This window comes from Aythya fuligula, chromosome 19, assembly GCF_009819795.1.
Source record: "Aythya fuligula isolate bAytFul2 chromosome 19, bAytFul2.pri, whole genome shotgun sequence".
Lineage (NCBI taxonomy): Eukaryota > Metazoa > Chordata > Aves > Anseriformes > Anatidae > Aythya > Aythya fuligula.
Window position 1 is genome coordinate 5,311,114 of NC_045577.1, and position 132,227 is coordinate 5,443,340.

General features: G+C 48.1%; 12 protein-coding genes and 4 non-coding genes across 21 annotated transcripts; 9 read left to right on the top strand and 7 right to left on the bottom strand.

Moving 5' to 3' along the window:
• Positions 1-4,718: 4,718 nt before the first annotated feature.
• On the bottom strand, positions 4,719-7,519 carry SURF6 (surfeit 6). The gene is made up of 4 exons (XM_032200216.1): positions 7,388-7,519; positions 6,755-6,967; positions 6,062-6,153; positions 4,719-5,622 (listed from the first exon to the last, which is right to left on the bottom strand). The coding sequence occupies exons 1-4, from the start codon at positions 7,488-7,490 to the stop codon at positions 4,954-4,956; spliced, it is 1,077 nt and encodes a 358-aa protein (XP_032056107.1). The 5' UTR covers positions 7,491-7,519; the 3' UTR covers positions 4,719-4,953.
• Positions 7,520-7,949: 430 nt separating this feature from the next.
• On the bottom strand, positions 7,950-14,434 carry MED22 (mediator complex subunit 22). Of its 3 annotated transcripts, none has more exons than XM_032200296.1 (4): positions 14,304-14,434; positions 13,854-13,934; positions 13,302-13,510; positions 7,950-9,296 (listed from the first exon to the last, which is right to left on the bottom strand). In XM_032200296.1, the coding sequence occupies exons 1-4, from the start codon at positions 14,424-14,426 to the stop codon at positions 9,104-9,106; spliced, it is 606 nt and encodes a 201-aa protein (XP_032056187.1). In that variant the 5' UTR covers positions 14,427-14,434; the 3' UTR covers positions 7,950-9,103. The 3 variants fall into 3 exon arrangements, with proteins under 3 accessions (XP_032056187.1, XP_032056186.1, XP_032056188.1); XM_032200295.1 differs by having other exon boundaries at positions 7,950-9,302; XM_032200297.1 differs by lacking the exon at positions 7,950-9,296 and having other exon boundaries at positions 12,620-13,510.
• A 261-nt stretch (positions 14,435-14,695) lies between these two features.
• On the top strand, positions 14,696-18,650 carry RPL7A (ribosomal protein L7a). Its single transcript, XM_032200515.1, has 8 exons — positions 14,696-14,719; positions 14,924-15,086; positions 15,531-15,680; positions 16,472-16,612; positions 16,944-17,023; positions 17,351-17,481; positions 17,926-17,995; positions 18,481-18,650. The coding sequence occupies exons 1-8, from the start codon at positions 14,696-14,698 to the stop codon at positions 18,583-18,585; spliced, it is 864 nt and encodes a 287-aa protein (XP_032056406.1). The 3' UTR covers positions 18,586-18,650.
• LOC116497099 lies at positions 15,389-15,463 on the top strand. Its single transcript, XR_004254078.1, has one exon. It is a non-coding gene; the product is annotated as a small nucleolar RNA SNORD24 (small nucleolar RNA).
• Positions 16,340-16,402, top strand: LOC116497100. Its single transcript, XR_004254079.1, has one exon. It is a non-coding gene; the product is annotated as a small nucleolar RNA SNORD24 (small nucleolar RNA).
• LOC116497098 lies at positions 16,695-16,771 on the top strand. The gene has a single exon (XR_004254077.1). It is a non-coding gene; the product is annotated as a small nucleolar RNA SNORD36 (small nucleolar RNA).
• Positions 17,203-17,276, top strand: LOC116497092. Its single transcript, XR_004254071.1, has one exon. It is a non-coding gene; the product is annotated as a small nucleolar RNA SNORD36 (small nucleolar RNA).
• A 569-nt stretch (positions 18,651-19,219) lies between the features above and the next one.
• LOC116496878 (surfeit locus protein 1) lies at positions 19,220-23,854 on the bottom strand. The gene is made up of 9 exons (XM_032200279.1): positions 23,756-23,854; positions 22,855-22,936; positions 22,604-22,731; positions 22,150-22,232; positions 21,196-21,387; positions 20,617-20,689; positions 20,273-20,435; positions 20,031-20,112; positions 19,220-19,779 (listed from the first exon to the last, which is right to left on the bottom strand). The coding sequence occupies exons 1-9, from the start codon at positions 23,816-23,818 to the stop codon at positions 19,713-19,715; spliced, it is 933 nt and encodes a 310-aa protein (XP_032056170.1). The 5' UTR covers positions 23,819-23,854; the 3' UTR covers positions 19,220-19,712.
• An 87-nt stretch (positions 23,855-23,941) lies between these two features.
• Positions 23,942-26,885, top strand: SURF2 (surfeit 2). The gene is made up of 6 exons (XM_032200190.1): positions 23,942-24,019; positions 24,197-24,351; positions 24,510-24,613; positions 25,053-25,250; positions 25,851-26,023; positions 26,791-26,885. The coding sequence occupies exons 1-6, from the start codon at positions 23,945-23,947 to the stop codon at positions 26,872-26,874; spliced, it is 789 nt and encodes a 262-aa protein (XP_032056081.1). The 5' UTR covers positions 23,942-23,944; the 3' UTR covers positions 26,875-26,885.
• On the bottom strand, positions 26,863-40,741 carry SURF4 (surfeit 4). The gene is made up of 6 exons (XM_032200188.1): positions 40,600-40,741; positions 33,304-33,490; positions 32,219-32,295; positions 31,560-31,603; positions 30,418-30,604; positions 26,863-30,114 (listed from the first exon to the last, which is right to left on the bottom strand). Exons 1-6 carry the CDS (start codon positions 40,645-40,647, stop codon positions 29,848-29,850), a joined length of 810 nt encoding a protein of 269 aa, XP_032056079.1. The 5' UTR covers positions 40,648-40,741; the 3' UTR covers positions 26,863-29,847.
• Positions 40,742-41,227: 486 nt separating this feature from the next.
• On the top strand, positions 41,228-54,906 carry STKLD1 (serine/threonine kinase like domain containing 1). 4 transcript variants are annotated; one of them, XM_032200339.1, is made up of 20 exons: positions 41,228-41,348; positions 41,772-41,867; positions 42,330-42,374; positions 43,711-43,785; positions 44,239-44,343; positions 44,772-44,842; positions 45,405-45,520; positions 46,000-46,112; positions 46,214-46,374; positions 46,889-47,019; positions 47,637-47,720; positions 48,539-48,655; positions 49,233-49,367; positions 50,118-50,246; positions 50,943-51,071; positions 51,493-51,621; positions 52,116-52,253; positions 52,591-52,670; positions 53,772-53,815; positions 54,692-54,906. In XM_032200339.1, the coding sequence occupies exons 1-20, from the start codon at positions 41,334-41,336 to the stop codon at positions 54,774-54,776; spliced, it is 1,998 nt and encodes a 665-aa protein (XP_032056230.1). In that variant the 5' UTR covers positions 41,228-41,333; the 3' UTR covers positions 54,777-54,906. The 4 variants fall into 4 exon arrangements, with proteins under 4 accessions (XP_032056230.1, XP_032056231.1, XP_032056232.1 ...); XM_032200340.1 differs by lacking the exon at positions 54,692-54,906 and adding an exon at positions 54,515-54,683; XM_032200341.1 differs by lacking the exon at positions 54,692-54,906 and having other exon boundaries at positions 53,772-53,825.
• On the bottom strand, positions 53,683-58,769 carry REXO4 (REX4 homolog, 3'-5' exonuclease). Its single transcript, XM_032200344.1, has 8 exons — positions 58,506-58,769; positions 57,769-58,223; positions 57,320-57,475; positions 56,917-57,110; positions 56,392-56,480; positions 55,953-56,027; positions 55,241-55,315; positions 53,683-54,549 (listed from the first exon to the last, which is right to left on the bottom strand). Exons 1-8 carry the CDS (start codon positions 58,683-58,685, stop codon positions 54,457-54,459), a joined length of 1,317 nt encoding a protein of 438 aa, XP_032056235.1. The 5' UTR covers positions 58,686-58,769; the 3' UTR covers positions 53,683-54,456.
• A 798-nt stretch (positions 58,770-59,567) lies between these two features.
• ADAMTS13 (ADAM metallopeptidase with thrombospondin type 1 motif 13) lies at positions 59,568-80,054 on the top strand. Its single transcript, XM_032200360.1, has 30 exons — positions 59,568-59,652; positions 59,974-60,040; positions 60,868-61,148; positions 61,350-61,491; positions 61,867-62,006; positions 62,620-62,703; positions 62,789-62,913; positions 63,666-63,812; positions 64,131-64,265; positions 64,797-64,947; positions 65,265-65,369; positions 65,838-65,989; positions 66,117-66,180; positions 66,738-66,864; positions 67,068-67,216; positions 68,552-68,672; positions 69,360-69,440; positions 69,709-69,890; positions 70,345-70,480; positions 72,217-72,346; positions 73,022-73,211; positions 73,902-74,019; positions 74,381-74,510; positions 75,117-75,296; positions 75,883-76,087; positions 76,632-76,941; positions 77,266-77,412; positions 77,920-78,096; positions 78,444-78,628; positions 78,906-80,054. Exons 1-30 carry the CDS (start codon positions 59,575-59,577, stop codon positions 79,062-79,064), a joined length of 4,398 nt encoding a protein of 1,465 aa, XP_032056251.1. The 5' UTR covers positions 59,568-59,574; the 3' UTR covers positions 79,065-80,054.
• A 1,552-nt stretch (positions 80,055-81,606) lies between these two features.
• CACFD1 (calcium channel flower domain containing 1) lies at positions 81,607-92,524 on the top strand. Its single transcript, XM_032200361.1, has 5 exons — positions 81,607-81,940; positions 86,525-86,597; positions 87,016-87,141; positions 87,227-87,334; positions 87,443-92,524. The coding sequence occupies exons 1-5, from the start codon at positions 81,817-81,819 to the stop codon at positions 87,534-87,536; spliced, it is 525 nt and encodes a 174-aa protein (XP_032056252.1). The 5' UTR covers positions 81,607-81,816; the 3' UTR covers positions 87,537-92,524.
• Positions 92,525-93,076: 552 nt separating this feature from the next.
• On the bottom strand, positions 93,077-96,983 carry SLC2A6 (solute carrier family 2 member 6). Its single transcript, XM_032200516.1, has 10 exons — positions 96,883-96,983; positions 96,124-96,286; positions 95,823-96,029; positions 95,153-95,252; positions 94,650-94,861; positions 94,340-94,492; positions 94,145-94,253; positions 93,753-93,926; positions 93,319-93,464; positions 93,077-93,232 (listed from the first exon to the last, which is right to left on the bottom strand). The coding sequence occupies exons 1-10, from the start codon at positions 96,981-96,983 to the stop codon at positions 93,077-93,079; spliced, it is 1,521 nt and encodes a 506-aa protein (XP_032056407.1).
• A 21,087-nt stretch (positions 96,984-118,070) lies between these two features.
• On the bottom strand, positions 118,071-124,290 carry MYMK (myomaker, myoblast fusion factor). Its single transcript, XM_032200008.1, has 5 exons — positions 124,156-124,290; positions 121,741-121,855; positions 119,689-119,837; positions 119,213-119,329; positions 118,071-118,217 (listed from the first exon to the last, which is right to left on the bottom strand). Exons 1-5 carry the CDS (start codon positions 124,288-124,290, stop codon positions 118,071-118,073), a joined length of 663 nt encoding a protein of 220 aa, XP_032055899.1.
• Positions 124,291-132,227: the final 7,937 nt, after the last annotated feature.

A 132,227-nucleotide genomic window follows, 5' to 3' on the forward strand; every position in this document is an offset into this window, starting at 1 on the left:
GTTCTTTTGTGTGAGCTTCCAGTTCTGGACTCTGTCTTTCCATTTTAATCGAAGTGATAATTCCCTTTTCATCTCTGATTTCATTAGATTAAAGAATAGCTTGGAAATTGCCCTCTGGTTAGCCAACAGTGCTCTGTTAATCAGCTGTGTATTAAAATATATATATAACAGCGGCATGTGACAGGAAAAAAATTGCTAGCTCTATGTCAGACTAAGGAAAAAAATACAAATGACAAAATACTGTGCAAAATAGAAACACTCTCCTATAAGGCAGTAATTGATTGGTAGAAATGATGAATTTCAGTTTGAAAATGAGGAAATAAAAGAACTCTCAGGTATATTTCAGCTTGCTGTCTTCTTACAGGTAAAACTGACTCTCAGTATAAAAAGACTTACCATAGCCTCATTGTTTATGAACCTATAAATATCAGCTGGTAAGAAGAAGGAAATTTCCTCCAGCATCACAGTGTACTTCCTTAGGACATCTGTTATCTGCACAATAAAAAAATAAAGAACACACACACACACAGTTTGTAATTGTTTACCTTAGGGTACTGACATTTCAATTATACCAGTGAATTTTTTTTTCCTGAAAATACCTTCAATTGGCTGATATTTTGAGAAGTGAATATTAACATATTGATTTTAATTTATTAGATACTGATTCATAAGAATATTTTTTTAAAAATACGTTGTTTTTTTTTTTTTAATTATTATTATTACTTGACTGATTTCTCTCTATTATCTCTTATTCTTGAGAGCTCTGCAGATAGGCTGCAAACTGAATTTGAAACAAATAAAACAACTTCCCTTCTGACATCTGTAGTGAATTCACCAATGCTTGTTTTAAGCAGACAATAAATTTATGAAACCCGATCATCTCCGGTATTTTTCACAACTACTCAAACACAAAAGCTACTGTTGGACCTATTCGACCTATCTACATCACAGGAGAGGACAAACTGACACAGGTAGAGCAGACAAGTTTTGTTTGCCTACAAGGACAAAGCAGTAAGGACTTTCTTATGGACTAGCCATTAATGTATCCAGATGCACTGTAATGTTCAGTTACTTTTATTGCTCACCTTTAGAATAGAATCCTAGCAAAATAACATTAAGCCTGACCACAGTTCAACCTAAATAACCCTGCAAAAGCACAAAAGCAACTCAGACATTCCTTGCAACATTACTGCAGGTATTTGTAGAAGAAAACACTTTGTAACTGGAAAAGAATTATCTTTTCCTGAATATTGAGAGAATGACATGTTGTTAAAAAGGCAGTAATCGCCTATACATCAGAACCTGGCGGGCATCCTTGACTCCTGTGGAAATAAGCTACTCTTTGCTCTGTGTCCAGTATTATAAACAAATAATCTTATGCTTACTTAACAGCTATTAAAACTACACCTCACTTTGTCAGTTCGACTCCATTCAACCTTTTTTAGGGTTTCATCCAATTCCCTTACGCACTTCTTTCTGGCCAAGGATTCCTGCTGAATGATAGTCCACAGTTCTTCCAAACCCTGCAAGAAGGATTTACTCTCAATCTCACTGAAAAACTAAATATGAAAAAAAAAAATGCTTTCTTATCTTAAAACTACAGCAAGACAACGGGAGGTATATCACACTGACCAAGTAGACAGCAGACAACACGTACAAATAACTGGAGATAAGATAATGGCAAGAGCTGCCTTACTTCAATTGGGAAGCCTTCCACAGTAGCATCAGTCTTTGTAAACAGAATTTCAATTTTTCTATCAGATTCCATCAGTTTTGTCAAAAACAATTTTCCGGGCTCCAAAATCAAGGGTTCTATTTCCTAAAAAAGGATGGAAGTCAGTCTTATCCTTTGAACGTTAACCCTGGACTTTAGTATAGTATTCTAGACAGTCTAGATTGCAAAATCTTGTCTTACCCTGGCAATGCAAGCAAGCTCATGATACATTAAGGTTACTGCTTCTTCATGACGGCCTTGCCTGCGTTCTGACAGGAGTTCCAAGATATTGCTCCTGACAGTTTCCTCGGGAACTGTCAAGAAAGAAATTATGAAGATGAAGTTGAAAGCTGTTGCTGCAAAAAACACAATGCATACACAATAAATCACTAAATCAACACTTTGACCTCTACAGTTTGTGCAGCAATTACCATGTTTGAAAGCTCTTCATAGGAAGGGAAATCTATGCAAATCTAGGTTAAAAGTAATATGGCATATTCCTAAGTTTCCTTTGACTTTATTGATTTGTGGGTTTCAGAAAGATAAAAGCATGGAAGCTATGAACTAAGTTCAGGTATAATGCAGAAAACTGCAATTTCCAAGAAATAAATCTGCTTATATCATAACTACAATTTACCTTCTAAACAATAATTGTGATTGATTGATAATTTCACTTATTTTTTTTCTTCTGTGAGTAGACTCTTTGTCTTCAAAATTACATACAAATAATTGAAAAGATGTCAGGTCATTTCTGAGCTTGGTTTTTTACCTTATTCAGCTCAAACCACTATATGTATAGTGGCTCCTAAAAATGCAAATTAAATATCCGACATTAAGGAAAATAAATTTTACCAACAAAATCAGGTAGGGCTCTGACTTCCTCAGCTGCAGTTATATCTTCACTTTTCCAAGCCTTTTGAAGTGTCGTAGCTTCCCTGAAACAGAGAATAAAACTTGGAGATGTACTAAGTAAGTGTACAGATTTGCAATTCGTATAATATTCTATTCAATTATCTTAATCTAACATTTCTAAATGCTCCATTCAAACTTCAAAGAACACGGTGCGAAGAATTAATGTTGCTGCTTCTCGAATGATTTAGACCAAGTAATCATTAGGCCTCAGTTCATCACAATAGCAGATCTCACACATTGGCATAAAAGCAATAAACGATAGATTTAATACATGTAAACTACAGAGACATATATGTTATCTCTAACAGGTATCAAATCTATGTAAGGAACAGCAAGAAATGTAGAAACAGACTTTATCTGTCCACTGATCTTCCTATCAGTTAGGGCACTGCGCTTCTTGACAGAAGTGGGAATAAAGGTGTCATTATTCAGCAGAACAGTTAGGGTGAAAAGGATGGAGGCACTAATTTATTTTTTTGCTTGTAAATGCAGCTCAGAGCAGAGCATTATTAAATGGCAGTAGGAATTCCATTAAAACGAGATTCAGGCCAACTAAATTTAGGAAAACTATTCAAACATACAGGAAAACAATCTACTTAACAGTAAGAATATTATTACATAATCTTAAAAATATAGTTCAATAACATATAATTGGCTGTATCAGATATACAGCTTAAAATAATACAATAATAAAATAATAATAAAATGGCTTTTAAGAAGAAAAGCCATACAATATATAGGCCAATAGAAATATTAGCGTGCTAATTTAAATTTTAACAGGCACCAACTCAGAAAATACATTGTACAACTGGCAGAAAGGAGACAAGATACTACAAGCAGTTAGTGCTACGACCAAGAATTAGGAAGCATCTAGTTCCCAGGGCGAATCTTAAAACTTCATGCTCACAATCATGAACACACGATCGGGTATTTCTGCTTCTGTTCTATACCTGCATGGTGGTGGCTGTTCTGGGAAGTCTTCGTAGGGCACTCCTCCAGCCCCCTTCTGCTGGTTACACGGTAACAGCTCTGCCTCAGACGAAGTTTCTGAATCCCTAACCAGAGAGACCCTTCTGCTCTTTATAGAAGCCCTAGACTTCCTCCTTGCTTCATCCAAAGAGCGTACTAATTGAACCTTCAAAAAACCATAATCAAAAGTTAGAATTCTTTCCAAAGCTACCAAACAGAGAATAAGAAAATTATTGATAAAAACAGTGGGGTAAAGGTGGCAGAAGAGAATGATAAAATAATAAATTCTATTTAGCACATGCACGAAGATTTTCATCCAATACTATTTTCAAAATGAGAAAAAAGAAAATAACTGTCCCCTCTCAGGGGAAAATTGGAGCAAACTGAATTGTGTGGCTGGGGAATGGTTAATAGGAAAGTCAATGACAGAGACAGAAAACCCATCTGGCTTACTAGGCCTTGTCTTATAATGTTGTGTTATGATTCTGCATTTAATATGTCCTGGTATCCAGTGAAGACACACAAACACTCAGATGCACCAGGAAGGACACGCTGAAGATAACTATTTTCTGCTAAAACAAACAAAACCAGCACGGCTGACATTCACCTCTGCTTCCCCACCATCACTTTAGAAGCCAACAAACTGAGCAGCACAACTAACTCAGCTTTTCCCTGCCTCTTCCTTTTGCTGTTCTTTACCTCATCTTCAAAGATCTGCGTGTAGACATCACCATGGGGAACGACACACGCAGCCCCCACCGGCTGCATGGGGCCAGTGCTTGGATTTACGGGGAGGAGAGCGACCCTCGGGGCCTCAATGCTCCCAGCAGCGGATCTACACGCTGGTCCCACAGTTTCAGCCCCTGCTCATGGAGCAGCCCGAGGGCTCCTTGCTCCTTCCCCGGCCGCAGAAGGGAAGGAGCGGAGCGTCAGGCCCCGTTGCCATGGCAGCACTGCGACATGGCCGCCAGCCCAGCCAGGAGCAGGCCGCAGCCCCTCACAGGGCGCCTCTCCTGAGAGGGAAGGGAGGCAGTGACGTGTGTCTTTAGGAAAATGATGAAATGGAACCCAATCTGAAAGTGTCTCTGCAGGACAGGACAGCTAATTAACGCACACACACAAGTTCGTTTGTTTGTTTTTATTTGACTTGGGTGGCCACAGCCCTGACGGGCACACAGGCGGGTTCCTCAGACACCGCCTCCTCCAGCCCCCAGGTCTGATGTGGGCACCCGCAGCCCAACCAGTGTCAGGCAGATGCACCGAAACCATTTTGTAAAAGTTCATTAAGAAAACCCCACAAGCAGCCCTTCGCCACAACTCCCGTGGCCAGGCTGCAAGCGCTAGCTGCCTCTCGCCCACTACAGGCCGGCTTTTTTCAAGTCCTCTGGCAGAACACGGCCCTTCTTCCGGGCCTTGGCTTTTTTGTGCTCTATCTTCTCTTTCTTCTTCTTCTGAATGTTCTTGCGACGCTTTTCCTGCCTCTGCTGCATCCTTTCTACCACTTTTTCTGTCCGCTTCTCCCACTGCTTTTGGCGTTGTTCTTTACGCTTCTCCTTACGCTTCAGAGCTTCCTTCAGACGCTCCTCGTCGTCACGAATCTTGACACCTTCCGCCTTATAGAGAAGGTTTGTCCATTTTATCTTGTTCTCTAGCTCCTGAGCTTTCTTCTGGTCCTTATCCTTGAGCTCCTCCAACTTATTCTTCCTGGCCTCCAGCCTGCTCAGCAGCTGCTTGTAGTTTCTGCCCGTCAGGGGAGTGATTTTACCTTTCACTCCTTTCCTCTTCTCTTTCTTCTTCTGGACCTTATTCAAATCATTCTCTTCATGGACTTCAACCCTGTTGAAGACAATCTCAGCTGTACTCTCTTCCTTTTTGCTCTGTGGCTCTACAGGTACATCCTCAGTTTCCTTCTTCTCCATTTTTGCCTTCATCTTCAACTCCTTTCTTCGGCGCTTCTTTCTCTCCTTCTCATACTTTCTTCGCCGCCTCTTCTCCAGAACTGAAGGGGATAGTTCTTTGTCATCATCCTAAGAAGAAGGATGGACATGAATCAGGAGCCTTACAGGAATAATACAAAGCTAAAAGAGGGATGTATTTCAAATCTCTTGTTAGAAAAGCAGTATGTAAGAAGCCATGGGCTCAGCTTTTAGAGATAATAAACATAGTAAATGCATTTCAAAGCTTTTGTTCCCTCTGAGCATCCTGTAGCTACGTTCCTTGCAAACTGTGCCTTTTCTTTCTCAAATACCACCACAGGTATGTGCTGCTCCCAGCTAAGTGCTACCTTTTCATGTGTTTTTCTGGACCCTAGAATATAAGCAGGACTCCCGGCACTACCTACAGGCACTTCCTTAAGGAATGGAATTATCTCAAAGCCTAAACCTCATCCCCATGTGCCATGGTAGCCCAGGGAGAATTCATACTGCCCACACACATAAGGGTACACATTAAACAGAGTTCTCATACTCGTCCTGAAGCTTCTTTAATCTTCTCATGTAGCCTCTGACGCAAGAGATTTATTGCAGAAAAAGAAGTGGAATTGAGTTCACTTTTGCCACCTGAAAACAAGAGACAGAAGATAAAAATACTTGAAATACGGCAGAAGCTAAACAAAGCAATTTTCTATGGCTATGGGAAAAAGCTATGAGAGCTCTCTGAATTTTTTCTTCCATTCATAGAATCCAATGAAAACAGGAGTGTCCACCTTATTGGTTTCTTTAAAATTCCCCTTTTTCTATCCACATCATCACTCAACACTGACCAGCCTGAGTAGCTTGTCAGGCCCTGTAGTTCCCAAACAAGAAGGGATAAAAATACCGAGTTAATGGAAACAAAGATGCCAATTGCATCTCTCCATTCATCTGTTTCAGGTTCCTAATGGAAAGCAGGCATAGGAAGATACAGACTGTATCCATGTGATAATGCCCAAAAGCTATCAAATATATAAAACCCCTGCAATTCCTAGGAAGTGCTCGTAATTCTAGAGAGCCACCCAGTGGCCACATTACAAGTTTATATTCACAGATTAAGCTAAAAAGCTTTCAATACAGCTGGATTTCTTACGTGCTTTCCAAACTATACACATATGAAACAACTGAAACGCAGCCACCTCGGCTCAGGTATCTTTAACCTGACCACAGACAGCTCTGCTATTCTTACCTGTATCTGAACTCTTATTTTTGTTCTGTGTAACACCCGGCGGAGCTGATTTGTTGGCTTGAGGGGCTGCTTTCTGTTCTGGAGCAAGCTTATTGGCATTAGAGGCTGCCTGTTTAGCTGGAGGCGCATTTGTTCTCTCATCTTGCTTCTTGGACCTCCTTCTCTTTTTTTGGGGCGGTCTGCTACCATTCCCTGCCTGACCTGGCTTAGATACTAGACGGCAAAGAAAAAAAAAGAAAGAAAAGATCAATAGTTAGAGCAGACGATCTTGAAGGTCTTTTCCAGCCTTAATGATTCTATGATTAAGAAAGGTTGTAGTTGCACTCCCAGCGTGCAGCATTGTAGTGGTGTATCTCAATCATGAAAAACGGCGTATTTTAGGATTTATTTACACAGAGCTACCCTTGTTGACCACTTTAGGCGTGACCCCGTGTTCCCACACCCAGTCACCACGTGTAAGGCTGAACGCAGACCAACGACTCGCAGAGCAGCGCGCACCGCCCGAGCTCACAACTCGGTCCACCACAGCGGCCCTGCCCAGGGACCAGCCCCAAGCCAGCTCCCCCGGCCCCTGCTCCCCTCAACCGGCCCCGAGGCGCCTCCACGTCCCTCCCAAACCCCCCCTTCCCTCACCCGGCTTCCTCTTCCGCGGCTGGGGGCGCTCGGGGCTGTGGCGCACCCCAGCCCTCCTGGCCAGCCCCTGCAGGTAGCAGTCCTGCGCGGCCAGGCTGGCCATGCTGCCTCCCGCAGCCTGCCCCTTCCTCTGCCGCCCCGCCGGAAGTGACGCCGCCACGCACAACAGGAAGTGCCGGCCGCAAGCTGTTGCCATGGCAACGGTGGTGGCACTTCCGGGTTGTGGCGGCCCTCGGGGCCTACCCGCAGCGCCCACCCCCCCCACCCCTCAGATCCCTTCAGGCTCAGGGCTGGAGCGCCCCACACGGAGCTTGGGGGGTTGGGACACGGGGGGGCACCGCTGGGGGCGTTTTGGGGCCGTGTTTCGGCAGACACAAAGCGGGGCGCCCGCAGAAAGCTGCCCCTCCATGAGCTCGCACGGTTTGGGGTGCTTCTGGCAGGGCCGGGGCTGCAGCTGGAGGGGTTTGCTTGCAGTAACGCTCGTCCTAATGCATGCTTGCACTCGGCGGTGTCATGGTTTCATGGTTGTGGCTGAAAACACACGCTTAAAAAAAAATTATACAAAGGAGTTATTTTATTAAACCACCTAGTTACAAAAAAAGAAGAAATGGAATGGAAGAAAGAGAAGAGGAAGTAAACCAAAACTCGTGCCTGAAGAAACAAGACGGTACAGCGGGATGCTGGGGAAGCTCTGCTCTGCTGTTCTGAACGCAGCAGCCCCGTGGCCATCACGGCTCCCCCCCCCCCCTTGGGCTGCACGCTTGGAGCCAGCTCACAACCACAGAGGGCACGAGTGCCCAGCTGCCCAACAAAGCACCAAAATTGCTTCTTTGGAAGGAAACTGTAACTGAGTCACCCTCCCTGCTCCACACACCTCAGTTGGCTGAAGGATTAATTAAAGAAACGATCACCAACATGAATGCTAGCTGTACGCTAGCTCATGCTACGTTGATTGAAAGCTGCTGTGTAAATAGTGGAACAAGGAATCACACTAACAGGAGTGTGCTCCTGCTTCTATCTATAACCGTAAACGAGTCCCAGCATGTAATACCTGTCTGATTCTCAGTTTGCCCTTTTCTTTCCAAAAGGCAGAATACTGCTTGTCAACACAGGCCTCCCAGAGAGCCTCCTCCCAAAGGGTTCCCAGCAAAAAGTTCAAGTTTGTGAAGCATTTCGACAGTGAAGAATGCTGAGTAAAAATACTGTAAGATTCTTAGGATTCTGTTCTAAGTAGAACAGAAGTTGTCTGATGGCATCCTGAGAAAGCTTTAAAGCAGCCAGAATGTCAGGAACCATGGGAATAGCGTAAAGCTCCCAAAGCACTCACCACTCCCAGATTTGGCTCGAGTTTCTTAGCCCTAAGAAGTTCAGCTCCCAGCACTCTACCATGTACTTACTGTGAGATTCACATGGAAATAAATTCTGGATTTCTAACGAACTCTACACGTAACTGTCACGGAAAAGCAAACCTAACTCTAATTTGTTAGAACAATCAGCTTGGAATTTACTTAGCACTTCTCTTAAGCGCGAGGAACACCCGTGGCAGTGTCCCAGGCACGGAGAAAGCACTGTGGCTGTCCAGCAAGCAGAATCCTGCAGACACAGCCCCAGTGCATTCTCCTGACAGCAGGAGATGCTCGCTCAGTACAGCAGGTTGAAGACTTCCAGCAGCTCAGCGCCACCAGGAAGAACGTGGTCAGCAGCAGAGAATCCTCTTCAGGAGTGCTCCGTCGGGCCCGCCCCATGCCCGTTCACGTGAGGGTGCGATGGGGTCGAGCTCTGAGAGGTAGCAACGCTCTGCTCTGCTGTGGCAGTTGTCAGAGGCATGGAGAGGCTTTCAGGGGACAGCGTGGCAAAATCTTGTCTCCAGTAGGCTTCGCACAGCGGCAGGTCATTGCTGTCACACAGACTGTAGCTTTCCAGAACAAACAACCCCCGTAAGGAGAGGCAGCAGGTGCAATAAGAAAGGAGGGGAGGGAGGAAAAGCAAGACAGAAGCAAAGCATTAAGAAAATGGCAAAAAAATGTTCATGGATGTAAGGTCTGCGTTCACAAATTCATCACAAGTCTTGTGGCACTGGCCTTTCCTAAGACACCCCTCAGGGGCTGGTGTTGAATCCCACGGGCCTGGGAAGGATTGGGGAAATTCCAGAGACAAAGCTGTTGCTACAAACTGAAGCAGAGGCTCAGTTCTAATCCAGACACTATGAGTCCCTAGAAAGATCTGGGCTGAGGTTCTGATACCGCACAGTTGGGAGTTCTTGAGTGAGGCAAAGACCTCATCCGTACTGTTTTCTCATGGGAGTTTGATTACAACCTACGTGAGAGTAAAAATTCGACCATGCTCTAAATTTAGTGTCTATTTGCCTCCTTTCCCCTTCAGTAAAGTGCTCCACAGAAGGTCTGCATCTTCTTTTGAAGCTTCCCAACCTATAAAGTGCTGTCAGCTTCTACAGGTTTCAGCAGTACCGGAGGTAACAGTTCTTACAAAGCAACTTGCTGGATTTAACCACTAGGCTACAGAGTCAGATCAATCAGCAGCATGGGAGAATAAGCAACCAGCTAATTCTTGCCTGTGCTACAAGGAAAACACAACGTGGAAGGGCAAAACTAAAAAATAAAGTGATGGAAGAAACTGGAACAAAAACAAGAAAAATTCCAAAGAGAGGAAGGAGCTGCACACACAAGAGACACCCAAGACCAAGTGAGTGCTGGAGCAAAAAGCAGCTTGCGATCAGAGTAAAACAAACCCAGTGGGTCCAGTGATTTTGTCGTTGTAGCTTTATTTACATTTTTAATGTATGGACTTGAATAGATGCTTTGGGAAATAGTTTAAGTGCAGAAATACGAGACACTTCAAATTGCACAAACATGAAACATGTTGAGGTCTAAGTCCACACTCAAGACAGCTCCTGTGATCTCAGAGGAGGGAGCAATGGAACACAAACACAAGTTTTGGGTTTAGGATGGCAGAAGGCAAGCTGGACTTGGAGTTACTGCTTTGAAGAATAAGCACACAAAGCACTAGTTGCAAGCACCTAACATTTGAGCTTTTTTCTGGCAGCATCACCCAGCTGCAGTAGAAGTGGGGAGGGAGTGGATACGGGTTTTATACCCAGGGCCTTTGTTAAACCCCTCGAAAGATTCCTATGGCTGGAGCAGGCTCCCCCTGCCCTTGAGTCCCCAGCACAAAGCAGCTCTGGGTTCACTCAGTGAAAACCCCTGGGACTGACCCAGAGCTCCATTCCCTTTTCTGTCAGTCTTAAACCTCAAGCCGTGGTTTCCAAGGAGAACCCAGCCACGGCATCCACCACACCTGTCCTGGCAGGTCAGTTACTAAGAATATTTTAGCTGCATCCGTGTGTAGCTGCTTCTGCTGCCCCAGTCCGAACAGCTCCAAAAACCTAACCTCTCACATCCCACTCCTTGAAAGGCGAGTGGAAGAGCAGCAGCTGCACGGCCCGCAGCAGCACCACCCAAAGTCCTATCCTGGCCTTTGGCTGAAGGTTTCTTAGTGTTTGAAAGAGACTTCACTGTTCTCCCTGGGGCACACAGCCAGGTCTGTGCACGAAGGAACAGCTCCAGGAAACTGCTCAAACACAGGGACTGAAAGCAGAGCCCCCCTCAGAGCTATCTTCTCAGCTTCAGCCTCATCGACCTGCTTGCAGGTCCCCTCCCCAAATCCCCCGTGTGCACAGGAAAAGCTTCGCAAGGAAGCCCAACCCTACAGCCCAGGCACATCCTGCTGGGTATTGGCTGTGGTGCAGGGGGCTGCCTCCCAGTGCTATTAGCATAAAAGAAAGGCAGTGACAATCGCTGGGCAGGACATGCTCCCTCTAACAGGCCTTTCACAGCTGTTAGGAAACTCACTTTTCTACAGCCTTCCCTGGAGGGACAACCTAAAATAAACTCACCGCTGAACTTCAGGGTAACCGGGGCACTGGAGAACAGTTTGGCAGGACAGCTGCATGGAACCCACGTCCTGCCCTCAGAGGGCTGTGCACCTCTTTACACATCCTGTGGGATCAAGCCCCAGGAGAAAGTAACGGAGTACAGACGGGAAACCCCAGCCGGGCTCCCAGGTCAGCACAGAAAAATGTCCTGTTGGTGGGCAGGCCAGCTTTTACATTCACAGCCATTCCAACATGATTAGAACACCCTACGGCTACGTGACATAACAAAAATGCTTTCCCACATCAGGCAATAAAATGTCATTAAAAATATCTTAATATTATAATTATAAAAGGTCTTTGAATAAACCACTGTTTCTGTATTTACACACACAATTTCTTTGGTGCAGAAAAAGGCAGGAAAGAGCACAAGAAGGGAGTTAAGTGCTAAAAGCAATGATTAAGTGCTATATGATACGAGGTTTCAGTGGAGGGATCATAGCTCTGTACACTAGCCAAGCTTCCTCACCTCACAACCACTCTTACAAGAAAGAACGTGAAGGCAGATCCATTTAGTGTACCGGGAAAGAAAACCATTTGTGTTTAGATGTTAGCTCCGTTACAAAGGGTTGCTTTACACGGCACCTTGTGCCAGGCAGGTAAGAGACCACGCCAGCATGGTCAGAACCCCCTAGCCCAAGAAGGAAAACTGACACACACTGGTGACAGTGAAGGAGAAGCTCCTCTGGCACACATGAGGCACTGCCACCCCACACTGGGTCACCCTGGTGCAGCCCACGCTGTGCTGTGTGCAGTCTGTGTAGTGGATACATCCCTGACCCATTAGGGGCAGGAGTAGTGCTTAGGGTTGTGACCATCGCTCTTCCTTTCCGAGATGTTTCTAGGACCCCTCGCCACCTCTCCCAAAAACTGAGTAAAGTTTGAAAACCAACTCTAAACTTTACCTCGAGTTTTCTTAAAGCGTTGTAGCAGTTTCTAAACTATGTTGTATCATTTTACTGTTAAAATATTTATATTACCCATAAACAATGGCCTAACTTCCAAAGGTACTGAGCAATTATGGTTTTAGTTAACTTATCTGGGGTTATAGACACTCAGAATTTTTAGAAAGAGGGGAGAGACAAAAATGGAAAACCTGGTCATGAAAATTTTGTGTAAGATTTAGAAAAGTTTTTGTTTAGAATTCACACCACTATTGCACTGATTTCACTTAGTTTGGGCAGTGCAGCCAACATAATCAGGTCCTCATTTGTTTTCTCCTGCTTTCATTTACAAGTGCTGGAGTGCATGACAAAAAAAATTAAAAAAATAAAGTGCCTAAATTCTCTAAAATCTGTTTTCTAAGTAAAAGTGTTTTTAAAATCTTAAAAATTCCAGAAACAAACGAGTTATAAATCTTTCCTAAAAAAATCCTATCACAATACTTCATAATTCAATGAAACTGAGCATGTCTTTTTTGCTCATTTCCTCAACAGGACTCCAGGCAACTGGAGCAGCGGACTACAAGAGAAAAGGCACACTGTGTTACCAGGTCACTTGTGAAAGAACTCACCACAAGGATGGGGGATGTACTAATCTCATCTAACATTAGGACCCAGCTCAGCAAGCTAGGCTCTCTAGGGAGATAAAAGTTCCTACAGAGAGAGATAGAAGTTCCTACAGAGGGATATTGAGACAGAAGCCTATGTCCCTCAAGAAAATTCATCTCCATTTACAATGATTGCAAAGGATCCTATGCAAATTATCTGCCAAATCTAGCCAACTGAAGTAGGCACCTAGATGCTGTGAATATCTCCTTCATCAAGACATTTATACCCTGTAGGATATCTGCAAGGAAGTGGCAGTTGTTTTGAGCTGCTGAGAATCTGACTGAATTATAAATAGGAATAAAATTTTGTTGGGAACATTCTCAAGACTTATATGCTAAGGACTATTTGTTTGTCTGGACAAACTCCCCCAGAAGGGGTGGAGTCACTAAGGAGAAGTCCACTGCCCTATTTGTACCTGGAAGAGTAATATTCTTCTTCTAGCTCGTACAGGTCAATGGAGATCTCATCCCGTAGTGCAATCAACTTCTTGTCACATTCCTCCTGCAAGCTCCTCAGCTGCTGGTTGCGCTGGTTGATAGCTTCATTCACAGAGGGGAAATCATTGAGGATCAAGAACTGCTTCAGGTCAGACACAAGTTTCATCAGGGACTCACCAGCTCGGACCTCATAGCAGGGAGAGAAACCGTGTAGCATTAGTGTATTAAAGCAGTGCTTCATTCCAATTTTAAAACAAGGTCTCCCGAGTTACTCTGGCAGCTCAAGCCCCGATTAAGATGAAGCTTCCACATCAAGTGAGGATTCTGACAGAAGCCTGTTGCTGACAACCCAGGCTACCAAGCTTTATCCCTAGGGAAAGACTTTACCCCATAGACACCCCAAATATCAAGTTACTCTTTCAGCAGCAGTCCTCGTGAGTGCTATGAAGGCTTCTCTGAATGCAATAATGAACCAAACCACTCCTGAAGGATGCGCTGCCCAATTATTTGAGTATGAGAGCGCTACTTACAATGTTTGCAGCTCTGACGTGCATCTCGTAGTTATCTTGCTCACCCTGCGTTGCTCGAGAGACTTGAGTTTCGTCCTCAATCTAAGCAAAAAAAAAAAAAAAGCACACAATTCCACCTTCACACACCAAAACCCTGACACAACTCCCCCACACTGGAAGGAATTTGTTTCAGCCCAGTTCAGCCTCCACCCGCAACCCCTGGGGGGCTGCCTCTGGGTCGCCCACTGCCCACCTCTGCCAGCCCACCCCGTCCCCTCAGGGGCTCCCCTCACTCTGCAGCCCCTCAGGGCTGCTCCAGGGGCAGGAGGGGGAACTGAGAGACACCCACCTGAGAGGGGACCCTGCTCCCTCAGGGGGAAAGGGGCTCTTAGGGGGGAAAAGGGGCACTTAAAGGGGGAAAGGGGACCCTCGGGGGGGGAAAAGGGGCCTCCCCGGGCTCTCCTCTCCCACCTTAGCAGTCTTGATGATCTCGGTGAAGTTGTCCATGATGGATTTGACATCGTCCTTGAGGCGCTTGTTGTAGGACTGCAGCAGGGTCTCCTTGCTCTGCGGCAGCACCCGCTGCTGCGCCATGACAGAAAACCGCCCCCCCCCCACACCTCCTCCCGCCCTCACCCCCCCCCCCGTCCTCTCGCGAGACTTCGCAGCGCGCAGAAATCCCGCGGCGCGCCCCGCCCCCCTCCTCTCCTCCTGCCTCCAAGATGGTGAGCGGCGGCCGGCGCGGGGATGGCGGGGGGGGGGCCGCCGGGATCCGCCGCCATCCGCCCGCTGAGGAGGCGCTGCGGGTGCTCGGCAGCGCCGGGGGGATGTGGAAGGGGCTCGGGATGGGTTTGTGGTGGCGGATGGCGGGCGGCGGGGCCGAGGAGGCGAGCGGCGGAGCGGGGAGGCCCGGGTAGGCCGCAGCGGTTCTATGGCCGGAGGAGGCCGCTCCCGGCTGGGGGGAGCCTCGTTAAGGTTTTTAAACTCCCAGAGGCTTTGGGCCTGTGAGGAGTGAGGCTTTTTGCTTGGCTGGCTGACTGGAAATAGGTATTTTCGAGGTGGGCTGTAAGCTGTTAAAATGCACCAAGTAGTTCAGGCAAAAAAAGGAGAATGTGTTTATTTTCTATTTGCAGCCGAAGGGAAAGAAGGCCAAGGGTAAGAAGGTGGCACCGGCCCCTGCTGTAGTCAAGAAGCAGGAGGCCAAGAAGGTCGTCAATCCCCTCTTTGAGAAGAGGCCCAAGAACTTTGGCATCGGTGAGTAAGGGGAGACTTTTTGGCTACTCCAAATTTTTTTTTTTTTAATATATAAACAAGCATGTAAATAATATAGAATTATAATAAAACTGTAGAGTTTTACAGGCAGTTGTTTTACCACCATCAGTAGTAGTATTTTAGTAGTAGTGTTTCGCTAGATATTTTGAGGTGTCTGTGGATAACTTGCTAGATTTTCCGCGCTGCAAAGATGCGTTACATCTTCCTGTTGTGGTGCATCTTACCCATTTACATGAGATGCAGTCATCAAAGTCAGGTTTATGTAGTACCATTTTTATACTGTGTGCAGATGATGTAAAAAAACATTTGTTATCTGAATGGTTGTGCTGACATACATAACCACCAAGATCGCTGATGCACTCCTGCCTGTTCCATGCTGCTGCTGTGTGGTGTGGGAATGGCTGTGAGCGAAGTCTGTATTTCTAGGACAGGATATCCAGCCTAAGCGTGATCTCACACGCTTTGTGAAATGGCCCCGCTACATCAGACTCCAGCGCCAGAGGTCCATTCTGTACAAGCGCTTGAAGGTGCCTCCTGCAATTAACCAGTTCACTCAGGCTTTGGACCGCCAAACAGGTAAGGGTGTGCCCCACAAAATTCTCTTGACTTAGGTCTTCAGTGGGTTGCATGTCAGGAAAGAAACCAAAATAAGACTTAAAGGTAAGCTGCAGCATTGCTGGAAGCACTTCAGGGAGGCTTTAATGACTGTGATAATGGGAACAACAAGCTGCCTTACGAATTTGCTGACCAAAATTTTGTGGCTGCTATGTGCTTTGAAAAGGGAGTAGAGAATACCAGAGCTCCTACTTAGGGATGCAAACCCGGAATTGTTTTAACTGTGTTTCCATTGGAGACAATTCTTCTAGCTTGATATTGAACGTGTAGGGTTCTTTGACTGCATTGGAGAGGTTGATAAAATCTTTCTCAGTTCAGGCTTTGGAGGGAAAGCTAACATCCTGCAAGCTGACTGGGATAAATATATAGGGAGGAAAAAGTACTTCAGGGGCTTTTGTGCATGACTGAATAGTCTTTTTTTCAGGTGATGGTGTCTATATAAGAAACTTTAAACCTAAACAAGTACCCTTGTAGATGTTGCCAAACAAGTTGCTTGCTTGAGAGGAAAAAGTGCACCACCTTTAACTGTAGTTGCTGTAAGGAGCTCTCGTTGCCCCAGTAGAGGTGCCCAGAGGTAAATATGGGCTCTGGAGGCACTCTGCTAGCTCTGCCCCGCATTGTGCAGATGATGCTAACTTGCTATCTAAATACACTTGATGACAACCACCAAGATCGCTGATGCACTTGCGTCCTTTGAATGTAACACAGAAATTTTCAGGTGACACAGCTAACTAGTGCGTGTTCTCTTCCAGCTACGCAGCTTCTGAAGCTGGCACACAAATACAGGCCAGAAACTAAGCAAGAGAAGAAGCAGAGGCTGCTGGCTCGTGCTGAGCAGAAAGCTGCAGGAAAGGGAGATACTCCAACTAAGAGGCCACCAGTTCTCCGGGCAGGTAAGTGTACATGAACTTGCCTATTCGCATATGTGGGAATGGGGATGACTTCTGCTCCAGCCGTACAGAATTGGACATGCTATGGCAATGATGTGTGAATTTCTTCACCTGAACTCAAAGTGAAGAGCAAAATAGACGAGCTTTTTAACCCTGAGCTTTAGCAAATTGTCCAAGGAACAGCTTCTCTGTGTTACTGAAAGGATGTGGAAGTTTTCACAGTTTTCACAGTTTTCACAGTGGTGTGCTATGGAAACAGCAGGTTGTATGAAGGTTATATGAAAGCCCTGACAAAAGACTGTCCTAAAACAAACGTTTCTGACTTGTTTTTCAGGTGTTAACACTGTCACAACTCTGGTAGAGAACAAGAAGGCGCAGCTTGTAGTGATTGCCCATGATGTGGACCCCATTGAGGTAAGCATCCCCATTAGTACAAGGTAGAACCTGTACTGTGTAATTTAAGCTGAGGTCAGAACTGGATTTGGGGTGAGAGTGCATTTTGGGACAAACAGATTTTGTGTTAAACACAGCAAAACTTGTTTACCACTAGTGGAGTGCTTAGGTTGTCATGTTATTAAGCTGAGGCTTGGCCCTTGCGATGATGTATGAATTTCTTCACCTGAATCAATGCTGAAGAGCAAAAACGAGCTTTTTAACACTGAGCAATTGCCACAGCCCAGGCCAACTGAGAGGATAAAAAGCTGTTCTCCCTCAGTGATAAAGCACTCTGTCTCTTTCCAGCTTGTGGTCTTCCTGCCGGCTCTGTGCCGCAAGATGGGAGTGCCATACTGCATAATCAAGAGCAAGGCCAGACTGGGGCGACTGGTCCACAGGAAAACTTGTACCTGTGTTGCTTTCACCCAAGTTAACCCGTAAGTATTCTGTGTGCTGACTTGATGCTCTGCAGTAGAGAAAATAAACTGCCCATAAGCACGGACTACAGGGCAGACAGATACCAGACTTCAGTTTCTCTAGTTTTAAAAAAGGAAAACTGAAAAAACAGCTTGCATAACTACCTCTCCAATACCTAATGTAGAGGACATTTTGTACGTAGCAGTCTGTCAGATGCTGAAACTATACATTACTTTGGTTTACTAAAGTTGATGGCTTACTCTTAACTGAGATCTGTAAATAGAATTACAACCTAAGCATTGAGAGTTCTTACAGCTTTGATGGCTTGAGCAATTAACCTTTTGTAAATGATGCTATGCTTAACCTGAAAAATGTTGGTATTACAAGCTGTTTAATTCTGAGACAAAAGACTTGGAGAAGACATTAAATTGATGCTGCATAGGAATTTAACCTGTCACCAACAGGGAGGATAAGGGAGCCCTTGCAAAGCTGGTTGAAGCTGTCAAGACCAACTACAATGACAGATACGATGAGGTAAGATTCTCTGTTACCAGCCTTGTCTTTCAGTTCATAACTGTTAAAATCCCCAACAGCTTCCCAGGGAAATGCAAATGACTGCTTCTGAGTGAGATCAGTGTAGAGCCTGTTGGGTGTGTTGTATCTAGATTTTTTTAATGATGTATCCAGATTCTTGAGGGTGGGGTAGAAGGTGAACACTGTCACCAAGTTAAAAGCAAATGCAATTAACACAGGGTGAGGAGTATTGAGATGTCAACAACTTCAGCTAGACTTGATTCCATTTCTGAAGTCCAGAAATTATGTGATGGTGGGGAAAGATTTTTCAACTGTCAAGTCTTTGTGCTGCCCCTGTGGTATAATTCACTGCCTTAAATTTGTAAGAGTTCCTAATCATGGGAGCTCTTCCCCTTGTGCATGAAGGAGTGGAATCGAGCAAGTCATTTGAGTGATGAAGTATGAGATTGTATGAGGTATCTTAACTTGTTCTCACTTCTTTGCAGATCCGTCGTCACTGGGGTGGTAACGTCTTGGGGCCAAAGTCAGTGGCTCGCATTGCCAAGCTTGAAAAAGCAAAGGCCAAAGAGCTGGCTACTAAGCTGGGCTGAAGATGTACTGGACTGCTACCATGGTTTCTGTACATAAAAAGAATAAACCCCCAGATGAAGTTTCAGTGGTTTCTATTAATGAGAGAGAGGGTTTGAGACAGTGGGTTGCATGTGATCACTGCCTGACTTCTCCATTTGCCTGCAAGCAGATGATTGAATAGCACTGCACAGAGTGGCATGGAGCAGGTTATTTGCTTAGAGCACTGCTGTGATGATCAGAAAAATTAAATGGGCTGGGCTACTTCTGGCTTAAGCCTAATTATGTAAACATCTGAGTTGGAAATAGATCTAGATTGTCAATACTGCCTGGACTCAGTTACTGTATGGATTTGGTAAAGACATGTTTATGCTGGGAGTTACAGCACTTTACCAGGCCAAGCAGATTATTAAGACCTCTTTAGGAGGTCTGTAATGTCTCTTGCAGTGCAACACTGGTCAGTGAAGGCGTGCCGAAGTGGTGGGACAAGCATCTGAACAAACTTGTCTTTCTGTGCTTTCCTGACTAACCTGGTCCTGTGGTTTTCTGGGAGGCTAACAAGCTTGGCAAGGCTCCAGCCCAATATGAGGGAATTTCTTTATTTCTGCTAGCTCTTAGGTCCTTGTTGCTGTTAAGATACAAGATACACATTGCAAGTCAAAAGAAAAACACCTGTAGGCCCTTTTATTTATACTGATGCAGCTGCAGTGCATCAGTCCTGACTTCACTAATGACTAGTCAGTGCAAAGGAAGCATAAGTTACAAACAAAGAAATTAGAAAATCCATCACCATCATTTGTTTGCACTGAACATTACAAATACGGCAGTGGAGAGGTTGTGTAGCTTGTGACCAACCACTGCCCAACCCCAATAGAAAAATAAATACTTGAGATTCCTAGAAAGCTGATTCAAGCAGGAGGCTTAACAGCCACTTCCAAGTCTGAAGTTCAGCGCTTCTGATCTGCAGCAGAAATCACTCTGGTAGGAGCACAGAACTTGTATCAGCTGCTTAAAGGCTAGTTGCAGCTTGCTAGCTGCACAAACTTAACACGGTGTCCTGAGATTGGCTTCTTCAGGACTGACCAGGCTGCAGTCTTCTGTGAAAGTCTGGTTTTGACTGGTACAGGGGAGTAGCAGTTCGCCCTTCCCCTCACAGAGGTATCTTTTGTATAAATTTTCTGTACCACAAGAATGAAGTTGCAGCACATAAACCATACCTGTGACAGAAAATAAAAAACATTTTCAAGATTGGTGATCCCTCCCTAAAAGTCAGCTGCAATTCAATGAAGAGCATTTACTTCAAACCGCCTCGCAAATATTACTTAGGTTAAAACTAGGTTTGCAGCTGGGCTTGCCCAGTTTCACTGATGCAGAAGCAAGAACAAACAAACAGCTCCCTTGCTTCCAGCAGAAAGCAGTTGAAACCTTTACATGAAAAAAAGGTCAAACTGCTGGCTGAGTTACTTACCAAGTAACAATGTACTGCATGTGCTCATTTCTTAGGCTCACTCTTGTCTGGCCTCCAATGGGTCCCCCTGGGACTGTGCTTTCTGTAGGTGGAACAGTGCAGAGTCAGATCTCTAGTCTGCATGGTGTAGAGCATAGAAAGGTGCAATTGCTCTGGAAATGTCTCAGGGAAATATCTACCTGAACCGAAAAGGGGGAGACTGGTGGAAACTGGACACAGGGTTGGGTTTCTCTGTGACTTACTGAAATCTGCATCAATAAAGATGGGCTCAGCGCCGGTCACTTTTGCCATAGCCTGCAGGTCACGGTAGTGCCAGCGGTTCTTCTCTATGTTATTTTCAGGCACAAAAGGTTTCCGGGTTTCTGATAACCTCACTACCCCAGTGAGATCAATTTCATCTTCAATCTGAAGAGAAGTGCAGAGGAGAAAAAAGGAATCTGTCAAGATTTATTTCACGTTTCAGCATGCTAGGTCCTGGTAGAAAAGCCACTTTCCTGGTGACTGGGGTCTGGTCATAAATCAGCAGGTTGTGCTATACAGTGGGGAGTGGAAGGTATCGTGCAAGACTTCCCTGTATCCCTCTTACCTGTCCCTTCAGCCTGGTCTCTGGCTTCAGCTTCTTTTTGGGCACAAATCCTCGGTTGACTAAGATTGTGACCCTAGAGTTACACAGACAGGACAAACGTACCTCATGAATTATAAAGCAAATTCATTCTTGCTGCTGTCTACAACTAAGTACCAAAGAAAGAAACATCTGAGTGCATATTCTAAGGGAATTTAAATACAATTTGGAATCGAGCATCAAGCACCTAACAGACTGAGAGATGTGCCTTTTAATGGAGAGGGAGAACTTTATATAAATCCAATCACCATCATCACTCTGCAACTACCTGAAAGGATATTGCAGCGAGGAGGGTGTCAGTCTCTTTTCTCAGGTGCCAAGTGATAAGACACAAGAAAACAGTCTCAAATTGCACCAGGGGAAATTTAGAGTGGATATTGGGAAGAATTTCTTCATGGAGAGGGTGATTGAGCATTGGAACAGGCTGCTCAGGGGGAGTGATGGAGTCCCCACCCTAGGAGGTATTTAAGAAAGGTGATGATTCTACGATTCAGCTTTTCAAAACAGAAATGAGTTGTTCATAAGAGCCATCACTTGACTTACCCTAGTTCTGTGCAGTAGAAAGGAGTAATGACATTTGCTCCATTTTCTGGGTGGGATGTCAGCTGCCTGGCTTCTCTGGCTTCTCGCTCAGGGTCCACAAGTGATCGTGGCAAAATATAAAGCTCCTTGGAGTGGTCAAAATGCCCTCGGACCTTTACAGGCCTGTACTCTAATTCCTTCAACTCCATAGGGCTGCACCGAATAAGACAAAAACAAAATCAGAGCTGTGATAGGCAAAGTACATTTGGGGGATTTTACCCCTAGGACCAGCTGCCAATTAGAAACAGAAGACAGATGCCTTGTGGAATAAGCAGCTGACTATTTTATTACTATCACTGCGAATCAAAACAGGATGATCATGAGTATCCAAAAAGCAGTTATTTTCCATGGGATCTGTAACCCAATACAACTTCAAAGACACACACAGCAGGTGAATGCACTGCATGCACATAAAACCAACAGGGAGAGCTTCTTTCCCATCCAAGGCCATGAAATTGAACAACTGAACTACTTTGACTGTTTTGCCATATGGCCAAGTGACCCCAAAATTCTCTCATGTCTAACATAACTGCTCTACCCGTGGGGAAGGGCCTGCTATTGATCTAAGAATCCTTCCTGTAGGATTAATCCCCGTTCTGGGACATCACAGGCACCAGCTACCAAGCCCTCCTTCTTCAGCCTGAATTACATACCACATTCTCCCAGTGATTCGATCTTTTAACATGGCTTTGGAGTATGCCATAAGGAAGAGTTCACTTACTCTGTTATCTAAAATAAGAGAATTTTAACATGTTGCCTGTCTTTCTCATTTGCTTGCACATCCCGATTCCCACTGCATTCCTTCGTTTTCATGCAGTTTAGTTTAGCATGAACCCATCAGTGCAGAGACCTTATCTGATATCCCCAGCATGCTGTCAGTGCTTGGTAGATAATAAACTATCTTGGCTTCCTTACTCTAATGTCAGAGGGATGGGCTCTGATGAAATTCTTGATGCCAGCTGTGCAATCAAATCTAATTTCCATTTTCGCCGCTGAACCTGAAAGTACACAAATACAAAAGTAACTATTGGCAGTACAGAGCAATGTAATGACCCCAGCAAGCTTTCATATCTGTTTCTTTGTCCTAAGTTTCCCCTCAGACCTGACCTGAAACAGGATAATTTGAGATATGAAGATGGAGGCTACTGTCTTCATTTGGGGGAAATATTTATACTGTAAGTGTGAAAAACATGAATCTCTTTTAAAGACTTGCATTAACCTCACTAGTAGACACTCGGAAAATGGAAAAGTAAAATATCAGCAAATCTTTACCCTGCCTATGGTTTGAACTGGATTAAACAAAGATGGAAAATCCTGACACCCCTAAAGTGCTTAATTCTTGAAAAAAAAATGAAACGTTTATTTGTACCTGCCATGTGCCAAGACAGAATGTAGTCAGAGGCACAAGGAGAAGGCCCCATTTGAGTATGGTGTCCTCTCCAGAGGCATCAGCAGCTGTTGTAGAGCTACGTGGCCTGGTGAACCTCAAGCAAACATCTGAAGAAAGCCAGAGTGCGGAATTAGACATGTACAGAAGAAAAAACACTGAATTCCCAAGGAAATGTCACCTTTTGGTATAAGGCTAAAAGATGACAGAGTCCCAAACAAATTCCTCCTTACCTTTAGTTTGCCGAATCCGACCGGAACCTGCTTTAGTTAGAGGATATCCAAAAAATGTTCTTCTGATCAAGCAGTTAGATACCTACATGAAATAAAAAAGATCCATTGTAGCATTTCTACTTTGGAAAAGTTATATCTAGATGATACCAGTTGTCCCAATGACAGCACGGGATTTGGCTTGCTATTTGAGCAACAGCCGGTGAAACACTAAAAGCTGGGCTACAAGTTAAAAAGAAAAAAAGAATGAATATTTCAGTAACAGAGTGAAATAAGTGATGGTTCCCCTTCCATCTGTGCCATCAGCAAACGTACACAGCACTGTGGTTTGTTTCACATACATGCTGCCGGGCTCGAGTGGCGCAAGGCCAGCCGCACACCCAGCGTTTTGCAGCCGGTTCCAGCCTTTTACCCCACTTCTCCCCGTGCTGCAGAGCCCGTCCCCACCCCGGGGGTCGCAACGGGGGCCTCCTACCCACCCACCGACCACCAGAAGGGCGGCGGGGGCCGGGCCTCGATTTGCCCCGTGCGAGTCCTCTCGGCGCCCCCGGGCTCCCCTCAGAGACCCCCCTGGGCTCTCCCTGTTCCTCTCAGCGCCCCCTCAGTTCACCTCAGAGACCCCCCGGCTCCCCTCAGTACTCCCCTAGGTCCTCAGTGGCCCCCCCGGACCCTCCCTGATCCCCTCAGCGCCCCCCCGGCTCTCCTCAACGACCCTCTCGGGCCCTCCCCGTTCCCCTCAGCGACCCCCCAGTTCCCCTCAGCACCCCCCAGACCCTCCCCGTTCCCCTCAGCGCCCCCCCGGTTCCCCTCAGCTCCCACCCCAAGCTCCCCTCATTCCTCCCCCAAGCCCTCAGGGCTCCCCTCAGCACCCCCCATTCCCCTCAGCACCCCCCCAGCCGCCCACCGCTGCCCGCCGCTCCCCCAGCAGCCGCCTCCCGGCTCTCAGCAGCCCCGCTCCCGCCGCCATGGCGGCGCCGCCGCCTCCAGCCCGGTTCCTCCTCGTCTCCCCTCCTCCCTCCACTAATGGCGCCGCCTTCTTCTCCGCCTCAGCCGGCCCCGGAAGAGAGGCGGGCTCCCGTGTGGCAGCGAGGCCATGGCGGAGGTGCCGGAGGAGGTGCGGCTGTTCCTCAGGCAGCACCCGCTGCTCGGTGTGGCCGAGCCGGGCAAGGTGAGCCGGGCAGGACCCCGAGGGGCTTGGGGAGGAGGAGAAGGGGGCCGTGAGGGGGCAGCAGGGCGGGTGAGGGGCTCGGAGCCTGGCTGAGGCCTCAGGGGTTTGTGGCAGGGGGTGAGGACCGGCAGGAGATGGAGTTTTCTCCATCCCTGAGCAGCCCCTGCTTTCCGCCAGGTGAGGTGCAGGCTGACCGGCCACGAGCTGCCGTGCCGGCTGCCGGAGCTGCAGGCATACACCGCCGGCAAGAGGTACCAGCGGCTGGCCAGGAGCGCCCGGGAGTTCGCCTATGAGAAGTTTGAGCCGCACATAGTGCCCAGCACGAAGAACCTGTGCGTATTCTTCTTCTTGCACCTTGTGCGTCTCGCTTGATTCAGTCTCAGACCAAGTGGTTGAGCTTTAGGGAGTTCTCAAGTGCTTATAGTTTTTGGGAAGCTCGGAAGGTCTCTTCTAAAGTATTCTGTCCTTCTTGCCTTGCTTTTTCTCTCAGACATCAGCTGTTCTGCAAGCTCACCCTCAGACACATCAACAAGTTTCCAGAGCACGTGCTCCGTCACGTCCAAGGGAAACGCTACCAGAAGGCCCTGAAAGCATGTAAGTTGGCTGACTCCATCCTCAGAAAAGCTACTTGTGTCCTTGAGCTGGTAAGATTCCAGTAGTTCTCTATGAAGAGAGGGTGTAAATTTTCTCTAGATTGATGGTAATTTACTGCAGACACTCCTCAGCTGGGAAGATCCTAGCTGTAGGGAGCAGTTGGCCTCTTTACCAAATACTTTGGAACATCTTTACTTGAAAGAAATGGTTCTAAAGATTCCCCTGGAGCTGGGGAGCATGTGTCCAGCACAGACTCTGTGTTAACATCTTTCCCATCTTTAATGCTCCATGGTGTCACTGTCGAACGTATGAATGTGTCTTAGAGCTGGAGCTTAACATACTTTTGAGTTGCTTTTAATATAAAGTGGAGCTGGAAATAAACAGGATGCCGGTGACTGGGTAGCCTCGCTAAATGCTGCTCAATCCCTCGCACCATTAGATGAGGAATGCCAGAAGAAAGGGGTGGAATATGTCCCTGCCTGCTTGCGACAGAAGCAGCAACGGAGGCAGCACCCTGACGACCAAATGAACGGGAGCAGGCAGCCTCAGAGAGAGGAAGAATTCTGGGAGCCAAAGTCTCCCAGGACAGATGAGGACGGGGAGGAGACGGATGACAGTATGAGTGATCTGTACCCACGTGAGTAAGAACATCGGTACCACCTATGTCCTAAAGGGAGCTTGCCAGCTCATCTTCTCACACCTTTGTTCTGCTCCTGTCTGCTTGCATGCTGGAGACATGACTTTGATCTAGTTTGGGGGTCTTGGAGTTGGGAAAAGCTTGCCACCACTGAACATGAGTGGTTCTCACCAAGTAATTCTGGTGTTGGGTCACATATGGTGTGAGGGGAGGGATACGAGATCTGCTGGGCTTTGCTTTAGGTCTCTGTGCTTGCCGTGTTTCTCAGCAAGTCTCCTGCAGCCTGGCAGGAGTTGGCAAGGCTGTCCCACTGACTCGTGGCTGGAATACACTGCCTTGCCATAAGAGAGTGGAACTGTAAGACCCCCAAAACTGCCTGTATGGCCCAGGTTCAAGAACTGGGCTAGTGTGAGCCCTAAGCTCATTCCTAATAAAATGCCAGTGTGTTTATTTCTGAAGTATTTCGGTAGTGACACATAAATGACAGGGGCTGGAATCACCTTGTCAAATCACCTTTAAGAGGTGCTGAAAGTAAAGCTAGGAGTAGGCAGAGCCTACAAGCACTAAGAACTGATCCCAAGCTATATCTTTGTATTTTAGCTGAGCTCTTCCCTGAAAAAAGCCCAGCAGCTCCACAGAACACAGAGGCCAGCGATGACTTTGCAATAGACAGTGAAGAAGATGAGGCCAAGCTCAATGGGGAGAACGGTGTTGTGAAGGGTGAGGATGGTGGAAGAATGGACGTGAGCAGAGCAGCTGGCAAGAGGGGAAAGGTGGGAGTCGCTTTGCCGTGTGCTGCAGATGGGGAGCATGAACAGGCCTTCTGTCCTGTAGGTGTCTGTCTGAGCTATTCCTGTCTAAGAACCAGCAGAAGGTGTAAAGCTATTTGGGAGAATACATTCCCTGAGTGCCAGCCTCTGGCTTGTGTTCTGAGGTGTGAATTACTAGCAGGAAGTGTTTATCCTGTCTGCTCTGAGTAGGGATGTTACTGCCTGCATAAATATCTCATCTGTGATTGAATTCTGCTGCACAGTCGTAACAGGGAGACTGAAGCAGGACTTGTAATCTTCTTCCCCCCACACGCATGCTATCTGAACGCTTCTGAAATCTCAGGGTCCACATTTTGGAACTTTCTCTGCCTCCACTGAGGAGCTGGCCACCTTTTGCCTTTGGGTGTGCTTACAGGAGGGCATACCCTGATCCTTCAGTGTGGGAGGCAGAAAGAAGCCCCATAGTAAAGATGGATAAAGGCTCTAAGGGAACCCCTGGGAGAGGTGCCGGAGCCCTTGTAATGGTATCAAGCTGGGAGAAGGATAGGCTCCTTTCTGTGGGGACACTGGCACTTTATTTAAGGGAGGCATTTGCCTGTCAGGGATGCTAACTTGTAGAATATGGCCAGAAACCATCCTGGCTGGCCCTGTGTTCACAGTGACTTAGAATATGCTTGTTCAAGGAGCATGGTTTATTTCTCTTTAAGCTATTTCATGGAGGTCTGGGTTTAATGTTTAGAAGTGTTTAGATTAATTTCTTCTCTCTACAGAAACAGTCAGGCCCTCCAAGGAAAAAATTCAAGCGGTGTCATCAGAAACCCAAGAACTTCAGGAAAGCAACCAATGGCAAATAAACTTTAATGATAAAAAACCATGGCTTGAAGCCTCTTGTGTAACAATTACAGAGCAGAAGAGTGAAGTGCTCGCCCTTAAACCTTGCTGCCCATTCCAGTTAACTGATACAGCAGGGGGAAACAGTGGGGTGGAATCAAGTTATATTCTAACAGTCTCTAGCCATCCCCTTCTACCAAACACCAAGAATTATTACCAAAGTACAAGCAGCCCAGTGCTTGGATCTCTTTACGAGGAGACAGCTTCCATTAGGTGGGAGAAAAGCATGCAAGGCCACTAACCAGCATTTTCAGATAGCTTAAGTGTCACCAGTCATACACGCTAAGTGGATACAAAGATGCCATTGTTTTTATTTTGATTGTTTCAAAAAAATCAAAACATTTTCAAACACAACTAAGGTACAAAATACAGCATAAAATGAGAATTTATACTTTTTTTTTTTCCACATAGAAAGCAAAAATATATTCAGAATTAATTCCAGAACACTTTACAGAGCCAATTGATAGCTGACATCCTGTTTCTCAGCTACTGGGGGAGGTCACTGTATTTCTGGGAGATGCACAAATACAGCAGTGTATGCAAGAAACCAGAATCTTCTGCATCGGGACTCAAAGTCCAGGTATTGCGCTGCTTAGAAATACCTTGTAATGCCCTCCACCTAACTGTGCCCCCTTTAGTACTAAAATATTTCTGCTGCAAGGGGCAGTATCAATTCCCTTCTCTGGGGTCTTTTGTTGGAAAAGTTAAACTCTTTATTTTCACAGAACAGAGGAAACTGGTTAATATTTCAGATAGTCTGTCATCCAGCTCCTTAGTTAGACGGGACACAAAGAACAAGCTGAGGAAGCTAACTAAGGGCTACGTACAGAAATTGTTTCTACCATTCAATTTATAAATACTATGAACATCAACAGCAGTTAAGATATCTGAGAATGGCTGCCTTGATGTCTAAGACAGTTACAGGACCTGCAGTGAAGTTGAGCAAGAACATCCTGTGCTGAACATCAGGAATTGAAAGGAACAGTTTGGTTTGCTATGAAGAGACAGGCACAATTAACACTTGAGAGGCAAAAACCTCTCCTGCAAAATCTGTTTAGAAGAAAGCCTTCAAAGTGACCAGAACTTAAATGCTGGCTTCCTCTCATCTACCCCGCATACTGATCAGTTTTCTTCAGCAGCAGCGTATCTATTACATGGGCTACTTTTCCCTTGAAGATGAAATCACTAGTTTAACATGAAGCAGTGCTCTTCTATTTGCTATCAGTTCTTGGCCTAGTTTTCTCACCTAAAAAGCAACCATTTAACAGAACTGTCCAGGCTAGTGTCCTTGCCAAGAAAACCTGGTAAATAGTTCCTGCTGGAGAAGTTCAGCTGCATTACTTTCTGAACAAATAGCTGAGCAGCCTTCTCAAGGGAGACAACTGCAAGAAATCCATGTAATGTTAGCAAGTTGGTAGGGCTCATGCTTGCTAGGAGTCTAGAATGCTCTCAAGATCTCGTGAAACAGGTTCACCTACTTCACCAGCAGAGGACAAAATGCCTCCTCTGAGCAGCACTAACTAAACATGTTCATGGCACAGAGGCTGTGGCACTGAGAGGTGAAAACAGGACCTTCCTCTCTCCTCGCTATTAAGCTGAGGAGTTCCTTCCTCTGAATATGCAAGTTACATCCCTGGCTGCTTTTTCACTGCACAGGCTTTGCGCTTGCATTCTTCAGCTATAACTGTTTTGTAATACAGCATTGAGAACTGGGACTGTACGCAGCACACAGCTGCCTTCCACACTCCTTCCCTGCACATCTCAAGTGTGGGCCAAGATGTCAGAGAGGAAGGTTTTACTCACTTCAACATCCCAGCTCTTCCACTGTTCAGTCAACTTGGGCTTTTGCAACTGAGACTGACAGAAGTGAATCTAGGAAGCAAAGACTATAGTTTAGAAGATTGACTGCTCTCATTCTGCATGTACTGAGTACAGGGAAAAGGGGAATTTCCATGATTCTAGAGACACTTTCACCAGTAACCTGCAATTCAAATATGAGTTTGGAGCATGTATGGATGGAAGCTGGTTTAATAGCAGAAAGGAGCTTTTATTATGGAACCTGCAGCATAGCTTAGCTCCTTTTCTTGGAAATTCAGGAAGGGGCAACTCTGGGGAAAGAACGCTGAATTAAGAAGTTCTTTTGGCACAGAATTTTATCAGAATCTAGCATTTGCTCTCTTTGGGAATACCTTGCCCCTTCCTTCTTGAAATAGCATAAGCAATACAGAATTTCACCTCATTCCCCTCAAGAACAGAACCGTTACAAGTTAGAAAACCCTCTCCCTTTTCTTACCTAGGAGAGGATATAGCTACTTTCAGTGTTTTCTTTTTGCCATCTATTTGGGTGCAGGAAAGACCTCCCCCCCACCCTTTTTTTTTTTTTTTTTTAAATAAAAGAAGAGTTACAGGCCCCCTGAGCAGCAAAATAACAGTGAGTTCTTTTGATGCTGCTTTCCACCTTGATAAGCAATGCTATAACCAGCAGTGGAACTCCTTATACACAAGATAGAGTTCTGATGAGGGTGAGAAAGGGGATCCACTTTTTCAGTTATAGCTAAAACCCAACAGCACACCAAATGATACAGCTGTATCTGCTCACAGTACTTCGAATTTTAAAACACTGCTGACATTGAAGACAGCAACCGTTCTATTGCAACTCACTGAAGCCTCAGCAAAATGCAGGTTCATTGGGTTAGTTCCAAATCTATCAAGTTAGAACAATAAGCCTAGGCAACATTCCTTGAAGAAATAAGGTTTTATCTATTGTATTACTGGTGCCACTGTAAATCAAATTCAAAACATCTGTGCCTTTAATAGGAAGGGGACATGTATGTGTAAAATGCTGGCAGTTTTTGTTGAATCCATACTTTGAATCCGTATTTTGAGAATCAGTTCTGGACTTAATATGCTATGTCCCAAAAGTGTTGCTACTCCTGTTACCACTCTTTCTTTTTCTCATCCATGGAGACTCCGCCAGGACCCAGTGCAACCACGAGGAGGAGCCCTCCAATTACAGACATGGTCTGGAAGAAATCGTATTTGAGGAAGTCATGCATGGGCTTGTAGGCTGGAATGGTCCAGAAGGCATTGAAGTAGATGTTTATGCCAAACAGCCAGATGACTAGAGTCAAGGCAGCCAGCTTAGTCTTGAAGCCAATTGCCACCAAGATAATCAGGGCTGTGCCCACGATGTTCTGCAGAATCTGCAGGGAGGAAGAAAGAAGTGAAAACAAACCAACAAAACACCAAAAACCAGAACAACCCACCAACAAAACAAACAAGCTTACATGTGGTTCTTAAATGGATACACAGACAACAGAATAGGGCACCAGTAAACAGTTCAGTTCATCAGAACCAGTTGTCAGATGATCTAACAGCTTTTTAAAATATTAAATCAATTAAAAAAAGTGACAAATGAGCAGCAATGAGTAAGCCCTACAGCCAACCTACAAGCTGATACTGTATTTCAGTTCCTTAACCCATGCTTTTCTGCTCAAGATACTTACAGAGAAGAAGTTCATATCAAAATGCAGCAGTGTCATGAACATGAGGACCAGCAACACACGGCCCCCGAGCTGCATGTATTGTTTAGGAGAGCTTTCCCGCATGGTGGGGACACCAGCGAACATGCTCTTCCCCTCTGAGCGTGACTCAGCCAGAAGCAGCAGCAAGCCTCCCCCAAGGGCAAGGTTCCTATGGGAAAGACAGAAATAGAATATATTTTTTTTAAACTATCATTTGCACTGAACTACAGTTAGTCCTACCTGACAATCTCAGCTCAGTAAGAGTCTGCATGTTAGCGAGGAGTGACCTCCTCTGTACCCTGCACTGTCTGCATTAGAATTCACAGCCGAAACGGCAGCATTGTACACAACGCTGGTTTACACAAGTCTGTGTAGACACATGCAGCCCGCCAGAGAAGTCCGGCACCCGCAGCTCAGACAGTTGCTTAGCGTCTGTTACATCATGAATTTTGCTGTACTGAAGTTATTCTGTACCTCTGATTTAGCCATATGTGCCAAAGTAGTCCAGAGGTTGCTTTGAGAAAACAGACCAGCAGTACTGCTAGAAGTTACACATTTACAGGGTTGTAGTAAGCCCAGAGTACAGATCTTGCGCTGCCCCCTGCCCTCCCCTTAGAGGAGAGGGGTAAAAAGGTAACAGCCATCACTTGGGATTTGACAAGGAAGTTCATTTTCAATAACCCCATCCTCTACTCCAGAAAGGCGATATGGATTTAAATCCCAGAAACCACTCCAATATCTAAATGTTTCAGTTTCCTCAGAAAATGGTTTCAGTCACACATAAGCACAGTTGCTATTTTAACCATTTAGGAAATAGCAACTCACTGATCCAATCCAGACAGCTGCACCTGAGCTCTCAAAGAGGTAGGTAGCAGAAGCACTTAGATCTTAGTTGGTTAGGATTAGTCTTTTCCTTCTACAGTACTGAACCTGCTATCTGTGGTTTAACTCACTGTACCTTTTGTACTTTTTTTTTTTTAAGGTGCTCTGATATTTAATACAAGTGTATAATTGGTAAAATCTTTCTAGTAAATGCTCTGTACAAAGATAATTTCCCTCTGTAAAGGAGTGGCTATGACAGACAAAAGCTTTCATTCTATTTTGAAAGAACTATGTAGGCATACCTCATCAAGAACTTCAGGTCCCATAGAATGCTATATGCAATAGTCTAGGCAAAGAACAAGAGAAGTTAATTAACACCATGCAAGTTGTAATGAAGTTCAGAACATTATGATCTCAAACCTCACTATCCATAGCAGAAGTCAATTACAAGTACATTGTACTGAAAGAAACGAGCTAAGTTACACCAGCATGGTCCTATGAGTCAGCGTAAAACAGGGAATAGAATCCAGAATTTCCCTTGTTTCAGCCCCCACAAAAACGCATCTGTTTTAGACAGGAAGTATTCTATTTAGTCAGGCTTCTTTGTGATGGGGACAGGAAGAGGCTTTCAGAAGAGTTCCCAGGCCTTGGCCTTCAGCATGCAGCTATAAGCCACACATGTGGTATGTTACTGACACATAGGTAAATTGCAAGTTACTTCTCCTAAATTTGTCAAGGTCAAATAGCAAATCAACATCTCCAGCTGACTAACTGCAGTTACATCCAAGGATCTATCGGGCACATCAAAAGAACAGGAAAAAATAGTTCAATGTCACTGAGGACTGGCATTAGGCCAGGGCAGAAAGAAATTCTGGGTATTTAAACATGCTGGTCATATTGGGGCTAAGAGAAAAGATTTGAAAGACATGGTTTAGAAGGTCTGAAGACTTAAGCCTCCTACCTGTAATGCTATAATTCCAAACAGTCCAAAGCAGGCATATTGCACAAAGTTCCTACTCAGCACCAGGATGCAGCCGCCTGAGTTGGGGAAATTGAACACAGTTACACTTCTGGCTTGCACAGGAAAAGATGCTGCAGGAATTCTAACATGTTTTGAACTGAGCAGAATCAGGTTTCTTTCAACTGTGCTACAGAGAGTCAGGCAGGAACTTTTAATGGCACACTGGCACAAGTCAGTTTGGGAACTGAGAAGTTCTAGTGCATGTTTGAGAAAATTTGTAATTCCAGAAGTATCTTTTATTTCACAAAGAGTAAACATACACTGAATGTAGTCCCTAGCACATAGCACCCATAGAGTAGCTATCAGCATTAAAGTATTAAAAAAAGTTACAAAGAAACTCAACTAATCATGGGGGGATTTTTTTTTTTAAATGTTTTATTAGTGATAAACTGCTAGGACAAACATGCTGTACTCTTGCTGGGCTAAACGCAACCACAAGGCATGAAGTTCAGAGCAATTAAGAACAATAAATTTGGGACTTAATATAATTTTACCTCTCCATTTTTGATACTCTAACTTCACTTAGCACTTACACTGGGATTATTTTGATTCCTGGGCTTTGACTCTCTGAAACAGACACCTCTCTTGTGGCTGCAGCATACCAATTGCAGGGTAAAACACTGCCACTGAAATTAATCCCCATAAAAACAGGAGGCTGAGAAAGTCTTAGCTCTGCCCCATTTCAGAAATGGAGTATTTTATTCAGAAAACTTAGGGGTTGTGGGTGTGTTTATATATGTATGTACAGAACTGAAAACAGACTGCCCTAATGGACTCCTGGTATCTCTGACTCACGGTGTCACCAGAAGTTCTCAAAGACTATTTCCAAGAAAGACTGAGGCAGGTCAATTAGGAATTCTTTTCATTCAGCCCACATAGTACTATCAGTTCAAAGCTATCAATGGCTATTGAGAAATCAGTGAAGCATCCCATGCTTACATGATTCACAGTGCTTACATGAGCCAGGGGTGGCAGACACACTGGAGTGCTCTGGCATCCACCTTAACAGCCTTAGAGCCACTTACTCAGCTGTCCGAAGAGATTTATGAACACAAAGATGGAGGCCAGGAAATAGCCACAGTTCCATGTTCCATCAATGTAATCCCTCTGTTCACTCCACTGGAACCACATGCGGATGCCATCCTCCAGGAAGGTGCTGATCAGGCACAGGCGGGCCACGTGGGGGAGGTACTGCTTCGTCACCCTCAGGAACTACGGGGACAGACAGCACAGTTAGCAGGAAAAGGCAGGACAGAGGGCAAGGGGGAACTCAAGGCACAGGAGATCATTGGAGATCCATGCACTCCCCAGACTCCAAGGTCACCAGCTCTCATGCACAACATCTACAGAGGAACAAGGATTTAATAAAGTTTTCCTTCACTCCAGTTTCAGAACACGTGGGAGAGGTGGGGGAAGCTGGTTTTCATGCGCTACCTGAAGAGCTTTTTGGACAAGGACTTGGAAAGCAGAATCCTGCAGCACCTTTCTGTGCAACAGGAACTGTGTTTTGATGGAGCTCTTACTAGATGAAGGCTGACCTTGGTTTTAGTTTGCCTCAGTTTCATGTTACAGCTCAACTGATCCATCAGATAGCCGGGAGCTGAAAGGGCAATCCTACTCCCACCCACATGCTCAGGCACTCAACACCCTGTAACAAACTGATTCAGGGAGTGAGGCTGACAGAAGGTTAACTCTAGAAAGATTAAAAAACTTTAATAAGCTTTCTGACAAGCTAGTTCCCTCTAGCAGCTCTTAAAAGCACCAGTGCAAAGCATGTGTCTGTGTGCAGAACCTCACTTTTGAGCAACAGCTATTAGTTCAGCGCAGCTGGTACACAAAATTGCACCTTGTGTATACACAGTTCCTACTTTCATTAAAAACAGCCTCCTGTGCAGAAATAAATTAGGCATTTACATATTCTATTTAGTAGTTAGAAATAAATTATACTGTAGAACAAATGCCGAGCCATAGTTCTTGGGAATGCAAGTCACATCTGGTTCCCCCAGATTCTGGGGAACAAATACATCACGGCCAAATAGCGCCCAGACTAGCACACCCTGTAGGACCAAGGGGTGCACAGGAAGACATGCTGCACCTGGAGTATAACAAGTGCTCAATCCTGCCAGTTACCTGAATGGCACTGGTTATTATTTCATGACAACTCCCTCTAGGACTTGCATTGCCACAGAGTGGCCCACCACACACGCTGGTTTGGCTTAGCCACATCACCAGAAAGCCACATTGGGAGCCAGTGGGGGTTGCCGTGTAGGCAAGTGCAATCTACTAAGTAACAAATTTAATCTAAAACTAGCTTTAGAAGATTAAACAGCAGGGTTCTACCTTCAAACAACAGCAGCAGTTTAGGCAGGCTGGCACTTGTAGAAGTGAATGCCCACATTACACTGTTTCATACAGTTTTTGTGATATTAGACACTTAAGCATGAAAAGGAGGTGGGAAAAGCCACATGAGCACAGGCATTTGCCAGACAAGGCTGAACACCACCAAAACAAATCAGAAACACCACAATCTTTCCTTCATAACTCTGTATTTCTGTCCTTTGGGTTGACAGCACAGCTAATAAGCTTATTTCTGGGCACCTTTTTTTTTCGTGGCTCTGGAAGTGTTCACTATATATAGGAGTATAGGGAAGGGACACTAAAGCCATTTCTGGAAGTGTTTTCTTGTCACGGTAATCAGTAAGTACTAAAGGCTGTTTCAAATCCTATGCAAATGAAAAGCTTTGCTTACTGTGTAACCGAAGATTATCACAAGAAAAAAAAAAAAAAGCAGCAAACACGCTTAACAGTTAATAGCAGAACAAACTACACCAGTTGCACTGCATGCAGACAGAGTCTAAGGGTCAAGATTCAAGTCAATCAAGTGCATATTAAGTGCAGCTGTACTCTGACTCAGGGCTGCCACTTCAGGCTTTTTAAAACCATATTAATAGTTGGATGAATGACTCAGAAGAAAATTTGTGATCTTTGTCACTGGAGGAGATACGCATCTTGTTTTACAGCTTTTTCTCCTTCATTTCACTGTGTTTGAACAGCTTGAGGCAAGGAATGCTACAGATAGTTTGGAAATAGTACAAAAAAGTGAAGAGGTAATAGCATGCCCTTGCCAAGATGTAGAACAGGCAACTTTAGTCTAGACAGGTGAAGGAGAGAAAGGAAATGCAAGAGGACAGGGGCTGAGCATCTGTAGGAAAAGGTTAAAAAAGACACTGCTGCAGAAAGCCAGAAAAAAAAAAAAAAGCAGTAAGCATTATAGATGGTATCTACTTCCAAACCTCATCTCTGTGGCTTTTGAAGATGAGATCAGCTTACATGACCCACTTCCCTTTCCCTGAAAGGAAGGGGCTGCCAACAGCCTAGGTGAGGAGCCAAAAAAGGCATTTAACATTTACCTGTTCTCATGGCTTACAGAGGGAATGTAATGCCATCTATTAAACATGTGTGAGCATCCAATCAGCTGGCGACAAGTCAGAAGGACCGAGGCCTACAGCAGCTGCAGTGCTCAGCAACCTTATCAGGACACAGACCTTCTCTGGACATCCATAACTCACGTAGCTGCCTTTGTTTAGCTACACACAAGCCAAAACCTTTAAGCCTCAGCAAGCATAAAGCAAGTTAGTTTCAGAAACAGACTGCATGAAGGAGAAAAGACCAAAAGAGACTGGTCAGAGATCAGAAAGAAAGGAAGCCAACAGTTACACAATAACAAGAACATAACAGACACCAAACGATTTTTGAGGTTAATGAATTTAGGCACTGAATCACCCAAATAATTCAGGCTTAGGCCAGAGCAACCAAAAAGAAACAGGAGGTCCCTGGAAGTGGGACTGAACTGATAGGATCAGAACTGCTGGTTCAGTCCCTACACATCATCAGCGACATGTGGCTCGAAACATTGCACTTTGAGCCTACTTCCTACACCTATGATTCACGGGGTAAAAGCAGCACATGTGAAACTTTGCAGCAGGTAGCTGCAGCTGGTAAACACATCCAGCTAATCCACGGGACTCTAAGTACACACTCTGCTACACGCAGTGTGCTTCAGCCAAAATGAAGTGTGGAGACAGACGGAGGTGACCGTGTTTAAACTCATGATGTGAAGTAATCGGGTGGCTTACTCTGTTCTGGGCTCTGCATCAATTCTTGGCACACACTGCCTCCTCGCAAGAGAAAAGGTAACAAAATACCAAAGCAAAACTATCTGAAAGAAGAACAGCTGGTTCGGCACTGGCGGTCAGGTCATTAACATGCACCAGAGGGGCTTTGTGTTGCCACTTCCCCTCTAATGGGATTAGGAGGGCAAAGATAGATTTAAATGCTCCTCTTAGTTTAATAAGCAAAGATGCACAAGAGGATCCGCGGAAACCTAAATAGCCTCTGCTCAAGATCTTTTTTGAAAAGCTGTCTTGAAATATTCAAACCTAGAAAAGAAGTCCACCCAAAGAGACAGGATGAAATGATCCTGTTTCGACTCTTACAGTTTCTAAAATATCCCACCTACTACAGTCCCAAATTTGTAAGGGACTCAAGCCCATTTTGATGGAAGTGGGCATCATAACGCAGCATACACTGCCCAAGTTGGGATATTTCACTGTCACGCAGGTGTATTCCGTAAAGGAAATGAACTCATACACTGGGGAGGTAGGGCTCCACGCAAAAAACTCCCTTTCCTCCAGATTTTATTTATGATTGTGATTTTACCAAACCTAGAAGTACTCTGAAGATCAGAATCACAGAATGCTTTGGGTTGGAAGGGACCTTATAAATTATTTAATCCCAACCCCCTGCCATGGGCAAGGCCACCTCCCACTAAAGCAGGTTGCCCAAAGCCCCATCCAACCTGGCTTTAAACATTCCCAGGCGTGGGGCATCCACAGCTTCTCTAGTTGTTAAGACTGGGCCAAAGTCCAAACAGAGAAGCCTTTTTCCTCATGTGTGTATGTTCCTGAATCAGTGAAATGATCATAGTAATGAACAGCTGTCTGCTAAAATACACAGAAAACTCTTCTACAGAACTCTGTGTGTTTAGAGCCTCTGATAAGGTTCTGTTTGAAGTACCTAGCTTTTATTTGGTTAAGGGATTGCTTTGCTCTTGGAAAAGCAGAGAGCTCTAGCAGATACCAGTTACTCTCTGGAGCAGGATGCTCAAATCCTCTGGCTGAGAACGAATTTTTCCTTTTGCTGGCCTGCATATATCCACCTAATGACTGCAAGGACAGCAGCACCCATCATACTGGGCTAAATGATGTCTGCAAGTTGTCTTTGTAGCCTCAGTATTGAGAACACGGCTCTCATGATTATTTCAAAAAGAAAAAAAAGAGAGCTCTGACCCCCCAGAACATTTCTGGGATCCCAATCAGGCTTTTAATTGTGATAAGATTTCTCACAAGAACGCTTTTCACTTCTAAGTCATATTTTATAACAATTCCCTTTTCCAAAAGGCTATTCAATCAAATCTTTAGAATGGGATTTCTTAGTCACATATTGCATTTTGCTATCGCTCTTCATGGTAAGAGTCTTTCCCAGCCTTAGAGGAATAAGCTGTATTGGTTTAATAATGATACAGGACCAGTGTATTGACATGACTTTAAGCTAGAGTTTCCAAATTCGGTTCCTTAATACTAAATGCAAAGGTCAGGCTAGAAATGAAATGTTTTCTTCTCCCTTCTGTTATCTGCAAAATAGGATACGGAGATGTTAGAATTGGCTTAACAACATGCACCAGAATTTATGTTGGAAAAAATAAATAAAACCCCCAGAGTCTGTTTTCTCCCCCCCTTACAATCCTCTCACTGCAGTACAATGACTCAATGTCTCATTGCATTTTTGTCCATTTTTTTTTAGAATGGCAGAAATACCAGGCACCCACATTCCTAAAGTGTATTACAGACATTAGAAAAGTTGCTTGAGATTTGCTCCGTCTTACAGGGATTACAGAAGAGAGGCAGCCAGTTCTCTAACTTAAACAATCACTACAGCTATTTGCAGTACAATAGTGTCAGCAGTATACCAGGACTGCACTGAAGAGCTTAACATGGAATATTTTAGCAAGGATCACTAAATAACATGCCTAACCTCGAGGTATAGAAGCTATTTAATTGATAATACTCGGCTGGTATTACAAGGGAGTGTTTAAAAACAAATAACACATGCAGTGGGGGCATCATTCTGATGCAAGATCGTTATCTCCTTGCACTGTACATCAATCCCACTTTAAAAGATCTTAGCAGCTTTTTCCACCCCTTTTAATACATAATAAGCTGCCTCCTCCCAAACCTGCAAGACCACCCCACAACATCCTTTGCAGCAATCCTCAGGAACTGCCAACAGCAGCTCAGAGAGCAGAGCAGCTCCCCAGCCCTACTGTGCACCTGCAAGCTACAAACAGTTGCTGAAGCCCAGCTAAATTACTGGCTAGTTTTCATCACAAGTGATCTCACCACCTTGGTGTCACCCCCAGTCCTGTACTCCAACCACTCCATTTCACCAGAGCTGGTGCCCGTTTGACCTACACAATGATAGAAGTGAACCAACAGCAAATTAACCTTCACATTCTCTCAACCAGTTCAGCTTCCCAGTCTGATAGGTGAGTGCTTGTGTGAGAGAAGGAAAGTGGAACATAGCCTTGGGAAAAGTAGAACAACCCCTGTCAGGGACAGCCAGCTGTCAGGCACACTTAGCTGCTGTGTAAGGCCAGGTCCTGGTGCACTACTCCACTCGGCTGGATAATTCACCTGTGGATTAGTAGCCACTTGTTACTACCTCATGGGAGACTTAATATGTTTCCCCATAGGGCTTTGATGTTACAGAAAGCAAGGTGACCAATGAGAACACATTCAGGTCACACAACAGCAGTTGTCCAGCTTCATTATCTCCAACTTCATCAAGGGGAGCTCCAGTTCAACTTCAATCCAGATGTTTTAAGTATTTTTTATCTGATGTGAACTAAGTTTTCATAACGCTAAGCATTAACTTTGCAATATATACACCAAGGGTAATGGGTTGGTCCCTTTACTCCTACAGTGGTGCGATACGGAGTTTTAGCAACAGACAGAACTGAAAGCAGCTGATTGAGCAAGGAGGCAGCCATTTGGAGCCAGACTTATCTGAGGAATATCTTAGTTACTTGAAGAGCCATGGAAGTTGTTTTGCAATCTGATGAATAAGTGCATGCAAATACCCCAAATTCTGTGACTAAGGTGAAGACGCATCTTTAAATAGTATGTGGCCAAGCACAAATAAACCTGTGCCACTTAAAACTCATCTCATGAGGAAGCAAACTGTGTTTTTGCTAGACAAAAGAGCTTTCACTGCTATGGAAAAAAATGGGGTTTTAGAGACATCTAGAAATAGTCACACAGGAATAAATAGAGGGGTGTTATAAAAAGGTCAGGACAAACAGTGCAATTTTTGGCAAGTGACTTGAACACTAGTTCAAGTCAAGATAGCTTAGTTTCTCATTTAAAATGAGAGAGGACAAGGTAAATAGAGGCTGACAAAAATGATCAGGACACTCCTTGAACTGATTTCTACCACATGCCACAAGAAGCTCCGGCTCTAAAATGAGGCGCCCATCTGGGAGCAGGCAAGGAGCACCAAACAGGTTTTCCCAGGGAGATTTGCAGTGGCAGCAGCACAGCCCCCTCAGAGGGGAGTGTTGCTCTGCTTCAGCAGTTGAAATGGCAAAACCAGGCAGAATAAGGTTTTTTTCCAAAGAACTTGATGAAGTATGATTAGATGTTACCTCTGGTTTTCAATGATATGAATCACCATGACGATGAAGATCTTCCTACCACCACCAGATTAACTACTTACGCTCACAATACCCCTGCTTTGATATGCGACGATAACGCATTATAAACCTTCATTTCACAGCAAAACCCACAACCACCTCTATAAAAATGACCACACAGAGGGGGTAAAACGATCCCAGCTTGCCTGCTCTCCTTCCACCCCAATTTTAAGCACACCCCCCCGGTGCTGGTGGGCCTCTCCCACCTCATTTCTGGGCTCCCCCCAGGAAGGGCCGGGCCCTTTTCCCCCCCTCAACCCCCACCCAGACCCCTTTAACCCCCCACCCTTTACAACACCCCCCCTCACCCAGGGGGGCGAGGAAACGAGCAGAACTCACCCTTTTTTCCCCCTTTTCCCCTCACCACGAACCCCCAACCCCTCAGCACTTCCCCCCCAACCCCCAACCGCGCCTCAGAAGCGCGGGTGCCCCCGGGGCCCCCCCCAGCCGCCATCTCCAGGCCCGGCCTCACCCTGAGGGATCACACACACACACAAAGAGCCCCCCCTACCTGGTCCGCGAAGTCCTCAGCGGTGCTCATGATGTCGTTCTGGCCCATGGCGGCGGCGAAGCAAGGCGGGCAGGGGCCGGTTGCTACGCGCCTGAGGGGAATGGGGGGGGGGCCCGGCCTGACGGAGGGGGGGGGGAAGCTGAGGGCCGGGCCCGGCCGCACCGCGCCGCTCGGCTGCTGCTGCTGCCACGTAGGCCAGCTCTTAAAGGGGCCGCGCGGGCGGCAGCGCCGGCGCAAGCCGGGCGAATGGGAGAGGGCGGCCCGAGGGGCCCCGCCCTTCCCGCGCCGCGCGGCCTTAAAGGGGCCGCGCCTCGCGGCTCTCGGCGTTGGGTTTTGGGGTGGGAATTGGGGTTTTTTGGGGTTGTAAAGCACCGATGGGGCTGGGCTGTGCCTGCCCGCGCCTCTAAATTGTGTGCCCCGCCGGTAGTGAGGCCGTACTGAGTCCCGTCACCCCCCACCCACCCCCCACAGTGGTGCCCTTGTTGCTGCTTCCCTGTCACCGATTTTTTTTTTCCCTCATTTTTAGGCTTTTTTTCCTCTGTTTGAACCGAAATCCCCCACCCAGGAAGCGCTGGGGGCGGTGCGGTGCGGGCCTGCTGCCCTCCATAAGCACTGACGAAGCTTCCTGCCAGCCCCGCGGGCTCGGCGCCCGGCCCCCAAAGCCCCTGAGGGGAACCGGGGCCAACGGCTGCCCCCGGGGGCTGGGGGGGCCCGGCCCGGTCCCTCAGGGGCTGATGGAGGGATACGAGGTGGTCCTGGGGGGTCTCTGCCCCTCAGGGGAGGCTGTGGTGGCTCAGGGGGGAAATAGGGAGCGGCTTGGTCCTGTAGGGGGTGGGTGGTGGGGGTGTAAGCGGCCCCCTTGGGGAAGGGAAGGGGAAGGAGGTGCTGGGGTGTAGTGAAACATCGAGTGTAAAATATAAAGCACGTAACAGAGTAAGATGAAGGGATTACGAGGCCCTGGGGAGGTGGGGGTGATGCCCTCTGCAGCAGGAGGAAGGGGGAAAATTTGAGGGAGAGGAGGCCTTGGGGGTGCGTGTTGGCCTGCTGTGGGGAGTAGGAGGAGTGCTCTGTGTGGAGGGTCTTGGTGAGAGGGGGGCTTGAAAGGGGGTCTCTGCCTTGGTCGTGTCACCCCCTGGAGCAAGATGCGTTAATATCTCTCCTCTGCCCAGCAGGTACTGGAGCAGCTGCAGCCCGGGGCGCTGGGCACAATGCTGGTGGTTGAATCTGAAGGAAAAGGGAGTGAGAAAAAGAAATATGTAATAAAGCAGGTGAGAAGGTGGTTGCTAGGAAAACAAGACTTCGTCAACTCTGTGGGCCCTTTTGATAGTAAAAGAGGCAAACATGGTCAGTAGCTTGGTTGTTGGGTAAGAGTAGGTTTGCATCTTACATTGTGCTGCTCTTTTGGACATCTGAGGAGTTGGATCAGTTTACCAGAATATTGAGGTAGAACTGGGGAAGGGGGAACGCCCTATTTAGGTCCATCCAGTGTGCTTTCACCAAAGCTTTCTGCTGCTTTGACAGTGCAGGAGTGACTAGTCACCTAAAGCTTTCTGTTCATCTCCCAAAATCAAGACTGTTCCAAGCATTACAGATCAGAGCTATCATTTAAAATTTATGCCAGTTCATAGACAATTGCCAGTTCTAATCCTCTTGGCAAGTTTGTACTTCCTTAAAAAATTGGCTGTTTCTATATTACAGTCTCATCTTTGTCTTCTGTTTGTTTGGTACAGGTTGAATGCATTGACGAAATGCAAGCAAACACGGCCTTGAAGGAGGTATCAGTGCAGGTTTTCTTTACAAGCTTCACTTACAGAGACCAGAGACTGTAACAGAACAAAGTCTTTATCTACAAAGATTGGCTGTGCAAATAGCCAACATGCAGATTGGGTAGGACTATCTGAAGGGTGTTATCCCTGCCCTCTGCTTGAGCTGAGGCCAGGATTTTTTATTAGTTCTTCCTAGATTTGAATATGTAGATTCAAGTGGACAGCTGTTCTCAGAAGATAGTTCCATTTTTCTGAGCTTGTATTTGATTTGTGGTGAGGACAAAGAGCAAAGCTCATCATTTTGGCCTTTAAGCTGAAGGAGAACATAGCCTGTTTATATTTTTATTTATTATTATTAACTTAATTTCTGTCAAACATGTTTCATTACATGTTCATTTCTCAGAGTTGGGTATTTCATGATGTGAATAATTTGACTAGTTTTCTTCCTTTGTTTTACCTTTTTTTTGGTGCAAACTTTTTTCAATGCCACGCATAAGAAGGAACATCAGAAATACTGTTAAAATACCAAAATTTGTTTAAACAAAATATGTGAAATAATATCAGATGAATTAGTCTCACAGTGTCCAGTATACATGATATCTGCAGTGGAAAATGAGGGAGAATATACATGTATATCTGTAAAAATGTTTCATCCTATTCAAGATAAGTGACCTCTTTATATACTGAGACTGTATTTCCTGATACAGTTTGATCCAAATTGTCTGCTGATGCGTCTGTTGAAATAAACATAGCCGTGCAAGCTGGAAGCGTGGCTCTTTTTTTTTTTTTTTTTTTTGTCTGCACAGCCAAAAACAAAACTAGGACAGTGAGCTGAATTCCTGTTATTTTTTTTTCAGTTAAAGTAACTGATAATTGTTCCTTACACTGAAACCAACGTAAAGGAGATAAACATCTCACTAGTGCCATCATATTTTTTGTGGTTTGAGCTTGCATAGTGTTATTTGAAATAACGCCTACGCTAGCAAAATCATCTTGACTTTCACATCCTAAGATATGTTGTCAAGTTCAGACGTTAGGAACTGGGGAAGGGGATTATTTACATAGCATGTCTCTTAGGATCTGTTTGTACCTTGAGTCTCCCAATGCTGTTACAGCATTACACGGAGCAGAGTCTTACTGAAGTATTTTCCTACACTTGTACATGCAAATATACATGTATAACGGAGCTTACACACAGAAAGGATTTGAACAGACACATGACATGAACACATCAGGAACTGGCTTATGATATTATTTAAGGTCATTTTCAGTGGGAAGGAGTATGTACCTCTAGACTGCTTTCTCTCGTTTTTTTTGTTTTTTTTTTTTTTTTTTTTCTATGCAGGCAATGGATTTGCTAAAACTTCGTCATTCAAACATCTGTACTTACAAGGAGTTGTTTGTGACTTGGAATAATGAGGTGAGAATTAACTAGGATTGGTTGTGTAAAATGTATCATTTTAAGCTGCTTTTGTTCTGTCTTCAGCATGCCTGCATTTAAACAAACAGAACTTTCATAGCAGGCTATAGGAAACCAAAAGTCCTGTCTTGTTTATTTTCAGTTTTGATTCAGCACTCACGTGAAATTCATGTTGGTTTTTATGGGTGTATGTTCTACTCAAATTGTCCCACATGGCTTTGTATAAGAGATGCGGGGGTAATGTTTTTGAAAAAAAAATCACACAGGTGCTCTATTTTTAATATAAGAAAGTAAATATTGTATGCTCTGTGAGAGATCAAACATCTCAGAACACCTGCGTATTGGTGAACATCATACCCAGCAGTTTGGCCAAGTCCTTGTTTTTATCTATCTTTCTGGATATGTTATTACCTGCAAACAATTAGACAATCTTGGTGTAATGTTTTATTACAGATATCATCTCTGTTCCTTTGTCTGGTAATGCAGCACTCAGGCCAAGAAGATCTTTCATCTCTGATCAAGACAAAAAGGCAGAAGTCAGAGAAAATAGCAGACACGGTAAAATGTACAGAAGAGGCATTCAGTTGAACTGACTGAGTCTTGCTGCTTTTATATTTCTTCCTCTGTATTCACTCTTTCTCAAAGTTTTCCTCAAAGTCTTCAAAGCACAGTGTTTTGTTTGGAAGTTATCTACTTCTTTGCCCTAAATCACTATGAAATTTCTGTATTGACAATTAACTCTTTGTGTATCTTGCTCTCAAGCAATTAAATCTTCCCCTGCTTTACTTTTTTTATCCATGGAAATTATGGATAATAGCAATTGTCTAATACACACAGAGATTAGCATATTTTTCTGTTTGGGGAAAACAGTATTTCCTTCCACTCTGGGCCTTACTTCAATTACAGGCATTCTCTCTTGTTAAATGTTTAATTTCTCTGTCGTTATTGTATTTGTGTTACATTGTCACGTACGTACCTGTCAACAGGTGATGGTGAAGTTCCTGGGACAGATGGTGGATGCTTTGTTTTATATACACAAACAAAACATTTTGCATAGGTGAGTAGAAATCCTGTTCTCATTGGCTGATAGGTCATTGCTCTTTGCAGTGACTTTTGGTTCAGTGCATCTCTTCATTTAATAATCAGTGAATTTTACTAGTAAAAAGGGGGGACTAGGAGGTAGAAATTCCGGGTTTCATGTATAGATTAATTTTCTGTGACTTTTGAACTCATCTGTTTCTTGAATTTTGTCTTGAATTAGCCATTTGAAAGAGCTGTTCTCTGTTGTTTTGAATGTGAGGTATGATTGTTAATATAAACATTAGAATATTGCCTGTCAACAATGCTTACATTCTGGTGGATGTGACAGACAAGGTATACTTGTGTGACTAAAGTAAAGTAAGCCATTGCACTCCATGTTTGGATAAATTTTGTTGTAATTGCAATTTTCAAAGCATTTCACAGTAAAGGAGGAAAATAATTTTCAGTTGATTACCACTTGTATATCAAAACAAAAAAACAAACCCCAAACTTTCTAATATGTAGAGATGCTGGGAACCTGTAGTTACATATCACTAGATTCTGATTTCACATGCTGACAGAAAATATTTGTGTTGCAGAAATCTCAAGCCGTCAAACATTCTTGTGACTGGTGAAGAATCCTTCATGCTTTGTGACTTCAGTACAGAAACACTTATGACTGATGAAGCGAAATGGAAAATAAGAGTGGAAGAAAGTAGATAATTTATTTTATTTTTACTATATTTATAAGAGATTAATTTGTGGTGGATATTTTGCAATCTCCAGGGAAAAATCAGACAAAGAGAGAAATGTTATCCCCCCCCCCTTCTCTGCATTATCCTTCTAAAATATGAATAGCATATTCACAGAGAGTTGCCTGGAGCATTAATTGTGTTCATAATTGAAAGCTGTCTATAAGTCTCAGAACTTCTATGAAACAAATACAGTTGGAATTCTTTTTAGCTTGATATATATGCAGTTACATCTTGAAAAATGATTTATTAGTTGTAGTGTTTCTTACTCTTTTGTAGCATATTGTCAGTTAAAAACAAAACAAAACAAAAAAAACACTAATCTCTGCTGAATATCTCTATTTTTAGATATAAAACTATTGCCTGCAGTTCATGCCTGTGCAAGCAACACTGTGTATAATACAGTGTCAGCAATGTTACCATGGGATTCTTATTTCAACAGATAGCAAGGCTTGGATGGCTCCGGAAACATTCAATTTTTGTTTCAGTGAGAAATCAGACATCTGGTCTCTAGGCTGTATTCTACTTGACATGATCACCTGCTTTATTCTGAATGTATGTAATAATGTTTCATTATAGATTTAAAATGTCATGAGCCCACCAGGATATCTGTAAATTTGTATGTGCAAACTCTACTGTTACTATACTCTTTACAGACAGAAGAGATCACTTCATTGCTGCAGGATCTCAGACACAATACCAGCCGTCTTGAGGGAGTTCTGCCACTGATGCAACATGGAGATAACAGCTCTTTGCCTTTATTCCCAATTCTATTTATGATGCTACAGATTCAGCCCAGCATGAGACCCACAGCAAAGTGAGTTCTAGATGTTTTGCCTTTATTGTTATTTCTTGACCTAAACCCCACATACCTTCAAAAGATAGGGAACATTAGCTACTGCTTGAAAGGGATTGAGTCAAGGTTGTTGATCTTACCGCCTTGACTAATTGAGTTACTACAAAAAGACTTGTTTTTCTTTAAGAAACAGGCATTCTGATTTGTGTAGTTGACCTTTTTTGAAGAGTTACATTATAAAATCATGTTGCACACAATTTTTTGCCTCTTGAGAATGCTTCAGGATGCAATGTAATATTTTGGTGTTGTATCTATTTTACAAACAATTAAATTGAAGCCTAAGTCTGGCTTGTTTACAGTAAGCTTTTTCATCAGCAGTTTTGAAGTAAACTGTCTAAGTTTTGTCAAAAATAATCTAGTCTCCAAATAGCATTGTTTAATTTTTTATATCAAAATGAAATGAAGCCTGTAGAAATATTTCTGAAACTTACCAGTTCTAATTTATTGGTACTACTTTTGTCTCTCATAATTTTAGGGATCTGACTGATGTTCCATTTGTTGGGGAATGCCTGATTGTTGCTGGTTCCTTTTTAATAAAACAGAAAAAGTCTTTGTCTCCCTGTATAATAGATGTGTTCCTTGAGGGAGGAATCGAAAATGTTCTAGGTAATAAGGAAAACAAGATGAATTTGATGAATAATGGTGATTTTTGTAGAAGACAAACCAGTGTGTTTTCCAGTCTACTTGAAAAATAATTGTTGTGTTCCCATTTTATTTGAAATAGAATAGGATATTCTTTGAAGCAAAAATCACTGTATAGCCTTTTCTAGAACCTCGTAAGTTTACCAGTCATACCTAGTGTGCCATGGGGTCAGAGATCATTCCTCTGAAAATCTTGGAACCACACTTATTTTGTCTGCATTCTAACATGTTTGCAATGTATGCCAAGAAAAGATCTACTCTGCCATTTTTCTTGTAAATAAGGATGAGGTTCTCTTAATATGAAAAGGCTGTCTGAATAACGCATTTAAAACCCCCAGCCCTGCTTTGATTCAATACTCCAACAGTTCCACAAAATATGTGTTACATACAAAGATCATAGAGGTGAATCATGATACTCTAATGATCGATGCTTAGGGAGAAAGGCTTTCTCTTTCAGCAGTCACAAATTCATTATTTTCATTTATGTGAATTCACATCTTGCGCAAAAATAGATAAAATTTGAGTGCTTTTTGTAAATGTTTTATATCAAATGATTATATATATATATATTTTTAATATAGAATTCATGCAGGCTTTCTGGGATGTAGAAGAAGCACAGGCTAGAGCCATGCAGCACCTTGCCAGCTTTGTAGGAGATGAAAGTGGTAAGGTACTGCTTTATTCATTTATTTATTCTGCTCTTTCCTTACCTTTTGAGATAATGGGAAGAGGAAAAAAAGTCTCCTAACAATGAGAACGAAATTGCTGTCTTCCTGTTTTTGATTTTTGGAACATACTGAAATAGATTGCTAGTTTATATGATTGTGTTGATACTTGTTTGTAAATGCTTTTGCTGAACAGCAGCATGTTTTACTGGACAAGAAAAATGGGTACTGGAAAAAACTTGGTGACGTTGGCAACCAAGAGGAATGGGCAAACTGACATTTGTTGAGGAAAGTAATTCATATCAGCATGAGGATAAATTGTGGGTAATGCCTAGGGCTGTGAGACAGATAGAGCAAAAGCTAGCTACGTGTGTCTAGTTTTCTGTGTGTCTAGTAAAGTTGTGTGAGTGAACATTATTTTCTCCCACTATCTGCACATTTTTTCAGATCTTTCAAATCAAATTTATTTTTTTTAAAGCACCGGGTTAACTCAGTTTATCCAACAGCACTGCATTTTTGTGACAGCATTTTAAAACTGGCATTAGCACATACTATTAATACACAGGGATGTTCAATATCTGTAATCAATAAGGAAAGAGTAATTTCTTTTTCCTTAGAGTTGCCAACCTCTTCAGCACTGTTATTAAAGAAAACTTCACTGTTCTTGCATTCAGGAATGTTGTTTTACTGTATCCCATCCTTCACAAAGACTCAAATTCATTTGAAACCAGAACTCTGGTGTTTTTGAAGCATAAACATCTGCTGAGCAATCGACTGCGTAACTGAATGTTGTTTCAAATCATTTCTCTTCCCCACAGCCTTGCCCTATCTGCCAAAATTCACAGAATTTATCACTTTTGCAATGAAGGCCCATGTAGATTCCCTCAAGTTACAAGTAGATGGTTGCAGTTTATTGCTTGAAATTCTTACTCAAGGTACAGTTACGACATTTCCAACTAATGCTGGGTAACACAGCCTGTATCTTGTAATGTTAGATGTAGCAGGTAAGGTTTGAAATAGTTTCAGTAATAATTTTAGGGGATAAATGTAAGGTAATAGAGGAATTTAGCCAGCTTTAATAAGAGCCTAGATTCTTGGGGGCTTTCTTTAAGAGTGGCGTATGTGTATTCTGTGTTAAAGTGTAAATTTTAAATCCAGGCTACTGGTCTTAGTCTACCAAGTTTGTTTTCATGTTACAAATAAGAGATTTTCAGTGCTCTGACATTTGACTTTAAAAGCATAAAAATACAGAAGACATTTTGCTCTCTTGTGTTGTCCTTTCTGTCAAGTTTCTTGGCATTTTATTCCAATAGCACCTGATAGTGGTACAGGATTGAAAGTAATAAGAAATGTATTTTGGAAGAAAGAAAATTTGAAATAATTTTGGAGTTGTTATGTGAATAAATAGTTGAATAGCTGTTAGTTGAATGTTTGCTTATGTAGAGAGCAGGAGGTTCAAACTGCATTCAAAGCCACTGAAATTTTTGTTGTTCTAATGTTTGCTTTTGACAGCTTTAGAACAGGATGTGGTGATGACCCTGGATGAGAATGTGACCATTTCTCTATTAGAGATAGTGAGAAAACACTCTGAAAATGAAGAGCTTCTTTCATTAATCTGCACATTACTGATGATGATTTCAGCCAGTGGTGGGTCACTTTGTTCATTTTTGGAGGAATATTCTTATTTTTCCACTTCAATAATCTAATCCAAGATACAATGCAGAACTCATGACTTCACTGAGATATGGGTGCCTGTAGATATTAGTTTGATAGGGATAATAGTGGTAAGATTTCTTGTACTTTCAGGTATGTTATGAATAAGTTGCACTGTTGAGGCTTCAGGCTCTTACTGAATTGTATGTATTACAGAGCTGGGCTGTATTTGTCTGTTTTAGAAACAAATAGAAACTGTGCAAATAGTAGTGCTTGGGAAAACGAGGGCATAGAACCTGGATTCTATTTCTGGCTGTGCTGTGGTGAACAGCACATTTCTACATTCTGCCTCAATTTTTATTTATTTTTTTTTTCTCCTGAGATTGTATTTGCTAAATATTTATAGTATTTTTTGTTTGCAGTGTCAATTCAGCAGTCATCATAAGACTGTTTGGAAAATGGTCACAGAGTTTTGCAACAAGGGGATAATCTAAAAAGACTAGTTTGTACAAAGTGTTATGAAATGTCTACATTTATACAAATAAAGTTACTACCTCAGACCAAATTTTATACATTATTTCCTAACTGAATCCAATCTTTTTATTTCTTTTGTCCTGCTCATGGTATTACGTTACCTGTTTGGTATCACTGTTTAAATATGGTTGGTAGTGCAGTTTGTTGCAAGGACAGTGAGAGGGGCACAAATGCCAGGTTTTATACGCTATCTTTTTCTGTGCTCTTCAGAAACTGCAGCAGAGAATCTAAGGAAAGCTGGATTAATTTCAGACCTTCTGTGGATTTTAAAAAGTTTTCTTCATAATGAACAGATCTGCCTCTCTAGCTGTGCAGTTCTCTGGAGCTTGGCTGTGAGTGGTAAGTAGAACCCAGCAAGTATTGTGCCTAGCCTCATGTGACTGAAATGCAGCAGGTATTGTGCCTAATTGAGTTCAGACATTTGTGTTGCTGTGACTGGGTTTTTCTTACTTTTTTTTTTCTCGCATTGTGTGGTGATGTCTCCACAGCACTGCTAGAATAACTTTAAATGATCAAGAGCCGACCCCTTTTTATGGGACCACACTGGGAGTTTATGGAGATTTGTTTCTCCAGTGTTCTTTTATAGGTGTTGTATTCTAATCATCAAGGAAGGCTGAAAGCACAGAGTGTGCACAATTGCACTTGGTGTGTTTTGTTTTCTTTGTGTGACAATCTACCTATTTGATTTATGTGACCAGCTAAATACCCATCCTGTGAAAGATTTTCATACCAAAATATTTTTTGCTTGCTTTCCTGCTGTGATGCCCAAGTGTAATTTAAAAGGCAGAGGAAACTAGTTCCCAGAGTTTAGCTTTCTGCAATAAACACTACTATTTAGTAGTTCTGTAAAATCTGATTTGCATGTTTGGGATTTCTTCCCTCACTGTTGACCATATTAAAATAATGTGGCTTTACTCTAGTGCCATTACCCATTAATGTTTTACTGATATAATTTGACTTATAATGAGCTTGTGATGTTGTTACTTGATTAAATAACCCTGCCTGATGCGTTTCCTTTTTGTTGTGGTAATTCAGAGAATAACGCGGACCAAGCGTTGCTGAAAAGTGCTGTCCCCATTACCACTGCGGTCATTCAAGAGCACGTCCAGAATGGAGCAGTTACGGAGTCAGCTTGCTCGGCGCTGTGGGCATTGTCACTCCAAGGTGTGTGTTCCCAAGGTGTTTATCTTGCCCCTCGTGCATGGAAAAGGCTAGCACATCAAACACCGCTGTCAGTAGATTCATGAAATACAGGCTGCTTGGCCTTAGCAGGCTCTGCAGATGGCAGCAGAGTTAGAAACTTGCATCCTCTTAATAAACCCTCCCTGTATTTGCTCTCTAACACTAATGAAGCTATTTTTGATGATCCATATTGATTATGTAACTAGATACTGCTGATGGATACAGCTCACGATAAGGCTTTACTGGGTCTCTGTTACTATAATACAGGTTTTCACATTCTTTCTTTGTAACATTTGCTGCATAATTAAAAAAACCCTTCAGAAACAGAAGTTGAGATGCAGGTATGTATTTTAAATGTTTTTTTTTTTTTTTTTAATTTTATTATTATTATTTTCTTTTAAAGGTTGCTTAACTGAAAATGACTATGAGCCTACAACAGTGCTTTTGCTGGATGCACTTAGGATGAACCTGAAAAGAGCTGTGCTAGTGAAGAATGCCTGCCTGGCATTAGCAAGCCTTCTAAGGCTATCTGGTAACATTCAGTAATTAATTTTTGTTAATTGCAAATCACCTCAGAGGTGCTTCTGCGTAGTTCAGGAGTTCATATTGGGACAGAGATTGTCTTCTGCTCTCCTGAGTTAATCTTTTCTTGCAGAACTGGAAGAAATAGTGAAACTGTAAGTGCAGATTTTTTCTTCCCATGGAGCTGGCATGCATGTCTGAGTAGTAGTAGATGGCACCATCTCATTTGTTAGTAACTTGAGAGTGTTTTCATTTTTTTATACAATGTAAAAGGGTGGAGCTCAAAGAAACAATAAATATTACGTCTGCCATGCATGACATCTGCTGCATATATGGTTTTCTACTTGGCCAAATATGCTTCAGAATAGCTTTTAGGAAGGCTGAAAAGAATGGATATGATTGCCTGGAAAAATACTACATGTGCTAACAAGGGTGGGGGACTGGAAAGCAAATAATGCAGTCTGCAATAACCGATCAGCCCAGATGCATTTGTCTCCCTTTCAGAATTATCAGCTTTCAGCTTTATAACGGATTCAAAAGGCAGTGGAATAAACCTGATCAAAGAGGCCTACCATTTTCACTGTGATGACCCAGAAGTGGTGGAGAATATCTGTATGCTGATTAATGAGATGGTTCAGTATGGTAAGATGGTGGTGTTCTTCATCCAGTCTCTTCTTCTCCCCCACCCCTAAAGACAGTAAAGAAAAAGCAGCTGCTCAGGCAAATGGAAGTTATTCTCAGGAAGGACTCACTATATATCTAAGAAAGGAGGAGGAATTGGAATTGTATTTTCATCTGGTACTTTCTTGTCCTTGAGTAATTATAAAAAGGCCCTGCAATTTTATTAATTTTTTAACTTCATCTTACCTTGGCTTCTGTTTGCATAGATCCATCCCCTTTCTAATTTTCTTTAGCCCCTGCTAAAACCACTGGAAATTGTACCAGTAACCATAAATTATCCTGTTCATTTACATTATAGATGACATTGTGCTGGATATGGTGTCCCAGAAAATGGAAGAACTGCTGTCTGAAATAAAAAGCCGTTTTCCATCTAGCATGGTATGTAGAAAATTCTGGGACAATAAAGGGTGTGTGCTTAATATATTACACTATTTCTGGTTATGGATTTTAAATTTTTAGGTGGAATTACAGAGTATAGAAATTTACAGAAGAATTATGTGTATATGATGTGAAGAGTGAGTTGTAAGAATATATGTTGAAAACAACTATTTGGAAGACTTTCTTTATGCTCTGTGCTGTAATTTTTAAGACAATGTTTTGGTCTCTTGCAACGTTGCACTACATTAACTTACTACAGTTTTCATACTAAACAGGCTAAAGTTTAAAGAAATAAGACAAGTATGTAGCATCCAGGTACCTTCTAAGAGACAATCTTGAAAACAAAAACAAAAACAAACAAACAAAAAACAAAAAAACACTGATAGTTTGCTTGAAGGGTTAACTTAAGTTATATTCCAACAGTTATATTGAAAAAAAAAAAGATAACTATTGAAATACCAGAAGCGGGAAAGTTATTCAGGCTATTTAATGTTCTATGGTAGTATTTCCTTTGCAACAGCTTACTGTGAAGTAAGCAGCAATAAAGTTTTTTTTTCAGCAAGCCAGTATAACTGGTTAGTCTTATAACCTTGCTCTTCTTAGTTATGCATTTAGTCCGCTTATGTAATTCCTCTCAGAGAGAGGCCTGGCCTACAAACTTGCTCTCTGGTGTCTCTGCACCATTTTAATGAACAGTGCATCTATAAAGTAGTGCACATTAAAAAAAAAAAAAATCACAAATGAGAAGAAAGCTCCCTCTTCTGTTGTAAATGCGATTTGTTGTTCCCCGCGCCACCTATTGACAGACAGTATCAGAACTCTCTCATTCTGGTAATAGCATGTGGCATGCCACTGCTGAATCTCTGAAACCTATTCCTTGCTACTTTCCACTATCTATTTAGATTATTTAAATCACAACATTGGTGTTCAGTCTGATAATTACCATTACTTTGGATTTTGCAGAATCAGACCTTATGTATGCTTAAAACATCAGTCGTTCTAAAGGCCTAAGTTAAACACAATGCTCTTTATTAATTTAGAAATATAAAAATAACTGAAGCAACGAGGTACTTATTTGACAATTCTCATATTTCTCTCCAGGAGATAATGACCCTTGTGGATACAGCACTTGTGAAACTGCAAAAGTAAAGTAAACGTTTTTTGTATATAAGAACAAATCTTGTAGGCTTCTGGTTCAGATATAAAAGCCTGGATCCTTCTGAAATACGTTGAGAGGCTTTTCTCACCAGAAGGATTAATACTGGGCCATTAATAATACATAAACTTGTTTATGTTCCATTGGTTTAGTTACAACTGTGAGACTAACAGCAGTAATTAAGAACTTGCCTTACTTTGTAGACTTTAGAAATATCTGAAATAGACATTTTAGCCTCAGGAATTTCAGTAAAGCAGTAACAGTTTTTTCCTACATTTAATCATAATTTAAAAACACTGTTTTTTTTTTAAACTCAGTGTATATTTCCTTCGCAGAAATGAACTGATGAAATAATTAAGTGCAGCCATTTGTTACAAGTGTTGTTGAAACACAGTAGTAGGCATTAGGCATACATCCTTTCCAGAAAGGGGATACTTCAGCAGTATTCTTGTATGGCAGCATTCATGTACCGTGTTGGAAGTGTTGTCTGCCGTTTTTTTGTTTGCTTTTGTATTATTTCATGAAATAGCTGCCGTTGGTTCCAAGTTGCTCTCTCTAAATTTGCCCAGAATCTGACAAGAAAACAGCAAATGCTGCAGATAAAAAACACAGCATAGAATCATTCATGTTTTACTGTTTGTCTTTAGATTTGTTCTTAATATCAGCTTCCCATTGCTTTTTCTCTAAGGTGTACAGTCTCATAGCTGCTTGCGCATCCTGAACCTGAAAGAAAACAGAACATACAGGAGGCTTAACAAAACATGGCTGATATAGTTGAAGAATATTTATTATTAATAAACAGCTACATCTCCCATCATCTTAATTAATAAATCCTTTCAAGTAACACTTCATAATCTTCTTCCAGATTTAGAAGCTCTAGTGTGACTAGTGGAGGGGAATTAACATGTACAGCCCACCACGAGGCTATGCACTTCTTTCTCTCACCATGACTTGGAAAGCCATTATGAAAAAAATGACGTAGTTTCTTAGAGGTAACTTCAAAATTTGCTTTGCTTTTTCAATTCCTCTGTTGTACTTCCATTTTCTCAGTGTATAATAGAATATTATAGAAGTAAGAAGTTGATACTTGGGATTTTACTTTTTTTTTTTTTTTTTTTTTTTTTTTTACTAAGGATCTTAAAATAGCAAGAATTAGCATTTAAACAAAATACAGTTGACTTATACAAAAGAAGTTTATTAAAGTAAGGAAATAATCCAAATGGTATGAGGCATGTAACAGTACGCAAGCTTAGGTGGCAGTCTTACTACATGATGGTGTCCAAGCAGAGCTTGCAAACTTTCATTGAGAGGACAGAATGAAGCTGCAGGATTCTCAGCTGAATCCTGATCCTAGAGCTAATGTGTATTATCTTACTGATCTACCCCAAAATGTACATTCTGATGAGATACATACCGAGCTGTGCTCTGATGTCTGCACTTGAACGTTTAGCAGTCTTTCACAGAGCAGCTTCAATGATGGCCGTGCGGACTGGAAATAAAGAAGACTGAATCATGCTGTCTCACACTGCTTGAAATATATAGATGTGTGTACATATACAGCTTCTGTTGGTGAACTAGCAAGGAGAATTTACAAATCACAAGGATTATGCACATTTGCATACACTACTAAGACGGTTTTCTATGTATTACTATAACCCTAAGATTTACGTTTGGGGTGCTTTATTGTGAGAAACAAACTAAGTATATAGTTAGGAAACTTAAAACATTGCCCTACACTCTGAACCTTTACTCCTGCAGTGTAAGTAGAAATTTGAAAACATCAGGATTTTTTTAATACCCTTGTACAAATTATATTACTAAGAAGGATCACATAAGCTTTACTGTAATTAGAACCGTACCATCTTATATTGCTATCTAGAGAAGTGTTATGAAGACCATGCAAGTGGTAAAGAATGGAAGAGCCACTGAGTTTTGTTTACAGGTATTACTGGTAATGTTTGTAATGAACTAAGTAACACTGCCATATTTCAAACACTAAGTAAGCATTCAGTTTGACTTGTGTCAGGTAGTAAAAAGAAACAGAAACAAGTGGGACAAGCTAGAAGCTGGGATTCAGCAGCCCAGCAGTCAGTTAATCAAGTTGTTCCTTCACATCAGACTCTTACCTTGACTCTCTGTCTGAAAGGTTTGTATTTTTGTGTGTCGCGCGTTTTCTTCTTAGGATGATCAAGAAATAGGACCTGAAAGAAATTGTATTTCTGGTCTAAAGAGTGCTGTTACACAGAAAGTAACCAAACTGTTGAGCTTTGGAGGCTAAGCAAAGCATACAAAGGTTTCTTTCATTATGCTGTTTCTTCTGTGGCTCTTTAGTACCCAAATCAGTATTATTAAGTCAGTGTGGAAGTTGAAGTCAATTGTGCAAGTGAATAGGGCTATACTTGGTGCAGTGTATAAGGACATGAAATTAAGAGAACAATTATAAAGCTGTTGTTTCTAGGAGTTCAGAGAGTTCATCTGACTAATCCAGGAAGATATATTAGAAAGTTAATTGATTTTCAATGTTTGGAACCTTGTCTTCAAAGTAACAAATTTGCAGCCACATACCTTTAGGTCATTGTGTAAAGCATGCCCAACTAAAATCCTTCCATTCAAGATATCCGCAACCTCCTTCTGAACTGTTTTAAAATCTTCACCTAAAAACACCACACAATTAAACCACCTTCCGTTAGACACCTAAGATACTCTAAGCAAGCTACAGTTAAAACACTGCATCTTTTTTGTGAAGGCAATTGTACCTTTGGGACTATATAAATTATAAAACTTATAATAAGTTTTATAAATTTGTATTTGACACTGAATCTTCTTGCCATGAAGAGCACAACACTAAAAGAAAATCAACTTACACATTATTCCCACACCATAATTAACAAGTGAATTTCATCTGGGATATCAGTGACCATTCTGTAAAAAAGTACTTCTTCCCACATTTTTCCTAGCATTCAGACTAGATTTTATTTTCAATTTTTTTAATGTAAGTCTAAAACTTTTTCAAGCTTAACCAATGAGGCTTTTGTGGTAGCCTATTAAAATTGCCTTCCTTGAAGAACATGTTTGGGAAAAAACTCCTACCTGTCTTTATGTTCTCGGGACGTATACCACTAACAGCAGTTCTGTAATCTGTCACCTCTTCTGTAGGCTTGACATACTTATCATAAACGCACTTCCCAAACTGGTTCACAATGGACACTCGAGCCACAATACTGTCTTCACCATTTGGTCCCACTCCCACCATCTCGCAGTCCATGGCTACTGTTCTTGTCAGACTGAAACGAAAAAAGGACAACTTGGTGACACACCTGTTACAAGGACTGCACAGTGAAATTCACAAAGTGCACACATTTGGGAGAACTCAGCAGTGTGACTGTCAGCAGACCCAGGGGGATGTCAGCTTACATACTGCATCCACAAATCAGAATTATCAGAAGAATCTTGATGCTTCTGCTGTCATGCTTCCCACTGGAATGCCACTCACCCATCAGAAGACTTTTCTTTAACCAGCACCCGCTCCACAGACTGTTCGGATCGGCCTGTTGGAAGTCCCAGTTTTCTTCTAGCAACTTCTGCTGCTTCAGGTCCTATTGCTGCTTCAATATCTTGTGGATCGACGTCATCAAACCAGATGTCAGCCCTGGTAAGTACAAATTTAATTATATTAAATAGTTTTAAAGTGATTTTGCATCTTTATACTGTAGGAAAAGCACTTTTTTTTTATTTTAATTAAGAAATCAGCTCTGAAAAGTAGTCTAGTACTGTCATCTATGCAAGTTTGTTGCCTTATCTGAGGAGGAGCACTGGTCATCTTTTTTCTCCCAAAATACAGTCTGTAAGTGTGCAGCTATTTCAAATGTAATACTCTGTACTCCTTATGTACACCTCCTAAAATAAACCTTCAAATACATGCATAATGCCTGAAGTACTCACTCTTTGGGCTGCTGCTCCACATCTTCAGCTTTCCTCTTCTTGTGTTTTACATCACCCTTCTCCTTTTCAATATTGCCATTCTTCCTTTTTTCCTTGCAGTTTTTTCCATTGCTTTTGGTGCCATTTAAATTCTTGTCTGTTGCAACCTTCTTGGATGTTGGCTTCGCCAAAGGAGCATTGTCTTTAGCAGAACTGTTGTCCTTTTTATTTGTGGATTTGGGCTTTAAATTCTTGTCTGCTGCAACCGCCTTGGATTTTTTCTTATCCAAAGGAGGACTGTCTTTAGCAGGACCATTTTCCTTTTTGTTTGCGGATTTGGGCTTTACCACGTTCTCATTCCCATTGCTAGCTGGAGCTTGTTGGCTGTTCCCCTCTTTGAGGGGATGCTTCTTTTTGGTGTGTGTTTGACATGCAGAGGGGGGCTCATCCGACTTATTTGCCTTTTCTTTCAGTAGCTAAAATGACCAAAAGAAAAAAAAAAAAAAAAAAAAGGACAGAAAATAAGATTATATCTCTTCAATTCTATCCTGCTGTCATTTGTCAAGAGTACTCCACGCAATGCCTTAGGGTGAATCCAGGGCTCTCTACCTGGCTCAAGGGGCATTACTGCAACGGCACCTCCCATTCCCCTGCGGGTTATTTTAACACAAATACATATTTTTTCATTACTATACGCGCTGGGGAACTGCACTAGCAAGGAAAACGACAGCATCCCCGGCCCGGCAGCTCGCCCTCACCTCCTGCAGCGCCTTCCAGTTGGCGGAGAACTCCTGAGGGCTGCGGGGCGGGCCCGCCGCCATCTTAGGGCCCTGAGGCGCGGCCGGCTTCGGGGGGCGCCGCCGGAATTTCTTCTTCTTTTTGCCCTTCCCGGCGCTCGGCCCCGCCGCCCCGGGCTCCGCGGGGCCCCGTTTTGCCATGAGGGGACGGGGAACGGGAATCGAAGGGGGTGGCGGCCGCCGTTTCCTCAGCGCCTCGCAGCAGCGGCCCGGCGGGGAACGCGGCCCCGCGCTGCGGTTCCGGGCGCCGGGGCCGGGTCCGCGCTGGCGGCCCCTGGCGGCTGCCGGAGCGCCCGGCGCTGGGCCGCCCGTGGGGCGAGCCCTGAGGAGAGGGAAGCCTGGGGATGGGGTTTGAATAAAGCTGGGGCTTCGATAAAGCTGGGGTTTCAATAATGCTGAGGTTTCAATAAAGCTGGGGATTTCACGAAGGTGTTGTCTGCGTGCTTGGGGGGCAGGACCCGCGGGCTGGTGGCTCCCTGAGAGACTGTCCCTCTCTGCAGAAAATCAACGCTCCTGTTTGTTTAAAATGTGTATTCTTCGCTTCTGTTCCACGATTGTATGCACCCTGTGTGGCCACCATCAGGAAAACATGAAACCTGGCTCATGTTTTCGAGGTGCTGGGTCTTGCTGTGCTTCGCGGTATGTCCGAGGCCACCTGTGAGGCTCCAGCAGGGTCGAGGTGCAGGGAGCAGCAATGCACAGGTTGAACAAATTGGAGCCCAGTTCCCTGCAAATTGTGCCTTGTTTATTTGGCTGCTAAAACTGCCCCAAACTCCTCTTATGGCTGTGCTCTCTGGCTGTGATAAAGCTGCAAACGTTGCGCAAAAGCTCTGCCCCTACAGCTGTTCCTGTAAAGCTTCCCGCAGCAGTTCAATTCCCCCTCGACTGTCCCTCTCTGCAGAAAATCAACTCTCCTGTTTGTTTAAACTGTGTATTCTTCGCTTCCGTTCCACGTGATGCCTCGGGCTAAGCATTTTAATCACCCCTGGGCCAGAGTTTACTCTGCAGCACTAGTTGCAATTCTTCCAGCATGATCATCATCAGCTTGATGATCCGAGCTCTCATGATGTTCCCTCCGGGATTTTGTTGGCCATCCATTCTCCAAGAGGTAAGTTTGACCTCCAGAAAATGCAGTTTCCAGGAAGCCTTTTTTATTTCTAGGAAAAAAAGAGGAGAGAAAATGCAATATGTTCTAAGCCAAAATGTATCAAACCTCACTAATCAAGAAGATAAAGTTATTTCCTCTGGGTGGCCATTGTGCAGCATATGTTTAGTGCAAAATAAAACCATTAGAACTTGGCATTGATACTTGTTGAATTGTTTGCTGATGTTCCTTCTAGGTTAGGTTCAGTTAAATAATAGTCTTGCATCCATTTGTTTTTCTTTAAAAAAAAATAATAATAAAGTAAAGCCATTCTTCTTCTTGCAGAAATTTCTCAGAGCGTTGGATCCGGAAGATATTTTCTCTTACTTTGGAACCAGCTCAGTGTCTGATGGTATGCAGAGCTCCTTCCTTCTTGATGTTGGAACACATTTGTCAGTTTATTTCTAATCCCGTACATTTGATAATGCTAAGAACACTTATTAACTAACTCTGTTCTGACAAGCATTTAGCATTTCTGAGTTGCATTACTCTGTGAGGTAATCCATGTCTCAGTGTGTTGAAGAACTGGGTCAGTCTTTAAAATCTCCTAAAGGAGATATGATAAATCTTTTTATGCATTTCTGCTACAGTCCTCATTCTCTGTATTGGTATTTTTCTACAAGATTAACGCATCCAAGTCATCTGAATGGGAAGCTATAAACTAAGAATAGCTTTAAATGCACTTGTTATTTTTTAAAAATAAACAGATGGAGAGACTAGCACTCTAGGTCTGGATTGGTGGCAGTTCAGAATAAAGATACATTTTGAACTCCCAAATTCTTGAAGCAAGGATGCTGTTGACCTGTGAGTTCATCTAGTGCACTTTCTAGTGTCTCTGTTTGGGTTATGACTATTCTCACTTGGTAATGCTTAACATCTGAGGAAGTAAAACTGTCTCAGCCTTTGTCAAATGAACCATTCTCCTTAACAAGGCAGCAGAAGCACAGATAAGTCAGGAGCTAGTTTCAGAGCTGTTGTCTGTTCCCAGTCAGAGTACACCGCTTTGGAATAGCTGAAAGCACAGAAGTTCTTTGACTACTGGCAAAATGACCTCAAAAGGCACAGATGTCAGCTGGAGAATAATTTTTTACAAAGATACAAATTCTTATATTTGTTTTCCATGTATCATAATTTCTTATAACTGTTCCCCTTGTTCTGGTTTTGTTTCATTTCTTTCAGTACCCGAGTTTGTGGTTGCTCAGCCGACTTGCCCTTGTAAAGAAGAGCACATTGAGCTGACATGTCAAATTCAACATTGCTCCATTAAGGCCTGGGGAGAAGTCTATGCCTTTGAATTTCTAGAGGACCATGCCCTCGTTTCTTCTTCCTTTGTGATCAATCAAGTGGTGAACTCTTCCTTTAGCTTACTGAAGCAATTCTCAGGCAACTGCTTTGCAGGTGGCAAACCATCACTACCTCCTGGGGCTGAGTGTAGAGTCACTTACTGTGAAGGGCAGCTGGTGAGTATGCACTGAACTTATCAGCTTTTCTTACACGTATTTACAGCCTTTGCAGGTTTGCAGCTTGATGCCCCACACATATGTGAACTGTCCATTTAATAAATCTGAGCATTACAAAAGAGAAGGAGGAAGGATATGATATGGTCCTCCATGGTAGCAAATGTCTGGAATAACTCAGAGATGGAATTTAATTTCCTTTAGCAAGGAGTCGTCATTACAGATGAAGAAAAGATTCATATCAGGCCTGTCAGAAGCAAAGATATGGCCCTGCTGAAGGATCTTGGCTTCTCCAGTCCCCATATTCTCTTCAGAAGTGCCAAAGTAGGATCAAATACAGCAAGAGGTAACATATTTGGAGAGGAAGCCCTGGTTGTTCTGCTCTGAAAAATTGTCTTCTGGTAGTAGGGCTGTTTGTTTGAATGAGCTGAGGGGAAAGATTTGTATCTGCAAGTATATGATTATACCTGATATATGACTCTCACTTCATTGAGATGTAAGTAATGTTTTTCATTTAGGTATTTGTTATTTGGATAATATAAATATGTTACCAAGGGTGCAGACAGGTGAAGAAAACCAACAAAAGTGTGAAACTTGGGCAAGTGACTGTGAAAGTAGTTGTCTACCAGTATTTTAGTCTTTCAGGAAGAGGGAGTGGATCTGTAGGATGTTCTATGCTGTCTTGCATTTTAAACTCCCTGTGTCCCTTTTTGCTGCCCAGCAGGGCGGTTTCCTTCTCGCCTGCAGAAGAGGGCTGAGGGAGCTGTCAAACATCTGGAGCTGATGGTCGTAGCAGGTCCCGACGTTTACTTGCACCACAAAGAGGACACGGAGCGATATATTCTTGCAAACCTGAACATTGTGAGTAGTTTTCTGTCTGGATTGTTGTTCCAGTGTGAGGGCTCACAGTGTTGCAGGTAGATTTATTTCTGTGGATGCACTTTCAGAGGTGTTTGTGGTTACCTGCTCTTATTACAGAGCACTGCTTACGTGCAGGGTGTTCCTTTGTGTTTCATTGGGACTGCACATCAAGCTTACCCTTGTTGAAAGAGCTGCACAAGCAAAAGTGAATGTTAAAGCTCTTCATTTCATTACTAATCTAATTACACAGATAATGTAAGATACAGTAGCAGGAGTTTTATCACCAGAGACTTGATTCGGTCCCTCTTGATTTCAGTGAGATTAAGCCAGATCTACTGAATTTGCTTTCCTACCCTATGAAATTTGTTTTCTGTGCAGATTTTTCTCTCTGTTTCAGAGTAGCTGATGAGTCTAACACGTTATCGTCAACTGACAGATTTTTTTTTTTTTACATTTATGTTGTTTACTTTAATGTACTTCCTGGTGATTTTATATTTGCCCTTATAGTTACCAGGTGTGTTAGCTTTGTAATGAGTGCCCCCCGGTAATTTGGAACAGATACTGGAAGTCACCGAGATGACTTCTTTATTGAATCTTTTCTATTTCTTAACAGGGGGCAGAGCTGCTGCGAGATGCCTCGCTGGGTGGTCATTTCAGGGTTCATTTGATGCAAATGCTTGTTTTGAGAGAACCAGAGGTAAGCAGGGAGGGCTCTGTTCAAATGTTGTCTGGGGCTTTGCTAAAGGCTGTATGAAATGTGCAAATGTATGATCTTATTTCAGGTGGATGTAAACATCACAACAAATATCACCTCTTCGCTAATCAGTGTTTGTGAGTGGAGCAAGAAGGTCAACCCCCAGAATGACTCTGATCCTCGGCATGCTGACATTGTACTGTATGTGACCAGGTACTGAAGCTCCCCTGTCCTGGCAGGAGACTGGAAATCAGTCCGTTGGTGTCCAGCTACCAGCACAGTGACACTGATTTGCCCAGAACCTTTGAAGATGGGTTGATTCTCCTGCTCTTGGTGTGGTTTCAGAGGTGCTGTTTCATCATTTTCTGGAAGAGACTGGAATATTTCCCAAACACTGACCAGGCAGACTTAGTGAACATTGTGTACTTCCAGTGCAGCACAGTCAAATCCACTGCAGCTTTTTATGGGAAGAAATGTTGAACGATAGCTGGAAAGGAAAACCCACAGGTGTTTACAGAAGTTTTCTAGTGCTACAGAGATTTTCTCAGAATCAGACATTTTGTCTGACTTTCAGGCTTCTTGTTCTAAATTGCCTTGACCAAACGTGCTGAAGGCAAGCTTTTCTTGAATGTCATGGCTTTGGTTTGGTGCTCTTTCTTCAAAAAGAGGATGATTCTGCTCTGTCTTTGGCAAATAGACATGGTTGTTTCATTCTGTTCTGCTTGTCTGGGGATATGAGGATTTTTTAAATGTAGAATCACCATGAATTTTGAACAATAGAGATTTGTGGGACCCTTCTACTACCATTGTGCCCTGTGGAGCTTCATGTGATAAAAGAAATGTTAGCGAGCTGTCTAAGTTAGACCAGGAAGGTGCAAATAAATTTGTATGAATGCCTAGTCCTGAATTTTGTTAGTTGCAATGGTTCTTTGCTCATTCCTCTGGATCTGTCTCCCTTACTTTAGGTTTGATTTGGAGTTGCCTGATGGGAATAAGGAGCTACGTGGAGTGACTCAGTTAGGGGGAGTCTGCTCCTCCTCCTGGAGTTGCATTATCACTCAGGACACCGGCTTTGACCTGGGAGTCACCATAGCCCATGAGATTGGGCACAGGTCAGTGAGGAAAGTCAGGGAGCAGCACAGTCAGGGGAAAACAGTCCCTTGTTTAAAGGATTCAGTAGAAAATAAAGGATTTCTTGTCATAACAGTGGGTTTCCTATAGACTATTCAAAACTTTTGGAAAGAGTTCCTTGCATTTCTTGCATTCCTGCAAGTTCTGCAACACTTAAAAGCTGCAGAGAGAAAACTTTTGTGACAAGTGTAGGAAGAAAGGCTGCAGAGGGAGCTCAACCCTTGCTTGGAGATATAGAGGTGCTAAGGGAATGAAACCTCTGGGTTTCTTCTCACGGCTTGGTGCTTTTTCTGTTACAGCCTTGGAATCCCCCATGATGGTGAGGGGAATCAGTGCAGCAGCAATGGTTACATCATGGGTTCAGCAGGAAACCACAGTGGCATTGACCTTGCTTGGTCCCAGTGTAGCCGAGAAGAATTCCTGGCCTTTGTCAGGTAAGGGAGTGGTTGAGTTTTGTGTGCATGTCTGGGAGCACAGCCCTGTGGGGGAGAGACAAGGAATAAATTAGGACTTAGAAAATGAGGAACTGTGATGTATGTAGGGTTTGTTTATTTCTTATCGCTTGAGTCTGTTGCTGAGGTTAAACCCAGTCTTCACTTCAAGTAGCTGGAAATTGCTTTGGTTAGTGACTAACGTGCCTGGGCTGTGTTAGACTCCTCAGACACTAGCTCACCCTGGAAATTTTATTTAAAATGTCAGAGCGCCTAGGTCTAAACATACATTGTGGGCTGTGAACTGGCTGGGTGAGGAACGGGCTTGGGTTTTTGTTTTAACCTCAGCAGTGGAGAACTGTGAGTGTCTCCAGGCAGCTGCTGCAGCTAAATTCATCACAGCCCACAGTAAGCATGTGCTGTCTGGGAAAGCAACAGCCAACTCTCCGAATGAAGCTCAGCAGAAGTTTGCAAACATGTCATTGTCCTTACTACCCACAGCTGGGAAAGTGATATTTCTTATGTCTGTATCAGCACAGGCCAAACAAACTGCTTAAATGACCTGCCGGACATGGATGGCAGCATCCCTGGATGGAAGCCTGGCTTATACTATGGAGCAGATGAGCAATGTAAAATAGCCTTTGGGAGCGTCGCAACCGCGTGCACCTTTGCTGACAGCAATGTTGTAGGTAGAAAGTTTCTGTCTTGTTGGGGACAACGGGGAAATGTTCTGGAGCTAAGATGCAAGGAAAGGGAGCTAGAGACTTTGTTATTGCAAAGGGACTGAAGGCACTTTTCTGCCTCAGATTTCTTGGCAAAGAGCAAACCTTAAAAGGTTTTTAAAATGCTTTTATTCTTTCCATCACTGGCCTTCATCCTTGTTGGGTAGCTGTGGGGACATCTGGGACATGTACCATTTAAACTGAGCAGTTTTTGTGATGGTGTTGAGTGTTGATCAGCCTGAGTGACTAATTGAATTCCTTGTTTTTCTTGGCACACCAGGACATATGTAAAGTCCTCTCATGCCATGTACAACCAGGAGACAAATCCAGCTGTACTCGGCTTCGTGTTCCCCTCTTGGATGGTACTGAGTGTGGAATCAATAAGGTAAGGAGGCTGCCGATGCTTGGGTGATGAGAAATGAGTGGGTGCTATAGAGATTGTTAGTGCCACTGTCTGTGGCTGGATGTTACATGGGACTTACCTTGTCTCGGACAAGGAAGTAAGGCCACACACTCAAGTCACAAACTGGTACAAGCTGATCTTGGTGTTCTATGTTGTCTTTATCTCTGGAATTGCTTTGCAGTCCTATAGCCTGTATCTGAGCTGTTCTACAAAGCTTTGCTTTCTACTTGAAATGGCATTAGCTCTTTATATTTAAATCTCTATCTCATGTTATTCTATAATTAGGAAGGGGATTTTTCTAACCTCTTGTGAGAAGGTGCTTTGTTCATCTTGGGATTCTCTGTGACAGTCTAGCTTGCCAAAAGAGGGATTTATTGTCACCTTTGTAGAAACTAGCTCTGCTGGGTTCACTGTGGTGCTGCTGCCAATTTTGTGTGTTCTTGGTCTCAGTGGTGCTTCAAGGGACGGTGCAGCTCTCTGGAAGAACTGAACCCCATGGCTGTAGTCCACGGACAGTGGTCCAGCTGGAGCCCCTTTTCCTCCTGCTCCCGCAGCTGCGGAGGTGGAGTTGTGATGAGGCAGAGGTTCTGTAACAACCCCAGGTAAGAGGTGTGGGTCCGTGGAGTTTGCAAGGTCTCTTGGCCTTTTCAGGGCCAGGGTGTCAGCATTTTGCTTTTTGCTTGGGATGAACCTGCCTCTGTAGAGGAGCTATTTTCCTGTCATTTTCAGGCCTGCTTTTGGGGGACAGGAGTGCCAGGGCAGCAGCATCCAAATGGAGATGTGCAATACGCAGGTAATGCATCCGATTGCATCTTAGGAGCTTTTTTTCTTAATTCTGTTTAACCCATTGAAAGCTGTGTGGTTTGGAACTTCTCAAAGCTGATTGCTGTGGGAAGAGGAACTAAAGATCTGGCATACTGTCTCCGTCTGTTTGACAACAGGTGAGGTGTTTGTTCCACTGTGTCTGAAGACAACAGTGGTATTTATTAGCATTGTTCATATGTAATGAAATATTTTCTTTACACCTTTATAGAAGGACAGACACCAAGAAAATAGTGACTCATGTAATGATAGTTTTCTTCAGAGGGACATTCTTATATCGTTCCTATTTTAATTATCACCTCTCCCCTGTTTTTTTTTTTTTTTTTGTATAAACAATAAAGATCAGCTTCTGAACACAATTCTCTCCTGTAGTCTCACTTTGAAGTGGTATTCTTTACTTGTAGTTGTTCCGGTGTTTTACTTAACCAGCCACTGTTTTCTGCCTGTAGCTAGTGAGTGAAATGCTGCTTGGGATTCTGCGCTCAATAACTTCTTTTCATTACCTGTACAATTCTCTTGGGGATGCAGGCCTGTTTGACGACCCAGCAGGACTTTATGGCTGAGCAGTGTGCAGCAACAAACTTAAAGCCGCTGTATCTCAGCAAAGAAACGCCATCCTTTTATACTTGGACTTCTGCTGTTGGCTTTGCCAAAGGTAAGGAAAGGCTGAGAAACCATGGTTTCTCTGTGAATGGGAGTTCTGATGGTCTTAACTCGACTTCCAAACCTAAAGGCCATTTCACTTATGGTTGCTGGGTGCTGTTTCTATCAGATTCTTTTGACTTCCTATTGTTTGATGGTCAGTTGTGTGTTTTTCTGAAAGAGTAACTCCTTGCTCCTCCTGTCTGCCTCCTCCAGGGGACATGCAGTGCAAGCACATGTGCAGGGCCGTTGAAAACGAATTCATGGTAAGCCGTGAAGACAGTTTCATAGATGGAACCAGGTGTGAGCAGGATAACCCTGAACAACATGGAGCTTTCAGTCTGTGTGTAATGGGAAGCTGCAGAGTAAGTGACGAGAATCCAGGTGAACCTCTCTGACATGGTTCTGTGCAAAGTCACTTGAGTAGGAACCAGGGGAAGAAACAGTCTGTCCCAAACAACAGAGGGAGTCCTTCTCAAAAGAAGAGAGTTTTGTTGTAAGCTTATTGGATGTATTCCAACTAATCTAGTGTTGTTTGTGCATTCCCTGCCCTCTAGATAAGACATTTTGCTAATTATGCATTAATTAGATAAGGCTATTCATCCCTAATCTATGCAGCAATTGGTTTATGCCCTCTTTGAAGAGATGTTGTTAGTTGTTCAGTTTACATAGTATAAAGAGCCCTAGAAAATGCTGACTCTGGAGAGAAGTTACATGATTTGAACATATTTGGTCAGTGGAAAAGTAAGGAGGAAAACCTAGGAATCATAACTCTACAAATTGATTGTTGCAACGGCAGTAATTAAAATTGAAGTATAACTTTTTTTTTCTTCTGCCTTGTAAGTGAGAAAGGCATTCTGTCTCCCCCTCAGTGTGTGGATGTTAGTAACCGTGCCTACTGCTGACCCTGTTGTTTTGTTGTCTGTTGTTTCTTTCGGTTTCAAATATATACTTTTTAAATTTTATGTTTTTCTGATTCTCCTGGTGTTCAAATGCTTTGTAATGCATTTCCAGCTAGTGAACAGCAGAGGGCATAGGCATAACCTATTCTGATTTCTGCTGTTCTGTTGGTAATAGTGATAAATATGTGTGTTACAGCAGCAGTCAAAGCCTGGTATCAGTGCCTCTAGCATAAATTCAGCAGTTGCACATGTTTTTGCTGCTAAGCCTGCTGAGATCCTCCTGTAGCTTTGTGTAAATTTGTCTTGCTCATAGGAATGAGGATAGAATCTCTGTTCTGAGCTCCATGGGATTGAGGGACAGGCTGAAAGATGTGAGCTGGGTGTGTATTTGAGGAGCTGAAGGTTCCTTTAGAACCTGAAGTTCATGTTTAATGTTTTCCTGGGTGCTTTTTATTTATTTATTTATTTTTTCCCTCCAGAAAAAGACCATAGAAGAGAGAGTAAAGAGCTTTAGATTTAGGTCACAGGAGAGATCTTTCTGGTCTGCTTTTTATGGGAAAAACTGAATTCACACAATTAATGCAACTTTGTGCTCTCAGCTAAGACTTGCCAATCCCTAGCTTTGTAAGCTGCTGCACAGTGGTAGGCCTAGGTATAAATACGCCTTTGCCTGTTTGTCTTCTTAAATTCAAGTTATAGATGAAAAAGGCAGTTTGGGGAATTCAGGCAATGCTGCTTTTGTTTGCTTGTTTTCCTCACAGATTAGGCCAATCTTGACAGACTCTCCTCTTTGCTCAGGCATTCGGGTGCGATGGCCGGATGGACTCCAAGAAGATGAGGGACTCTTGCAAGGTCTGTGGGGGTGATAACTCCACTTGCACCAAAGTGAGCGGATCTTACACAGAAGGGAAAGCTAAAGGTGTGTAGTCCTCAGCCTCAACATTATGGTACTATTTGTAGGAGATGCACAGCATATTAAGTGTTCTTAATTTTCTTCATGTGACTTCTTGTTTCTGCTTCCCCGTATTCTTTTTTTATGGAGGATAAGTTTTTGGAGTATGGGTAGTTGAGAGAAGAGAGCTAAGATCTTTGGCTGTTGTATGGGCACAGTGACTTCTTTTCACAGTTCTTCTCTGGACATGGGTGAGAAATGTAGCCATTTGGGAATTTGTGCAAATTCATGGGGTCTGAGAGCTGTGTCAGATGCCGCCTGAGATGTTAAACATCCATTTGGAAACTGATCTGGTTCTTGCAGTATCACACACAGCTATTAGCAGATAACGTAAAAAGAGCAAACAAAAAATGAGAACAGAACACAGAATTCAGTTGTTTTGTTGTCTGTATTCATCGTTACTATGTTCAAGCCAAGCTGACAGAGCTAAGGTCAGTGTGAATTTAAGCCTGCTGGCCATCACTGGTGTATCTTTATTTTTTTAGTACTAGCTATATAACCTCCGTCTGCAATAAGTTCTGTTGCTGCCTGCAAGGCTCGTCCTGCAATGGATATTGAGCTAATAAGGTGAAGTGGGGTTGTAATCCCTTGACTCCTTAAAACAGGTACAGTGGGGGAAGGTGACCTTATATTCTTTTTTTTCCATCCTTTCAGAGTATGTTACATTTTTGTCCCTGCCTTATAACACCACCTTGGTCCATATTATCAATCAGAGGCCACTCTTCACACATTTGGGTGAGTTGAATGAAAAGGAGAGGAGGGAATACAGGCAGGGTTCAAACAAGCTTGTAAAAATAAACAACACAATCTGGGAAGAAAGTTCTTGGTGATGCACTTTTTGTGAGATGCTCTCTGGTGGGAAGTGGTAGAAGCCGTGCCCTTTGACATGTCTGATTTGGATCAAACTGGTTTCTAACAAATGGGCAGGGTGTAGCTGCCAGCACCAGGGGATTCTGTGTCTGCATCGTATCACTTAACCTCACTGCTACTTTTGCTCCTCTAGCTGTTAAGGTTAAAGGTGAGTATGTGGTTGCTGGAAAGGGAAAAATCTCATTGAATGTCACCTATCCGTCAGTTCTGGAGGACAGACAGATCAAATACAAAGTGTTTCTCACTGAGAACAACCTGCCAAGCCTGGAGGAAGTCCATGTGGACGGGCCAACCCAAGAAGAAATTGAAATACAGGTAAATAAACATAGAGTTGGAAAGGGGCCAGTCAGAACTGACCAGGCTGAATTTGTGTGGCTCTGCTGCAGTGCAGAGGCCAGGTGTGGTAGGCTTTGTGCCCAAAGCTGCTGCAACTGGAGTTCTGGAAGCGTGATGGCCTTCCTCTTTTTGGGAAGGGCTGAGGGTGTAATGCCTACAGGCTTTCTGCAGGCCTGAGGGATGGGTGTGTGGGGAAAAGGCATACTGAATTAAACCTTTTGCTTGGCTTAATCGTGTTTGTTTGTTTGTTTGTTTTTCTTTTTTTTTTCTTCTTTTTTTCTTCTGTGCACAGAACTCACAGTTTAAGTACTCTGACTGCATCTGGCAAGAACTGATTGTCATAGTTTTAAGGCTCAGGACTGGATGTAAAGGGGGACAATATTCTCTTGTCTGAATTGATCTACACATTGACCACAACCTTTTCTTTCATTAGGTTTATAGAAGGTATGGGAAAGAATACGGCAATGCCACCAACCCAGACATCACCTACAGCTACTTTGTGCCAAAAGAGAATCAGACGTATATGTGGATTCCTCAACAGGGGTCATGTTCAGTGACTTGTGGGGAAGGTGAGGCAGGAGTACTTAGTCCCTACTTCTTATGGAGGTCTGGACAGACTTAATTTGGCTGGCTGATATTCACCCAGGTCTTCAGAAATAAATGTGACTTATCAATGATGGATACTTGGTTAGAAGTTATTAAACAACTGAAATTAATTTAAAAGTAAATTGCTGGAAGTGAGCTACAGTTGCCAGTGCTAAGCTGAACCAAGGAAAAGAGCAGTACAGCTTTTGAATTAAATTAGCAAATCAATGAATGAGCTGAATCACCAAAATGATATTGAAAATGTTTTATCCTGAAGAGGATGTTTAAATTTGTTTTATCCTACCTTCTGGCTTTAAGACTCAATTTCCTCCGATTTTTCGAAGTTATTGAAGACTGTAATTTGAAGTTGGTTAAACATCAAAAATCTGAGACCAAAGTATCCAGTGTCTAGCTAAAGCCTTGGAGCTAATTATAAAGATTCCTTCTTAGAATTCTATTCCTGTGTTGTGGCTAATCCTTCCTGTCTCCCTGTAGAAATCATAATGCAGATTGTAACAGAATGCTCTGGTACATGGCTTGACATTTTGTTTACCAGATAGTACAGATGACTGGCAAGCTTTTTGAGATTTCTACGACAAAGATTTAGTAAATACATTACAAGTCAATCTTTAGGACTAGTTGTGTCTGGAGAGCTTTTCTCAGGTAGATTCTGTAGGTGAACTGATTGCTGAAACCCTGAAGTAGAGAGCTCAAAATGCTGTAAAGCTTCCCAGCTAATACAGTCACTAACAGAAAATTGAGAAAGCCAGACCTTAAAATAACAGGGAAGGCTGAGAATCCAAGATGAAATCGTGTCTTGAGAGCTGAAAATTGTGGTCAGCTCCCCCTTATCAACAAATGTTATTTGAAAACAAGATGGGTAGTGAAAAGGTAACGTTGCTGACTTATTCTTGACATTTTGCTTCTCGGGGTCATGCTCTTTGGGATGCAGGAATGCCTTGTTGGTAACTCATTCACTGCAAAGGAGGCTCTCTACAACTTTGCTCATAACTTTTTTGAGTTTGGATCTTCACCCAGCTTACCTGTTGAGCTCCTTTCTGTAATGTCTTTCCACAAATCTGGAGCAAGTTTATTTTGAACTGCTCACCTTGTTAGGTCCAGTAATGTTAAAAATCTAGTTTATAGCTGTAATTTATGAATATTCCATGTCTTGCATGGCACACGAACTGCAAGTCTGCAATTTCTCTCCCACTATCCCTAATCTGATTCTGAATATCAATGATCACTCTGAGGACATTGGCACGGTATTGTCTGGGTACAGGTGCTGTGTGATGGTATTACCTGATAAGTTCTACAGGAAGTCAAATGGCTGACAGTTAGGGCTTATTTTCAGCAACCTGTCTCATCAGTCAGACATCAAGATCGTTCGAAGTAATTTGGACCAAATTATGATTGATAGCCTTGCTCTTGCAAGGCCAGTTTAGAGCGATCTTTCCATTTTTACAGTGGATTATCCATCAAATTTTTCATTTTCTGCGGTGTTCATCTTGGAAAGTCACCTTAAAACTCTTGAGGAAAAGTTACATCAGAAATATGGATTTTTTTTTTTATGTTTTCAGAAGGTCTGCATTCCCAAATATACCACTTTTTCCTACAGAGATAATTTAGATAAAGCAAAATTACAGGATCTTCCAAAAATCATAGAGGTGAACTGCTCACTTTGATTATAACTTCCTTTCCTTTTCCTTTTGTATCCCAGGGACACGAACAGTGAATCATGTGTGTTTTGACCAGACAAAGAATGAAACAACAGAGGATCAGTTGTGCCTGGAATTCCCACAACCCCTTTCAAGGCATGAACCCTGTGCCATGGAACCATGCCTGTACAGGTTGGTGTTTCTGGAAGCTAATCTGAATTCTCACTTTGCTTGTCCTTTCTCCGCAAGCTAACCCAGTCTATGCAGTTTCTTTTGCATTGCACAAGGTGAAAAAAAGGAGAGGTGTTGAGGGAGTTTCTTCTTAATTGTAAAGACATAGCTGATTCCAAACCATGTTCTGTTTTTCCTGGTCCCATAAGGTAACTGAGATGCCAGTTGAAGGAATGGAAAATAGCCCTTCCATTTTTTATTTATTTTTTACAGTAAGTCCACAAGTAAAAATAAAGCTCTTGTACTTTGGGGGCATGGCCAGTGGAAGATGTCTGATCACATCCTTTCCAAGACTGTGCAAACAAAGATTTGATCGTATTGTGGAGTACATCCTTGTGTTAATTAGACTCAGAAGAGAATTGCCCAGACATTGATCTCATGGACATTTGAATGTTTAATAAAGGGGGGATTACACTGTGAACTCTAGTTCTTTACATTAGGTGCTTTTAGCCCTAGAGAGGTGTCTGTGCAAGGACTTACATTTCTGGCAGTCATTCTCTCAATCATATCCAGAATAGGCACTTGAAATAGAGAAGCTGAATACTTTGTACGACCCATTTCTGCAATCAGTGGCATGAGTAATAAACCTCTATGATTCAGATGAGAAATAGGGTGATACGATTACTTCCCATTTAGGTGGAAGATATCTCAGACAGATGAATGCTCTGCTGTCTGTGGAACCGGCATCGCACAGCAGAATCTGACCTGTGTTCAGCTTCATAAGGGGATGGAGACTGTTGTGGATGACAGCTTATGTCCAGCAGAAGAAAAACCCCTCTCCGTTGTGCCGTGTGTGGTTAAGGTCTGCCCTTTGGGCTGGGACAAAGTGAGTTTATTGGCTTGGCTTTCAGGAGTCTTACTGAGACATTGAGGCTTGTAACCTGCAGGAGGCTACCAGTTGGAAAGCACCGCATTACTACAAAATAGGCTGGGATGGTGGTTTATAGCAAGGATGTCCATCCAATTAAAGGTTCGACTTCTGTCTTTAGAAAGCTCTGTCCCTTTTAATTTATGCTGCTGGATTCACCAGTTATTAGTGGTGGTTTGTTTATGGTGGCTGTTAACTTGGTTCCTTCTTTATTTCTCCTCAGAGTCCAAAAAAAACAGAAACAGAAATAACCGTTGTTGCTCTGGTAAACACTTCACAGTCAAACAGAGAGGTTCTGACATGGGAGGGAAGAATACTAACAGGGAAGAGGACTTCTCAGCACTGGACCCCTGGTCCAAGCCCATACCGGAGAGCCACTGCCAGGTTTATGTTTACCAGTGAGGAAGAGACTGCTTTAGGCATCTCTGTTCAGCCACATGTAGTGTTAATTAGGATGGCTCTTGGCTGTTGGAAGTCTTTATTTCTGGGGCTTAAACTTGTATGCTCTTCAAAAATAGAAAAACTGCTTAAATGTGCCTCTGAATATGTTGTGGGTTTGATCTGGAGGTATCCCCTGGCTTCATTAGATCAGGACCTGTGGGAAAGCAGGTGCCAGTGTTGGTTTGGTTCTTTTTGCTCTGTTCTGAGGAGGAAGACACACGCTTGCTTCAGACTCCAGAGTCACTTGGACATATCCAACTGGAAAATCAGACTGTGTATGTCTGGAGCCCTCTAGCTGGAGAGTGTTCAGTGTCCTGTGGTGGAGGTGAGATCTTTCTGTGCTGCAGAAAAATGTTACTTGGCTGTATGTGTCAACTCAGACCTAGGAACCTCAGGGACCTGGTCATTTCCCCTTTACAGATCAAAGTGCATGTGTAGTTGTGGTCACAAATTTTTTGAGTCTGGAAGAGAAAAGGGGGTCTGGCGCAAGACATGGAATAGTTTAGAGGGCTGTCTGGCTGTTGCTGTGTTCCAGAGTTGGGAAAATGAGTGGAATGAGCATGCCTGGGGCTTGAGCAGTTTGCTTGTTTTGTACACACAGACGTGGTTGGCACAGCTTTTGTTACTCTGTGCTTATTTTCAAACCTTGCATGCATGCCATGGAGTAAACTCGGTTCCTTTTCTAGGTGAGACTCAGATACAGTACGTATGTGTAGCTTTTGACACCAAAGAAAAAATCCAAGAAGAAAATTGTCATCCAGTGCCAAAGCCAGAGAGCAGGGTGGAAGTCTGCAATCTCAGTCCCTGCCCTCCAAGGTAAAGAAGTTACTGAGGGACAATGAGCCAGTTAGAGGTTTTTCCTTCCTATGTGTATGCCCAGTGACATGACAAATAAGGGTTGAGCTACTCTGGAGATGTTATCTTCCTCTCCTCAGCTTTGAAAGCAAGAGAATGCCCTGGCCAGCCAGCTGCAAAAACAGTAGCAGCGGTCTGTTCTCACCAAACTAACAGAGTCTTCCCTGGGCTGGTATATTCTCAAGCAGAACAAAGTGAAGTCGTTGGAGTTTAAGTTCAGGGGAAAACTGAAAACCTCTGAGGAAGTGGGAACAAATAATCCATGACTGCAAAATGTGGTGACATGTTTGCCAGCCACGTGGCATCAAAGAGCGTAGCTACTATTAAATGCTCTACAAATTTGGGATAGCTGCTCTGAGAACTAGAGGAAATTGATTGCACTTTCTTAGGATTTATAGCATTTCAAGCTGCGCTCAGTGAGGTGACTGGTGATCTCTCAAATATCAGTAAGTGTACATGTGTGCATTAACAGAATTCCAGGTGTACTTCCATAGATTGGCCGGGTTTAAAATCCAGGGAGGATGGGTAAGAGCCGGGGATACTCACTGATGGCTGCGTTGTTCCCAGGTGGCATTACAAAATGGGCTCATGCAGTGCAAGCTGTGGAGGAGGTGTGATGCACAAGGTCCTCTACTGTGCGAGGGAAACCGGGGAGAAGGCAGAAGAGATTGTGGCAGACACCCAGTGTGATGGTTTGCCTCGCCCAAAGGAGCAGGAGCCATGTAATTTGGAGCCATGCCCCCCAAGGTCGAAATGTTCACATGGACCACACGAGTGGTTGTTTGGAAATGTGTGTGGTGTGATCTAGGGTATGGCTTAGGGTTGAGAAACGGGGCAGAGCTTGCCTTGGCCTGTTTGCTGTGTGACTGGACTGTACTGGGATCTGAACTTTTTTTACGTGCTACAGGATGCCACTCCCAGGACCAAATAACCCTGGGTTGGTTTTTAATCTGACTGTTCAGAGCAGTGTGCATTTTGGAGGGAGATAACAATTGTTTTTGTTGTTAAGCCTCTTTATGTCACCCTGAGGAGAACTGTAATGGACACAGAGCAAGACTCAATGTATATTTGGAGTCTGTGTGCTTCCTGTAAAATGTGGATGCCCTTCCTTTGGGTACAACACCAAATCTGTTCTGGAATACCTATCCTTGGTTCAGAGGCTGCTGTAAGCACTGCGTGCAGCAAAGTGTGTGAGCTGGAGGGGTGAAGGAAGCTGCTGAGAAGCAGAAAGGGGAAAGGATGAGGGAGCTGTATTACAGTCTCTATGGTGAGAAATAAGAGAGGGTAGGAATTCATTTCTAACTTTCTAATTTTTCTCCTTGTCCTTTGTCAGATGGAAAACAATCCCAGCTGGCCCGTGTTCCTCCAGCTGTGGGCTTGGCTTAGCTGTTCAGCTGGTCACCTGTGTGCAGATTCACCAAGGCAAAGAGATTTTGCTGGAGGAATATTTGTGTCCTGTGTCAGAGAAACCCCTTACCAGCATCCCCTGTGTCATCCGAAGGTGCTCTTACGAATGGAGCTTCAGTGAATGGACAGAGGTATCAGCTCCTGTTCGGATGCAGTCCTTGGTTTCTCAGTGCAGCAGTTTTATAGCCATTCACTTTCATAAAGGAAATGGGAGAGAAATACCACTTCTGCCTTGTGTATTTACTTCCCACAGAAATGCTAAACTGTTTCTGTTTTTTTTTTTTTTTTTTTTTTTTTTCTTTTTTGTGTTTCCCAACCATTCCACTGTCCTTTATTTAGCAGCTGTAGGTGTGCTTCTTGCATTTTTTCAGCTCAGGTTTTGGCTGCTGTTTAATAATGATCTTTGGCATGCATTCTTCTGGAATGCAGATCTTCTTGGATCTCTTGAGGAAGTGGTTCTGTAGTACAAAGATATGGTTTAGAGGATCCCCTGGGAGGTGGGCCAGCTTTGCTATTCCCATCTTACAGCTGGTGAAACTAGAGAACTAAAAGGCCATGTGGCAGAATCAGTGAACAGATCAGAGCTTTAGATCGTGCCTGAGCAAATAAATGTATTTATTTCTGAATACCAATCGAAATGTGTGTGTAAAGGCCTGTGGGTTTCTTCCTCTGCAGTGTTCAACTTCATGTGGGAATGGTGTTCAGACACGGCAGGATTTCTGCCTCAACCTGCTAACCCGTAAGCACGTGAACCCCATCTTCTGCAGGCACTTCCCCAAGGCCATCGTGCTACGTGGCTGCTTCGCAGGGCCCTGTCCTGAGCAGGTGGTGGGGACTGGGTCCCATGGAGCAGAACTGCAGACAGTGACACCAGCCATGCATCCTACGACAGCTGCAACTGCTGAAAGGGCAAGGTATAAGGACCTGGATCTTCCTCCTTCTGCTGTGCCAGCTGTCCCTCAGGAGCAGACAGAGAGCAGTGGAGGTGAGGAGGGCATAACCAAACGGTAGAGATAGCTACTTACTGTGTGTGGCTGTTCCTGTACACAGACAGGAGCATGGGAGGGAATGGCTTAGGGACAGTATGCCATGAGCCATCCATGCTGTCTGAGCCAGGAACAATTACTTCCTTCCCTCGACTTCCCAAAGCTCTTCTGAGTTGAGACTCTTTGGGGCAGCAACTGACTCTTCCTGTGCTTTACCCAGAAGGTGAGCACACTGTTGGTGCTTGTCTGTTTACTGTGCTGTGAAAGGACTGAGTGCTGTTAGCAGCAGCTGGATGTGTTTCTTATCTGTCTCTGTTCCACAGGTGTTTGTGGAAAGCTCTTTCTTAATGCCACTGGGGTCATCAACATGACAGGTGTAGAGAGAAGTGACTGCACTGTGGCCATTGGACGTCCTCTAGGGGAAGAGATAACACTCAGTGTTCTGGAGAGCTCCCTCAACTGCAGTGCAGGTACTGCCCAGGGCTAACTGGGAACTAGCCTGGCCCTTTGGGAAATCTGTACACCATTTGCCTGCATGCTTTGGTGTCCTGAATGATTTTTGCTGCCTTGGAGCCTGTGTAATCTCTGAAAACATTTTATAAGTTTTCCTGTTCCACCAACTCTTTGCTAGATGAGACTAAACTAATATGATGCCTTTCCTCTCCCTACACAATGATTTCTCTCTCTTTTTTTTTTTTATTTTATTTTTTTATTATAGATATGGGATTAAAGGAATTTATGGGGTTAAAGAATCTTCCTACTTTGGCCTGTTAAAAACTATGTAATGTACCCTCTTGTTGGAATCAGTATGGTTAGATTAGTTAACTGGACTGTTTCAGGAAAGATTTCAATAAGATAGGGGCAAGAAGCAGAAATTACTCGCTTTCCGACCTATGTAATATAGGAAGCTGAACTGCATTCAGACCTATCTCACATGAAGTAAAAGTGTTTCTAGTCCCTGTGCTCATTCATTCCAGGTGAAGTCGTGTTGTTTTCTGGGCGAATGATGTGGCGGACGGGCTGCAGGAAGCTCCCTTTGTCACTGATAGATTCCAGAACAAATACATTGATTGTGAAACAGCGTGTTTTGCTGCCAGGAAATGGTGTTGTTCTCCAGTACAACAGCAGAAATGCAACTAAAAAATATTACCAAGGTACTTCACTGAAAGCTTCGCTATTGCTTTAAGTTTGGGGACCCATGGCAAGGCCTGCAGAGTTCCACAGGTCGTGGCTGTCTATGGGAATCTATGGAAACCTTGCTCCATCTCCAAGAGCTAATAAGCCCCTTTTCAAGGAGTGTCAGAATGGATATTATTTGTGGACTGCCCCTCTGTTTTAAAGGCAAGCCCCCTGCAGGTGTTTGCTTATGCTTGGAGGTTCCCAGATGAAAATCCTCAGAGAAACTTTTCTGTCTGTATTTAATTTAAACCATTTTTGTTCTTGGAGATACCAGACACATCTCTAAATCATTTTCTCTTCTGCTCCCCTTCCCCCCTCTCAGACTGTGACAAGCAGCTGTTTGGTCCCCGAGGTGAAATAGTGAATCCTGTGCAGTCACCTGGTCAAAGGCATGAAGGAGTGTGTCGGACCTTCATTAACGTGGCTCCTCAGCACCGCATAGCTATCCGAGCTCTGTATATTGACCTGGGCAGTGAGAACAACCAAACTCATTTTAATTACATCCTGGTGAGTCAGAAGCCCAGAGGGGGTGGTTTAGATGGGCAAGGACCCATCTGCTCATTAGAGATTTACATCCAGTTGCAAAGCTCAATCAAGACCTGAGAGGTCAGACTGTTATGTAAATGTGGATGTGAGTGAGCACTACTTACCTCTATCATATTTCTTCTAACGTTTATATAGGATAGCTTTTCCCCTGAGCGATCATTTGGCAAGACCCCAGTATTTTGTGGGTGCTTGACTTGTAGGCTGCTATAATATAATGGTTTGGTCTTTCTTTATTCAGATCCGTGACGTAAGCACCATGAAGACGATGGTGTTTCATGGGAGACAGCAATTCTTCTGGCAATCAACAGGAAGCCAAGCTGAAATTGAATTTCATGAAAATGTTAAGGAACACCGAACCAGTTTCTGGGCTGAATATCATGCTGCTGAACCCAAATAAAAGGGGAAGAAAGGCTGTGCTTGAGTTAGTCACTCCTGCCTGCTCACTGCTTGAGGTCACACAAGTCATTTAGCCTTTTTGCAATTGCTTCCCCATCTACTGAGTACAAACAGTAATATCTACTGACTCTGCTGGGATCCCAGCTAACACATGCAGAGTTTATGCAAACGACATGTAACTACCAAATATTTAGCAAATAGTCCTCACACAGACCTATCTGTGTTTATTGGTATTAATGCAGCGTCTGCAATTAGCTTCTTGGACATTGAGGTCTCAGGGTCCTGCTTCTGTTACATGCTGTGACCTTTTAGGATGATCATTTTGTTTCTCAGTGTCCCCTTAGAAACCTCTGTATAGCACAAGTAGCTAAGATTATGGTTTAACAATTAAATTCACTCCCCTGCAGTGGAAAAGCCTGTTAAAATGAGGCCCATTGAAATTCTGGGAAATTATAAAGAAAGCAAAGATGTGTAAGGCAACGGGCTGAAAGAACAAGAGGGCTAGACAAACGTATGAGGGCAAGATGGTTTCCTGGCCCAGAAGGGCAGGGCAACACCAGGTCAGGTCAGGTGCAATGCTGATGGAATTGCCATACTCAAATGTCTTCAGGACCTTGCTAGACCAGTATGTGGTGCTTGGTCAAGCACCAGTGACAGTTGGTTTTGTAGGGAGGAATAAATGACTTCCTGAGGTCCCTCCCCAGCCAGCACAGCTGCGGTTCTGCTACTTGCATGTCTGACGGTGATACCAGTACTTCTTCTCTATGGGAAAAATAAAAGAATTCTGTCTCTTAACGATGGGTTTGGTGCCAAGGGATATTTACTCAGATAACAGTAGCTGTGCTAATAATCTGCTTGTATCTACATCTCAGAGGAACTGTGCACTGAGAGATTGTTGAGACTGCGTGATACAAGTTGTAGCAGGAAGAGGTATTTTAGAACAGTGACAAATATTCACTCAAGTTTGACCTAAATATATTTCTAAAGCTGTTGCGTGTTTTGTTTGTTTGTTTTATTTAATGTCTTGAACATTTTGAAGGGTTCTCCTACTTCGGTACAAGTCCTCATCAAAATCTCAGTGTTCTGTTGAAGGGATCTTTTCCAGACCTGAAGCCTGGCTGGACACGGCTGCCCCTACCCTTCACGCTGGATACAATAAATGGTTCTGCCTGGGCAGTTTTAATCCTACCTCTGCTTTCTTTCAGCTGAATTCCCTGACATCTTTTTGCAACCACAAAACCTTATTTTCTTCAGTCTTCTTAGTAATGGTTTTTGCTGGTTCCGCCTGGATTTTTTTGCTTGCCAGCCTTCAGATTTACGTTCCGTTCCTGGAAAAGCTAGAAAGTAGATTCTTGAAGCAAGATCCTTGAGGAACTGAATATATCAGCTGTCCCACTGCAGTGCGTGGGTGATACAGGCACTGGGCCTTCATTTCCTGTCTAACAGGAGAAGTAACAGTAATGAAAAAAAATAATCCTTTTCTTAATTCTTTTTTGTAACCTTTTAGCAGATGGGATCTGTCTTCCCACTCAGCTCTGGATCCCAAGTCTCACTGCTATATTTTGTTCCAGATCAGCTATGCTGAGTCTCTGGTCTGCAGAGATGGGCTCTGATTACTGACTGTATGCTCCACATTCATTTGCAAAATGTACAGCTGCTGCCTTTATAATTTAAGGGAATTACAGGTATTTCACTGTACCAGTTGTTCGGATACCAACAGGTTGCCAGCTGGGACATCTCTGATATGCAAAGTCCTACTTCAACTCCCATTTTCTAAAAACCTAATTCCATTCAGATTAAGGGGAGTGGTTTGCTTTTCCTTGAGGGCACAATTTTTTAACAATTTCCACATTCAACTCACATCCATTCAAAAATTCACGTTTCTCTTTCCTCTTAGCACACACAGGAATAACAGCAGCTAGTGGTTAGGGGAAGCAGGACCCAGGGTTCCTGCTTTACCTCTGACTTTTCTGCGTAACATTAGACAAATCGCTTCACCTTCTGCTGAAGCAAAAGCTCAGTCCTCAGAGAGGTAAAGGGAGTGAAGATGGAGGTAAGAGCAGAGTGCAGCCTGCTGTGCACTTGTGTTGTTGGTACAACTGAGGCACAGGGGCTACGGACACGGATGGCTTTAAGAGCTGAGGCACCCACAACGCCTCCCCCTGCGATTTGAGGCAAGAAGCTGTGTTATCAGCCCGGCCAAAACTTCCGAACGTTGAGGTTTGCGCGGCCACAGCTCAGCTGAGAGGAGAGGCTGGGGCTCAGTCCCAGTCCCCGTGAGATGACGGGTGCCTTTCGGGGCAGATGCTTGCCCTTGCCCCGAGCTGAGCCAACCGCCCTGGGCACCCTTGGGCCCGCCATGGGCCGCGCGCCTCCCTGCCTGCTGCTGGCTATGAATATGCACACACGGCTCTGCCCACTGGCTTTTTAATGAGTGTGACATCAAAGCCCTCCCTGCTGGAGGAGGGGACCCACAATGCAATAGGCAGGGAGACGTGGAGGCTGCTCCCCCCCGGCCGCTGGCATCGCCGCTGCAGGCAGAGCCCCTCCATTGTCAGCCCTGGGGGGCCCAGCCGTGCATGGGGGTGCGGGGAGAGGCCCACCAGCAGCAGGGCTGGGTTTAGGGGCTGTCAGCCTGCCTGGCCTTGCTGGAATAGGTGGGGGGAGTGTCACCTGGAGGGGCATCCCGCACTGCTGGGGCGCAGGTGGGGAGCGGGGAGCTGCCCCCTGACCCCCCGGGAGCTGGGGGGGCCATGAGTTCTCAGGATGACCAGTTCCAAGCAGCAGCCCCTGAGCCAGCGGCTCCCTCCGCCGATGATGGCATGACCTGGTGGTACAGGTGGCTCTGCAGGATTGCCGGGGTCATCGGGGGCGTGTGTAAGTATCCCCTCCCTCGCAGCCAAGGGTTCCCCACCGGCTCTGCTCGTGCATGCAAAAGCGCGGGGCAGGGGTCGTGCCTGCCCGTCCCTGGGCCGTGTTTGTGTACGGGGAGGCGGGCCGTGGGACAATAGTTTGGGGTTGCAGGTTTGCGTCTCGTCCACACGTGTAGTTGGCTGCGTTTTGGGCAGGAGGATGAGACAAGATGAGCCTGAAGCGGGGTGATGTCAGCTTGCACGTGAGAGGCGCACTGCGTGGTTGTTGAACTCGCTGAACTTTGGTACCTGGGAGAAGGGATGCGTCGGGGGGGATCTGCAAATCCTCGAGTTTCTTCTTGGATAAAGCTCATCTCCCATCTCTGGGAGTGGTGGGAGCAGCGGCCAAGCCCCCGGTCCTGCAGGAGGGCCGTGGGCAGATAAACGAGACAACGGTTTTATTGCGAGCACCGGGCTCAGGGCGCTCAGCGGGGTCAGGTGCAGGGTGTGAACGGGGACCCTGGGGTTTGCTTCTTCCATCCCATCTGACCGTCAGGTGTTTGTGTTCCTGCAACTTTCCTGTTCTGGACGTCACAGCATGTTTCCTCTTACTCCTGCCGTTTATCACGGAGGGCCTGGCTGTGTTTTCTGGAGGCGAGTAACGACCTTGGTTAGTGGTGTGTGTTTTTTAAGGGGTTTAGTCTTGGACGCGCAGAAGATGGGAGACAGCATACAGCGAAGTGAGTTGGCTGCGCTGTGAATTACCTGCTGCCGAAAAAAATTTTCCCAGGGAAAGAGTCTTTGCACCTTTGCCAGAAATCAGCTTGTCCCGTAGTGCTGTTTTGCTACATTCTGTGGGGAGATTAATAGCTCTTAAAAGCAGGAGGGACTGTTATGACCGCTTAGTCTGATCTCCTGCAGAGCACAGGATGGAGAATTCCTTCTGCTTCAGGTCCACGACTTCTAGTAAAACAAGAGCGTTTCTCAGCCAGTACAGTCAGCCCTGATTTATTCCCTCTGCTGTAGTGTTTTGTCTGATCCCTCTCTCTTCCTGCCCCTTTTCCATGCCTGTTCCTGCCTCAGGACTCGACTGTACAAGGCTGTGGTGTTTTTGCAGCCCACCTCGTGCGCTGTGGCATCACTGGGCAGCCCCTTTAAAGCCCTTTTTGGCTATGCTGATAAAACATAACGCTTCTCTTGCTTTTACATCTTAGTTGCCGAAATTCCAGAGGTGTGAAAAGATTCCACAAGGCTGCTCCTATGGGGCAGCACCTACCGGAGGCCTCTGGTTGGGGCAGGAGGCCTGGAGGCCGGCCGGGCCATGTCCCCTGGTAGCTCCCATGAGGGGGCCATGGGGTGATGTTGGTCCCACAAGCTGTGGCCTCGGCACCCTTCACGTGGCTTTGGTCCACACACAGCTTGGGGGATGTAGATGGAGGGTACAGAGTTGGAGGTGGCTCTGAGCAGCTCGCCGTGTGCCAGAGCAGCTCACGAGGGGCTTGAAAGCAGCGCGAGTCTTTGAAAGCAGATTTTTCCCCTCTATCTTTAGCTTTCAGAGCAGCCGAGTTGTACTTGGATTCTTTTCTCAAGCTTTTCTTCACAGCTTGGAGAACTCAGGACTTGTTTTTAAAGGAAAGCTGAGAGTTTTATGTGTTTGGGCGAATCTGGGAGAAGAAATAGGCAGGAGGATTGCCGATGATTTGGGGAGTCAGCCAGTTTGCTCTGTGGCCTGGCAGTCTCAATTTTTTGGGTCTGTGGGGCAGAGACCATGGCAGCCGGGGTCACAGGCTGCTGTTAGGAGCAGGGACATGGGAGGCCATGGAAGGAGGCAATCGTCCGTGCTGGTGACAGGCCTCCTCAAAACGCCCCTTGTTCAGCATCACCTCGTTGTAGGCGGCCTGTTAGGACAAGGGCTGACTGATAACTAGGCAAGGCTGGAGCGTGCCTCTGATTTCAGAGCTCTTTGTGAAGGAACAGAACTCGTTTATAAGGTTTTTGAGCATCTGGGTTGTGGCTGCTACGGGGCTGGGTTACTTTGTGCAGGAGGAAAAATTCCCTGTAGGATGGATGAGAAACTTTGTCAGTGGAGGTGAGGCTGGGAGGTGACACCTATTGTGTGCCAACACCTGTAACCAGCAAGATCGAGTCAGAAGGGCTGGGAGGTGGAGCATGAACGAGACAAACAAGGCTCGGGATCTGTTTCTGGCTCCTGCACAGCCTGGCTTGGTGACCTCGGCCGAGTCCCCTCTCCCCCTCGTGTTCCTATTTGTAAAAGGACGATGGGAGTCTGAGGCTTTTGTAAAATGCTCTAGGGGCAAAAATAGGGTTGCATTGAGGACAGTGACCAGCTGCTTGGAATGAATAGAGGCTTTGTGGGGGGTGGTGTTTTTTTCTTTTTTTACTTCCTTGTTTTAGCTCCCAGTTATTTGTGCTTCCCCAGGGCCTCAGGACGGGACAGCAGTTAAACAAATGGCAGGACTGTCTTCCATAGCTTACGTGCCATCGAGCATTATCTGAATTTGAAGCCTCTTGTGAGGCTTTGTTGTGCAAAAAGAAGTCTCTGGGTTGGCTCCGTGTCCCTTTTGGCTACAGAGGCAGGAGCCGATCCTGCCCCGGCGGGACCAGTGTGTGCCAGGCTGCCGCAGGATGCATTGCACTGGAAAGGAGACCGAAGGTCACCGAATTGTTATCTGTGGCTGTTGGCAACCACCACTGAGTGCAGTGCTCCTGCGACTGTAAACCTTTGACTCCTTTCCTGCTGGTTGGTGCTCGTGCTGACGTAGGGACTCGCTCAGCTCAGGCCGGCTTGGTCATTAGTCCGCTGGCAACCGGGGCGATTGCTTCGCTGAGGTGCCTGTGAGGACGTTTAGTGCTCAAGGGTTGTTTGGGGATGAAAACAAAACTCAAAAAACTGAACCAAAGCCCTGACAAAGCGAAACCCTGATTGACTAGAGTAAAAAGAAATTAAAAAATAGTAGGGCCAAAGTCCTGCTTGGGAAATAACATTCTGCCTCCCTAGGTTTGCTTCGTGGTTGAGGCTGATTTTGTAGCTCTCTGAACCTCTTGCCCTGCTCTGCTCCACTGTGCTGTTAACAGGGCTCTGCCCTGGCCCTTTCAGTGGTAGTCAAAATGCTGCTGGGTTTTGCTGTTTGCTAATAATAAAATGCTTGAAAGTCATTTAAGGTTATTTTCAGAAGTGTGCTTTTCTGTGAAGACAAAGTGTTACAAGTCCACGGTGCGGACTTGTCACAAGTGTCACAAGTCCCCTGAGCTCCTCTTCCGTGAGCATCCAAGGGTTTGTTGGTTGCAGAGTTAGAAACCTCCCTGCCTGCTGCTCCTTGCAATCCTGCTCGCTGGTGCTTTGCCAGCTCTCCGTCTGTTTGCATGTCTGCATCATCCCACCCCGGTGCCTCAGTTTCCCCCTACAGTGCAGGGACACCGATCCCTTTGTGATGGGAGGATGAGAAGTGCCCTCGGAGTGTGGCTGGTAGCGTGTCCTCTGGCATTTCTGCTCTGTTGGGATCTTGTTCTTGCAGGAATCTCCAGGAGATTTTGGGTCCTATGGGACAGTCCCAGGAAGCGTCTAAAAATAAACCTGTTTGGTTGTTTTCTAAAATCAGGGGGCCGCTTGCTCGTGGGGTGACCTTAGCCTGGTCCTATCATAGGCCTGCAGCTCTGTTTCCCACTCTGGTAAATAAGGGTAAATAAATATTCTTGAGGAAACCTTGAGGATTCAGCAGTGGATGCCTGAAGGAAACCTTGCAAGCGCGTGCCAAGCTTTTGAAGGTCAGGACTGCTCACAGCAGCCCTGCTCAGGGATTCCCTTAGCAAAACATGAGCAGACTTCAGAAATACCTAGACGCAGGCTGGTCTTCTCAGATTCACACCGCTCTCTTCATTATGCAGCAGCACATCCCAGGCCAGCCTTTCAGGGCTGTATAATTTCAGCTGCAGTTTTGCAGCGTGTTTGTGCATTAAACAAGTGGGGACGCAGCCCCTGCCTCACTGCTCTCCCCCCCGTGGGCTCGGGTTCCCAGGTGAGCAGCAGCTTCTCGGTGTCAGCGGGGGGAAAGGGGCCGTATCGAGTGCAGGGAGCGCTTTGCAAGTTTAATGAGGCAGGAGGTGGGTGCCTGCAGCCTGGCTGCTGGCGGCTTCCTCTCTTGGCATTACGAATTCAGGAGAGCAGGAACTATTCTGGGCCTTCCTTTAGCCAGCATCCACTTCCATTTGTATTAGCAGAGACCCCAAACTGGCTCTTTTCTGCCCCTCTCTAAAAGTTGCACAGAACCAGCAGTGTGTGACCGGGTTCACCTCTCCTTTATTTTCAGCCTGAAAGGGCTGCAAGTAATTTTTTTTTGCTGAACTTTTCCGCGTGCTGCTCTGAGATGGGTGCCTGCAGGTGCCCGGAGGTGCCAGCCAAGGCAAGGACCCTTCTGGGCAGCTCCAGCGATGTCTCCAGACGCATGAGCCAAAGCACGGGAAGGCACAACCCTGCTGATGTGGCTGCAGGGCAGGCTGGAGCTGGGAGAAGCCAGCCCTGCCAGCCAGCCTCTGGCCCCACTGTCCCGCGGGTCGTTGTGGTCACCGAAAGCCTCTTCTTGCCTTCCAGCCTGTGCCTTTGCTGGTCTGTGGAACTGCGTCACCATCAACCCCCTGAACATAGCAGCTGGCGTGTGGATGATGTGAGTGGAGTTTCTGTTCTTTTTTTTTTTTTTTTTTTTCTGCTGGGATGGAGATGTGATCCTTGGGGGTCCCTTCCAGCTCTGGGTACCCTGTGATCCTGTCCATTTGGCACCACGGAGTGAGGGACAGAGCTGGGAATTGCCAGCTCTTGCTCAGTCAGACAGGTGGAGACACGGGCTTTATCCTATTTATATCCCCCTTTATATTCCTCTTCTCTCCTTACCCCCTTTTCCACCCGTTTTTAGGTAAATACTGCAGTAACCTTACCCAAAATAAATCTGGGGCCAGGGATTGGGAATTACCAAGAAGGGGGGAGAGGGAAGCGGGGTCCAGCCCTGCTGTGTGCTGCTGCTTTGGTGTGGCCGGGGCTGCCCCTCGCTGTGGGGCAGGGTTAACTCTCGTGTGCTCTGCCTGGAGGCTCAACGCCTTCGTCCTGTTCCTGTGCGAAGCCCCCTTCTGCTGCCAGTTCATCGAGTTCGCCAACGCCGTGTCTGCGAGGGCGGACAAGCTGCGGCCCTGGCAGAAAGCTGCTTTCTACTGCGGGTGAGGATGCTCCCGGGGCCGGGCGCTGGGCGTTTCGGGTGCTGCGTTCCCCAACCCAGCACGGGGCTGCCTCTCTCTCTTTCAGGATGGCGGTGTTCCCCGTCATGCTCAGCCTGACGCTGACCACGCTTTTTGGAAATGCCATCGCGTTTGCAACCGGGGTGCTTTACGGCCTGTCAGCGCTCGGCAAGAAGTAAGAGATCTGCCTGCTGGGGGAGGGGAGGGGAAGGTGGATCTCCACCCCGTCCTGCACCCCATCCGTTCCCAGCTCACATCCCCTCGCTGTCCCTTCTCTTTGCAGGGGAGATGCCATTTCCTACGCCCGCATCCACCAGCAGCAGAAGCAGATGGATGAAGAGAAGCTCACGGGGTCCCTGGAAGGACAGGCCCTCTGAAGCCCCTGAGCTCAGAGGAACCTCACACGGACACTGAGGTGTTGGTGAAGATACGGAAACCCACTCTGCCCTTCCCTCTGCCTGCTCCCTTCTCTGTTACTCCGCTATTTCCCCGGACACGGCAGCAACTGGAAATCTCAGGGGCTGGGGCGGGCTGTGCCCTCCTCCCACACCAGCAGCCAGACCTCAGCACGTTGGCGGCTCTCTTCTCACCCTCTCAGAGGTTTAACACTGAACCAAATATCTCACAGTCCCCTCATTTTTTTTTTTTTTCTTCTTTTTTGTTCTTTTTCTTTTTTCCCTGCAGAGGTGCTGGCCCTTTGAGTGCTGCTGTACAAGCCTAAACACGTAGCCTTTCTCTCTTTTGATGCCTGGTTAATGAGCCTGCCCTGTTTTGCTGGGGACTGAGTGTGGGCAACACACTCACTGGGAACTGTTCTTGGAGCTGCCTGGCTCCACTGGTCATGTTACATGTTTTAAAGTAACGCGCTCTGGTGTGGCACTTCCCAGGCACAAAATACTAAGCCAGCGTTTAGCAAGACCTGGTGATGCTCATGCTTGGTTTAGTATGGGTCCAGTTAGGCTGGGCATCAGACATCACTGCGCAGTAAAGGGCTTCCAGCAAAAATCCCAAATGAAGACAACGACCACGCTGCAGAGAAGCTGCGAGAGACGCTGGGGCAGATCCGGGGAACTGTAAAGTACAGTCTCCCCTTCCTCTGGTTACAGCTTCAGGCAGTTTCTACAATTTACTTGAATTATACAAATTAATTACTTAGTCTGAACAAGGGTACTTGTCAAGCTTCACCTTTTTACTGGGGAGGAGGGGAAGGGAGGTTTGCTTTACCTCAGCTGAAAGAAGATAGTATTGCTTGAGCCAACGGTTCTTTTCTTTTATTTTTTTTCCTGGTGTAATAGTTGCTGATGTGCGTGAGCATCCTTCTCTCGTGAGCCCGGGACTGTGCTCTGCTATCTCTCCCTTCCCGTGTGTGCTCCTGCAGCCTGTTCTGCGTGTGGGACCTGCTTTTTGCTTATCTGGTACAGTCATTCTCATTGGGCTCATGCTTTTTTGCATCAGTCCTGGGCTGGTTTTGTATGGGGAGGTGGCATATCCTGCCTTTGCAAACAGAGAGAAATCTGTACCAGTTCGGTGGGGATAGCAGGTTATTGTCCTGGGTGTTTTGCTGCTTTATTCCAAGCTCTGTCATATTCTGTTTGTGTCGTGTCAGGCAGAACAGAACTGCTCACTAGGTCCAGGTCTCACGCTTCTCATCACAGTTTCTTCTGGGGGGGTTAATTTATTTGTTTTTACACAATTGCTTTTTGTTTTAATTAGGAAAAGGGAGAATAACTTATTTCTACATATTTATGTGTTCTGATGGGCCTCGTTTTCTCTGGATGTAGGAGAAAGGAGCGCTCTGTTCCCTGTCATTTGAAGGAAAGCATTGTCTTGTTTTGGGGGTCTCTCTCTGGACCCAGGGAGAACCCTGGCTGCTGTAACTGGGATACTGGAAAATCCTATTTCAGCCTTCATCGTGTTTCTCAGACTTTTGGAAAGTGTGCTGCCCTTCGATCCCTTTGTCTTACGGATGCTGATGTGACCGGATTTGCTTTTTCCTGCTGGGATGCAGGGTTTGTGCTTGGTGAAGGCAGGGGGCAGCTCTGGCGAGCAGAGGCAGCCTCTTGTCACCGTCCTGCGCTGAGAGCTGGGCTCCTGCTGCCTCCTGACTCTTTGTGGTCCCATTTGAATTACCAGGGTGCCAGAGGGGTCGTGCAGCTGGTGGCTGGGTGCTGTTCATCATCAGAAGCTGCAGGAGAGGGTGGCCAGGTACTGGTGCACGTGGGCGCTGCAGCAGGAGCAACGCAGCCCCTGGGAGCCGGGGGGCTAAGCTGCCAGCTAATGGCATTTCTTGTTTCTTCCGTGGCGTTCAGGGAGGTGTGAAGATTTGCACCAGGCAGGAATGCGGCCTGGCTTTATTTGCACACACAGCCCCTCGCAGCTGGATGCTGGGCAGCCGCTTCGTGCTAAGCCCCTTTTCCCCCGGGGCCTCTGAGCTGTAATTGCTCTGACACCAGCTTGTCTGGGGCGCCGAATAGGCACCGCCAGCCCAGATGCAGCTTGTTTCAATCAAGCCTCTGCCGTTTTGTAGCCCCCAGCTCCGGGCTGGTCCTGTGGCTGCGTGCAATATGTGGGACATTGGCTTTCCTTGTGCGTGCGTGCGCAGGGACCCCAGCCCGTGGCAGTGGGGTGGCGCAGGGGGATGCACCCCAGGACACCTCCGAGTGAAGCCTCAGTCATCATAGCCTTTCTGCACCTCCTGTCCCCAGTACCTTCATGGGGTGGCTGCGTTGCAGAGGCCTGCCTGGCAAGCAGGACATCCAAGTAGATTTCGAGGGGTTGGGGAGTTAAGTAGTGTTTAGTAGAGGACTGACCCATGTAGCGATGCGCATGTCTTTGGTAGCGACTGCTTTGCTCTGCGAGTAGTTCCGCAGGTGGAAGGCAAAGCAGAGGCGATAGATAACCCTTGCAGTCTGATCTACACCCACAGGGACGAACCAGGAGGATGGCAGGACTCTTGCTGGCTTTATCTGCCTCCTGGCTCACCTCTGCACGTCAGCTCCAGCAGCAGAAGTCCCTGGGGTGCCAGCAGTGCCATCACGCTGAGTATTGCAGCCACCAGCTTGGACCAGGCAAGCTAATAACTTGCATTGCTCTGCCACCATTAGCAGGATGCAAAGCCCAGCTCCGAGCTGTGGGTGTGCTTTTGTTGGAAATGAGCCTCAGGGACTCTTCTGCAAGAGCTGAGCTGGATCCTGTGGCGACGGCGCTTATCGCCTCTGGTTCTGCTCAGTGTCTCCGTGCCTGCCTGAACAGGAGGCGTCTGGGATCCGTGCTCGGAGAGCGCTGACTCTACAGATGCAGCAATATCGGGATGAGCACGTCTGGAGAGGGTGCTGTGGGGAATAGTGGCTGGCTGTGATGTAGCAGGACCCAAGCCAGATGCGGCTGCTGCTGGTCCGGTGAAGTCTGCGTGCGGGGCCTGCAGCACCCATGGCTTTCGGGGTGGTGCTGAGTTAGTGGCTGGTCTCACCTCGGTGTGAGGCTATTTTTGTGGAGATAGAAAAGACCTTTAGAGTAGTAGTATCACAGTAGTTAAGGTGCCCATTCACAGTGCATGGTGGTTATTAGTTGTGTTTAGAGGCAGGGGGCTAGGAGCTGTGCAAGAATAATGAAGTTAAAGTCCTGCTCTAGCGATTTTACAGGATCAGCCCAGTGCCAGCTGGCAGTGTACAGGCTGGAGGGCTGATCTAAGGGGTCTCCATGGAGGAGGTTCTGGAGGCCTCTTGGGAGAGAAGGGGGCAGAAATTTTGTTATGTGAGACCTCAGTAGCGGGTGGTGCATTGACTACAGCGAGTATGGAAAGACGGCTGGGAACCAGCAATAAGTGTGCACTTGGGAGCGGGGTGTTACACCACTCACTGTCTGAGCTGTGCACTTCTCTTACCCAAGTGCATTTATACAACATGCAACCCCTCCGTGTCCCATTCAGTCCCAGAAATTACTGCACTTGTGCATATAAGCTCCCCGTTCCCCTGGGGTTCTCCCCTGGGCGTGCAGAGAAGGGCAGAAGCTCCCTTTCTGCTGCGTACCCAGACCTTGCTGCTCAGAACAGGAGCTGGTTTTGTAACACCAATTGATTTTCTGTGTGTGCAGTGAATAAAAAGACCATTCTACCTCTGGAAAAAGCCCCCGTGATTTCTCAGACTCTAAATGTTGTAGCAAAAACCCTCACACTTTCTTTGTGGAATAAAGGAGATCACTCAGAAAATACTTCTCTAGTGTGGTTCGGGCATTTGCTCCTTAGGCCAAGCCCTGGGAAACTTAATTCATCTTTGTCATTTTTTTTTTTCTCAGGAAAAAAACATCCACTGTCTGCAGGGAAGGGTTTCACTGAAGTGAAGATATCAAGACCTGGTACATAGCCATGTGAGAAAGAGAATGCTCTAGGACAGGGCTGCCAGAGATCCTGATCTTCTGAAGGTCAGTGGAAAGCAGAGGCTCTTGAGAGCTCTTGTAATCTGGCCATGCTTCGAAACAGTCATATTCCAGCCAGGGCTGGACATCTTTCTGGAAACAGGTCTCGGCTGCAGAGGTTTGGTCTAATACTGACATTTCTCTGTGGTTTTGATTTTGGCCCATCTCTCTTCCTCTGTCCTAGGCTGCTTTAAATTAATCCTCTGATAAAGCACATCTTCTCCGTGGTGAGGTGCACCTTCTGCTGCAGGGGATCTAAATAGCACTTAGTGTTTCCTGAGATTCAGGTCAAATATGCTCTGTTGCCCCCCAATTCCTTGTCACAGCAGGCTGAAGCGTATCAGGAACGGGAGGACACAAGCGTAGCCACAGGCCCTCAGGTTGCCAAGTGCATTTCAGCGGGCTGGCAAATGCTCAGGCAAATGATCTCCAAGCCCAGCCTGTGCTGTTCTGCCCCTTTGGGAAGAGTTAGGTTGGATGCAATACTCAGCAAGGCCTTCATTCCTCACAGCCATAACCACCTCCTGCAGCTGTGCTTTACCCAGGGTTGTGTTCTTAAAAAAAAAAATCATAAATAAAGACCTTAATCTTGCAAGACATCAGGAAAGGGCTGAGAGCAATTTGCTACTAACTATGCAGTTGAAATCTCAGTGATGGAGGTGGAGGCTCTACACCCAGCTGTGATGGGGCACAGCCACCTTCCTTTGACGTGGATGAGTAAAACCCTGGGGTGGGAAGGACCTGCCCCACTACAACGTAGTCTGTACCTGTTGTGTCTTTCCTCCAGGGAATCACTTGCACTACAGCCGAATGTCTGTCTGTTCCCATGCTGTGTGTTGTGTCTTGAATTTTCTTTGTGAACTGTAGTTGGTCTTGTTCGTTAGGCTCCTAGTGTAATGTGTGTTTTTAGAGCAATAAAATGTGGCAGCTTTTTTTATAAAAAAAAATAAAAATATCTGGCTCTGCCTTTTTTTGAAGTCTTTAAGTACACGAGACCCACACGGGAGGCTGCAGGGTGCTGTGATCCCCCAGCCACAGCCCCTGCCTGCCTCTCCCCTCCCATCCCCCTGCAGCTTTCCTCTCTGCAAACCAAGGCAACGTCGTGCACTTGGAGGCAAAACTGCTTTATTCTTGCAACTACATGCTGAAAGGGTGCCAGCACGGCTACAGCTGTTAACTCTGCTCCAGCCAGAGCCTGGGGGCTCTGGGGCTGCTTGGGTGGCTGCTGAGCTAAGGACGTGCGAGGTTTCTTGTCCACAGCCACACGTTTTAGTTTCCAGGATGCTTTTAGTCCCAGCCTGGCAATGGTTACACAGTCCCATGCCTTGGGCTGACGTGGTGCCCCGAGAGCACCGGGTAGTGCTGAGTGATTTGGGAAGAGAAGGTAGAGTTTGGGCTGGCAATATCCATGTCCAAAGCAATACAGTCACTGCTGCCTGTTCCTCTTCCCTGGGCGGGGAGGGAAGCACCATCTTCGGAGACCTCCAGCTTCCACCTCCAGCTCCTACCTCATGAACGACCTTCTCCCTGTCCTGAAGAAGGCCTCGATCTGTTCCAGGGACCTGCCTTTGGTTTCTGGGACGCAGCAGCCCGTAAATAAGACGTTCCCAGCGCAGATGACGGCAAAGAACAGGAACGGCACCTCGAGGCCAAAGGCTTCCTGAGAAGCGGGGCAGAAAGTAGATGTGAGCCAGCTTGGGGGGCTCTGAGGAAGAGCTCTCGGACACCCCCCGGGACAGTACCCACCACGACCCGGAGGAAGAACTGGGTGAGGGTGAAGGCTGTCAGCCAGCTCACGACCACGCAGAGGCCCGAGGCCACCCCCCGGGCTTTCAGAGGGAGGATCTCTGACATCAGCAGCCAGGTGATGGGGCCCCAGCCCATGGCATAGCCTGCAGGGGAGAAGAGGGTGAGGTGAGGCTGCTGAGGCTTCAGAGCCCCTTAGGGGAGCACAGGAAAGCCCTACACAATCCTGCCCTGCTCCCCTGTCCGTCGGTCATTATTTTTTCCCCATGTACACTCTCAGTCCTGAAAAGCGACTTCAAATGCCATTTTTCTCAGCCTCCCGATCCCAATCCCAAACTCCTCGCCCCATATCACCCTGCCTCAGAGGAGAAATATCCCCCAGGCTGGTTTCCTGCTCCGTGCTGTGGTCCTGGGCTCTCGCCCCCTGCACCTACCCATTATGAAGAACATGGTAGCCAGGAGGGGGATGAGGGTGATGTAGTTGATGGACTCCGTAGGAGGGCTGGCAGAGCTCACCAGGGTCCTGTTGGTGATGGTGCCGTTCTGAGAAGAGGGCACGAAGTGGATGTAGAGCCCCATGGTCAGGTTGGAGGCCAGCATGACACCGGCTGTGGAGAGATGCAACAGCACCATGGGACTGAGGGGTGAGCGATCCCTTCTGTGCCTTTGTCCAAGCCCCTGGAGTCACCTCTGCTCAGGAGCTGAGCCACCACCAGAGACCCCTCCTGAGCCCCGTGTGGTTAAATTCCCACTCCTGCACATTTGCAGAGCTGCTGGAAATAGCTAAAGAACAATTGCCCTTGCACATCGTGGCAGAGAGACTTACCCGACACAAAGAGGAGAATCTTCCTGCCAGCTTTATCCATCGACACAGCAGCAATCGCCACCGAGAACAGACGCACCAGGCCGACAAGAGCCGCATCGTACTCTGGCTTCTGCAACAGCAAGAGCCGTGGGGAAGCTGAGAGGGGAGACCCAGGACAGGGCAGACATCCCCGATGACAGGGCAACCCGAGCTCACCAGGATGACAGCCGTTTTCTTGAATATGGGCTGCAGGTACACGAGGACACAGGTGACCCCAGAGAGCTGCTGCAGGAACCTCATGACCACGGCAATCAGGATGGGCTTGTAGATGAAGGGGTCCTTGATCTCAGCACAGGAAACCCGCCGGCTCTGGAGGGGGACAAAGTCAGAACGACAAGATATTAGGCCCTTGGGCACAACCACAGCACCCAGGAAGCAGCTCAGGAGATGCCCAGAGGATGCTGGACTTGACCATTTTCATATCACATCTCCCACGTGCTGGAGGTGAGCCTCGTCCTCTCCTCACCTGCTTCCTCACGCTGTCCTTAATCTGCTCGTACTCCCGGGCATAGTCCGTGTCCTTGCCCCGCAGCCAGCACAGTGACTGCAGGGCCTCGTCCTCCTTCCCCCGGGAGAGCAGGAACCGGGGAGAGTTGGGCATGAAGCAGAGCAGGAGGATCATGGCCAGCACCGGCACCTCCCCTGCCACGGCCAGCCAGCGCCAGTCCAGGAGCAGCCCTGCGGGAGGCAGCGAGGTTAGGAAGGGAAAGCACAGGGAGAAGCCTCCTGGCCTTGCTTCAGTGTGGGCACCCCAACAGCAGAGATTTAACAAAGTCAGAGAGGGGAAAACCAGAACAAGAGTTTGTGGTGTGCTGCTCTTCAGCCCTGACAAAGTCTCGGCAGAGCCCCTTGCACGCCCGTGGTGGTGGCTGCGAGGGAAACGGATCCATCAGCCTGCTAGGAAAGTTGTTTAAAATAAACCTGCCTTCCCTAGGGGCTTTCCTGCCCGCCAAACACCAAGATACTTGCCCAGTGCGTAGAGGATGAGGGAGCCCAGCACTGCCATGATCTGAGGACAAGCGCCCAGCATGCCTCGGACACCGGGGTGGGAGATCTCCGAGATGTAGACCTGCAGCAGGACAGCGCACACAGCGGAGCTGCAGCATGCAGCCAGCACCAACAAAACCCATCCTGCCATGCCTCACAGCCAGGGAAAACCCAAAGTGCTGGGAAACCTGTCCTTTGGGAGAGGAAATCTGCAGGAGCCGGTCCTGCAGCAGGGCAGGAGAGCCTTGTGGCACCCATCCCTCCCGCACCCATCCTCGCCTGGTGTGGGAGAAGCGCACGCCCAGACTCCAGTTACTGTAAAGACGTGCCCAAGGGTTGCTCAATCCTCCCCTTCCTCTGTTTTGTTTGATAAATGGAGGAAACTAGCGCCGGGGAGGAACAGGGCAGGGAACAAGGAGCTGCCTTCCACTTTCTGTGGACAGAAAAAAACCAGCAGCACGGGATCAGCTCAGGCTGGCCGTGCGGGGAGCTGCTAACCCGGTGCATCCTCCCCATCCCCTATATCCAGCTGCAGCCCTGAAGCTCTGCTGATGCCTCCAAAGAAGCAGAAGACCCCAGGCTCAACTCCTGCACCCCCCTTACCCCCCCTCCTTCCACCCCCTTTGGCAAACTCCCTCCTGGGGCATATTACCGGGATGGAGGCGGACGTCACGCCGCCGGCGTAGCCCGTCAGCACGCGGCCCAGCAGCAGCATCTCGATGCCCTGGGCGCCGGCCAGCAGCGCGTACCCCACGGCGGAGGGCACCGCCGAGAACATGATGCTCAGCTTGCGGCCCAGGCGGTCGTTGAGGAGCATGGCGCTGAGTCCCCCCGCCGCTGCCCCCAGTGTGAACACCGACTGCGGGGACACACAGAGAGAGAGAGGGGAGGCTTCGGTGGGTCCTTGTTGTCCCTGCCTGCACCCTCCCAGTAGGGACAAGCCTGCTCCTCACCCCGAACCAGGACGCTTTGTGCCGGTCTAGCCTCAGCGCAGGGTTGGGGTGAGCCTCCAGGGCGGGGATCACGGGTGAGGTGTAAACCAGGGCGAAGCCGAAGCTGAAATTCCCGAGGACGGCGGCGAACACGGCCAGGTAGAGCCGCTTGTTGTGGAGGCTTCTGAAGGGGACAGAGCGAGGAGGATGCGTCGGACACCACCACGGCACATGATGGGAAGTTTATCTCACCCTTTTTTGTGGCTTTTCCCCCGTGCAGCCCAGCCCTGCCCTTTGCCGAAGCTCCCGGCCAACCACGGAGGGGTTTTCCTGGGGAAAGGCCCTGGCTGGTGGGGTTTTTCTGAGCTGAGCAGCAGCCGCTTCTGCCGTGCTGTGTCTGCCCATCGTGCCAGGGCTGTATGGCCCCCGGGGTGGGTGAGAGCAGGACCCAGCTCCGTGGGTGCCACCGATGCTTTCCAGGTGGCTGGGCAATTGTCAGCCAAGAAACAAATTGAGAAAAGCAGAAGCTCACAGCAGAGCGACGGGGGCTTCTCTCAGGGCCCCCTATCCCACAGCAGGACCCCATGTCCTACAAGTGTCAGACACCCCAAAGCCCACCCACGACTCTCCCAGGCAGGCACACACAGCACCGGGAACCCTGGGCACGATGAGACCCCCTCAAAACACACCCAGGGAGCAGCAGCAGTGGGCAGCAGCTCTCCCACCTGCTCCCCAGCCCCAAAACGGGGCACACGGCCACCCCACGGCCCCGGCCCTCACCGCAGGTACTCCTTGTCCAGTCTCTTGCTGACGCCCTCAGGGAAGGTTCGGTACGAGGAGCTCGGCTTCCTCACCAGGGGCTCCCGTGCGCTCGGCTCCATGGTGGGGGCACGGCCGGTGCCAGATGCTTGAGGCAGGTTCTGGGGCCTGGGAGGAAGAGGCAGCTGAAAATGAAAGGGGAGAGGCCGCCCGGCGTTGCTTAATCGGAGAAATCTGCGCCTTGTGGGCTCGCGCACGGCCGGCTTCTGGGGAGGAAACAGGAGGGGAGGGTGGAAAGTCAGCAGATGGGGAGCCACGGGGGGATGAGGGTGCTCTGCGGGCCCTCCCCACGCACCCAGCCAGCCCTGCTGCACCCCACAGCACCACCACAGCAGCACTTATGGGGCTGATCCTCACCGAAACCCTCCTACCCCAGCAGGAAAGTCCTTTAGCTAAGGTCACGCCTCGTCCCTTGGGGAACCAGAAGCAGCTAGGCTGAAAAAGGGCTGGTTTTTTTTTTTTGTTTTGCTTTTTCTACTGGGGTGAATTACATTGTTGTGGCCCACCGCAAGGAAGGTTTTTCAATGCAGAGCAGAGGAAGGGAAGGAAACGAGAGAGGGGCGAGCACAGAGGGGGCACGAGGGAGCAGGTGCGGGCAATGACGAGCACTGATGAGGATGGATGAGGAGAGGATGGCATTGCAGCCACGTTGGGAGCTGCTGGGGGCTGGCTTTGCCCTCACCCCACCAGCAGCATTGTGCTGGGCATCTGCAGCTCCTGGGGGCTGCATGGTCCCAGTTTGCTCTGTAGGAAAGAAAGGGGACTGCTGGCTTTGCATTCGGATTCAATTAGCAAAAGGTGTCTTTCCCTAATTCACTCGTTTCCATGATTCACCTCAATCCGTGGTGCTTTTGGGGACCTCCTGGGTGGTTTCTGCACCCTGAGTCTGTGTGTGCTTCGGTGCTGCTGTGGCTCACGGCGCCTTCCCTCCGTGCCGAGCCTCGAGCAGCCTGCTTCCCCTTCTGCAGCTCCACGTTCACAGCCTGATCGATGCTGGGGATTTACACATTTACAGCTGACTCAGCCGCTCAGGGCTGGGATTTCTCTGCGGGAAGAAAGGTCACGGAGCAAGGGGATGTCAGGGCAGCGGCAGGCCAGCTCATCAAAAAAATTCCCAGAGCTGTGTTGGGCCGTGTAGGGGTGTCACCGCAGCCTCCAGGGATTTGCTGCCTCCCCTGGAGCTGGTACCTGCACCCTGGGTGTCCCCCCTGTTTGCAGACACCACGGGTCACCTCTTAGGCATGCCCTTTGTGCCGTGTGTCTGGGCCTGTGGTGGCACTGCCCTGTGCCAGGTCGTGGTCCCGCATGGGGTGCTGGTGGCCAGGAGGTGTTGGTGCTGGGTGCATCTTGCAGGCTGTGGAAAATCTGCAAGGACAGCCGATACAGAGGGAATTTGAGGAGGAAGGATGCTGCGAATTCACTGCTGTGTGAATTTGTAGCATCCTTCCTCTTCAAATCCCCTGAGGCCGCTCTTGGAGACAACTACTCTTTGTCCCCTCTGCCCCTCCAGCCTTTTCCCCAAATCAGTAATACCGGCTCTCTGCAATGCAATATTTACCAAGTTCCGCCCCAAAGCAGCTGTCTGTCAGCCCTGTGAGGGGTAAAATCCCCTCCACGAGCCTTTCTGGATGAAGATTGCCTGCAGGTGCTGAGCCCAGGGGTGGTCGCTGCAAGGCCTCTGTAGGCTGAGGCTGATACAAGGTAAGGCTTTTCTCTTTCTATTTTCCTCCTGATCCTTGTGTTTGCTATGAAGATCCCAGCTGTGGGCTGAATTAGCTATTTTTGACTTTTTCCATGGTTGTCTCGTTGCTGGAGGAGCTGCTCGGTGGCAAATCTTTGGGGCTGAGCGTGCAGCCCCGTGCGGGGTCACCCCAGCTCTGTGCTCCCAGGGGGTTTCTGTGCCTGGCTGTGGACCCTACTGGGACCAGTGCTGCTTACACCAAGGATGCAAATCATGCATTACTTGTCCGTGGTGTGCTTGGGGATGGTTGGAAGAAAGGCTTTTGTGCTGCGTTCATGGGTTTGTTGCTCTGTTGTCTGTGCGTTGGTTGCCCTTGGGTGTCTCCCAGGGGCTGGGAGCTTTCCCTTGCACAGGCAGGAGTTGAAGCAGGAGCAGATGACGGGTCCTGATGGTGTGCGGGGCGCTGCTGGCGGTGCTGGCCACTGTGGACTGTGGCCACTGCTGGCCACAGTTGTGGCATTTGGATGGGGAGAGGATGGCTTTGGGCAAGCCACCACAAGACAGCTGTCTGCATGCAATAACACCTCTTGCTTTGGGACCCCTGGGGCAGGGCAGTAGGGGCTGGAAACACTGGTGGGATGGGGATGGGACCCCCACCGGGCTAGGGGTGCCTCCTGGACATGTGGCTGCTGCACGAGCTTGCTGCAGACCTTGTGGGTGGATGCAGCATCTGTCCTAAAGGTAAAGCCACATGGCTAGAGGAAAGAGAGGAGTGCTTAACCCAACCTCTTCCCCTTCTGTTTGGGGCAAAGCGGTGTGTTGGAGAGGAGCCCTGAGCAGTCGGCTCTCTGAAACACGAGGCCTTCTCCAGTTTCTGCGCAGATTTGTCAACTGCTTCGGGCAGGAAATTGCTGCGTGTCTTGAAAACCCTCCAAACACCTGTAACGCTGGGAGCGCGGGGGAGCCGTGTCTGCGGGTCTGAGCTTGGCGAGCCAGGGCTGAACCACCAGGCAGGTCCCATCCCACGTCCCTAGAGCCACCACCCTGCCTCCCTGCAGCTCTCCGTGACTTTCTGTAGGTCCTACCAAAATATACAAGGGGTGAAAGAAGATGCTTTGTATCTGCGCTGGGCCATGGGCATGGGATGGGGCTTCTGCCTGCTCCTGTGGTATGGGATAGGGCTCCAGGCCCCCGTGGGTGACATAGGGGGGACGAGGCCCCTGTGTCGTGCAGGCAGCAGCCTGGAGGATGGGCAGCCTGGTCCTGCTGCGAGCCGCTGGCTGCCAAGGCCGGTGTGGAGCATCGCTCCGGGCTCTTTCTCCCCCTCCAACAGCTGTGCAATCACTCACCAGCACACACAAAAAACAAAAAAAAAAACAAAAACAAAAAACAAAACCCAAAGAGCATCGAAGCCGCTTGGCAACCTGACTCACCCAATTCATAAATTAATTGCTGTCCCCCTTGAAAGGGAGAGATCGTTCACTCCTCAAGGCCATTTGTCTCCATCTGGCCGCATCCCTTTATCAATCCTCCCCATGTGTCTGACCCGCTGACGGCTGCGGCGAGACGCACGGACGCTTGGTGCCTGCCCCAGGGGTGCTGTGCCCTGGGCTGGGGCACGGTTGATGGTCTGCATCCCCCTCACCCCGTGTGGCCGCAGCAAATTTGGCATTTCACACCTGCAGCTGCTCTGTGGGTGATTTTGGGGAGCTTGTGGTCCCCGCCAGGAGCCATTGGTGCGATGCGGGGCTCTGCTGGTGAGCAGGGCCCTTGGAAAATGGGGGCTAATGGTGAGTGTGGGCTCAGGGCAGTGCTGGGGGCATGGAGGGAGGCTTGCAGAGGTGGGGGTCAGCGCAGAGCTCTGGCTCTCTGCTCCCACCCAGCCCTCTGAGGCTCGAGGGCTTTGCAGAATGGGGTCTGGGTGCCTTGCTCCAAAGGGGCACTGGTGCCTGCAGCCCCAGCTTGGCTTTTCCAAACAGCCAGGAGGAGGTCAGCTCTTTGCTGCATCCCTCACCACACTCCCCACCCCTCCAGAAAAAAAATCACCACCTCTTCAGGCTGCCATCTGTTTCTTCTGTTGGCCTCGGAACTTGCTGAAATGTATTTCGATGGATGGAGGGAGGCAGAGTGGAAGAACAGAGCCTGGCAGGCTGCATGGTGAGTGGAAAATCGTTTTTTTGGGGGAACTTCTCTGGAGTTCGAAGCCTTGATGATGGATTTGCGTGCGAGAGATGGTAATGGCTTTGTAAGTATCCAAACACAGAGCAAAGGAACAACTCCTCCGAATAGACTGAGAAATGTTTGTCGGCAGAGAGAGAGCTGCAGGGCTGGATGATGGAGTGCTGCGGGGCTCAGGAGCAGGGCCCTGCATTTAATGTCTCGGAAAAAACGGTACCAGGAGTTCTGAAAAAACATCAGATACTCGCTATGAATGTGTCAGAAAAGCCTGAATCTTGCCTCAAAGTGGGGCTCGAGGAGGCGGGTGGTGTTCGCAGGGCTGTGCCGTGACCCCGCCGGGCAGGGCTGCGTGTCCCTGCGCCGCCTCCTCCCGTCCTGTGGCCATTCTGCTGCCGGCGTCCAGACCTACTGACAACAGGGACGGGTTTATGTGGAAATTTTGTGGGGATAAATATTTGCCTGTCAGCAGGGCCGGGCCGAAGCATGATTTCTCATGTGCTATTTGGAAATGACATTTCCAAACAAAATTAGAGTTTCCTATTGAATGTTCTTGTTTGTTTGCGTGTGAAGTCCCAAAAGTGTGGAGTTTGGGGGTTTTCCTGGTTGATATACAAAGGAAAAGCTTGCTAGCACCTCCATTTCCACCCCCCCCCCCCTTTTTTTTTGTTAACAAGGTTTTTTTTTGGTGTCCCATTTTCATCCGGGTTAAAGCAGGGCTGTGCTGGAAGATGTGGGTGATCTTCAGCTGCCCGTGGGATCTACCTCTTGTCCAAACTCTTACCAAAAGCTGGATTTTTTTTTTTTCCTGTTTGCCAGGCTTTTTTTCAGGGTGCAGGAAGCCTCAAGTCCCAGCACAACTTCCAGTGCCCCCGGATGGGTGGAGGTGAGCCTGGAGAATTGTGGAGCAAAAGAGGACGTGGGAGGATGGCAGTTTATTGTCTGTCCTGTGCCATGGTCATTCTTTACATCTCCTGCTGTAGCTTTTTGGCTGGTTGCTGGCCTGGGATGGGGTGTGAGCAGTGCTGAGGTGCCACACATCCCAGACTGAGCTTCCCTGGGACCATGGTGGCTCTAGGACAGCAGGGACCGGAGGGAGGGATGCACCCAGCAGTGCTGCCACCGTGTCCCCACAGTCCCTACACCACACAGATCCATGTCTGGCCTTTCTTGGGCAAAGCTCATGTTTGAGCTTCGTGCAGGTACAACTGTGTGGCAACAGCATGAAAGCAAGGGCTGAGCATCCCCGAGGATGCTGCGGTGTGGCTACAAAATGTCACCTTCCCCTGTGCCTCTGCCCTCGGCAGTGCTGGCAGAAGGAGACGTGTGCGTGGTGGTGGTCCTGGTGCGTAGCGCAGGCAGGGCATGCGGTCCTGGTGCCCTAAACCTAGCGGGCCCCGTGGCTTGCAGTGGTGCTGAGCACACACACAATGTCCTGGATGCGTCTCTTCAGGCAGGTCCTGTGCTTTTGGATGGCCATGACTCCCACTCGGTGTTGTGGGAACCCCGATGAGCACAGGGCTGTGCCCTACAGCATTGTGGTTGGGGACAAAGCAGAGCCTCGCTGGGCTGCAGGTGTGTCCTGGGGCAGGTTGTAGGGGCTGGGCCTTTCCCCTCCCCAGACCTGGTGGCTTAGGTTATCTGCAGCCTCGGCAGGATGTTCTGCCTTCGTTCAGCTCGGCTCACGTTCATGGGGGCTGAAATATGGGTAAAAAAGAACAAGAACAGGGAAGTTTCTTTCTGAATCCAAGAGCCTTAACATGGCTCTGGATATATAGGTTAAAGTTTTTGATACCTTGTGTTGGTAAAGAGGTAATAAATAAGATAAATATAAAAATAAAGCAATATTTAAGAAGAATTTTGTTTAAACATAAATATATATAACATAATACAGCTTAACTTTCTGAGCCACGCTGTTGGGCTTTGAAGTTGTTTGTTGGCCTCTGTTGTGGGGCCACTGTCTGGGGTTTTTGGAGACCCCTTCCCTTGCCCATGGGCATCTGTGCAGAGTATTTTGAAACAAGGCTGCTTTTTTTTTTTTTTTTTTTTTTTTTTTTTTTTTTTTTCCTTGATGGCAAGGGCTGGATTTCTTTATTCCTTGGGACACAAATCTCCCCCTAAATCTCCCCCTAAATTCCTGAGAGCTGCCGCCTGCTCCTTCCTTGGCCACGCGCATTTTTTTCCTGTTTAATATGACTATTTTTTTTTTCTTTTTGTTTAAAAAAAAAAAAAAGGGGGGGGGGGGGGACAAAACAAAACATAGCGTTTCCTTGATTTAATGCGAGCCAATTACGGCTCCCAGGCTGTTAACTTCATCACTGCTTCTTCCAAGAAAGACCTTGGTAAAATAAACCAGCGCGGTGGCGGAGCGGAGCTGGCAGCCGGGACCTGCCGCTGGGCTCCGCGTGCGCCCGGCGAAGCCTCGGCCCCGCGGGTGGAAAAAAGCTAAAGCCTCCTCCGCCGCGCACATGCCCTCTGAAATATCCGACCACTTGTTGTACATCTGCTGACGGATACCAACTGGAAAGGAGATTAGCGCTCAGACTCCTGCGCTGGGCTGTCTGCCCCTCCTAACGAGGAGCAGATGGCAGCCCTCGCGAGCGTGGCGCTGCGCCTCCGGCACGGCAAATGGCGAAATCAGGAGGGCTGGGGCCGAGGGACTGTGGGTGCCAGGGCGCGTGCCAGCGGCCTCGAGCTGTGCCAGCATCCAGGGGTGGCTGATGAAGGGGTGCTGGGGTCTGTGGTGGGGTTTTGGGGGATGCGGGCATCTGGGTTGATGCGGTGAGGGCTGGTGCGGGGTGTTGGGGATGCTCCAAGGAGTGCTGGATGCTCGGCTCCACTCATGGGGTCCTCAGTGCTCTGTTGTCCTGCCCATCACACCCAGATCACTCTGTGGGCAGGATCAGACCCCTTGGACCCAGGCAACACCAATGTGGGTACCTGAAGCCCGATGGCATCCACCCAGGGAGAAACCCCACGTGGGACACGTCACCTCTGGCGTGGCATTTCCCACCCCAGGCACCTTAGGATGAAAAATCTCCTGATGGCACTCAAAGCAGCTGGGGGCTGGGCCCACGGGCAGGGTGCCTGGGGTCATCTTGCACCCGAGGCCATTGCCATTTGCTCGGGGGCTTCGCAGGCACTGGCAGCACCGAGCCCGTGGCTGCGCGGCCGTCTCCTGAAGTGCTCTGTCGCTTGGCCGGGGGCCAGCTCAGGAATGTTAACATATTTTTATTTTTTTTTTCTGCAGCTAATTCGGGGCCGTGGGCAGGCCCCGGCGGCTGGCGCTTGTTTTTATTTTATGTTTCTTTTTCAGCGGCGGTTGAATTGAAAATTAAGATGTGCTGGGACCTAATCCCAAATAAAAACGCCAGCGCGCTCCCTGCGGGGCCCTTGGGTTAACCTCCGAGGCGGGCAGCGTGCGGCCCTGCGTGTGCCTCGGCCCCCGGGACGCCGTCCCCGTGGCGGGGCCGAGGAAAAGCAGCTCCCTGAGCTGCCAGAGTGCTTTCCACCTGTGTCAGGGTGGGGATTGCACATAAGCGATTTGCCAGGCAGGCACCTTGGCCCTGAGGTTTCCTTATTTCCTACTTTTTTTTTTTTTTCTTTTCTTTATTTTTTTTTTGACTCTCCTGGGTTTGGGACTTTGGGGATTTTCCTATGGGCTGATGTGGCACGGGGAATTGCTGTCCTTCGTTTGGCTGCCAGCAGCCCATCCTGGGTGTCCTGGGACTGTGCACCATGGCAGTCGAAGGGATTCCTATGTACAGGGGACAGGGGATGGCTGTGCCCTCGAAGCAGGGGAATAAAGAGCTTTTTATAAGCCTGTTTTTGCAGGAACCTTTTAACCCATTTATCCTTCAGTCAGAAAATCTTGTTGATGAAATCTGGAGTGAAAGCAGAGATCTGAAGACACGTTTCTGCTCTGCTGGCCGTCTGTTACCAGGATAATCTTGTTACGGCCACCTGCTTGGCCTTGAGTGGATCTTGAATATTCCTGGGCAGATATTCACTCATTTTATTGGCATAACGGCACCCTGCCCAGTAATCCTGGCGTGCCCTCCAGTGCCCTGAGGATGCTTTATCATTCAAGGTCATTGGAATTGGCACAAATGTCTTTCAACAAAAGTAGCTTTGAGTTTTTGATGACCAAGATGCGTCAGGATTTTATTTGGGGCCTTTGGGCCAAGCCCCGTGTGCACTGAAACATCTTCACCTCCGAGGCTTGGGAAGGTCAGTGGGTAGGGGTGGCTCGGGGGCTCCCGAAATTCATTTCCTGTGGGAAAGCCTCCTAAGACACCTACATGCCCTGAATGCGTGCCATGCGAGCCAGGCCTTGCAAGAGACAGAGAAATTTGGGCAAGAGAGGGAGCAGGGTCCGTACAGGAGAGGGCTGGGAGGTGCAGCCCTGCCGCTGGGGCTGTGCATTTTGGGGAGCCCTCGGTGCCCTGCCCGCCCCACAGGAGCTCATGTGAAACGCATTAAAAGTGTAAGGAAAGGGAGCACGACGGTTGGGAATCATTTTGTTTGGGTTTCTGAAACATGCGCATGAAAACACTGTGTGGTTTTCTGACAAATTTGAAACAGTGCTATTCAATTCACTCCAGCATTGCTACTGTTGATCTAGCAGACTGTAAAGCATTTATTGGAGTTGCTTGAGGCGAACTTAAGCATCTGTGGAATAACAAGTCCAGGAAGTAATTGCATCCACAAGGAAAATATTTTTATGTATAATTCAGTGACCCATTTTATAAACATTGCGGTTCCACCTTGGACTTTTTTTTTCCTTTTTTTTTCTTTCTTTTTTTTTTTTTCTTTTCACCCGCAGCCTCTGCTATCCAAGTGTCTGAGGTTAGGGAAGTATGCGGGATCAGGTTTGGTGGCTTGCCTTTTGGGGCGGAGGCAGGAGGAAAACCCCGGGGTGCCCGGCCGTGCTGCGGGGCGGTGGGGGCGCAGCGCTGACTGCTCCCGCGGAGCTTGGCAGGCGAGGGGGAATTGTTTCGGGGTGAGGGCTCTGCTTTATTCCTTAAAGCCGGCTCGAGGGGAAGCTGAGTCACTTACAGCCTGTGTGGCATCGCGCTTGGGTGGTGATGGGGGTCACTCGTGCCCAGGACGGGGGCTGTGCCCCATGCACCCGTGTCTCCAGCACTGATGGTGAGGCCATCGCGCAGGGCTTGGCTCTGATGGGAAATGGGGATTTTAGGAAGGGCTGGACCTGCCCTGCGGGGCTGTCTGCTGGAGGATGAGCCAAGCCCCGCTGCGGTGGCTGATGAAAGCGTTATATTGATGCTTTCCTTTGAATTATTTTTCTTTGGGTGAGGGGAAGTGGGCTAAAAACAAAAAGGTGACCAACCGCACCTCTGAGGAGCCGGGTTCCTCCTAGAAATGCTTTTAGCAGCTGAAAAACGTGTAAGATTTTCTCAATCTCACAATGTCCGTTTTGGGGGGCTTCATTTCTTCATTTCCATGCGATGTGGAGGCTTCTCCCCATGCCCTCTCCTCAAAGCAGGGGCTGTTTTGCTTGCATGAAGCCTTGGTTATCTGGTGGTCCCCCCCTCTGTGCCACCAAACCCCCAGTGCTGGGATGGACCCTATGTACCCAGCAGGGTCCAGGATGGACCCACCATACCCAGCTCTAACCTCTCTAAGCCAGGCAGCCCCTAAAACCGAGGGGCAAAGCCCGAGCTCTGGGTGCCAGGCGGGGGCTCCCCCCCTTTTCCCCGGTGTTTTTGTCCCCCTGCCACGCTCCCTGTGCCGTCCCCTGCCCCGCAGCCTGGCCCCGTTCCAGGGCGGGAGGACAAAACAAAACAAAGCCGGCCTGGGAGTAAATATTATCTGGATATAAAGGAACGCTATGTTTCTTTGTATGGGTCTAGAATTTCTGCCTTTTAACAGCTAACCTTGACTCAGCCAATATCCACAACATGCAGCCCTGGCCAAAATATGCTGGGCCTTAAAGTACCACAACAGCTGTTTTTCTTGCTAAAATATGACATTAAATTTTTTGGACGGCTGGATGCTTCCTTGATGAAAGTGGAATAAGGGGCTATTTTTCCTCCCTCTCCTCCTCTTTCTCCCCCCATCCCATCATTCCTCTTCCTCCTCCCGTGCCCTGGTGGGGCTGGAGCCCCCCAAAACCCCCAACCCTGGCTGCGAGGTGAGGGTGGGAGGCTGCTGGTTTTTAATGCCCCCCCCCTTGTTCTTGGATCCCTCCCAACGCCCGGCAGGGCCCCGGCCAGCAGCGGCTGCAGCCCTGACATCTTGTTTTGCTGGTGGCTCGTGGGATTTCGGAAATGTTCCGCCCTCAAAACGGGGGCACCAGCGGGAGGCCGGGGCTGTGGCGATGCTCCCGGCACTTTCCCAAGGGTACCATGTGGTGTCCCTGGTCTCAGCGGTTCCCCTGGTGGCTTTTGTGCTTTGGACACCCCATCTGTGCAAATGAGGAGGTTTTGGGGTTTTTTCAAGAGCTGGGATGTGGTGTGGGAGCCCTGGGGCTGCATCCAGCCCTGTGAACCGGTGGAGGTCCCTCTCCCCAGCCCAGTTTGGAGAAATCTCAGCCAGCTTTGGGCAGGATTTGGCCCCTCTTCACCCTGCGCTGCCCACAAGGAGCTCAGCCTCGGGCTGGGTTTCCTGGCGGTGGCACCACCTCGGCGGCACCCAGCGGGATGGCAGCTGCTGGGGGTGGATGCGGTGTGTTGGGGGCAGGACAGGCGCCTTTCTGGGCAGCGTGCTTCTCCACAAGGGCTTTTCTTGGATAAAACATGGTGGGCAGAGGGTGCTGCTTGGTGCTAGGGTGAAGGAGCCACTGCTGTGGGTCTGGAAACAGGAGAACAGCTGCAGCAGGAGCAGGGGCGATGCTGCAGTGGCTGAGCAGCGTTGGTCCATGGCACCCGCGTGTGGGGGCAGTCGTGGAGGGGGGAATATCAGTTCCTTTGTCCAGCCTCTCCCTGTCTGCAACACTCCTCATGCGAGCTGTGGGCTTTGCCATTTGGAAAACCAAAGTCCCTTCCCTCCACCCCTCTTTCTCCCCCCTGCTTTTTTTTCCCCTTTTTGTTAGAGATCAGCTTGATTTTTAATGGGAGACAGAAGAATTTTTAAAAGGGGGGAGATGGGAACCAAACCAGGACTGGGTTTTCATTGCCCAGAGCCTCCCGGGCGTGTTTATTTTGACTGGGGCCTGACATTTCGTGGGCCGAAAAACCAGGAGTGACGGAGAGGTGCCGCACGGCTGCGGGCAGCGATAGCATCGCAGCTGGGGGGCTCCAGCACTCCAGGTCTGGATCCCCAGCACCGTGCCACCCTTACCCACCACTCCCAGTCCCTCATTTTCACTGCAACACCTCTTTACACCTATTTTACCTGCTGAGCTGCCGGGGACGGACCCCCCGAGCATCTCCCGTGTGCAGGCGACGGGGACGCGGCGCGGGTGTGCGTGACCGCGTGCGCCCGGCGCAGACACAGCGATATTTCTGTGTGTGTAATGTATGTGTTCCCCTTTCCCCGGACAGCTACCATGTGTTTGGAATTAGCGCCGCGGTTGCAGGGGGAGAAGGCAGCTGGGTTTCTCCGGAGCATTTCAGTGCTTAATCTCTGAAGAATGCAGAATGTCTGTCTGGATGCCCCGGCCAAGATCAACTCCGCGGCACGGGGAGGCCAATATAAACGTTCATGTTTTGTGTCACCGAGATTTCATTAGATGTTTTTTATGTAATTGCATAAGTCGAACTACTGTGATGAAAATGCCACAGCGAACAAATGAGATGAATTGTGAAACCTCTCCTTCGAGGAGACGCTGGCCTCCGCCGGACCGCGGGGATCCAGCTCCAGTCTCTTCCAAGGCGCGGGTGACCTTTTGGGATAAAGAGGAGGCTGTTTGCCTGTCCTCCCCCCTTGCCCCTGATGTCAGGGCAGGCTCAGGCCGTGGCTGAGCAGGAGGTGTCCCTGTGCTAGACTTGGGTCTTGGGGGGCTGCTGGTGCATCTCCTGCCTGCGGGCGCTCATCCCTCCTTTTCCCAACCTGGGGGGAGGCAGAAAGAGCTCCCCCATTTCTTGGCTGTCCTATGTCCGAGCACCCTGCAGCCTCTGAATGATATCACCGGGCTCTTTGTGTCTGGCCTTAAACCTCCTCGAGAGGAAGGGAGAGCGAGCTGCTGGGCTCGGGGCTGCCTCTGAGCTGAGCCCAAATTTGCAGCGCCGCCGTGCGTGAGCCCTGCTGCTGCCCCCCCCACTGCCAACCAGAAGGACTTGGGTAACGTGCCTCTTCGAGGCCTGGCACATTTCCCCGATTATCCAGATTAATGCAAATTTAATGAGGCCTTAATCACTGCCTGCTGGGTTCAGACACAGACAGGCTGCCAGGGCCGGGAGCTCGGTGGGGCGGTGGGTGCCGGGACAGGACGGTGCCGCTCCTCCCCGGGGGCACAGTGACACCAGGGGACCCGGTGGCTCCCCGTCCAGCCTGGACCTTGGTGGTGGCCTGGTGGCTCCGAGGGACACGAGGCCGGACCTGCAGTGACAGGCAGCAGCTTCTGCGAGACGGGCTGGAACGGTCGCCCTCGCCGCAGACACATCTGCTGGGCGGGAGGGCCTGGAATTTGGGATATTGTTTTTCTGGCGGGGAGCGGTGGGTGCCAAAAGCCTGATAAATTAATCACCTCGGACATGGGTCAGTCCAGCTTCTGGCGTGCGCAGGCTGGGCCCCCCGAGCCACTGAGCGGAGCCGGGGCCGCTGCGCAGCGGGAGCTCATCGCGAGGCGCTGGGGGTGGCGAGGCACGGGGAGGGGGCTTCGGCCGTGCCCCCACCTGCCCCTGCTGTGGCTGTTTGCAGAGCAGGGCCCTTCGGACACCATCCTGGGGCAGCTCCCTGCGGCTGGGCTCCGTTGTTCCCTGCCCAGGCTGCTGCGTGCCTTTGGCCCATGGGAGATGGGGATGTGTTTGGGATCTGTGCAGCTCCTGGAGGATGGAGATGTGGGATGGAGATGTGCAGGGTGCAGCTGCTGGGGGCCGTGGGGAGCTCCTTGTGATCGTTCAGCCTTATCCCTGTGATCAATGGGCTTGGGGCTGGGTGTCCCAGCTCTGTGTGTGTCGGAGAGTGCAGAGCTGGGCTGGTGGGGTGATGCTGGTGCAGCCCAAGGTGGGAGCTGTGCTTCCCCCCACCACAATGGGCAGCATCGCGGACCCACCACGGTGCTGTTGGTTTGCAGGGATCTGTTTTGGCCACTATCCTTGCTCAAGGCTCTCCTTGCTCAAGGTCTGCACCTCTCCAGACTCCTATTTCCCTTGGGGAGAGGCTGGGGGCTGCAGGTTGGTGCCTGTGTTGCGTATCCCATCCCTGTGGGGTGGCATCCTCGACCCCTCTGGGGCTCAGAAGAGTCTCTGCTGCTCCTGGTGCTACCCAGAGGGGAGCAGAGCATCACTCACCCACTGCTGGGGTTTCTGCACCAACGGGGGACAAAGGGGATTTTTCTGCTTTCAACGAATCCACTGCCATGGATTCATGAAAACATTTTGATGAATTTACCTCCTCTGTGGTTTATTTACTCTCCCTTCTTGTTTGCTGCTTCCATTGCCACAAAGCACCAGCATCCATCCCCTGCCAGCAGCAGCACTTGCGTTACCTTTCCCAGCCTTTCTTGTGATGAAGCGGGGAGTAAAGCCTGGAGGAAAGATCCCGCTGGAGCCTTCAACACAGTTCGGGCTCTGCATGTGTCTCGTGAAGGCGTTTACAGGAGCTGCGTGGGGCTGGGGCGCGCCGCTCGGGACACCAGGAGCTGCTCGGGGCAGGAGGTGTTAAGACACAAGCCATGCGCCGTAATCTGTGTTTGGGATCTGAGCAGATCTTATCAGGATGATGCAAAAGCCTCCCTCCATCCCTCCTGCCTTCTCGCCTTCCTCTCCTTCTCTCTCCTTTTTTCTTTTTTCTTTTTTTTTTTTTTTTCTTTTGGTCCAGACATAATTAATGTAAACCAAATGCTTTGTGCACAGCTGCTGGCATCCTGAAACCATTTTGTGTGTGGTCTTTCCTTTAGCCTGGACAGAGATGGAGCAAAACTCTGAGCACTATCCCAGACCTGCCTAGGTAGAGAGCTCCGTCTCTTGCACAGGAGGCACCTTCGGTTCCTGCGTTTCCCCGGTGGGTTTAGGTTGTGCGATGGCTGGTTGGGCTGGCTCAAATAAAACCACGGAGCTGCCCAGAAACTTCATCTCCCAGATCCAGCCAAACCTAAGCTGAACTTTTCTCGCTGGTTGGAGGAAATTTGCTTAACTGAAACCCCAAATGTCTGTCTTATTTTCGTGGCAGCCTCTGCGTGCCTCAGTTCCACTGGGGCAGGATGCGAACGTGCCAGCGCTGCTGCAGGGCGGATTTCCTCGTGCTGCCTCTGGCACCTCTGCACCCCTGCAGCAGGGAGACCTTGTGATGTATTTTATTTTTATTTTTTTTCCAGCCAAAGGGCCAATTTCTGATCACTGCTCTCACTTGGTGTTTCCACTGGATCTTTAAGGCTTGAGGTGTGAGGGAAAGAAGCAGCCTTTGGCCCTACCTGGTACGGTCCCAAAGGCTCTGGCTGGCTGTGCTGTGGCTGCACCCCTGGGCTTCTCTCTGCTGTGCCTCCAGAGCTGAGGCTCCCCAGCCTTGTGCCTTGCTGCCAGCTCTGCCTGATGCCTCCAGCCCCATCCAGCCCCCCTCAGGTGCTGCTTTTCCCCTCCGTTTTTCCAATTGCATGAACTGAAGCGTGGCATCGGGGCCGTTCAGCACAAGAAATCATCTTTGAAGTCCCATCCTGTTCACTCACTGGTAGCACTTTGGGTGTGCTGAGAGGTGCAAAGTACCACAAAGGAGGGATGCTGTGCTTTGGCAGAAATCCCCTTTTGGTGCCAGATGCCTTGCTGAGGCGATCCCCCCACCGCCAGTGCCGCCTCGCCCAGGGCCCTGCTCTGAGTCAGTGGCTGAGCATCTTGCAAACGTGTGAGCTAAATGGGAAGCATCTGAGGGCTGTGCCGTGGACGTGCTTTGGATTCCAGGGTGATTGGGATGCTGCAGATGCCTCTCAAGAAGGTGGGCTGGGTGGTGCTTAGAGGAACATGAGCTGCTGCATGCAAGCTGCTCAGGTGCTGGAGGCAGGGAATAGGTCACCAGCGATCCCTCCCGCATTTCTGCTCCCAAATGCTCCCGGTGCTGGGGCTGGGACGTGAGGGGTGACAGCTCTTGAATATCTCTGTGCAGAGGCTGGGGCACACCTTGAGGTGGCTCCTCCTGGGACAGCGCTGAGCCCAGGGCTGAGCAGTGAGCCCATGTGCAGCGGGGCACTCGCGTTTGGGGGCAATGTTTGTGATTTCCAGTTCCTTTCTTCAAACAAGGACACCAGTCAGGACAAAGCAGAAGGGTTTGCATTGAGGTGTTGGGCATTTCAACAAAAAAACAAACAAACAAACAAACAAAAAAAACAATAAACAAACACAAAGCAAGCTTGGAGAGCACATGCATGTGTCCACACAATAGCTTGGTTAAAAAAAAAAAGCTTTCTGTGGAGGAACAGTTTCCGTGGAAAACTTTCAACCAGCCCAGGGTGGGTGCCTGCAGGGGCTCAGGTATCCAGGAGGGGTGATTTCTGCTCTCAGTGTGTGATGGGGTGATGCTCACAGGAGAGAGGAAGACCCCAAATATGCAGAGAAATGTCCCCCCAGCCCTCAGCACCCAGCCCCGTCTCTGCACAAGCAGGCTCGGGGCCGTGCGCCTGGGGAGCCCCAGTGAAACAATTCCCTCCGCAGGCTGCCCCGGGGCTCCCGAGTGATGACAATTTTAAATGAGTGAGAGGCTGAAAAATAGTGAGTGAGATTTTTTAGAAGGTCACCTTGGCCAAGGAGGCAAAAATTCTTCCTCGTGTGAGTGAGATGCTTTAGGAACTGCCTTAAAATTAATCCAAAACATGAGCCCGGCTCCAAATGAGTGGGACTTGGCAAGACGGCTGGACACATTATCTTTAAATATAGGCAGGCATCCCGGAGGGTTTCTGGTGGTTTTTCTGGTCACTTCTTATTCTTCCGTCTCCCCCTCCGCTCCCCCCTCCTTGCATAATTCTGTCTATTTTAATGCTTGGTTCCACATTTCGGGCAGTCATCTGTTTATGGCTGCGAAGCCTCCCCAAACCGGGCAGGGTTGCGACACCGCGGGCGCTGTCACCTTGGGGTGGGTTTGCTTGCAGCGGCTTTTTTCTGCGGGAAGAAGAAACCCCCCCCTTACCACCAAAGCAGGGAGGCAGCAGCCAAGCTGTTGGACACGTCTGGACGTATAAAGACACATCTGTCTTTAATACTTCCCTCTGAAGGCCAGGTCCGGCCAGAGCCACGACAAGCCCGCGCTCCGTGCGTGTGCACGCGCTCGGGAAGGGCCTTGGCAGTGCAGCGGTGCTAGAACGGTTAGAGCCACATGTTCTAGCAAGCGCAGCTTCCTATTGACTTGTTAAACATTTGCTATTTATCAGATTTTGCTTTTAAACTGTCTGTAACAGTCTGGGAGAACTTGTGTCAAAATCCCTTCCAGATGTGGAGGTGCTACCCGATACTGTGGTTATAACCTGGGCCCTCGCTCCCGCTCAGTTCCGATTAGCTCCACTACTGTGAAAATGAAAATGCAAATAAAGGCATGGACCGAGAGGGAGAAGAGGCGCGTGTAAAGCTTCCCCCAGACCTTCCCTTTTGTGGGCAGAACAGACCCTTTCTTCATAATGAGATCATGAGTTTTATCACTAAACATTTGCTTTGCTGGAAAAACGCAGGTAACCGGGAGAAAGCAGCCACCCGCCCTGCCTGTGCACGAGGCTGTTTTTAAGGCAGCATCGACTTTTTTTTTTTTTTTTTTTTTTTTTTTTTTTTTTTTTTTTTCCCCCGTTTAAATAATGCTTCTCCGGGTCTGGGGCTTCCAGACACATCAGCTCTTTTTATGAGCATCAGATGATGTGTACAGTTGGAAACCCGGCCGGTTCCCTCGCGTTTGGAGCACATGGATCAGATAAAGACGATCAGTTAAGCGCTTATTGAAAGGCTGTTGCGAGCCCAGGCCCTTTTTTTAGCAGCACATGCTCCGCAGACATGCTGCCCTGTCAGTCTGCAGGAGAAGCTCTGGGGCCACGAGATATTCCCAGATTAAAACAGCTCCTCTCGCTCCTTGGTATCTGTCAGATCGTATAAGGCCCGAGCCAGCTCCCATTGTAGCGAGGGAGGGTTTTTCCACTGACTTTAAGAGGCGCTGGACCGGGGCCATCCTCTCTGTAATGCGGATCCGGGAGTGTGCGTGATGCTCTGCATGATGACAGAATTTCTGGGAGATTGGCCTAAACCAAAACCTTGGACCGCCGCTCCCTGGGACCGCTCTGCCGCAGGAGCAGGGAGGCTCGAGGCACCGGACCTGGGTTTGGAGCGAGCTTCTTGCAGCTGCGAGAGCGTCGTGGCAGGAGCCAGGCGAGCCCTGCTGCTCCCTGCCCGCCCCTCCAAGGGCCGAGGGGCTCGGATTTGGGATTTGGGGCTGTGCCCACAGCCCACGTCCATCCCCAGCTCTGCTCTGTGGGCCGGACACCTGCGGGTGTGCGAGGGGCTTGTGGCCAGGGTCTTTCCTTCCAGGATGTCAAATTTCGAGGTGGGGTGTGCTGGGACTGGCACCCCCTCGCTGAGCCGCATGTTACATCTGCTCTAACTCCATCGTGTGCTGCTGCAGAGAGGGGTTATTCCTGCAGAGCCATAGTGAATCCCACCCTGCTCCTCCTGGGTGCACCCTGAGGCTCCTGCAGCACAGCAGACCTGCTTTGTGCTCCACAAGGAAATGTTCATTGGGGCTGGGATGGCTGGGAGATACCGAGTGGGTCTGGGTGGGGGCTGTGGTTGCTCCATCTCCCTTTTTTCCAGGCTGATGGATGGGCCTGGTCTCATATAGTGCATCTGCACCGTGTCCCAGGGCCACGGAGCCCTGGTGCTGTGTAGGACATTGGTGGTGGCTCCCCTTTGCCCCTGCAGACCTGGTTTACCTCTGAGTTGTGCCCTGTTACAGGGTCCAGACATCTACTGGATGTCAGAACTGTGGGGGGTGCCCGGGGTAAGAACTCTCCTGGGCTCCCCACAGTGCTCCTGGCTCTACCTGCACAAAAAATCATCGCTCTCAACCTCCCAGGGAAATCAGATTCCTCTGTCCCTCCCCTGGATGGGGCAGGACTTCTCTGGAGGTCCTGGTGGATGCCTCTCCTGGGGCTTTCCATCACCGCCACCAGGAGCTGCGTGCGCTCAGGCTGGAGTCACGCTGCTTCTGGAGAGGAGCAGCATCACCGTGGCCTGGCGATGGCTATGAAGCTAGATGGCTGTTAGCATGGCTAGAAGATGGAGCCAGGACCCCGTTAACCCAGCAGGTCTGGGTGGGGTGGCTCACAACGGGAACGTGCACGGAGAAGCGGCAGGGAGAGGGTGAGCGGCGCGTGGAAAAAGCCGAAAGCCGTCCTGCAAAATCACATGGTGATAAGGCGTTTTCTGGAGTGCCCCATGCAGCTGGCAGCAGAACCCAAGCTTTTATGTTTCGGTCTGGCCAGTTTTTCACTTTATGCAGCCAAAGGGATCTGGATAAGGTTTGCCTGGAAGATTAGCTGGCACTGAGCCCCACTAGACATCTCTGGAAGCCTCCCCTTGAGCAGCAGCGGGTCCTAACTCCCCTCTCGCCCCAGCCCCGTGGCAGGCAAGCTCAGGGCAGCGGGTGTCACCTGGAGGGGACAGGGACACTTCAACCATAGGTGCTGAAAGGGGCTTCAAGGGGCCAGCCCCAAACCCTCTTGCAGGTTGGTGCCCACCTCTCCCTTGCGGGAAGGCGCTCTGCCTCGGCGCTGGTAGCAGATGCCGCTGCTCTGGAGCGGAAAGCCCAGTCCCTCCCTTCTCATTCCTTTTTTTTTTTTTTTTTTTCCCTTTTTTCCTTTCTTTCCTCCTCCCCCCCTTCATGCCGATGCTAAAAAAGCCCGGGCGGTTTCGGCCCCGTGAAACCCAAATGCCTTTTGCAGCATCAAGCTCGGATCCCATAAGTAATATCCCAGTGTTCGAGAATAAGACAGTATATGAAGTAGACGGGGAGCTATAAAGACGCTTTAAAAGGGGCAATAAAAGTTTTGGGTTTCATATCGTCTTACCAAAGAAGAGAATAACAGAGAAGCAGGAAATTTCAGTAGCAGACATGACAAAGGTCACAGCACTCAGACTGCACCTTAGACGAAAACACCTACTCTTATGAAAACAGCAAGAATTTTTGGCAGGGGCTCAAGAGCTCTTACAGGCAAAGCTCTCGGCAGCGCTAAAAGGTTACAAGAGACTGTTTTGTCTACGTTGCTGTAAATGTTTATAATATTTCCCTGCATTTGTACTGCATGGGATATCCTGCCCGGGAGATAGCGAGCTCAGCCCCTGCAGCCACCTCCCGGGTGCAGGGTGCCCGCTCCCACCTGGCTGCACCCATGGGTGCTGCCCTGGGGCTGATCCCACGGCAGGGCCGGCTGCGATTCTGCTCCTAGGATGGGTGCTGGTCCTGTCCCGGGTATGGAGGGATGGGTGCTTTGCAGAGTGGGAGCAGAGCCTGGGGGCAGCAGCAGGGAGAGGGGGGGAAAAAAATGCTGCTCTTTTTTTTTGTGTGCAATACCCCAATACCGTTTGGGGTATTTTTTTCTTTTATTTTATTTTGGAGTAACACCTGAATACGCGGCAGGTGGGAGCAGGAGCTTTCATTTACTCAGCTGGACCTCAGCAACGTGCCCTCCTGGTTTGCGTGGGTTTGCCAGCCTTGTTTCAGCTCACGTTCAGGCCCCGTAACGCGTTGCATTTATGCTGGGCAGGCGTGAGCCTCTCCCGTGCCCATGAAAGCTGGCACAGCCGGGCTTGCCATAGGGAATACTCATATCACCACCACCCTGGAGGGACCAAACTCACAAAATGAGTCGGGGAGGCCGGGTGCCTCTGGTCTGTGGCTGCAGCAAGTGGTAAAGGGCATGCACAGGCAGCCAGGTGAGGATTTGAACGTGGGGTAGCGCACCCCAGCCTGGTGTGCTCAGGGACGCAGAGACTTGCTCAGCAAGCAATGTGGAAAGCGTTCCCTTCATTCCCTCACAGCACCTTGCAAATTTTCCTAGGGGCTGGCTGCTCACACACACCGGGGCTGGGTTGGTTTTGGTGCTTGGTGAGCCCCCTGGGACCCCCTCGCTAGCGCTGCCCCCGTGCGCAGCCGTGCTGGCCGTGCCACCGCAGCGCCAGCTCGCCAGTGACTCCTGGATGCTTGGGGCTTCGTGATTCATTTGTATTTTTGTTGGAAACCCCTTCGGCTTTGGTTGTTGCCCCGTCGCAGGAAGTGGCTCTGATGAATGACTGGGGTGGATTTCTCTTCCAGAGGAGCCCAGGCTTAATGTGGGCTTTCTGTGGACATCACTGTATATCAATACCGCTCTAATTGTCCATGACATATAGTCCTGGCGTTTTTCCCAGACAGTCTAAATAAATCATACACTTCTGCTATAGTAAATAGTCTGTTATAGGAGATGTTAGAGGCTTACAGCCCTCCCCCACCAGCTCCAAGAGCTTCGTTGCTGTGCCTCTCGTTTTCCACGTGCTTTCCGGACTAACGCGGCTCGCTGCGAGCACACCTGCTGCCTGCGCCACCCCAGCAGGTTGGCGGGGACAAAGTGACCGATGCTGCAGCCACCTCTGGGCCAGGGAAGGTGGTGGCTGTGCTCTGGGGCTGGTGTCTGCCCTTGCCTCAGCTGGGACAAGCAGCAGTAGAGCTGGAAAGGTTTTTGCACCACTTAGGGAAAGCTGGTATTGCACGCATGCAAAGAGTCTTTGCTGATAAGTATTATTTACATCGAGAGAGTGCATAAATAAAATAGGAAATATCTCACAAAAATACAGGCTCTGGTCCCCGGGCGTTACAAACAGAGCCTTGTGCGCTCAGGCTGGGCAAACCTGCATTAGGGGACGTCTTGGGTCCTCCTAGGCCAGCACAGGGGACAGGAGGTGATGTGGCCGAGAGCACACGGAGGGACACCAAGGTCCCCAGCACCTGCTGCTGGGCCACAGGACAGAAGCACATCCCTGACAAGGGCTCCTCCAGGGAGAAGTACAGGAATTTAGCAAACTGGAAACACATAAGGTGTTGTGACGGTGGAAAGATGAAGCCCAGGGTGTGCGTAGAGCTGGTGGGAGAAGGTCCCCAGGAGAGCACAGCAGGCAGCACCTTGCTCGTGGTCGCAGCCCTCCAGTGCCCAGGCGCAGGGGCAGGTGCCGTGGGCTCAGACGCAGCAGCAGAGCGTGGAGCAGTCCAGCCTGGCAGGGGTGCCAGCACCCCCAGCCTTTTTGTTCTCCTTGGGCAGCAGCAGCACGAAGGCCATGGCCAGGGCGCAGTGGTAGAAGCTGTGCACGTAGGTGTAGTCCCACTCCTGCAAAGGGAGAGCGTTAGTGGGAGCTGCTGGGCTTGGTGGTGGGTGCAAGACACGGGGGTTCTGCAAGTAGGCAAAGGGAAAGGATTAAAAAAATATATATTCCTGAGCCTTCTGCCTCTTTTTGCTGTCAGAGAAGAAAGGATTTCCAGCCTTCGAAAAAAGGCAAAGTGGATTTAACACATTCCAATTTGCACGTTTCCCAATTCATGAATGAAGTGTTTCATTACCCTGCAAAGGATGAGGCCGGGAGGCTGGGAGGGGACGACAGGGCGCGGTGGGGGGGGATGGACTTTCTGCTAAGTGACATTTTTATGTTCTGCTAGAATTTGCAATTACTAAATGCTTTGAAAAATAATCCTTGGGGATGACGGCGAGGTTGTATCTCGTGGCTCCCAATGCAGCCGTAACAGTGGGGCTGAGCGCAGGCGGGACCAGCAGCTGTGGCAGGGGGGTCACCGCCTTCCCCCCCTCTCCAGGACAGACAGACCCCCTTATGCAGGACAGGAGGACTGGCCAGCGACAAGAGCAAAAGGTTAAATGTGGGATTGAGTGCCCTGGGGGGCCCACGGAGTCTTTTCCTTGGCGTGAGCAAGGTTTGGATCCAGCCATGCCTGGGTTGTATCCAGTCCCTGCGGTGGATACGCGAGATGTCCTCAAGTCACCCGTGCCCCAGGTCCAAAAGTGGCCACTCCCGCTCGACAAAAGTACTTCAAGGACCACATATGGCTGAAGGAAAAGTGGCTGGTGTCCTTATAACCCACTTACAGGGAAAAAGAGGAAAAAAAACCACTGCTCTATCCAGACCACAGTGCCTGGAGCATGGTCTGGGGTGGGCACAAGGATCGAGGGGTCCTGCAGAGCCCCACACACAAACCCGAGCTGATGTTTGTCTGAGGCTGGATACAGAGCTGGGGCTCAAGGGGGGACCTCCTGGCTTGGTAATGGCCACTGCACCTTGCAAAGTCAGTGGGATTTAGCGTGCAAACAATTACCTCAAAGAAGAACCTCAGCATCAGCGCTAGCGCCCCGAAGCAGAAGCCAGGACCGATCTGCTGGGTGTAGACACTCTTGTCTGGATACAGCCCTTTCTTCTCCTTCATCTTTTGTAGCTGGAGGCACAGACAGAGCACACCAAAGAGCTTCAGCTGGCTGCTCTACACCCAGATCCCATGAATAAAACCCCGTGAAGCCTGCAGCCCGCTCCCAGGGCTGTCTGGGGCGAGCCCTCTGCCTGCCTGCTGCTTTGGCTTCTCCTGCATCACTTCACAGTGCTGGTTTCTTGACATTCAACCCAAAAACCAGCTAAGGACATGCATTCCCTTGCAAACCCAGTCTCTGCTTCAGCACTGGAAGAGCAGAGCCCTGTTTAATTCCCTTGCTGGAGGAGCTGGACCTCGGGAAGAAACCTCTTGAGGGCAGGGAAAGCACCAGCATCCCGCAGAGCCCCCCTGTGCCCTTCCTAACGTACCCACTTCACAGTGATCGCCAGGACAGCGGTCCCGATGGGTCCCGAGTAGACGCCGTAGCCCCAGCGGTCGTGGTAGATCCTCACAGCGATGGTGAGCACACCAAACATGACGAAGGTCGACCTCTTCGGCTCGTCGAACTCAGCCAGGGCTGCGGGGCACAGAGCACAGGAGCCTGGGCTCGCCCATCTCCGCTCCTCCTGTTGTGGGGCGAGCAGCTCGGGGCACTGCTGCACCCCCAGACCTCACTGGGGTCTGCTCTGGGATCCCCAGGGATGGATCCAGGCCTGATTTTCCCTTCTTACATCTCTCAGCTGGGGAAACTGAGGCAGGTAGGGGGCAAAGTGAGCCGGCCCTGGGTATCTGAGTGGTGTCTCCAGGAGCTGATTTTAGAAATATGCTCAGTGTTGTGACAGTGTGTGACAGGGCTTGGGGGTGGCAGCTGGGGACACCTGGGGACACCTGGGGACACCGAGTGGCCCTGGACTAGGCAGAGCCTGCTCTCTGGTCCTGGCACCCTGAAGCTGGCTGCACGAGGGAGACGTCGAGGCCGTGCTTGGAGGAGCTGAACCTCTGGGGGCTGCTCAGAGCAGAGCCCACCCCCAGTCACAGCTGCTGCCAGAGGGAGAGGCGCATCCAGCTCTGCCCAAATCACTCCCCAAACCTTCAGGGCTGACCTCCAGCAGAGCCTGCTGCCTCCTCGACTGAAAATTCAGGGCCAAACACAAGGGTGCTTGCAGCCGTGCTCAGCTCCTGGGCTCGTTCCTGCTTCCCCAGCCCTCCCAAATTTGCCGGCTGCGGTGGGGACGGGGCTCCGGGCTGACGGGCGACGCCGGCACCTGCCTGGGCTTTGCAAGCTGGAAGTCGCCAGTGCAAGTGAATTATTAGAGGCTTTTGTTTAGCACAGAATGGGGTAATAACTGATAAAAGTTATGGATCCCAGTGGGCTCCATGCTTTTCCAGCTCGCACAGCTGTGTTATGGCTGTCCTGGATTTGCATTCCGGGAAGCGTGCCCGAGGGTCTGCGTCCGCACATGTGCGCTCGGGCTTTACAAGCCACAGCGAGAGGCTTCCCTGGGCTTCAGTCACCACACCTTCCATGTCCTTGGATCGTGTTTTTATAGGGAGTTTGGCTAAGGGATAATGTCCGCATTTTAATCTCTGTTGTTTCCCTGTGGGTCAATATTTTAAACATCTTAGTCCGGGGTTTTTATTTTTTTGGTGAGGTTTTGAATGCAGTAATGAAGCAATCAAGTCGAATTTCGCTGCAAGGAGCCAGAGCGTCTGGACCGGCTCTGACCTACCCTGACACGGCCGTTATCTGCTTAAGAATGTCCTCTGGGGATGGTTCCTGTCCTTGCCCTTTCTGACCGAGCACAGAGGTGCTGTGGGTGATGTGGTGATGCCATGGGGACACTGCTACGTCCCCAGGGCCTGGAGGGGACAGGGAGGTCCTGGTTGCTTTTGGTGGCCTCGGTTTGTTGAGGAAAGCAAGGAGGCTCATCCTGCCCCTTGCCTACTCTGTCAGAAATGCTCCTGTCCTTTCCTCAAGTTTGCCGACAAGATTGGGAAATAACAGGTTTGAAGGCTTCATCCTTCTCCAGTTCTTTCATTTTGTTCATCTCTGTTACATTTTGTCTCAGTGGCAAATGAGGACCAAAAGGGGAAAAACGGAGAATGGGACAAGGGAAACTGAATCATGTTAGAGTCGGGATTTTTCATGAAAGCAAGTGAAATATCTTTCTGCCTTTTCTAATCAGATCTAATATTTCCTGTCAGCCCAGACCTGATAAACCGGGGAGATATGTTTGTTTTGGCTAAATCACCCGGATTTGCTTGCTACCGAGGGAAGTGGCAGGCCCTGCACTTCTTAATGCCCCCCGTCGGGACGGGATGTCCTTTGGGAAGCAGGCCTTCAGCAGACAAACTGATGGGCCTGGCATGGGGAAAATGAGGAGAAACGGGTGATTTTCTGACCCACGACACCCAGCACCCACTGGCGATGCCCTCAGCCCCCCCTGTAGATGCCAGGCGCTGCAGGGACCCCTGCTTACCCATCAGGGACACCCAGATGGACAGAGCTGTCCCGTAGATGCTGAAGTACTCCAGGATATCGTAGCGCATGAAGCACAGCACTGATAAGCCGGGGCCATCACATGCGTGGTAAATCTATAAAAAAATAGAAGGCGTTAGAAAGCTAAATGCTTGCCCACAGATCAGGAAGATAAAATAAAACACGTCTGCTCTTATCGGTTGGTTTGAAACGGTCCTTGTGTGGCTGCTGAAATGATGGCACTGAGCAGTCTCAAATCCACCAGGGTCACCGACATGCAGTAATGAATCTATGTGAGAGATATTGTCCTTCTTCATCACAAATTACCTGAGAATCAGCTTTCTTCTGTCCTATTACAAGTTACCTGTGCCAGAATTTGGGGTTTGCAGACCGTGCTGCTCTGCCCGAGACCCAGACCATGCAGGACAGTCCTTCCTCCAGCAGCAGGAGGGGAGCTGAGGGTTTTCGTTCAAATTGCGAAAGATTCTTGTAAAAGACTTCCAAATGAGTTTCCCGATGAAATGTGTCTGGATGCCAAGGTCACCGTCCGGGCTAATTGGGGTTTATGTGGCCGGAGTCTGAACAACGGGGAATTCACGGGGTGCATCCCCTGCAAACCCACCAGTCCCTGGCCGTTAGATGCTGCTGCCCGATGGCTCTACGATGGGGATACTTGCAAAAAGACATTGTCATGCAACACAGATGCAGACCAAGCCAAGAGAAATTTTCCAGTGCGATCAAAGGAATGCTCCTGCCTGGCGCTCGCCTTTTCCTCCCAGCTCCCGGCCCCGCTCGTTTCCTACTGGTAGCACCAGCCCTGCTCTTTCTGAAGAAGTCCCTGCACCGCTTGGCAAGGTGCCCCTGGCGCAATCCCCACTGTCATGCCCCGCTGGGGATGCTGATCTTATTTATAATGGGAATGGCTGCGAGTCCTTTGGCTCGCTGTGGTCTCTAGAAACAATTGCACCGGGGCCATCGCTCTGCTCTCTGCTCGAGGTTGGGTTCGGGGAGCCTGGAGATGGGGGAGAAAGGCTGGAGGACAAAGAGCGTGTTTCTGGCCGGCGTCACAGCACTTGTCGGGGATGGACGCGTGCTTCCCCTGCACCTCGGGGAGGGGGATGCTGTAAAAAGGGTGACAGCAGCAGCTGCAGCCCCCCTGTCCCCCGGCCGGGCAGCAGCTGCCTCCCCTTCCCCAGGCGCAGAGATTTCGCCTCCTCAGGCTCCTCGTTGAGGACCTGTCCCGCCTCCCCTCGCCCTGCTGCCAACTTTCCGATTGACTTCTCGGGGAGGTGGAGCAGACGCGAGCCCAGCGCAAAATGAAATCGTAGCTGTCTGGCTTCCCTGGGGAGCTGGGAGGAGGGGGGGGGGCGGCGAGGAGGGGGCTCGGCCGGGACGGTTTTATTAACTACTGTAGTTTTTATGGAACTGGCAGAAATTTTCCCCCTGCATTGTGCTTTAGGTGGAGGCGTAAAGAGTGGATCCTCAGGAATAGTGGTTCAGAGCGTGGCTGCTGTGGAGGAGCTTTTGCCTGTCTGCTCCCTGCCTCAGTTTCTCCGTGTTCGGGCAAGGGACGCGATGAGCCTCCTGAAATGCCTTGAGAGCTGTGCTGGGCAGAGGTGAATGCGATGCTAATTGTCCTGCTGGGCTATTTTCCTTCCTGTTCTTTAGCAGATTGCTGCCGTGGTGGCAATCAGGGACCTCCTGCAGCAGAGATGCTGCTTTGGGTGCTCAGCCCGTGTGAGTACGAGGCACTTAGCAGCACCATGAAGTGCCCTGCTGCTGGGAGCAGAGCAGGAATTGCTCCATGTGCTTACAGCCGTGGGACTTTCTCCACTTGTAATTCCCTTGATGAGGGAGGCAGGTGGGATCTGGGTCTTTCCGGCACTTTCAAACCTTTCTGCCAGGTCAGAGGGTTAAATTTTTTATTTTTATTTTTATTATTATTATTTTATTTATTTTTTTCTGGATAGCTCAGCAGCAAGTTTTTAGCCTTGCCTGTCCTAGTGCAGAAAATCCCCGGCTCCAGCATTGCTCACACCATTTAGCAATTGCAAAACCAAGACTCGGACTACGTGCTTTCAGCTAAAAATGAGAGAGCCGTAGCAAGATACTCTGCATTCAATTTAAATCCCAAATCCATCATGGGCATTTACCAGCTGTACAACACAGAAAACCAGCTCCAGAACACCGCGATGAACCCAGACCCTCTGCTAACCTCACCACCACGAACACCACGAACCCTGCACGAGGACACCCTCAGCACACCCCAACTGGGGAACGCCCCGCTCAGCACCATGCAGGGTGGTAGATAACCAGCAGTGGATGTCCCAGGGGTCACTCCATGCCTCTAGGAGACCCCTCAACCCTTCCCAGCAGGGTCCTGATGCGAGGGGGAAGGAAACCCGGGGTCCCTTACCGCCACGAAGAACATGGTGAAGAAGTAGACCATGGCTTCCATGTGGAAGCGCCGCTTGGCCGCGATGCTGATGGTGGGGAGGAAGACCAAGGTGCTGATGGTGGGCAGGAGGAGCTTGGCCACCAGCGAGCCCATGGGTGCCTCGGGGACCAGCAGCTCCCGGGGATGGGATCTGTGCGAGCCGGTGGAGACGGAGGAGAAAACAGCCGTGGGGAGAGTGCTTTAAAATTTAAATGCCCTGCGTGGCCAGGAGGGCTGCGGGCAGGGAACAGCTGCGGGTGCAGGAGCCCCACGTGTTCCCTTCACCCCCAAACAACGAAATTCTTGGCACAGCTGGTGGTCCCATGCAGCAAATGCTCCGTGCCCAGCATCGCCCCGGCTGTTTGTGCAGGGGAATGTGTCCTTGCACGCCTTGTGCTGGCTGCGACCAGTGTGTGCCTTCACTGCTTGGGGGCTGTAACGTGGCTGTGGTTGTTTTGCAAGCACCCACTGAGCTCTGAGGCTGGAGGGGAGGCTTTGGGGAGCTCGTTTGACCCAGTGTGAAATGCCAGCTATGTGTGTGTGTGTGTCCTCTGGGTGATTGGGATGCATGAAACACAGCCCCATGCTGCGGGGGGACTCCCCCAGGGGAGACCCGTCTGAAATTTGGGAGCTGAGCTTCCCTTTGCGGGGAGGAATCAGCACAGACTGCCGGGCAGGGCAGGAGAGCTGGAGGAAAGGAGACCAAAAGCCAAGCAAGGTTTGGGCTGCTAATCCACTCAGTGGCTTCTCTCTTTTATAAAACCTTTTTATTATAGCACCGCTGCTCCCCTCCCGGGTTAATATCTTTTCCTTGGAGCCTCGCAGGGATTCTCGGCGTCTTTTCGGCGCAGCTGTTCCCGCGGAGCAGGGAGCAGGAACGCCGCGTTGAGCCTTTGTGCTCTGGGTTTGGGAGGAGGCTGCGGGCTGCCATAGGAGCCACCGAGGATTTCTGAGGCTGATAGGGTGGGCTTGACCCTGCCGGGGGAGAGGGTGCAAGGGAAAGGCAGGCATGCGTGGAGAAAAAGGCGCTTTGAGACCCTCCAGCCAAGTGGGAAAAGACACAGGGAGGAGCAGTGTGTGGGCGCTGGGTGCGGTGAGCATGGCCCAGCAGCATCAAAGCGCTGGCCCGGGAGGGTTTGCTGGCAGCCTTCCTCCGGGCACAGCTGAGATGAGCAGGGCAGGGCTCCCATTTTATCCGGTATCTCAGGAACTGGCCACGTCTGTCACAGGCCAGCATCCCTTTATAGAGCGGGAGGGCTCCACGCTGCCCACACCGCATCTTCAGCCACCCTGGACAAGCCATCAGCTTACCACAAATCCTTGTAAAGCTGTAAATAAATAGCGAAAAGCTCTAACATCCCTTTTTACCGTGAAAATAAATCACTCCAAGACAGCACAGAAATACCCTGCTTCTCCCCAGGCATCCAGCCCCGAGTGGCAACCAGAGCAAAGTGCCAGTGTGCTCTGAAATACCCTGCTCCTTTTGGGTGGTTGTTCCTTTTGGGTGGTTGTTCCTTTTGGGTGGTTGTTCCTTTTTGGTGTTCGTTCCTTTTTGGTGATTCTGAGCTGTTCCTGCATGAGTTGTGGGGCTGAGGTCGGTGCTGGGGACTGCTGGGGGCCTTGCCTCCAGGGGGGTCTGGAGCAGGGTTAGGGTTAGCACAAAACGCTCCGGATCCCTGGATGAGCAACCCACGTCCTTCCTGCTTTTGTGGCTGTGACACTGGTGTCAGAGCGGTGAAAACACAGCTCAGAGCTCGCTGGTGGGGACAAAAATACACATCTGGGGGCAAGGCAGCCCTCTCGGGACCGTTTGCAAGGCAGTCATACAGCAGGCCAAATGGCATCACTTTAAAATAAGACCAAACCTTTATCAAATGCAGCCCTTTTGCTCCTTTGCTCCAGCTGGAGCCCAGAGGAAGGGAAACCCAGCTGGCTGCTGGACGCAGCGAGTGCCAGCCGTGGCACTGAGCAGTAAATGCCGGAGCTCCCAGGGGCAAGAAAACATTCCCCAGGTGCTTGGGCTTCGCCTCTCCCAGCTGCACGCCCTGGGCTGGCGTTTGGTTTGCAGCCAGCGCTGTAGGCATGGGGGGAAAAACCCACCCCAGCGTGCACACGTGTTGCAGCTCTTATTGAAAAAGAGAGCCCAAAGCAAAGCGCGAGGCAAGGGGCAGGTGGCGAGCTCACCTCGGGAGCTGCTGCCTGAAAAGTCCTGGTTCAGGGTACAAACAGCAGACCCAGAGCGCCAGGCAGGGGCTTTGCACATCTTCCCGGGAAGGAGCCCAAGTAACAAAGGGCCAGAATTTCGTTCCTTCTCTCTTAAACAGGTAGGAAATCTAGAAAGAGCAAATTTCAGCTCCTGCGCTTGAGTGCTTCTGGAAAGCAAATTTCGAATTCACATTCCTTAGGGCTAATTTTGTGTGGACCCGAGCGCATGCAGGAACGGTGATATATATGGCTGAAAAGTGGTTCCCAGATGCCAAAACCAGGTTCTGGTATGCCGTCCTGGATCCTTGCAGGGTAACACTAACCATGGCTTTCTGTAAGCACTTCTACTGTTTCAGCTCAGGCGCTGCAGCGGAGGAAAGAGACACAGGGAGTTTTGTGTTCCTTTTCATACGAGGGTGATAGTTTGGAAGTAGAATATACTGAAACAGATTGATGCTAATTTAGGATATTTAGAATATATTCTCCTCGGGATGATCTTTTGTCTGTGGTGAAGGTTGTATCAGGACTGAAACGGATTGTTGTGCATCCTGGCGAGTGCCAGGACTGAAATAATGGTGCTAACAGCTCTAAAATGGAGAATTGCTTGCAGCTTCTGCATGCGCTCGTGATTTGCAGTGTAGCAGCCTGCAAGAGCAGTGTGAGCAGGAGGAAGGGCTGTGCAAACGTGGTGCTGACTGCTAGGTGATATTCGCCACCTCCAGTGCTTCAGAGCCGGGTTCCTCCTCTCCGCAGCGCCTCGACGTGCGCAGTCTGGGCTCTGGGATGTGACCAAGAAACATCCTGGCATGATGGGCCTGGTGCTGGGCAGCCCACCCTTGAGGCAGGAGGGTTCCTGGCAGCACCCATGGGGTATTTTTGCTCCTTCCCTAAGCTGCTGGAGCAAGGACGGATGGAGTATCTGGGTAAAATCCCTCTTGTCACCTACTGCTCCCTGCGGTCAGAGCCACTGCACGAACACCCTGTGTGGGCAGAGCTTTTGGTATAGCCACAACCCAGAGGTGGGGGAGAAGACCCCAGTAAATGTGGAACCCCCCAGGGGTGTCACAGCCCCAGCACACTCCTGGCTGTGGGGCTGGTGCTGCTCGTCCTCGGCTCTCACCCGCGCACAGGCCTGCCAGAGCACCTGCAGCCTTCGCCTTTTATTAGAGGAATAAATTGCCACTTAAAATCTCCATTCTCCCTGAATCCCGGCCCCACTTAGCTGAATGCCTGCCCTTAAGAAAATTCCTGCTTCCTGCCTCCCCTGAATAACCTATTGTGCATGGCCCCAGAGGTGCCCTCGCTTCTTTTTTCCCTTGGGTTTTTCACCCTGCCCCGCTCCTCCGCCTGGTCACTGCCCCCCACAAGGCCACCGGGAGTGCTGGGGACATCTCCTTTGTTGTCACCAGCCTTACATTGCTCGTACCCTGGCTGTCCTGGCTTGTCGGGTGGTCTGCTTGGGTGCCAGAGGTGAAAATATAGGGGCTGTAAGGGGGCTGGTGGTGGTGTGGGGGCTGTCCGAGCCCAGGAGTTTATTGCTGGGGTTGTGGAATTTAATGGTTGTGTTACGGTCACAGCTGCTGGAGCCCGGTAACGGTGTCAGGGTCTCAGCCCTGTTGGCCAAAATTCTCATTTTCTGAAGAGAAAAGCTCCAAGCTGGGATGTTTAAAGGCTCAAAAGCCAGAAGGGAATGAAACCAATCTTCGGATTTGGGGGAGTCTGACTCACGGCTGTTGAATGCCTGTGGTTGGCAATGCTGCATAGCTTATGTCCCTCAACACAATGCTACACAACCTCCGTGCAAGACTCATTTCATTAAAAGAAAAGGCTTTGTACTTCTTGGTTTTTAATCTTTGCATAGCTTAAATTCCCAACCAAGCGTGACCGGTCTGGACGCTCCTCCAGGTTCCTGCAGGAACCTCCGCTCTTCAGGGGCAGGTAAAATTAAAGGGATATAAATCTGCAGGCATAAAAAAGAACTAGCTTTTAATACCATTAAAACTCCACAGCCGTGACCGTACCTGGGGACACTGTGGTCACTTGTGGCTTGCAGACTCCCCAGAGGCATTTTAATCGGAATCTGATGGCAGCTTGGTGGCTTTGGCCTGTTCGGTTTGACTCGCCGTCCTGCGAATAGCCAGGGCTGAAACCCTCACGCTAACATGATATAAATCATGTTCCACGCTTCATGCAAGCACGCAGGGATTAAGTGCCTTGCCTAATACTGTGCCGTGGGTCACTCTGCAAGGGACTGGGAGTGTCTCGGAAGGGCGCTCGTTTGGTCTCCTCTTGCTGCAGTTGCACAGTGGTAGGCCATAGCCACAGCTCTGGAGAAGAAGGTAGGGCTGGCTGCCAGGACCCTGTTTTTTGGGGTTTTGCCACATTTTGCTCCCTTTGGCAATGTCCTGGACATGCAGGGACCTCACCCACTCCGCGGCTGCCTTAGATCTGCTCACGCCGCGCCAGGCTTACCCGAAAACACTGCGTGGATCTGTGCAGGACTGTTGGACAAACGGGCCACTTCTGCAGGAAACCTTAAAAAAAAAGGGAAGAAAATCTGTTAGTCATCTCCCCCTGAGTGAACATGAAGCCACTGGGGGGTCCTGGACCAGCAGACTCCAGACCATCCTCCTCCAGCCTGGCTCTCCTGGACGTGGGCAGAGGTTGTGGAGGGGCTGGGTATGGCAGAGCTCATCCATCCACTGCACCCGCACTGGGGCTGGGACAAAAAAGAGTGAATTTTGCCTGGAAAGTGGTGCTGGATCGCTGCAGCTCATGGCAGGGAGGTGGCTCGAGCTCACCAGGAGCAGGTCCTGCCCTGTGCTCATGCAGCCCTGCATGGAGACTTGCTTGGGGCTGCCCCTGGCAAAGCAAACCCCAAGAAAGGGCCCGATCCTGCCGAGCGCAGAGTGCCTCCGTGCCGTGGCGGCTCCTGTGGAGCAGAGACACTGCTCTGTCCAAAACTTCACTGAACTAATTTCAGTGGAGGAAACTCCTTTCCTCTGCAGGCACTTCTGCGGCCAAACAAGCAGTCAGCCGCCGGCGGCTCTCCCCGGGCTGGAGGGAGGATATTTTGGAGGGCCTGTCGCTCCTTTTATTTGGGCTGTGAATTAGGCAGGGCACCGGTTCGGGGTGGAAAAGCTGGCAGCTGCCCAGTGCAGGGGTGAGAGTCTCAGGGACAGTGGGGTACAGCAGCACGGGATGCTCGGCCGGCTGGCTGGGTCCCCAGGGAGGGGAGGATCCCCTGGGAATGAGCCAAATCGGGGAGTTTGGGTTAGATTTGAAGTAAGCCCTGGTTCCTGGCCGAGGCAGCTCAGAGCACTGACCCTGAACGTCTCAGCTTCAGGGAGTGAGTGTGCTCTGCCTGCTAGGGCTGAGGCTGTTTTCCTGCCGTGCTCCCTTTTTGGGTGGCTTTGCCGAGCTGCTGGCACACAGAGGGGCTGCACAGGATGTCCCAACCAGCAGCAGCGAGGGCAGCAGAGCTGAACTCATTGTTTTGGGGCAGATCCGGGCCATTTGTACCATTTCAGCCTCATGCAGGCTGAGATTTTGCCCCTTGTTCATTGTGCTGCGGGATATACACTGGATGGTGCCGAATGGGGCTGGTGCAGGGGCTGCAGCACCCACTCCATCTCCCTCCCCACGGCTCAGCCCCTGCTCGAGTCCCAAATTTCCCTGGGAAAGTCCTGCACGAGCACGCCGCGACCGTCCCCGGGTGGGGAGGGCTTTCTCCCCGTCCACGCAGGTGCATCTTGTCTCGATTTACTCTGAGCCCAAAACGCAGTAAATAACATCTGCAAATCATTTCTAGCGCTCATGCCAAAAAAAAAAAAAAAAAAAAAAAAAAAAAAAAAAAAAGGAGATAAAAAACCCTGTCGTCTGAGACCGGCTGCCCGTGATTAATGCCGGACCTGCCGGCAGCCTCAGCAGCAGCAGCACCCGCAGCCGAGGGATTTGGGGTGGGGGGCGCGGGGTCTTCGGGATGGGGACCGCGGAGGTTTGGTCCCTGGTGGTGAAGCAGGAGGGAGGCTGGAGCTTTGGGTCTGCTCTGCGGAGCGTTTTTGCTTTCGGGGCTGTTTTTTTGCTCCCACCGCCGCGATGGCATCGCTCCTGCTGATTTCACGCGGAGGGGCCGGGGCTGCGTAAGCCGCGCTGCCGCGGCCAGGGATAACACGGCGTGATTTATGGCAGCAATCAGTTGCCACTAGGAGCTGGTTAGGAATTTTCCGATGAAACGGGGATTGCGTCAGAAACCGCTGAGTCATCTCAACTGTTTCATAAAAAAAAAAAAAGAAAAAAAAAAGAAAAAAAAACTCCCTTGGCTTTGATGGACTTTTGGTGAGGCACAGAGACTGAACGCGTCTCGCCTGCTGCTGGCTCCCCCAGTGCTTGCCTGGGGACTGCTGTCCCCAACCCCTGGCTTTCCTCCCCAGTGTCCCCCAGCCCTGGGTGTCCCTGCAGGGTGTGGGGTCACCCAGGGATGGGATCCCACGGGGTGCAGCCTTCTGCCAACCCTGGGGCAGGCTGGGGGATGAGGGGGCTCACACGGCCCTGGGCTGCTCTGGCGTTTTCAGTGTGAAATAGCTTGATGCTTTTAAAATCTCTCGTGTTCAGACTTTTCCCTCCTGGTTGTTCCGAAACGGAAAGGGCTTTCTCCTGCATGTCTCGGGCTGGGATATTTTGAAACACAGGAGTTGGGTGAACTCGAGTGCTAAATTTTCCCAGTGTCCTGGTCACAGCCAACCGATGGAAAATTAAAAGTTGCAAATCAACCTAGCTGGATAAATTAAAACAGGCTGGCAGACGTTTAGCCAAACAGAAAAGGAGACTTCATTTCCCATGTAAATTTTTTTGGGACGGATTCTCTGCTCAGCTCCTCACTGCCATCCCTGGGGTCCAAATTCTCCAGGACCCAGAGATGCAGCAGCCCCAGGAGCTGTATGGGGTTGGTGTCCCATGGCTGCTGGAGACACGCACGGAGGCTGGGTGGGTGTCCGGGTGGCAAATGGTCGTGGTGGGGCTGAGTGCTGCCACCGAGGGCCAGGCACTGCTTTGTCCCCAAGTACCGTGGTGTCCCCAGCCACTGCCGTGTCCCCGTCCTCGCAGCCCTGTCACCGCTGCTCCATGATAACCGTGGTACCAGCTGTCCTTGCCCAGACAGAGCATCCCTGCAGTGCTGAAGCTGGGAGATGGAGGCCACCATGCAGGTGGCCTTGGAGGAGCTGGAGGAGCTCTGGGACACCCCCGCTGAGTGTGCAAGGCTGCGCTGTGATGCGCACAGAGATGTGGCACCGTGCAGGTGATCCATGTCATCGACTGCATGAAGCCCACGGGGAAGGGACCTCGTGGGACACCTGTGGGTTGCACACGCGGTGTCATCGTGTCCTGCTTGCCACCACGGGCTTGTCCCTGCCACACGCCATGGCCGTAGGTGACATGTGAGCAGCTGCCCCCAAGCCAGGGGCACCGCGGCCACCCCAGGGGGCAACTTGTGTGCACCGAGCCCCATTCCCCCCACCTTCCTTTTCCTCCTGCGTGGCCGAAAACCGTTATGCCAAGCCTTACCAAACGGCACCAGCACCCCAGAATTACAGGAATTCCCTTTTTTCCCCCCCTTTTTTTTTGCAGGATGCCGGGAGGTGGGGTGGGGGGCAGGCAGCAGGTAGGGCAGCTGCCACCTCGGGGGGCACCTCGGCATCCCCATCCCCTTGCCCAGCTCGGGGGGGGGGGGTGGGGAGTGAAAAAACGTCCACGGGGGGGGGAAAAATCGAAAAATCACGGGCGGGCAGTGGCGGGGACGCATGCGTGCCGCCTCCCCCCGCCGGTGCCCCCCCGGCTTCGCCGCA

Coding starts and splice junctions, on each gene's coding strand:
- SURF6 (XM_032200216.1), bottom strand. CDS start 7,490: ATGGCCAGCCTGGCCGCGCAGGACTGCTACCTGCAGGGGCTGGCCAGG. Junction 6,968..7,387: donor GCCGCGGAAGAGGAAGCCGG/GTGAGGGAAGGG, acceptor TTTGCCGTCTAG/TATCTAAGCCAGGTCAGGCA. Junction 6,154..6,754: donor AAATAAGAGTTCAGATACAG/GTAAGAATAGCA, acceptor TCTTGTTTTCAG/GTGGCAAAAGTGAACTCAAT.
- MED22 (XM_032200295.1), bottom strand. CDS start 14,426: ATGGCGCAGCAGCGGGTGCTGCCGCAGAGCAAGGAGACCCTGCTGCAG. Junction 13,935..14,303: donor AGATCATCAAGACTGCTAAG/GTGGGAGAGGAG, acceptor TTTTTTGCTTAG/ATTGAGGACGAAACTCAAGT. Junction 9,303..13,301: donor GAAGAATATTACTCTTCCAG/GTACAAATAGGG, acceptor TGTTCTGGAAAG/CTACAGTCTGTGTGACAGCA.
- RPL7A (XM_032200515.1), top strand. CDS start 14,696: ATGGCGGGCGGCGGGGCCGAGGAG. Junction 14,720..14,923: donor CGGGCGGCGGGGCCGAGGAG/GCGAGCGGCGGA, acceptor TGCACCAAGTAG/TTCAGGCAAAAAAAGGAGAA. Junction 17,996..18,480: donor ACAATGACAGATACGATGAG/GTAAGATTCTCT, acceptor ACTTCTTTGCAG/ATCCGTCGTCACTGGGGTGG.
- LOC116496878 (XM_032200279.1), bottom strand. CDS start 23,818: ATGGCGGCGGGAGCGGGGCTGCTGAGAGCCGGGAGGCGGCTGCTGGGG. Junction 21,388..22,149: donor CCCATCCCTCTGACATTAGA/GTAAGGAAGCCA, acceptor TATTCGGTGCAG/CCCTATGGAGTTGAAGGAAT. Junction 20,113..20,272: donor CTTTATTGATGCAGATTTCA/GTAAGTCACAGA, acceptor TTCCACCTACAG/AAAGCACAGTCCCAGGGGGA.
- SURF2 (XM_032200190.1), top strand. CDS start 23,945: ATGGCGGAGGTGCCGGAGGAGGTGCGGCTGTTCCTCAGGCAGCACCCG. Junction 24,020..24,196: donor GTGTGGCCGAGCCGGGCAAG/GTGAGCCGGGCA, acceptor GCTTTCCGCCAG/GTGAGGTGCAGGCTGACCGG. Junction 25,251..25,850: donor TATGAGTGATCTGTACCCAC/GTGAGTAAGAAC, acceptor TTTGTATTTTAG/CTGAGCTCTTCCCTGAAAAA.
- SURF4 (XM_032200188.1), bottom strand. CDS start 40,647: ATGGGCCAGAACGACATCATGAGCACCGCTGAGGACTTCGCGGACCAG. Junction 33,491..40,599: donor CTGAGGACTTCGCGGACCAG/GTAGGGGGGGCT, acceptor CTGTCCCCGTAG/TTCCTGAGGGTGACGAAGCA. Junction 31,604..32,218: donor TTGGAATTATAGCATTACAG/GTAGGAGGCTTA, acceptor TTCTTTGCCTAG/ACTATTGCATATAGCATTCT.
- STKLD1 (XM_032200339.1), top strand. Junction 46,113..46,213: donor TCACCTGCTTTATTCTGAAT/GTATGTAATAAT, acceptor TACTCTTTACAG/ACAGAAGAGATCACTTCATT. Junction 51,072..51,492: donor GTGGGCATTGTCACTCCAAG/GTGTGTGTTCCC, acceptor TTTCTTTTAAAG/GTTGCTTAACTGAAAATGAC.
- REXO4 (XM_032200344.1), bottom strand. CDS start 58,685: ATGGCAAAACGGGGCCCCGCGGAGCCCGGGGCGGCGGGGCCGAGCGCC. Junction 57,111..57,319: donor AAAGAAAAGTCTTCTGATGG/GTGAGTGGCATT, acceptor TTTTCGTTTCAG/TCTGACAAGAACAGTAGCCA. Junction 56,028..56,391: donor CTTTACACAATGACCTAAAG/GTATGTGGCTGC, acceptor AATTTCTTTCAG/GTCCTATTTCTTGATCATCC.
- ADAMTS13 (XM_032200360.1), top strand. CDS start 59,575: ATGATCATCATCAGCTTGATGATCCGAGCTCTCATGATGTTCCCTCCG. Junction 62,914..63,665: donor ATTGTACTGTATGTGACCAG/GTACTGAAGCTC, acceptor CCCTTACTTTAG/GTTTGATTTGGAGTTGCCTG. Junction 73,212..73,901: donor GCCCTTTGGGCTGGGACAAA/GTGAGTTTATTG, acceptor CTCTGTTCTGAG/GAGGAAGACACACGCTTGCT.
- CACFD1 (XM_032200361.1), top strand. CDS start 81,817: ATGAGTTCTCAGGATGACCAGTTCCAAGCAGCAGCCCCTGAGCCAGCG. Junction 86,598..87,015: donor GCAGCTGGCGTGTGGATGAT/GTGAGTGGAGTT, acceptor CTCTGCCTGGAG/GCTCAACGCCTTCGTCCTGT. Junction 87,142..87,226: donor AAAGCTGCTTTCTACTGCGG/GTGAGGATGCTC, acceptor TCTCTCTTTCAG/GATGGCGGTGTTCCCCGTCA.
- SLC2A6 (XM_032200516.1), bottom strand. CDS start 96,983: ATGGAGCCGAGCGCACGGGAGCCCCTGGTGAGGAAGCCGAGCTCCTCG. Junction 96,030..96,123: donor ACAAAGCGTCCTGGTTCGGG/GTGAGGAGCAGG, acceptor GTGTCCCCGCAG/TCGGTGTTCACACTGGGGGC. Junction 93,465..93,752: donor TACCATGTTCTTCATAATGG/GTAGGTGCAGGG, acceptor TCTCCCCTGCAG/GCTATGCCATGGGCTGGGGC.
- MYMK (XM_032200008.1), bottom strand. CDS start 124,290: ATGGGCTCGCTGGTGGCCAAGCTCCTCCTGCCCACCATCAGCACCTTG. Junction 119,330..119,688: donor TGGCGATCACTGTGAAGTGG/GTACGTTAGGAA, acceptor CTGTGCCTCCAG/CTACAAAAGATGAAGGAGAA. Junction 118,218..119,212: donor TGCTGAGGTTCTTCTTTGAG/GTAATTGTTTGC, acceptor CTCCCTTTGCAG/GAGTGGGACTACACCTACGT.